At 42.1% G+C, this 144179-nt stretch overlaps 6 protein-coding genes across 11 annotated transcripts in view; 2 read left to right on the forward strand and 4 right to left on the reverse strand.

Moving 5' to 3' along the window:
* Positions 1 to 4440: 4440 nt before the first annotated feature.
* gmpr (guanosine monophosphate reductase) lies at positions 4441 to 11273 on the forward strand. The gene is made up of 9 exons (XM_068728458.1): positions 4441 to 4865; positions 7563 to 7682; positions 7988 to 8071; positions 8194 to 8367; positions 8445 to 8526; positions 9007 to 9113; positions 9561 to 9603; positions 9729 to 9888; positions 10040 to 11273. The coding sequence occupies exons 1-9, from the start codon at positions 4779 to 4781 to the stop codon at positions 10221 to 10223; spliced, it is 1041 nt and encodes a 346-aa protein (XP_068584559.1). The 5' UTR covers positions 4441 to 4778; the 3' UTR covers positions 10224 to 11273.
* A 1633-nt stretch (positions 11274 to 12906) lies between these two features.
* On the reverse strand, positions 12907 to 97405 carry atxn1a (ataxin 1a). Of its 3 annotated transcripts, XM_068728454.1 has the most exons (5): positions 97294 to 97405; positions 74806 to 75000; positions 42910 to 43026; positions 22518 to 24886; positions 12907 to 20268 (listed from the first exon to the last, which is right to left on the reverse strand). In XM_068728454.1, the coding sequence occupies exons 4-5, from the start codon at positions 24357 to 24359 to the stop codon at positions 19669 to 19671; spliced, it is 2442 nt and encodes an 813-aa protein (XP_068584555.1). In that variant the 5' UTR covers positions 24360 to 24886; positions 42910 to 43026; positions 74806 to 75000; positions 97294 to 97405; the 3' UTR covers positions 12907 to 19668. The 3 variants fall into 3 exon arrangements, 2 of the variants coding, with proteins under 2 accessions (XP_068584555.1, XP_068584556.1); XR_011104955.1 differs by lacking the exons at positions 12907 to 20268; positions 22518 to 24886 and adding an exon at positions 36234 to 36560; XM_068728455.1 differs by lacking the exons at positions 42910 to 43026; positions 74806 to 75000; positions 97294 to 97405 and adding an exon at positions 31171 to 31335.
* A 15806-nt stretch (positions 97406 to 113211) lies between these two features.
* Positions 113212 to 119907, reverse strand: fam8a1a (family with sequence similarity 8 member A1a). Its single transcript, XM_068728634.1, has 5 exons — positions 119391 to 119907; positions 118956 to 119076; positions 118612 to 118735; positions 117740 to 117879; positions 113212 to 117296 (listed from the first exon to the last, which is right to left on the reverse strand). Exons 1-5 carry the CDS (start codon positions 119794 to 119796, stop codon positions 117152 to 117154), a joined length of 936 nt encoding a protein of 311 aa, XP_068584735.1. The 5' UTR covers positions 119797 to 119907; the 3' UTR covers positions 113212 to 117151.
* A 12579-nt stretch (positions 119908 to 132486) lies between these two features.
* Positions 132487 to 134058, reverse strand: fabp4a (fatty acid binding protein 4a). Its single transcript, XM_068728575.1, has 4 exons — positions 133922 to 134058; positions 133545 to 133720; positions 133360 to 133461; positions 132487 to 132755 (listed from the first exon to the last, which is right to left on the reverse strand). The coding sequence occupies exons 1-4, from the start codon at positions 133992 to 133994 to the stop codon at positions 132702 to 132704; spliced, it is 405 nt and encodes a 134-aa protein (XP_068584676.1). The 5' UTR covers positions 133995 to 134058; the 3' UTR covers positions 132487 to 132701.
* Positions 134059 to 135396: 1338 nt separating this feature from the next.
* On the reverse strand, positions 135397 to 137491 carry mrpl53 (mitochondrial ribosomal protein L53). Its single transcript, XM_068728533.1, has 3 exons — positions 137379 to 137491; positions 136509 to 136621; positions 135397 to 135610 (listed from the first exon to the last, which is right to left on the reverse strand). Exons 1-3 carry the CDS (start codon positions 137471 to 137473, stop codon positions 135492 to 135494), a joined length of 327 nt encoding a protein of 108 aa, XP_068584634.1. The 5' UTR covers positions 137474 to 137491; the 3' UTR covers positions 135397 to 135491.
* Positions 137492 to 141369: 3878 nt separating this feature from the next.
* Positions 141370 to 144179, forward strand: part of pag1 (phosphoprotein membrane anchor with glycosphingolipid microdomains 1) — a 42832-nt gene continuing 40022 nt past the window's right edge. For all 4 annotated transcript variants that reach the window (XM_068728565.1, XM_068728568.1, XM_068728566.1 and 1 more), the window contains exon 1: positions 141370 to 141627. The gene's annotated coding sequence lies outside the window, so the exon portion shown is untranslated. The remainder of the gene's footprint in view (positions 141628 to 144179) is intronic.

Below are 144179 nucleotides of genomic sequence, written 5' to 3' on the forward strand. Positions count from 1 at the left end.
CAAAAATTGTAAGAAATCTCCCGGCCCTCTGCCTGCTCCCCTTCTGTCATCAACTCCTCCCTGTCTACTGGCTCCGTCCCTCTCGCACTCAAACTGGCCTCTGTCACACCCATCCTCAAAAAACCTGGCCTTGACCCCGACATCCACAACAACTACAGACCCATCTCCAATCTCCATTTTCTGTCCAAATTACTGGAATGCACTGTTGCCCATCAACTGAAAACCCACCTGGACTCAAACCAACTGTATGAACCATTTCAATCCGGATTCAGATCTCACCACAGCACAGAAACTGCCCTCATCAAAGACACCAACGACCTCCTCCTCTCCTCAGATGACCACTCCCTCTACATCCTGGTACTGCTCGACCTCAGTGCAGCCTTCGACACCATCAACCACTCCATCCTCCTTTCCCGTCTTGAGTCCTCCCTCCACATCACTGGTACAGCCTTCTCCTGGTTCAAATCATATCTCTCTGACCGTGAACAATTCATTACCATCAACAAATTCAAGTCTGACAGAGCCCCAGTCTCTCACGGTGTCCTCCAAGGTTCAGTACTCGGTCCCCTCCTCTTCATCCTCTACCTGCTCCCCCTTGGCGACATCATCCGCCACTATGGTCTCCACTTCCACTGCTATGCTGACGACACCCAGCTCTACATCTCCACCAAATCCATCACCCCCACCATCCACTCCACCATCACCAACTGCCTCACAGATATAAAAACCTGGATGCAAACCAACTTCCTCAAACTCAACAGCGACAAATCTGAAATCCTCATCATCAGCCCCAAATCACTAAACAAATCCCACAACAACTTCTCCCTCTGCATTGATGGCACCACTGTTCCTGCCTCCACACGTCCGTAACTTTGGTATCATTTTTGATCAAACCCTCTCCTATGAACGCCACGTCAATCACATCACAAAAACCGCCTTCTTTCATCTCAAAAACATCGCCTGTCTCCGCCCCTCCCACTCCTCCACTGCTGCGGAAACATCATCCACGCGTTCATCACCTCTCGACTGGGCTACTGCAACAGCATCCTGTACGGCTCACCCACCAAAATCATCAACAAACTTCAATACATCCAGAACTCAGCTGCCCGTCTGCTCTCCCACTCCCGTACCAGAGACCACATCACCCCAGTCCTCCAAAACCAAAACCTCCACTGACTCCCCATACAGAAAAGAATCCACTTCAAGATTCTCCTGATCACATACAAAGCCCTTCACAACCTCACCCCTTCATACCTTTCAGACCTCCTGCACCGTCACACTCCCAACCGCAACCTCAGATCCGCCAACGCCAACCTCCTTACCCCCCTACTCTGTCCAAGCATCGGACCTGGGGGGACAGGGCCTTCTCCATTGCTGCCCCCTCCTTCTGGAACTCCCTCCCCCAACACCTCAGACGTTCTCCCTCACTCGCCACTTTCAAAACTGCACTTAAAACTCACCTATTTAAATCTGCTTTTAACCTGTAAAGTCAGTTATGTATGTTGTCTTTCTTTCTTTTTGTGTTGTTCCTTACTGTTATGATTTTGTTCTTATTATAAATGCTTTTATTATTTTGTTTTTTTACCATGTAAAGTGCCTTTGAGTGCCTTTTAAAGCACTATATAAATAAAATGCATTATTTATTATAAAACACTTTTGTGAAAATTTGTTCCTAAATTTTCAATTACAGGCCTTTTATTAGGCCACATCACCATTTTCTCAAAGCTGACACAGACAACTTTGGACTGTGGGATGAAACCGAAAAAAATGGAGGAAACCCAAAAAGTATGTATTTTTATGAAAGAATGTAAATTAGTCTTAACATCTGAAGAAGGAAATCACTTCCCCTTTCAGTGATAGGAGGTTATGTCAATTGGTTTATTTATTATTTGAGGGAAAACCGGAGAACCCGAAAAAACCCTCCTGGAAAAAACCCTATTTTTGAGGGAAAACCGGAGAAATCCTAAGGCTAAACTAATTCAGGGGGATCAACTCATTGGAAGCTTGAGTCTGCACTCTCATACTGTTATCTCTTGAGTCAGTTGATTAATCTGAATTAAACGGGGAGGAGACGACCATCAAGTCATAGGCAGCGCTTGGATAAGAATAGGTCTCCATGTGATCTACCAGGTGAGTCATTGTAACAAAACAATGGTTTAGGGCTTGACCGGGGGTGATTCTTGTGGCAGGATTTGGATCGAGCAACCATTGTAAAAGATTTTTAAAATGCCATTATGTCTTCATGTTCAACCCAAATATTTGGATTTGAGTAGCGCTCTGCTATTTCATCCAATCTTCCAACAGTGTCGAAAATCCACTTTGAAATTTCTGTCTGGATACCGGTTGCCTCAGTATACTCTTTTGGTGTCTTTAGTCTCCATCTTGAATTGGGAGAGCAGTGCTCCCTTTTGAAATACTGGTTGGTGTACATTCCAGCATTCAGCAGGTGATCTTCTGGCTGGCCGAGTAGATGGCAAATAGTTTTCATTACATGGTATGTTGATTAGTCATTGAAGAGATTCCGGCCAGAAAACAGGACTGCCAGGACAGAGCCCAGTGCCCACATGTCGATGGCTTCGGATATGGAAAGACCCAAGGTCACCTCTGGAGCTCTGAATGCAACGGGTTGCATCATTCTTCCTTCCTCTACTTCTGAGGCTGGCATGGCCAAACCGAAGTCAATTAATTTCACCCCGAAGGGCTCATTCCGGTGGTCGACGAGCATAACATTGTCAGGTTTCAGGTCTGTGTGAACGATGCCGATACTCTTCAGGGCTTCAAATGCTACAAGTAGCTGATGTGTTATGGGGCGGATTTCATTAAGGATCAGTGGTGCCTGTCTCTGATACACCAAATCCCAAATGCTCCTGTCCAGCATCTGGAAGGCGAGGCAAGACATGCCTTTGAATATGAAACCGTCTATGAATCTCACAAAGTTGTTTTTCTCTGGGTCAAGGGTCCTGAGTTGTTGAAAATGTAGGAAATGTTGTGTCAGTGGAATCCAACAGACTTACACATTTGGTTCAGGGAGCCTGAAAGCGATGAAGTCCAACCAACTGCTTCATTATACTCAATGTCAAATCTGACCACAAATTTCTCAAAGAAAGCAGACGGTACCAGTTTTCTAACCTGCTCTCAAGCTAATTTTTGACCCCACAAACATAAAAACCACATCACCGCCTTCGGCAGAGTCTTATCTCTCTGATGATATCAATATTTTGCTGTTTGGACTCATGGTTTTAGTATATTTAGATTTAGTCTGTCCCTTCACCCTGGTGCCACAATCACTATGGTAACCATGCAGCGCGTGTGTGTGATAGCTGCCATCATTTCCAAAATGTATCTCAAACAAAAGGTATAATACAGCACATATTTGACACACGCTGCGTGCGTGTGTCAAATATGTGTTTCCAACTACTCAATAGCTACTCTCAAGTTTAAGACTGTCCATCACAAAAACAAGATTCAATCCAAGAGTATGAATCTCAGATGCAGAAATGAGAGAAGCGATATCTCAAATGAACCTCAATGATACATCTCACTACTGGTAATGGCGTATATATATTGCAACGTCTTCGGGCAGTAGCAGCCACAAAATGTCTTGCAAAATTTTAGTCTTTTTGTCTTTATAATGCCTTTTCAGGACAGCCTTGTGAATTGTAGTATATGTTACAGGCAGTACATTCAAGTACATTTAATTAAGCAAGGCTCTGTGATAATTCAATATAATTCAGAATTATATCGTGATGAAATCATATATCAAGATATAGTTATACACAATTACGTCACCTAAATTGATAATAACGAGCACATACCAACTCAAATGTCTCAGATCAATTCTGAATTGATGAGAATTCTGCTTATTGGAATACCCCAGAGTAGTTAAACCAAACTGTGTCAGTGTATAACAGGACATTTTATTCATTTTTATTTCTATGACTTAATTTGCACGAAAGATGTCTCCCAGTCCACTGAAAAGTCCATTCTCAGTGTATGCGCACTGGAGGATTTCCACACACATTTTTGAGAGGAAGAGATCTTTTACAATAGAAAATGCAATAATAGACTGCGGTACGCTCTAAACAGAAGGGATCACAGCTGCTGGTGCACTAAATGGTTCAACTTTGATGTATTTTTCAAATACCCCCCCACTACCCCTTCCCTCTCTGTGCTGTCTGCCATTAGCTCAGGGAGCAATGCCCCAAATGGACAGCAGGTGTGCTCTTTAGCACTGCAGCACACAACCCACTGCAATTCTCCCGTGTGTGTGTGTGTGTGTGTGTGTGTGTGTGTGTGTGTGTGTGTGTGTGTGTGTGTGTGTGTGTGTGTGTGTGTGTGTGAGAGAGAGAGAGAGAGAGAGAGAGAGAGAGAAAGAGAGAGAGAGAGAGAGAGAGAGAGAGAGAGAGAGTGAGAGAGTGTGTGTGTGCGTGTGCGTGTGTGTGTGTGTGTATGCGTCAGGCGCCTGGCCACTGCCGCCACTGCTGCTCCTGCCACTCTGCTGAAGGAGAGGGGAGAGACAGAGGACGCTGGAGGAGTGGAGGGAGAAAGAGAGCAAGGGGGATAGAGAGGGGAGAGAGTCCAGGCCCAAATAAAGCCATGGGGGCCGGGGCTGAGCTGGGCCCCCCTTTGCTATAAATACGCTGGCCGCCTGGAGGTTCGGGTTCTGTGTTTGGGGCTTGGGACCAGCGACCACCACTGCTGCAGCAGTCTTCCTCAGGAGAGTCTCCTCTGTATATTCATCATCCTCATCCTGGTCGTCGGTGTTCTGGGCAGCCAAGATGCCTCGCGTGGACTCAGACCTCAAGCTGGACTTTAAGGATGTCCTCTTCAGACCCAAGAGGAGCAGCCTGAAGAGTCGCTCAGAGGTCGGTGCGGTTAATTAGTTTTACTCTGATACTGTAATCCAAATATTACAGCTAGGTCAATTAACCATCAGACCGGCATGTCCGGCACTCCCAAGAGGAGTGTAATCTGTTTACTGCTGCATTCAGAAAGTCTATTTACCCTTACAACTCTATGGTAGGTGAGGCAATAGAAATATATTAACTATTATTACAAGGGGGTGGAAGGTGGGTGGGGGGGCAGTATTTTGGGGCCTTCTAACCCTGTTTGCTAGTCGTGATTAAAGATACAAAATTTACATATGTATTCACAGAGCAACAGAAATTACATTATTAAACGCCATATGCTTGAAAGTGCACGCTCACTGTAATTCAATATGTGAGAATCTCATTGTTGTCTTGTCCCATGTAAGCCAGTAGGTGTACACTGCCTTTGTACTTTGGTGAGCAAAAAAACACTGCCTTGACTGTGAGCATGTAACAGCGGAGTGACCTTCTTAAAAGGTGACAGGAAACAAGGCCAGCCTGTACCAGACGGAGGTAAACAACAACTGTCCACAAGCATAGAAAACAACAAAAGAGGAGGAGGAGAAGCAGAGATAAAAAAAAATGTTAAAAAAAAGATTTTGAACCGAATGGATTTAGTCATTTGCATTTTACACCAGTAGAACAGGCCACAGTGTCTCTAATCACCCACTGGTTTAGCTCTCAGGGACAACACAAACCTCTCCTTGTCGTTGTATACTCGCTACTTCCTTGACTCAGCAATGTGTCACTAGATCAGGGACTGGTACCGACCCAAGATCCTGATACTGGTGTGGTGGCACTAGATCTGGGGTGGAAGGTGGAAGTGGGTGGGAGTTGGCTTCTGAAAACATGAGACACGGGAGACTTCTCAGAAACCCGGATTAAAAATAGTACTGTGTGTTACAGTCAACCAGAGCACATTCCATATGCCACAGAGGTATCAGGATAACATTATATATACACACTGACGCAGATAACAGCACAGAGAATACCCAGCACTTGAGCATGCACTGATGTGTACGGAGTGTAGTAACGGACAGTTTTACATTTTGTCACATTTGTTGAATATCTGATATGTTAAATTCTGACATTTCATCAAATCCGCTTTTCCTACAGTAACTAAATAATAAAGCAAACACTTAAAATAACTGACATGATTTCAGATGTCAGTTACACAAGATGACTTCATTGCAGCATTCCAGTATACTGCTGCCAAAGTTATGGCCCCTACACTCTAAAGGCATCCATCTGACTGCTCTTGTTAGAATTATTGCTGCATTTAGCAGAAATCCACCTGTCAAAGCTAAGCGTACCAAACATCCACCGAGTTGTTTAGAAGAGTGGAGGGTATATGAACGTCATGGAAGACAAACTGCATCAATAACAACAGACTTTTTTTTTTGCAGATGCTGATATGAATTTTCACTGCACCATTGGAGTTAGCAAAAACACCTGCAACACGTCAATAAATAGAAGATGACAGCAACTGTATTGAAGCCCTTCAAATTGTATGGCTGCACATCTGCATCAGCTTAGCCAGATTGTAACCCCAAAACCTCTCTCTATAAAAGATAGTTCCTCAGTGTTTCACAATCTGCAAAAATTGCAAAGACTATACAGATTTTATGAACAGTAAAAAATCGGATATATCCAGAGCTAACAAAAATGGCATCGCATAAATCCTAAGGATGCTTTATAACTGAGACTAACTGGATCCACGTGTCCTATACTGGACTATACTGGAAAATCTTGTTGAGTCAGTGTGCTGTATTAAAAAGAAGAGGCCTGTATTGATTTACTGCAGCAATACAATGCATTTGCACAACCGTATGCTCCTCCCTTCTCATCCATACTCCTTTCCCCACCTTCCTCTTTCTGCCGCCATTATGAGTTATAGCCTCATTTTGCTGTGGCATAATAAATGTCTTGCCACTACTCAACAAAAGCTCTCAGCAGTATGCAATTGTTGTATTTTAGTATATGCAATCAGTTTGAAGGCTTAAAATCTGTTTTAAACACTTAACAAGTTTCACTTTTCATTATAAAACTGTTCATCTAAACTTCCCTGTGGTTTCCCAGGTTTAAAGTATTAAGAATGTTAATAATACAATATACCTTCTCTAAATGACTTCTACAACAAGACTATGTAATAACATCAAAATATACTAGTATGCTAAAACTCAGTGAAACAGTAGTAAGTAGTAAAAAAAGAGGCAAAGTCAATCTGCTGCCTCAGTATTTTAAAGAAGAAACGTATGTTCCTCTTTGTGACTCACTTTAGAGGAACACATGTGCATAAACTCCACTCATACCGAGTAGTTAACAGTTCAGCAGTTAAGTCATGTTAACTCATTGGAATAATGTTTTTGGAGGGAATCACAGCTTGATTTATCAGTACATGTACACTGTCCTGTAAAGGGAGCAGCAAGTGTGTCACGATGGGCCCTGCTTGTTTCATGTAGCTTATCACATTATAGCAGCACTGGCGAAGCTAATCACTGGATCTTAATGATTCAGTGCGTCCCCATCAAGCCACATGAGCTGCTCACATTTTCAAGAAAGTCTGCGCTGTCTCTCAGTCAGCTCGAGAGAAAAAAAGAATCCATCTGCCGCATTAAAACACTTTCCTAGTAGTCTATGATTAATGTTCATGAAGCAGGTCTCCAGAGGTACTCATGTCTCATCCCCCCTCAGGTGGACCTTCAGAGGACCTTCACATTCCGCAACTCTAAACAGACCTACACTGGCATCCCCATCATCGCTGCCAACATGGACACCACAGGGACGTTTGAGATGGCACTGGTCCTCAGCAAAGTGAGTTAACACAACTGAATGGATGAAGGACAAATAACGGCGTCACTGTGTTTGTCTCCGTGTGTCACCGCCAAGATCTGTGCACAATTTCTTTGTAGTTGACATAGAATCTGCTAGCTTGTGGGATGATACTTGTTTTCTTTTCAACGCCTAATGACTCATCATCATTATGTATTTTAAAAAAATCTTGCATTACAGATGGAACTGTGATGGAAGAAATATCACTAATGAACAGACAAGAATGGGAATGCAGCTTTTTTTTGTGTGTTAAATCATTCCATCTTTCTTTCCTTCTTTCTCTGCAGCACACTCTCTTCACAGCCATCCATAAACACTACTCTGTCGAGGACTGGAAAAAGTTTGCTGCTAATCATCCAGAATGCTTAGAGGTAATAGAGATGTTTGCCGTTATTTCTTTATGTCGGTTGTTCCTCATAAGCAACAGTAACTGCACACATTTGTTATTCATAAGGGTCTCCCCCTAAATGGCAAACACGGTTTTTCTCACTAGCATATAGCCGCCAGCTCAGGCAGCGGCGTTGCAGATCTGGAGAAGCTGTGTGCCATTTTGGAAGCAGTCCCCGCCCTCAAGTACATCTGTCTGGATGTGGCAAACGGCTACTCTGAGTACTTTGTGGAGTTTGTCAAGACGGTCAGAGAAAAGTTTCCCAAGCACACCATCATGGTAAGAGAGACGGGCTGTTCTGGGATGCATTGTATTGTGAGACTGTGTCTTAGGGCTAATGCTGTCTGGCTTTGCAGGCCGGTAACGTGGTAACAGGGGAGATGGTGGAGGAGCTCATCCTCTCTGGTGCTGACATCATCAAAGTTGGCATTGGCCCAGGTGGGTACGACTGTCTTGAGCATGTCTACAAATAGCCTGAGTAGTGTTTTCCCCCTAAATCGATGGCCTCACATATAAACACAGACACAACTAAGATGGGAAACAAGCAGGAACGCAAACACACACATCAGCCTTTATCAGCAAGGTTAGTTTGTACTAGACTCATAAAGTCAGCAGATTAGACTTCAATGCAGCAGAACTGGTTTTAGCAGATCATTGTAAAATGACAACTTTAACAAGATGAAAGAGCTCTAGTATCAATTATTCTATTTTGCTATAAAGTTTCATAAATCCCCTATGGGCCTAGGCATTGAGACGGTGCTGTTTTCTGGTCCCAGCTTGTGGAATAGCAACCTGAACTGACACTACCAGACCTGAAAGATAACGGGCTCCTGTAGCTACAGCAGCTGAAATTACACACAGACAGTGACAATGGCGATGGACTTCTCTAATGCGTATACTGTGAACTGTGCATTGCAGGGTCTGTGTGCACGACAAGGATCAAGACAGGAGTGGGCTACCCACAACTCAGTGCCGTAATAGAGTGTGCAGACTCAGCCCATGGACTCAAAGGACACATTATCTCTGTAAGTCTCACATCAAGGCACAAACAAATACCAACCGGCGGCCAGAGTTGCTGAAGTTAGTATTATGTAGAGTGAGTGAGTGAGTGAGTGTGTATATATACACACACACATATATATATATATACGTACACACACACACACACACACACACACACACACATATATATATATACACACACACATATATTAAGTATACATATACACATACACATATTAAGTTTACTGCATATGTTAACGCTATCTTATTGTGCTGTTGGAGAGGAGTTCATCTCTGCTGTTATAAACAGCTCTAATTTTTAGTTTCTAATGTTGATAATAATAGTAGTAGCCACTAGAGGGCACCCTCAGTCTTCTGAGGCTGGTGGAATAACAAGAAAAACGTTAAGACCTGAGACTCAGCGTGAAGCCATATGGCTGACACGCGTGCGGCTATTTTTCTGTGTTCAGGACGGTGGCTGTAGTTGCCCAGGAGATGTGGCTAAGGCCTTTGGTAAGTATTCAACCCCACCATTTATGTTCTTTTCACACTTAATGAATCACATATTCGTTCATATGACTGTGCTGTGATGTTCTAACAACTGTAACCAACATGGCTTCTCTGCCTCTGCTCCTCAGGTGCAGGCGCTGACTTTGTAATGATGGGGGGAATGCTTGCGGGCCACGACCAGTGCATCGGAGAGTTAATTGAGAAGAACGGCAAGAAATACAAACTCTTCTATGGCATGAGCTCCGACACAGCCATGAAGAAATACGTGGGCGGAGTTGCTGAGTATAGGTAAGAGGCTGAGAAGTATACGCCGATCAGCTTCTATGGATTACTATTATCCTTAATATAACTTTTCATTTATATTCAGGTGAATAACTCAGATGGTCCACGATAACTACAAAACATCCGTATTCCTACTTTCTCCTCTCTCTGCTCTCAGGGCGTCTGAGGGAAGGACAGTGGAGGTTCCTTATAGAGGAGATGTGGAGAACACCATCCTTGACGTGTTGGGTGGCCTCCGCTCCACCTGCACCTACGTGGGCGCCGCGAAGCTCAAAGAGCTGAGCAGGAGAACCACCTTCATTCGTGTTACACAACAGTCCAGTCAAATGTTCACGTCGTAGGGCGTACACATACATGCACACACTGGTTGCAGAACATGCATTGTACATGCATCATGCCAAGTTTAAACACGCAATAGTAGGACAATGGTGTAACACATACAGGAGAACAACGCATACTCCCCACACTTCTCTGCATGATCACCCAGCCTGTTTCTCTCAGGATATCTGCTGTCAGACAGCTGTATGTTTCCTGCACGCCGTGATTAAAAGAAACTCACAGGTCGACTTCAATTCTCCCGGAGAAGAATCAAAGCAGTGTAAGCAACTTAATCCTACAGCGAGTGTGTTTACATGCTTAGAGACACCATAAGATGCTATTGAACGTGCCAGATTTCATTTTCAAATGGAAGAGAGAGAGCAGGACTACTGAGGCATGTGCACTTTAGATCTAATATTACAAAATACTCTTTTGACTTAGTAGTCGGGAATAAACAAGAATCACAGCTATGATAAACACATTGCATGTAAACACACTCAGCAGGAGGAGGCTAATACTTGTGCTAAGATCATTTGGGGAAAGTATTCTACTCAACTGTAGGTTGGAATTAATGTAGAAATCAATATGCAAGATCCAGAGTGGTCACCCGTTAAAGGTCTACGAATTTCCTCCGTGGTGTTGCTCATTCTGTGAATTTGAATCATTGTTTGGATGACAGACAACATAATAGTGTATCCCTATTAAGTGTGTGCATGTATTTTGGGAGTGTCAGGAAGATTGAGCGAGCTGAAGATGATGACGTCTGAATTTATGCATCCGAAACATGTGACATATTTGATTTACTCTGATGTGCATATAAAACAGTCACGTTTAAGTCCTCTTCCTTGATTCCACTGTGCCTGACATTTGAAATCAATAGTGCCCTGTGGCCTCTACTGCTCTTGTACTTTACGTAAAGGAACTTCAGGGAAAAGTCATGTAAAAAGACGACAAAGTTAAGTTACACTATTAAATGAAAATTCTACTATACATACGGGAGAAGCAGCGCTTACAGTTTCATTGCTATTGCAAAGATAGAAAATGGTGGAAATAAACCAAGACGGTTAGAGGACGATCTGTGTGATTTTTTTTCTGGACGAGAAACTGTATATTTGTATTAGAGGTTATTAAATGTCAGGATTTGGTAACAAAACATCCACCAGATTTAATATACAGTATGTTGAGAATGTATAGAAATGGTAGTAGAATATTAAACTGACGTAAAAGGATACTTGTGTAAAAATGTACTTAGATCAAAGTAAAAAAGTAAACAGTTCAAATGTACTCTGGGTAAACATTACTGCATTACAAGTTTTAAGGCCCGATGTCCAAAACCTATACAGTATATGTCATTGCTGTAGACTTGCAGCATTTGCATTCAACTGATTATCAATTAGGACCAACCTCGTTCCCCTGAACAGTCTTAACGTTAAGGAAATTACCACCAAAAAAAGGGACACAACTCAGACAATGTCTACTGACACCACGGCGGGTGCAACAATAAGTCACATAAATGAAATAGCCACTATAGACACTTCTTCAACAGCAGACAAAAACATCAACAAAGCAGGCAGCATAGAACTGTACAAACAACACAAACACAGCAAAGCAGCGCATTCAGTGTTTAAACATATGCTTTATGTTTAAACACTGTACACACACACACACACACACACACACAAAGTTTAGAGCTGACTGAGGCTCTGCAGTCACAACTCTGACAGGCGTTGTTAACAAACAGACAGACAGGTGTCACAAACCTCACCGTAGGTAGAAGTTCCTCAGTGAACACAGAAGTCAGGCTAAGAGGATCCCACCGTGAGCATTTTAGCATTTAGCATTTTAGCGAGACCCAGAATGCACCTGTTAAGTGGGGTTGTTTGATTTTGGTCCGGGTTAGGTAAAGTTGGAAAGATATTCAAAGATTCGGACTTCCCGGTTCAATAAATCGTTAGCGAAACGTTGCTAAAATACAAACGATACCTCCCTGTGACCGTAGTGAGGTAGACAACAAGCTACAACATTAATTTAATTAAAACAGGCCGTCTTTCGGGCTCCTCCGAGCTGCACAAACGGTATTGGTCTAAATGAGCGGCCAGCTGCGAGACTGGAGTGCGCAGGGACCGTCTACAAAGTGCAATGCAACTACAACAATATTCAATAACTTCACTGTCATGCAATGTAGTGTGACCAAAATCACTTCATACATCAGTGGGCTCCTCCTTGTTGTACTACAATTGTTATTTTGGTAAAATATGAAAATATTTAATACATTTTAGTGAATTATTATTGGAAATAATATTCAATAACTCTACTGTCGGTGTCAGAGACTTTACAATAACAACGTCGTTGGAACAGTCAAGCATTTTCTTTATTTCCTCTGCTTTTATTTGTTGATAGTAAACCAAAACTGTCAAAGACAACCAGAGAAGGAAAATGATCTGAAGTGCAGCATAGAATTCCTCTGAGCGAACTGACCAGTGTCTTTATCATTGCATGAAGTGGAGTTGTCATGCAGCTTACTGTACACTAGAGGGGAGTATTTTCTGCTCGATTTCAGCACTAAGCCAACCCAATAGAGGAAAAACATCATGGCTTGTGACGGATAAAGTTTTAAATGCAGTGCTTGTGTTGTGTATATCAAAATTGTGGTGTTGTGGGTGTGTTTGTTGGCGTTGGTATTCAAATAAAGACACGACATGCACATTTATTCCAGATATGTCAAGGTTTCATTTTCTTTTTCAAAGAGGTGCATTTGTACAGATGTCCAATACATACACCGACAGGGTTTCTCCATTGCTATAGAGGAAAGGGGTAGTGAGACACAGGGACTTGGTGAGTACAATATAGTACAGACAAGTTGGCTGGGAACTGCTGCGGCCTCCCTGCAGGCCAGACTGCCCGAGCGGGTCTGTGCTGATGTCCAGTTCTCTGCTACCATCGTATGGGCCAAAAAGTTTCAGTTCAGTATTTGGTGTCACAGGTTAGCAGAGAGACATCTAGACAGACTGGTTGCTAGCCTCAGGGCTGAATGTTCAGAACAGGGGGGGGGATCAACTGAGCCACAGCTGACAGATAAGCTCCACCCCCCCCCCCCACCCCTCCGTGGCAGTGGGCAGGGTCAGAGGTCAAGAACAGTACAGCCTGTCCCCTGTTGAAGTGTCGCCTTGCACAGAGAGGCGGAACAAAGATGTTCAGTACACTAAAGAGTAATCCAAGCCATCTCCAGCATAATACAAATAATATCATAATAATAATTCATAGTTAATTGTCAATAATGACATTTGTTAATCATATCAAATAATATGTAATACATTTACATATATTATAACAGCCCACTATGTAAATTGATTGGGGTGAAACTAAACTGTTAAGTGGGCCTCTACAAGTTTTTTTTTTCTTTCTGCCTGAGTTGGTTATCCAGCGCTATGGACATTGACGAGACGTCATACAAAAAAAAAGAAAGAAAAAAAATGGACAAAAAAGGAATCCTGATTGAATTCTGTTCACTTTAAAACACAACAAAGTGCCAAAAACACATCTTTTTGCAAAATTAAAGTACAAACATCAAGAAACAAAGAGCACACATGCCTTATTTTTCTGATCGAAAAAAGTCAAAGCTCACACACCAACATTCATTTTATTTGTAAAATTGTGCAAGAAGCCAATTAAAAAAAAAAGAAGACATTAGCAGTGTTCCTCAAGCGAGGAAGCTTGTCGTAAAAACTCAACAATGACACATTCTCTACATAGTTTTAAGTCCCCTGACATTATATTGAGTGCTACAAGGAGACCAAAAACACAGAAAAAGCTTCTGCACCAAAGATAATGCAAAATAAAAAATGCAGAGGTTTGTACGCACCGTTTTCCCACCGCACGGCCAAACCGAGCTGTGCCGAACTCCTTACAAGTACGTCCAAATTAGATCTCAAAATGTGAACAAAACCTATTGAACCGCACAGCCTGGTCGGCGTAGGGTGGGAAAGATTCCAAACAAACCCGAACACAACAAAAGAAGGGATGCATTCCAATGACAAAAGGTTTTCCTAGTAGAAAAGAACCAAGGAACCACCTAACACCTCGGCCCGTTGGACCCAAGAACGCGCCGAGCGCCAAGCGAGATGGAGCACAGACAGATGAACACAAGGTTACGGCAAGGTGATGTGCAAAAACTTAAACTGAGCCATCTCTCTTTTTCATCCTCTTTCACCCCCTTTTTCGTTCTCATTCTCTCTGTCTGTTTTGAATGAATGTCACCCCTAGGAAAGGTACCGGTCTGAGACAGAGGGGTTAGACCAAGCCCGTCCTAGGATTAGAAAGTGCTGAAATATTATCAAGTCTTTTACATCTACTTACATGTGCATCTCTGTTGGTTGGTTGTTTATTTTCTTTTTTTTTCTTTTTCTAAAAAAAAAAAAAAAGTGGTCCCCACTAAACAATGAGGTTTCTTTTTTTCTGTGGGTCAGGGTCTATGATCTCACAGACAAATAGAGGAGGAAACACTCCCTTACACACACACACACACACACACACACACACACACACACACACACACACACACACACACACACACACAAATGTGTCACACACTCAAATGTGTCACACACTCAAACCTGCTCAGGACACATTTGAACACCAGGTGTACATAAGCACACATACCACACACATGACACATGATGCGTGCGCACACGCACACACACACACACACACGCACACACACACACACACACACACACACACACACACACACACACACACACACACACACACACCAAGGAGACACGACACAATCTTTCACACACACTCAAATTTAGGAAGGCCACAGGGACAAAAGGGATAGAGAGGTTAGAGGGAAAACTCTCCATTGGGTTTGTTTCGCTTCACAAACATCCTCGTTTACAGATGTGACACACACATCAACAGACAGTAAAATACACAAGCCATTAACATGGACGAGACACTGGAGTTAGGACTTTAAACATATACTTGGCACAGCAAAGAGTGGTGGGGGGGAACAAATGTAAGTATTGCACATTGTGGTACATTTCAAGGGGATGAAAAGGTTAAATTTGGGATTGTTTGAAAAAATCAAAACTACAAGAAAACCCTCAAAAAATGTTGAAACCTTGCTGCGATGCGCCGTTCCCTCCACTGCATTCAGAGCAGGTCTGCATTTGCAGATTGCTTTGTTTCATAGTCTATTACTAAGCATGCATTTCCTATGAAGTATCAACACAATGATCCTTATAAGATCGTAGTGAAAAGAGAGACCAAATATCAAAAGATGATGTCAGGAGGGGAGCAGGCAGCCCAGGCCACACAGAAAGGTAGCTATCGGTTGTTGAGGGTTAATTGATTGCTTTGCCTCAGGAGGAGGTGTGAGGCTGGCTGGCTGTGATTGGGTACCTGAAACAAAGTTAACGAGGTCACTATGGGAGTCGTGGCGGAGTCAAAAATGTCTGCTGGTTACTTCAGGTGCATGTGACCATATGCTCACCTGTAGCGTGACGACAGAGTTTATGACTCCAACCAGTCGGGGACGTCGGAGGTTTTGGGGGTCAGATACTGCATATATGAGACACTTCCCTGAAAAACTAGCAACTGGTGTTGCAACTGCAATTTCTAAAGATTTAAAAATGTACTTAGATGATGAGGGGAATAGTGCTAATTGAAGCGAGTTGTGTTCAGGTATATTAGCTTCTATGTGCATTTTCCAGTATATGGCAAGATTGTATATTCTCTAAGGGAGGAAAGGAGGAGTTGTTTTGGTTTGCAATGCGAGACGATTATTATGATTCTTTTATTGCAGAGAATTTGAGTGGAATGACTGTATATATGTGTGTGTGTGTGTGTGTGTGTGTGTGTGTGTGTGTGTGTGTGTGTGTGTGTGTGTGTGTGTGTGTGTTCCACTCATACAAAAAGAGAGTGCCTGAATATTGTTGTACTATTGCTTTCTAAAGTAACCAAAGTAACATCAGCATCACTTGACTTTGGCTAAAAATGTTCCTAACCTGACAGTAAAAGTTTTGATGGTCTGAGTGGCTGACAGGTTTGTTTAGATGTTGTTGGTTCTGCTTTTGTATTTGTTGGGAAGGGGGTTGGACAAAAAAACATGTACATGTGTGTGACATGTATTTACTGTACATTTACAAAACAGCCACACAGATTGCAAAACATGCACGCACACACACACACACATGCTACTATTTCTACTAGTAATGATCATGATGTTTCAGTAGGAAAAAGAAGAATTGAATATGTACTACTGTGGTGTTGTTGATCTGAGAAACCCTGTTTATTATAAAAAAATAAAGCATTTTCAAATCTCATATGGGGTCTACTCTTTTACTAACCATCACCATCCATCACATCCATCCTGCCATCACCCTGGTTAACTCCCACCACTTGAAGCGTTGCCCTGCACAGCTAAACCTGTACTTTTAGTGGGATGAGAATACGACTGATCCATTTCTTAGAGGCAAATAAAAACCCTCTCTTGCAGTATAACGACACCTAAATACAGAGGCTGAGTAGAAAGCTCAACGGATACGCCTGCAGGAAGCCACGTCGTCTCCACCTCCTTAACAACTATTGGGCCAGCAACCTGCATGTGTTGATCTAACTTCTGGGCGAATCCTACTATGTTGTTAAGTGCAGCATGAGAGAAACATTTAAGTTGAATGGCACCATACGACCAGAACATATTAAATCCCAGACCATGTTTATCTGCCATCACGGATGGATTAAAAACAGCAAATTTCATTTTGTTTTGATCATATTTCAAAATTGAAAAAGAAAGCATTCCTGTATTTCAGTTACACTGATGCTAGAGGAAAAATAAAGACTAAACCATTTTATATGCAGTATGCGGATCATCAGGTGGTTCACGCCTCACATTACACTTCAAAAACCAAGCTCAGAAAAAGAACAGAACTTGAGCTTTCACACGAAAGAGTCTGTGAGGGTGTTCAACTTCTGACAAAGCTCTAAATGTCGGGCCAACCAAGCAGGCATATCCGTTGAGGTAACTTAGCAAAATAGGGTTTCAGCTCGCTGAAAGCACAGTCTGTGTTCAAAACTGGACCCTAGCCCCTGCACCCTGGTTTCAACAGCAGGAACAGTGGACCAAAAAAAAAAAAGTCCAAATCTTCCTTCAGATACACTACATGGCATTTCTTTTAAATTCAGTAGGCAGGCACGTGTTAAAATGCAGTTTTACAGCTACGGTTATGTTCGTAAAAACTCAAATGTAATTTTAACTGTGTTGATGTAGAAACTTTTCCTCTACAATGTGTCAAGTGCCTGTTGAAGAACAACAACCCTGGTCTCCTCCAGTGTGTCGCGTGGTCTAGGGCTCGTTTCAGGACAGAGCGGTTCGAAATCATGTCTCCGCCCTTCTCCCTCCTCCTGATGTGCAAATTGCAAGATTCTATTAAGTACGACTCCAAGTAGAAACCCTGGACATTTAGCATCGATTATATATCAAATGAGTATAACCTGCTCCTATACACAGTATACATACAATCATACACTAACCCACACTCTCACAAACACACACACACACACACACACACACACACACACACACACACACTCACAGAGCACTCTGTGCTGTTAGCGGTGTGTGTTAATCCAATGTCAGTCAACTAGTGTCTTTGCAGTAGGGACAATATGCACCACAAAGCATCTGCATTCATCTGAATACAGTACATATTATAGGTCTTTGAGTCTTAGGGATGGTCTGTACTCTTTTATGTTTGTGTAAGCATGTGTGTGTGTGTGTGTGTGTGTGTGTGTGTGTGTGGAGACAGACAGACCAGCATCATGCACACTCTAGCACACACATTACAAATATATGACACCCTTCAAAATTCTGTGGCGTGAGCTTCTAATCGATGCTCTCAGTCTAGTACAGAATCATTGGGATATTTCAAAAGCCTGTTCCTTGTTGATCCTTTTGCCGGATCCCAAACTTTCAAAACACATTCCAATACTGTACAAGCTCACATGCTGAAAACCATCATCTTCCTAATTCCTTTTGTCACCATAAATGTTCCTCTAACCTAACTAACCTAACCTACCGACTGGATTTATTTTCTCCAAAACTTGTCACAATCATCCCTTTCTTTGTGATCCAATGGCACAAGCGCTCCCAATTTTACCAAACCACCCCTTCACTTTTCCAAAAGCTTCACCTTTACAAAGTGCTGTTGCTACTTTCTACCCTTGTCTTAATAAAAAAAATCTAAAAACATACAGTACTGCGTAAAATAAAGAGACAACAAAAGAATTGTCGGCTGTATGGCGAGTGTGACAGGTCTGTTAAGTGCTTTGAAACGTCCTGACCCTCTCAGAGCTGACATGCAGATTCTCTCGGTTCCTCTTGCACAGCCTTTCTCCATAAAGAAATATAAAGTAATTCATCAAAAGACAATGAGGATTGTATGCAGTCTTCCTCTTAACACATTCTTAAATTGAAGTTTGCCAACCCAGTGTGTTTGCACTTGTATGTATTAGGTTAGGGTATCTCACATTTATACATTAACATTGACCCACCTAGATTCAATCTAGGACTAAATGACCCCTGATTAAGGTTTTTTGACAATCATTTGAAAAGAACTATCTGGTGAGATAGAAGACGAGGGCTTTATGAAAACAAAAACAAAAATGCTCAAGATGAAAATAAAGGCTCCACCTTCGTCACACTGAGCAGAGTAAATGTTGTTCCCTCTCTCTTGTGTGGCACACTGGCACCGCCTGATGACATCACTGGTCAGGTCTGGCACACTCTGATGACACCGTGAATAACACGTGGTTTGTTTATACTCAAGACATGGAGAATGGTGTTTTTCCAACTGCCATAAACTCTGATTTAGAAAATAAAACCCCCCACAAATCCTTCATGCTCTGGATCATCTGGCATTATGTCACTCCTGTGGCCAAGTGTAAAACCAGCGGCGCGGCAAGGAGGTGGCAGGAAAGTGTTTTCGGCAGCCTCAATAGCAGCGCACAGGGAGTAAATTGCTTACAAGAGGCAAACTGTGAGCATATTCAATTTGAAATCTACATTATGTGTAATGTATAGCCAGCCAAAAAGAGCCATCAAGCATTGCTCCTGTGTGCCACACAGCCATCCATAAACATCTAGCACGCCTCACAAATCCCTCACCATAAGTCATCTCATGAAAACCACCAAAACGGCATTGATTGCATGTGTGATATCAAATCCATCTCTAAAAAAAAAGTGTTACATTATTAACTATATGGACTTAATGTAAGGTGATACCATGTAGGGTAAATTTGCCTCTACAGTACAGTATTCAAGATAGAAAAATAAAAGCAGAAAACTAAACTTTTAAACCAAGACAAATGAAACATTAATGTGGGCATTCATGTTTTTTTGTAGAATCCTTTTATGTTTTGTTTTTTTGTAGAATCCCAATGGTTATTTAACAGTCCTGCTAGCCTTCAATTGCCAATATTTGACCGTCCCTCGATGCTGACTTTCACCTCGTAAGGGATGAAGGAAGGTTTGGGCAGGGTCAAGGGCGGCTCCTCCTCTGACTTGTCTACTTTTCGCCCTTCCGGAGCGGACCATCTTCGCTTCCTGCGCCCTGATGGCTTACTGGCGCCAGCTTCTGCGCCACTGGCAACCTGACCTTTAGAAACGGACCCTCTTTCCCCAAACGTGAGATCCCCATTCACAACATTGGTGCCCCCTCCACTCCCGTTCCCACCCTTCCCTCGCTGGCTAATGCCGTTCTCCCGCTCGCTGTGCCTGGAGCCTCCTCCGCTGCAGCTTTGGGGAGCGTCTGAGACAGCTCTGGGGGGTTTGAGGTGCCCGTGGCTGGAGGCTGGGACGGAGGCAGGGGTGGCCAGCTCCAGGGGCTGAGTCTTCTTCAGAGATCCGTTCCTCAGGTTCTTGAGGGTGAGTGAAATACAAACGTCGCCCACAGAGAGTTTGGTGCAGGGCAACTCCAGAAGCTGGGTGGTCCGGTCTGGGCAGCATGAAGACCAGCCTTGGCCGAAGACAAAGAAGGGATACTCCACCAAGACTTCCACACTCACCTGGAGGAGAGCGAATGAGAGGGAAGAAACATCAACACAGAGACACTTCAATACAAACCCTTTTTCTGTGCTTTAAAGCACCTACAAACTTGGTTTCGAATCCATAGTGTTGATATGACAAAATAAGCAACAACCAAATTTAAATTCAGCCAACACTCAAAAACTCTCATCTGCACTGTATGGATTTGGTGGACAGTAACAATCCACCAACTAGTATCACTTTTGGTTTTTACAGACAAGAATAGAGGGATGGTTGCTTGTTGAAAACGCCAGGGACTTCAGTTTTGTCTAAAATTAGCTGAATGAAAGAACAACTGGGACAAGCTGTCCTTAAGATCAGCAAGGCAATTATGTAATAACTGATTAGTGTGTTAGAGGCACATCTGGATATTGTTGGTTTAACAGTAGAAAAAATAAATACAAACATTCACAAGGGAGAAAGGCTTGGTGACCAAAGGGGCAACATATTTCAAGCCTTTTGGTCCATTACACAAAATTTGAGCTCTGCATTGAGCTCTGTAGCTTTAGCACTGATAAGCTCTGCATTATCATTTGTATGTGTGACAGAGTGAAGAGATGACAGATAGAAGCAGAGGAGGCTTTGAGGCATGATGGGTAGCGAGAGAGAGAAAATATACCTGAGGAGAAAGAGGATGAAGCGGAGGAAGATCTGAAATATAGTAGAGAGAATGAGAAGGTGGGAGTGGAGGAAGTTACTGAGATGGAGATGAAAAGGCGAGTTTACAGAGGGAGGGTGTTTTGAACAAGAGGAGGAGTGAGGAAGTGAATGTGAAAGAGAACAATGTCAAGAACGATACAAGCGTAAGATGTATCAAACACCCTCTCAAAGCAAACGACAGGCAATGTTTTTTTTCCCTGCTGTATTATATAATTTTTGACTTAAGCTGCTACCACCTCTCAGGAAAAAAAAAAGTAAGGAGAGTCACTGATGGAGTGAAAGAAAGAAAGACAAGTCTTTGAAAGATTGTCAGCTCTTTTGTGGGATACAGTATCAAAGAGCAGCCGGGGGCGGTTAGAGATGTGCTGTGTGGGTGGACGAGTCACAGCCTGGACAGATGAAATAGATTAACTGGCTCTAACGGACACCCTCAAAGACAGTGAGAAGGGTGCATGTGTGTGTGTTTGTGTGTGTTTGAAGGAGTTGGGTAAAACCAGAGACAGAAAATAGAAAGATACATCGAGGCGTAGTATGAGATGTTAAGAGATTATTGAGAGATCGAAGTTATACAAGTTTTTTGTGACCTATATCGAACTACAGTAGAGTATTACATGTAGCAGCAGAAATGTGATATTCTATCAGCGCATTCTGCCTTCGCTGAATATGTGAGTTGATTCCAACACTCAACTCTTTGAACTTCTCTAAAGCTCATAATCAGAACATGTTTGTTACATGACTGCCATCACAGTGCATTTGAACCTCATTACAAAGGGAATAGCAGAGTCCTGTGAGATTCACCGTAATAGAGTCATAAATAAGGGAGCAGCTCAACACTTGTCATTCAACATTTACAACACCAGCTAAGTGTATGCATAAAAGACTTCTTACAGAAGTCGTTTCTCACACTCACAGATGCAAACTGCAACTGGGATGATTAGCTCGGCAATCTACCGAACTTCACATAAAAACACCAGTAGAGGGCTTGATAGAGGAGCTGAACGATTAATCAAATCAGTTGTTGTTCGACTGAGCATTTAAATTGACATTAGGTTTTAGTGCTCTAATGACATCATAAACCGTTATCATGTAAAATCACACCAAGAACAAGCGTTAAACGAATAGTTTCACTTTCTTGCAGAGAGTTAGATGAGAAGAGCAATATCAATCTCATTTTTGTGCATTAACAATGGGGACAGCACTGAGAGCTGCTTAGCTTAGCTTAGCATAAGGACTGGAAGCAAGGGGAAAGAGCTTGACTCCAAAGTTGTGAAATATATTGCTACTAGCACCGCTGAAGCCTAAGAAATAACATGTTGTGTCATTGATCTGTACACAAACAAAATGTGTTTCTTCAGGGGTTTCCATTTGTGTACACATTGAACAAACAAGATTAAATGTTGATAATTAGAGAGCTTTAGCGGTGCTAGTAGCTCTGCTGTTTATGCTAAGCTAAGCTAGATGACTCCTGGCTATAGTTCAATAGCTAATGCACTCTCATGAGAGAGTGAAAAAGTGTATTTACCAAAATGTCAAACTAATCCTTTAACAAATGCTACTACTTGTCTCTCACCTGTGCACGGTGCTCACCAACAGAGAACTGAACAACAGCAAAGTTGGGTGAGGTGTGGCTCCCTTCAATGCGCTCCACTGTGGACGAGTCGATCTTCAGCTCGCTGCTGATCTCAGCACTCTGGATGAAGTCCTCCGTCTTCAGGTCCTCCACGCGTTTCAGCTCCCCGTCGGCCAGCTGGATGATGGAGCCCTTGATGAAATATGGGGGGAGGGAGGGGGGCACCACCGTGCTGGATGAGGGATGAGGAGCAGAAGGAGCGACCAGCCCCGGCGGAGCGGAAATAATGGGGAGATGAAGATGGGCTTGGACCACCGCACCTGAAGTGGTCTGGAGATACGAGGCACTGGAGGGCTCTAGAGTTTCTCCTTTGGGGGCAGCGATGTATGTATGTGGGAGTGTGGTAGGGAACGGTGCGGCTTGGGTGGATGATGTTACGTGGGAGGTTACCGGTTCCAATGTGGTGACTCCACCTCCACTGACGGGGATAATTACCGGTTGGGCGCCAGGAATGAGTAAGTGTTGCTGTAGGCCGGTGTGGTAGCTGATTGGCGCATGCTGGCTCCCACTGCCCCCTGCAATGTAGCCAATGATAGGCGGCTGAGGGTAAATGGTGGAGGGGAGCCCCATTGACAGTGACTCGGTAGCGCTGTGGGTGGTCTGGATGACGGTCTGGGGCGACAGTGTGCTGACAGCAGCTTTCAGGCTGTCCACACTTAATGGGGGTGGAAACGTGAAAGAGGAGGAGGTGGTGTTGGAGGAGGAGGGTGTGCGATTGACAGGCTTGCCCAGGATGATGCCACCTTTCTCTAGGTGTGCAGAGGCAGAGGTCGTCAGCTTCTCGGGTCTGGGTGGCACCAGCTGGTGGTCCCCGTGGCTGTTGGGCATTAGCATGAAAGACGTTCTCAGCCCTGAGGGATCGTGAGCAGAGTAGTCTGAATGCAGAACCAGCTGGCGGGCCTCGTAGGAGGACAAAGACGAAGTGGCATCCCGAGATTTGCCCCCTGGCTTAGACAGGCCGGACTCGGGGGACGCTCCATACCGCCGACCCCTTTCCAGCTCTCCATTGTGGAGCTCTCTGGTTCTGGAGCCACCGTCCTCTTTCCTAGTGGGTCCGTCCGTATACTGCACCACAAGGTGGGACATCCCATGTCCCAAAGTGTGGTGGGGGTGCAGTGACTGGGGAGGAAGGTGAACTCCTCCTTGGTAATGAGGTGACGGCACAGTCCGTGTTGAGGTTGACATTTGAACATAGTGAGGGGCGTGGTCTGTCGAAGGTGGAGGCATGGAGGTACGCCCCGTGGACGCTCTCTGGTGGTCATGCTTGGAGGCATGCGACGGAGCAGAGACGGTCTCTGCGTGCGAGTGTCTCTGTGCGGCCAAAGAGGAGGAGAGGGGGGGAGGTGGGGGAGGAGGGGGGAGCAGTTGAGGGGAGATGTAGCCAGCGTACGGGGCAGTGTAGGGTGAGGCTATAAACTGCAGGTTGGGAGGCAGTTGGGCGTAGTGTACAGTTCCTCCAACAGTGGACTGTGACAGGGGCGACGTATACACTGCAGGAAGAGACGAGACTAGCCTCAGTGACGAAGAGGAGGATGACGAGTCTGACGTGGAGAAGAGGGATTTATTCTGGAGGCCATCTGAGTGACTGGAGCTACGGTGTCCGCCTACGGCACTCTCATTCCCACCGGCCACACTGGCCAGCCAGGCCATGTTCTCAGTGCGCTGGCTGTCACTGGCAGGTGGGATGCTATATGAGCGATTGTCGGATGATAATGTGCTTGAGGGGAGCTCCCTCTTCTTTGGGGGCAGACATTCATTACTGCGTTCCTGGTTGGACTTCATGCTGACTTTGCCTCACGTCCCTCAACTGTACTTGCGTTATTGTTCCTTAACCTTTGGCCTTCTATAGCTTTTTTCTCTCTTTTTTGTTCTTTCTGTCTCTGACTTTTAATTTCACTTTCCTGTCTCGTTTTCTCACTTTTGATCCGTCCCTTGTCTCGCTTTAATTAGCTCGAAATTATCTTCCCCAATCTTGTCTCTCTTTCCCTCTCTACTCGGTTCACCCAAGGCCGTTGATTATTGGGGCTTTTCTTGATAACAAAGAAAATTCAGACCATAACAAGCGGGCGGGCAAGGATTAAAGATGGAGATGAAGATATTGAGGGGTGGTGAGAGGGGAGGGCAGGGCGGTCTGTTTGGTCCAGAGGTCTTTAGTGGCTGGAGGGTGAGCTCAGTGTGATAGTGGAAAGAGTCACGTCGTCACGCCTGCTGCTGCTGCTGCCGCCGAGGACGACGGGGGGCCGAGTGCGTCGCACTTCATGCGGAATCATTTCCTTGTAAAAGCAAGCCTGCCCACACCCAGCACAATCCTGTGGAAGAGAGAGATAGGAAGACTGTTAGGATGACGCCGTGGTTCTCAAACAGATGAATAGTTAAATACAGTGCAATTTGTTTTTCAACCTAAACAGCAATCACAATGATCCTCGAAATTCCTAACATCTAACACTGCACAAGTGCATAAGCTAATTGTTTTTCAATGAGAATGAAAAAAGCTGACATACTGAAATGCACTGCGTCATTCTTTTTTTTTTTTAAAGTGGGTGTACATTCAATTCAAGGACAGGGAGAGAGACACATGATCCAGCAAACAGACCATGAAAATGAATAACAACACATTTTGTTGAGGTTGTTGTCACCACGTAGCAGCAAAATTAGGCGCTGCACCAAGAAATTCAGGAGCAAAACAAACGGCTCAAGAGAAACTGTTGAGCGACATCTTTACTGTGATGAAGGTCGACAAACAGGCCATGAGCCAACAAAATGACGGCCTGCATCAACAAACTCAGGAGCTCAACAAACAAGCTCCAAAATCTAAAATGAAGCCACGGACTAATGCCAGGATGCTCTGTGACAAGAAATTCAGGGTGCAAACAAAATGCCAAGGACTGTTTCGAGTAAACTAAATTGATCTGAAGGATGAAAAAGTGGCCGTGACAAAACGATGCGCTGCAACAAGAAATGCAGCAAGTCAACCAATGACTTTAAAAAGAAATGAAAATGGCTACAAGGAAGACATGCCTTGTGTCTGTAGAGTGCATTGTAAAAGTCGCCAACAGGTGGTTGATTGGTTTTTATTGCCTCAACAGTGGTTGAGCAGAATAAAAAACGATAACAATCCAAGCAGTTTGTCATGGGTTTCTAGAAGCTTGCACTCCTATTAATAATAACAATAATAATAATCATCAAAACTATTTCAAAAAGTTTCCAGCACCTGCTGTACTTGGACATCTGATAACAAGCATGTGCTGTACTCAATAAAGAATGTGTGAGTGTGTACCGCCATCTGTTAGCAAGGACCCCCTGCTGTAAAAGACGGAAAGCTTGGTGTGAATCTCATAAATAATGTAGAAGCATTTCGAGCACACTCCCCCACACACACACACACACACACACACACACACACACACACACACACACACACACACACACACACACACACACACACACACACACACACACACACACACACACACATCTAGCGACACACCATCTTGCTTACTCAAACACTGAGACCTGGGCATATTCAATTATGCTGACACATGTTCTTTTCCTGACACACAGCTCAAGTTCACACACAAAGACACACTTTCTTTCACCCACTAGTGCACATACACTGTCCAACTGAAAGACACACACACTTGATAGTGAGCAGAGTATCAGTTTGACTGACACACGACAAACTTGCACTAGAAATGCCCAGCTAGCAATACAAGATTTGTCTCATTAAGAGTTTGCAAAGTCAGTGAGTTCACGTTGTCAACAGGCAGAGGGTGTTTCATGCAACTGTGAAATAAACTTACAGAAATACACGAGCATTACTGCAATAAGTAAATAAACATATGATAGTAAATGTTTGTAAAGGATTTCTACAACATGTGAAATCCAGCCTACAGTTTCTATTGTGAACTATCTGCAAAGACTTCCAAAGGCCATGAAGAAGAAACTGATGGACTGAAAAATGTGAATGTCATGCTATTACTTAGAGAAGAAACACCAGTGACACCATACATGTTCTTATAAAATGTAGTTGTGTTTAGTTTGTCATCCATCCTTGACATAACAGTGGATTAAGGGCATTTATTATTGTGCATTTGGAAACACTGGCAATCTGTAGGCAGCCATTCATGTAGCTGGTCTGATAACATCACAGAATGTAATGTTAGACCACATAACATGGTCTCTTGTATTAGCGATGACTCCGATTATCTGATCTCTGCAGCTGCCAAGCCACAACAGATTTAATCTTTCAACCAGAATGAATGGGTCAACACCTCTGAGACATCAAAAGGCTTGTTTGCTTATCCCAGCGAGGGACACCAATTGTACCCACTGTGTGTGTGTGTGTGTGTGTGTGTGTGTGTGTGTGTGTGTGTGTGTGTGTGTGTGTGTGTGTGTGTGTGTGTGTGTATTCTGTAGGACGGGGGACATTTTGCATCTCATGCAGATTCCTGTGATTTAAGAAGTGTTGCATTGCTACTATAACACAGGCGTTGGAGTAAACACACATGCAAATTTACATGCACATACAGCACAAGAACACACATTCTTTGTTTTAAGGTAGTGAGCATACGCACACACACACACATTTTCTCAGGCACGCACCATCTGTTCAATCAAGCAGGCATGACTCAGAGGTGTGTTGAGAGGTGCTGTTGATTGGTGAGCTTATAGCACTGATATGTCCTTAACACTACATCTCCCTCCTTCACTCTGCCTCCTTTCGACTCCTCTCCTGCCTCAGCCTGCCCACCTCTCATTCTTCATAACTGCATTCTCAATTATCGTTCTTCCAATCTAATGGTTTTACGTTGTTAATCGTCCCTCAATGTCTTTGCTGCTTCTCTCTTGGCATCCTCTCACATTAATCTTCTGCTTGTCTCCTGTGCGGCAACTCATTCAACGTACTGTTGTGTCATAAAATACAGTCGGTATAGATAGATAAGCCAAAGTCGTATTCCACAAGCTGTTGCTTGTATTAAAACTTTGCGATAAGAGGAATATTATGTGTCTGAGAGCTCTGAGATCAGAGACATTTCATATCAGCTGTCACATCAAACACTGACAGTGTGTGTACATCCAGCCGCCGATCTGTTCCTGCTGCCATCTATGGATGCTTTTATCTTCAGAGCGAGGCACGTTCGAGCTGACAGTTCACTCTGCTATGTGAAAAAGGTTTATGAGAATTACAGGAGAAACATTGTGTGCATTGTATAATGAGATGTATTATGGAGCTGCTGTTTCACACAGTGCGTGTAATAAGCATGGATTGCTATAAGCAAGACTGTGATTGCAACAGACAGGGCGTAAACTACTACTCCTACTTCAATATAAGTGGTTTGTTTTACAAGTAGAACTTCAAATTATTCAATATAAGAAAATATTAACTTAAATGTGCATTAACTGATATTTCGCCATGTGGGGGCAGCAAAAACAAACAGCAAACAATACAACATATTTTTATTGTATGAAGTTAATATGTCAAACTTGTTTGCTGACATCTGTTTATATATATATATATATATATATATATATATATATATATATATATATATATGTCTTTTTATTCATTATCAATATGAAAATATTGATTAGAACAGCTTCAACTAAATTCCTGCAGGAGCAGAGGGTCAGATACAGACAAACACACACCATAATCCTGGGGCAAGAACTACATTTGTAAGCTTCCCTGCAGCATTAGAGAGAAAGACTGTGAGAAAAAGTGAGGGAGAAGAAGTTGTGAACTCAAAGAAAAAAGACTCAATCTCACTGTAAACTCCTCAGCTCGCTGAGGGCTATTTTCCCTCCTCATTAACCCTTCCAACATGCAGGGTGTGAAACGTTACTATTTTGAACAAAAAAAAACAAACTACAGCAGCAATTAATGAAGGCAGAGTCTGAGGAGGATCGGCAAAAGGGATTGGATGGAGGGATACGGAGAGGCAGGAAAGGGGCATGGAGTGGGGAAAGGCTTGGGACGCATGAGAGAGACATGAGGAGAGAAGGAGAGGCGAGCTCAACTGACCTACATTGCAAAAAAAGAGAGAGTATTGCTTCACTGAAACTGACACTCAAACACTGATTCACTGAAAAGCTATGTCACATGAATCTTGCTGAGTTTGCGCCTGTGTGTGTGTATGTGTGTGTGTGTGAATTTGTCTGTTGATATCAGATGACCTGTAACCCAAGCCATCTGTCCTCCATGTGCTTCAGTCTCTGTCTCTATCTCTCTCTCTCTCTCTCTTTCTCACACGCACGCACGCACGCACGCACGCACACACACACACACACACACACACACACACACACACACACACACACACACACACACACACACACACACACACACACACACACACACACACACACACATTTACAAGCACAATGATCCACCTAACCAAAGTCTGTGTGTGCATGTGAGTCAGTAACCTGAATCGTTCACTCATGCACTATACTATTGTCCTTCTACGGTCAAAAAAGTGGAGGTTCTCAGGTTTCTTTCCTTCACACTCAAACACACACACACACACACACACACACACACAATGTATGACTGGATGAATTGTAAAGTACTCACACACTGAACCATACTCTCTAATTGATGCATTTAACCTGTATGACATTTTATAATTCATAAAACCTTCTACAACTCAAGCGGTAATGGGGTGCTTTGCCTTTAATGGCCAGCAGTACTGTTACTATGGTCATTTACAACCATTACCAAATGTTTACAGCAGCATCAGACACTCAAAGACACAAACATTGGGTTTCAAAGTTCTACAGTACATCGCTAAGCAGCTGATATCCTTCCTAAACTTCACGGAACAGCCAATAAATGAAAAATCTAATAGATACATTTTGGGTTCAAAGTTATATGTTTCTCTGCACTAAATGTGTGCAATGGTCTTCAACAGTTCATACATTTAAAGAATGTATTGTATCTACCCATAGGCCTCTATACAGAACACACACAGGATGGTGTGCAACATTATTATTGAATCACATACAAGTTATGTAAATTACAAAAAATGACATTACACTTTTATTTTTAAAGATGCAGTGTTAAACCCTTGTTTTGTTGATGCTATCAACTCTGCTGCCATTAAGCTTCAGTTGTTAGCATCAACAGCATGATTTATAATTACATACAGGTATGTCCGGTCCATAAACAATGTATTTCCTTACTTTAAGAATGGTTCAGTAGTAACAATTACAGTGAGCCGGAGTGGAGCTGGGGGCCCAGAGTGGGGTGGAGGACCTGGAAAGGTTTCTTTTCTTTTTTTTTGCTTGTTGTTGAGGTGTCGCAGGCTAAGCTTGAGGGATACATCACAACATGCAAACCACACAGTGAATGTTTGCTTATTCTCTTATCTCAGAATATGATAAGAGAATTATAAAGAACTATTTAATTTGTTTTGCCAACTTACATGTCACTATTTTGTCTGCGAAAGCATTTAGATAAATGCTACAGTAATATAAAAGCTGATGGTCTAAATGCATGGTCTAAATGTCTGCTGCATTTGAGTGTGTGTGTGTGTGTGTGTGTGTGTGTGCGCCTGATTGCCCAGTCATAATCATAATTGTGATCAAAGGGATAAGTCCAATGTGAAGTGTCATCTCACAGCTAAATATAGTTCAGCTGGAAAGTACAGTGGTGCTTCAGGCTTATACTTCTCTCTCACTCTCTACTTCTTCCTCTATGTCTCTCTGCAGCTTTTTTGCCGTGTAGTTTTTCATCAATGTGTGTGTGTGTGTGTGTGTGTGTGTGTGTGTGTGTGTGTGTCAGCATATGTGCGTTCATGTGCGTGCACAGTGCAGGGACCCTTGCCAGACTGGGAACTCTGACAAGGCTGCCACTTTATTCCCTGTCACTGTCTGCTAGTGATTACACACAAACAACAACAAACACACACATACATACATACATACACACAGGAGTACGGTCCGATAGTGAGGGAGTAATGGAGGATCTGCCATTGACAGATGGAGACAGAGAGTTAGAGAAGCAGGGGAAGAAGAGGGGGGGGGGGGGGGGGCGAAGGGGAGAGAGTGGTTAAGAGTTACACAAACAAAGAGAGACAAGAGATGGAGAGAAACAAATGACTGTGAGAGTCTATTTCGGAAAACAAACACTTAGGCAGCGTTGCATGACTTGCACTTTCTCACCCCTCAATAACCCTGAGGGTGGGTGGGTGGTGGGGGTGGATGGGTAGAAAGACAGACAGTCAGCGAGAGCCTGAGAAAGAAAAGAGCCAAATGGAAAGAAAGGAATGAGAGAAATGTGTAGAGAGGAGAAGAGAAGAGAAGAGAAGAGAATCAGGGAGGGGAAACACGAGCGAATGGTAGAAACAAGCGTCGATGGTTGTAGGAAAAACTAGGGCAGACGCAGTACGCACTTATAAATGACATACCGTGATACAACAAGACAAGCTTTCGGGACACACACGCATATACTGACTCTCTCTCTCGCTCCCACACACACACACACACACACACACACACACACACACACTCACACACACACTCACACACACACACACACACACACACACACTTCATTCAGAACAAGCGCAAAAACTGTGTGAAGTGTACTTACCAGGGGAGCAGGAGTAGCCCACTTCTGCAGCATGCCTTCTCTCCCCCCTCTCATTCCTTTTCCACCCTGAACTCCTCTCTCCTCCTGCTCTGCCGTGTCCCTTGTAAAGCACCCTGAGTCTCCCTCTCCGTCTCCCTCTCTCCCCCTCAAGCGGAAAATCCCAAGCAGATTCAGTGTACTTGTGCTACAAACTGCTCTCGGCCTTTCTCAACCTCTCCCCCCCACCCACCCACCCACCCCAAAAATACACACACACACACACACGCACACACACACACACACACCCCTCGCCTAAATCTTGACAACGAGGCAGGAAGCTCCCCCTCACTACCACTGATACGCAGCACTCAGGTGATCACATACACAAACAAAATTGGTAGCACACACGTGCACACGCCCACAGGGAGGGAGTCCCGCATGCAGAGCTCCAACGTGTATTATGCAAGGGGCTGAATGTGAGCCAGAGCTCTCACACTGTCTGCCCCACACACACACACTAACACACAGGGCCCCTCCCACCGTTCGCTCTGCCAACTTCATCAGGTATTCATTCAAAAAACACACACACGCCAGCTGGCTGCACGCCCAGAGACCGCTTACAAGTAGCGAAAGAGGACTAGAGAGGGAGAGAGTGAGGGTGGGAGGCTGTTACAGTGAGAGGGGCAGAGGGAGGGAGGGAGGGAGTAAGCAGTAGAGATTATAGAACAAGAGAGAGAGAGAGAGAGAGAGAGAGAGAGAGAGAGAGAGAGAGAGAGAGAGAGAGAGAGAGAGAGAGTACATGAAAGACACACATGGACAACTCATGTACACAAACAAATATACATGTATCTGGGGTTGAAACTATGAATAATCTGTTGAGTATTTTTCTACATGTATTGATGAATTATGACCTATAAAATGAGAACCAATAGTTAAAATTGTCCAACATAATTTCAAAGAGCCCAAGGTGAAGTACCAATAATGTAAAAAACAGATCTTTAACTTGAAATGACAAAAAGAAGAAGAAGAAGAAGAAAACAGAAAAGAAGCAGCTCATCCTCACATTTGAAAAATTGTAACCAGAGTTCTTATTGTTTGTCATTCTATTGATTACAAATATTAACCAATTATCAATTAATATTCTTCCAAACAACAATTTGGTTTCAGAATTGTGTGTGTCATCAATACAGATGTACACATACGGGTAAATATATCAATTACAAAAGCAACATCATCTATTTTCCCCTTTTAGCAGACACAGTGTTGTGCACGGATTTCAAAAAGGCTGCACTTCCTACTTTCCACCACTAGATGTCACGACTGATCGCCTCACTGACAGCATGCAGCAGTCTATTACAGTTAGTTAGCTGACCTAGTTAAAAGACCATTTGGAAGTATATATAGATGAAATGTGCTCCTCAATGCTAAGCAATGTAGCACGCAAAGGGAATAAGAGAGTAATCACTCATAAGATGTTTACACACACACACACACACACACACACACACACACATGCAGAACAGCAGGGATTCCCACTGGACTCTATGGGTCTAAACATGCACGAAAAACACATCCTGTTTGTGTTGGTTGGTCTTCCTGTCAGCTTGATTTCAATCCTGGTGTTCAAAGTTGGATATTCATGGAGTGTTTAACTTCTGCAGGGCAGTGGACATTTCAAAGTTTCCTTTTAATGTGGTAAGAGGACTAAAAAAAAACTAACAAATTGTACCCGGAGAGGCTCAGCTGGATAAGAGGATTGAAAAGTGGTAATCTGAGAGTCCTTTGTGCACTTTTTAAATTTTCTTTTGGAAGGCATTGTTTGGTGATAAGCACTCAGAGCGATGATGTTGTACATGCATTTTTCCACTTCATTTGTGTGTTTGCTTCTCTTCTTGGTCTTTGTGTTGGGGCAGTTTGACTTTCTGTAGATGCTGTCCATTCTTTGTTAGTTGTTAAAGATACAGTTCCTGATTTGCTACAATGTTGTGCCCACAAATCACAAAATATCCTTCCTGTTTTGAAACTAGACCGTTTAGCAGTTGTTTAAAAACGTTTTATCCTTCACAAAATATGGTTTTAGGGGCACTTTTTGGATTTCCTGACATTATTAAGATGTCGCTCTTTTATTAACCAGTTGTATATATTGCAAACTAAATAATACAGCATTGTCTTTATTATCACTATTGAGTTTAAAAGAAAATGATCTAAATTATAGCATAAAGTAAGCAAACAGGACATAGAGGACATAAAGAAAAGAAATGGATAGAGATAGAGTCTGAACAAAAACATAAGAAGAAGACACAGACAGAAAGCCAAGAAGAAGAGGCTGAGAGAAAACCAGACCAGACTGAGTATTTGTTTCACAGTCGTTTCCGTTGCCTTGGCAGCTAATTGGAGCCTCTCGGCATTTAATCATAATTCATTTGTGTGGGTTTGCTTACAATCTGCCATAAAAGTGAAAGCAGTGAGAGAGAGAGTGAGAGAGAGAGAGAGAGAGAGAGAGAGAGAGAGAGAGAGAGAGAGAGAGAGAGAGAGAGAAATGGTGGAGAACAAGCACAAAGTTGCAGAAAGAGAGAATCAGTTATGAGGGATTTGTTTTGTGAACGTTGATTTTTGTTACGTCTCTGTAATGTCTCTGTTCAACTGGTCCGTCTTTAAAACATTCTCGGTCCAGCCGAGGTGGACACACGTCAACGCCGTTCCATCGCTTCTGAAAAACTCTGCCCTCCACCTCGAAACTCAAACTCTAGACCCACATAAATATCCAGATCCTTCACCCCCCCTCTCGGCTGTTAATATCTGCAGACCATCACTAAATGTCTAGAATATCACCACTTGCTCATAACTTGGTAATATCGAGTGCCACTCCTTCTATATGTTTTATTGCCCCATAGCTTAAAAATGTCTTTATAAACCCGTCACCTCCTCGTTATTTACATTTCTACTTCATGACTTTAGGATTTTATAAGCATTACTCAAAATCACTGAGGTTTCTATTACACAGCTGGATCTTGAATACATCATGGGAAACGTGTGTTTCTAGTCTTTCTAGAAACTTGTGTTTTTAATGCAGATATCCCAACTCTACTCTGTTTTTCATATTAAAAATATTCAAACGATGTACTTGTAGTAAACACACGCTGCATTATGCTGAGCCACAACCGGGAAAATCAAATGAAAACAACTTGTGTCGTCATCTGGCACAATAAACCAAAAATGAAAGCTTAAATCAAGATGTAAGAAACGGCTTCTTCATAACATCAAAACTCATTCAATAGGAATTCAATTTACTGTTAAGTGTGGTAAAAGAAATCTCCCTCAGCAAATACTGCTGTTCTCTCTTCTTCTGTCACAGTCTCAGTCAGAGGCAGTCACTAAGGAAACTGATGAAAAGCTTCTATATATACTCACACATACACACATAACACAGACTGCTCGCTCTCCCTCTCACACTCAAAATACCGACTCTGCCGCTCTTCTCAGTCGCCCCCGCCAAACTTCACACACACCACCCATCCATCCCTCCTTCGTCTCTGTCGGCGAAAAGTCTCAGCTCTCTTGTTTATCCGTGTCTTTCCATCTGTCTCTGTGTGTGTCTCTGTGTGTGTCTGTGTGTGTGTGTGTGTGTGTGTGTGTGTGTGTGTGTGTGTGAGTGAGAGAGAGACAGCAGGTGCAAAGCCGTCTAATGGTCGCATACCGAGCAGACACGAACGATCACGGCGAGAGTCATGGCTCTACGAAGGCACGGCTTTATTACACACCTTAATCATATCGAGGCCACGTTTCCCTCATAATCTATCATTCATAACCTTGTGTAATCATTACGTAATCATGTTAACAGTGCCCTCCGAGTCCTGCACACAAATATCTTTCACTTCGCCTCTCTGTCTCTCTCACAAGCCCTCTGCCAGGCTGTGTTAATTTGCTGGCAGTGTAGTGCGCTACTTCAACCCAAGCCACATCCCATTCACAAACCTACTAATCCACACACACTATTAGATCCCTGCTACACACACACACACACACACACACACACACACACACACACACACACACACACACACACACACACACACACACACACACACACACACACACAAAGAAGTCTGCATGTTTGTGTGTGTGTGTGTGTGTGTAGGATTAGGGAGGGACTGGAATGGATGGGCAAATCACTGCTAAGCTCCTCTATTGCTGTATAATCCTACTGAGTACACACACACACACACACACACACACACACACATGCACAAATATGCATTCAGACGCGCACACAAACATGAACTGATGCTCTCTCACTCTTTCATTTTCACACACGTACGATGCATGTATTCACAAACACCCACGCACACAAACAATGGCGCGCATCGTCGACATTCAGACGCACAAATATGCAGGCAAAAGTCCAACAAACTCATTCAAGGGCAGGCGCAGACATAAACACCCAAACATTATTTCAAAGACAATACAGTATGTAATCCTGTTCAGAGAATGTGTGTTCCTGCATAAAAGGGAAGTAGGAGAGAAATGTGGGAAGAGGGAGAAAAAGGGAAAAGAGAAAAGACAGAGAAGAGGAGCAAAAGAAAAGGGACAGATCAATTTAATTCAAACTCCATTCATCATTACACCATCCATTCATTCACTCTACCCACACAGCTATCACTCCTTTGTCTGTTCTTACACCATAAGACCCTCACATGTATTAAGGGAGAATGTTACTCACTTTAAAAAAAATTAAATATGAAGAAATTGCATGAACTACAACAGCTCAATTAGTGATTAAGAACACGGAAATATTTCTCCTCAAGACTTTAAAGGGCGAAGGGTGTGATGTGAGATATGATGGGCGAATGTGGCTCCTCAGCTAGCATGCTACTTTATCAACTTAATCTGGCTTTTCATAGGTTATTTTAAGTCTTTTAAATCTGTATCAAACTGAAAGTTCAATATTTTGAAATTGTGTAAAATTTGGATAATAAACATGAAATATAAAACCATTATGTGTTACATTTTCATGTGATTGTAGAGTCATTTTCATGATTCTAATAGTACACTTATTTTTGTGAAGAAAAGTAAGATATTCCCTTTTTGCGTTTCAGCTACAGCTGCAACTAACGGTTGTATTCATTTTAGATTAATATGATGATTATCCACTATTCACATTACATTTATGTAATGCTAATTCAAAGTAAATCCTCTTCTTCTTTTTCTTTTTTTAAATCACACCTCATATTTGCACTCCCATGATCTTCTCACGTGGGTGGGACACGGTGAGAAATACAAGCAGTCAATCAGATGGCGTGAGTGTGAACGTTTCTTAGCTGAAGTCAGGTGGAGGACAGGCTGACAGGTGTGGGATGTGTGACTTTGAGGGGCTGCAGGGAGGATGGTGTTAAACAGCCTTCACAGCCGGCCTGTGGAGACAAATGGTAATGAACACACGACTGTAGACTAATGCTGCTTCATTTGCCTGTCAGCACACACACACACACACACACACACACACACACACACACACACTTCCTGATGGTGCCTGCATGTGTCCAGATATAGGACAGAGAGCCATACTATTGTGTGCTCTGAAGGTGAACTGCTGTAAAAGGCATAGGCAGGCAGACTGGCACTAATTGGCATGAATGGGCATGTCAGCGGGCATTGTGTGGATGAAGGAGAGGTGGGCGACTGCTCAGCATGTGTCCTTGTCTGTGAATAATGTGTTCCGCCTTTTCAAAAGCACAAGGATAAAAATGTCAGACAGACAGCAGTACGAGTTGAGCACGCAGACTCGCACAAATCATCAAAGGCCTCTCTGCTCGACACAAACACACATCCAACACCCCCGAGACTCCACCCAACACACACAGTACACACCGAGGCCATTATCCAGGCAAGTAAATTCCACAGCCAGGCACACACAACACAACACAACACAATCACAACACACTCCAGAGCTGCCCGATGAACACAACAATGGTCTTTGATAAGAATGTCCACTCGCTCTATACAATCAAAACATATGTAATCATGTTGAATAGCCATGCTGATTGCTGTCGGACTCCCATAAAATGGCTCCAGCCAATTGGGCAATTTCTACAGAGTGAAGCATGAATGTGTGTGTTGTTAGCCGAGGGATGTTTTATGTGGCAACAATTACGTCAGGGTCTCGTTGTTATATTTTTTCTTTATGAATGGGACTAAAATATGGATGGTTCTTCCCTACGTATACAACTTCACAATACACCTGCAGGGACAAACAAACATACAATATATACAAACAATATTATACAATAAAAACCCCATCGGTTATTTCATAAATTCAGTATGATAATTTATTGTCTTTCAATGCAACCATGGAACATTTTGCACTTCAATTCTTGATTAACTGAGAGAATACTCACAGTATACAAAACCTTGTGGTAATTTCATATATTCATTATTAATTATTGAATTTTCAGAAAACACGCTATATCATGATATACATATTGTTATCAAGATATGAAGTGACCTATCGTGACAATAATTTGGGCATATCGCCCAGCCCGTATTTGGAGCCAAAGTCTGTGCAGTATTGATCAAACGGTGGAGCCACAGTATCGAGGTCCCGCCCACACAATCACGCAAACCAATCACAAGCACAGCACAGCCACAGCTCGTTAGCAAGAGAGTATCTCCGCTGTCAATCATGACCTCACACCTTGTTTTTATGGCATCAATAACACATTCAGGTCAAATTTATCAAAAGAATGAACAAACATCAGCGTGATGATTTTTTTAAATCTGGCGCATGTCCAATCCACTAACTGAGGGGGCGGGCTTTATGACCTCTACTGTAGCCAGCCACCAGGGGGCGGTCAAGATGTTTTAGTTTCACTTTTGGGGAGCTGCCATGTCGTCCATCTTCACATGTCGTCTATGCTGCGCGCACACACACACACACACGCACACGCACTTTCTTAACAATATATTGGACAATATCATATTTGTAAAAACACATAATATAGACAAGCATTTTGTGGTAAAGATTTGTGTGACTGAATATAAATAAATAATTTAAAATAACAACGATATGAAAACTAGAACATCTAGAAAAAGTCAAATATACCTAAAAAAGTGCCAAGTAGAAACAGGTTGGAGTCATTATTTGTATCTTGAATACAAAATGCTTTGACTAACTAGTTGAGCCGTATGTCTGTGCTTTACCATCCACCTTCCAGTGCCTCCTAATTTAACAAACCAGTTGGCATGTGGAGGCTGCTGTTGAAATATTCAAGTACACTCACGGCTCATTTGAGTGAGCGTTTGCAGAGAGAGCCGAGAAGAGAGCAGACAGACCGACTGCACACGCTTCGCATTGCTTGTCTCACTTTTCCCACTGATCTTTGACTTTCTTTCAACATCATTATTTTCAGTAGTTTTTATGCACACAAAAAACATACACACACACACACACACTGTACACACAAACACAGATGAAAGGAAATTCCGTCTGGCTGACATTCTCTGGGTGGACCTTTTCAAACTAAGGAAAGACCAGCGAATACTTTATGTGTGTACGTTTGTGTGTGTGTGTGTGTGTGTGTGTGTGTGTGTGTGTGTGTGTGTGTGTGTGTGTGTGTGTGTGTGTGTGTGTGTGTGTGTGTGTGTGTGCGCGCGCACGCTGTGACCAAAAAAAAACAACCTACTTGTGGGTAAAATTCTTCTAACATGCATTAGAAGCTGTGGCAGTCAGTCACACACATACACACACACACACACATAGTTGTCTTGAGGGTGGCTGTGTGCAAACCCTTTGACCCTGACCCAATTTCAACACCAAACACAATTCATGCCTTAAAGACCACTGACACTTTGCATGTTTGTGGGACAATTCGATAAGAAAAGGTGTGAGGAACAAAGGAGGGAGGGACAGATGACAAGAAGAGAGGAGAGAAGGACGAAGGGAGGAGGAGGAGGGGGAGGAGGAGGGGGGAGAGCAGGCTAAAATAACAAGAAACTGACAGAGGGGCAGGAAAACATGGAGAGAGACAGTGATGTCACCTTGTAGTAGCACTGCAGTGAGAGGGACAAAGAAAGAGAGAGAGAGAGAGAGAGAGAGAGAGAGAGAGAGAGAGAGAAAAGAGAGCGTAAAGGACATGGAGAAAGAGACCTAAGAGATCTATTAGCTGATAGAAGTCATGCAGACAACCTCCCACTCCTTAGGCAATTGATTCAAGGATATAATGCGGAATGCCGTGTGTGTGTGTGTGTGTGTGTGTGTGTGTGTGTGTGTGTGTGTGTGTGTGTGTGAGAGAGAGAGTGACAGTGAAGCTCTGGTTTGGGCCTTGGGGCATAATGTAGTACTACTAGAAATCTCTCTTTTGAGACTGCACTTAGTCTTTCTCCTCTCAGTGTGTGTGTGTGTGTGTGTGTGTGTGTGTGTGTGTGTGTGTGTGTGTGTGTGTGTGTGTGTGTGTGTGTGTGAGAGAGTGTAAGGATACATGTAGAGGAGGAATGAAAAGAAAACCAGGAAATACTCGACAGTTTGTAGCTAAAGGAGCATGTAAATGTGAGCTTTAGTCACTTTGGTGTGGGTGTGTTCTTCTATTACTCATGTTGTGGGTCCTGTCCACTTTAAGGTAAACCATAGAATTTTAGGGTAAAGTCTTTCCTTTTTTGGTTAAAGTAAGGGTTCGGTTGAGCATGTCGCGTTTGTGGTTCAGTCTCCAGCGGATAATTTAAATCAATGCAATGTCCTCCTAAGTGTCGAAAGCAAGTTTGTGTCTGTCTCCGTGTGTGAGTGTTTCAAGAGGACAGCATAAAGGAATGCCTCGGTTCGAGACTTGCCAAGAGCACTTTTCCCATACGCCGGTGAGCCAAGACTTCCCCAACCAGCCAAGAATAGCACCAACTCTCTCTCTCTCTCTCTCTCTCTCTCTCTCTCTCTCTCTCTCTCTTAGTTTCTCTCTCACCCACACACACACTCAAGCGCTCACACTTTTTACTCTTTGGATTCATCGAGAAAGACGGTGGTAGCGTGAAGGAGGGAAGCACAGCCTCACACACACTTCAATCAGCACAGTGAGGGAGACAGAAAGAGGAAAAAAAAGACAGAAGCACATTTTGTGAAATATTACTCTTACGTGCGTTGGCAGTAATGTACACGCAGTCATGCCAGCAAGGCACATTTGGATTTGAGAAAACACTTAAGTCTCTCTTTCTGTTCAAATATAGGCTTTGGCAACATGATTCCGAACAAAACGTCACACTAATAAAGCTTCACTGAATTGAACTGGAATGACCCAAGACAGCGCAATGGAGGAAGCAAGTGAGAGAAGAACACAGGCTGAGATTCTAGCAGAGAAACTGCAGCAGTACTCTCTAAACTCTCCGCTCCCTGTGGGGTAAATGAGAGTGCTCTGGTCTGTGAATGTGTATGTGCACGTGCCTGTGTGTGTGTGTGTGTGTGTGTGTGTGTGTGTGTGTGTGTGTGTGTGTGTGTGTGTGTGTGTGTGTGTTCACTTAAACAAGCACGCCTGTTTAAGACCAGGACCAGAGTGCACTCCCTACTCCCATTGCGAGGCACCAAATGTTGAGGCAACAGAACAACAGGCAGCACTGTGGTTTCTACTCCAAAAGCATTCACAGCGGGGTCGTCACAAAGAATGAGGCATTTGCATTTCAGCGTGAATGGCTTGTCTCTTTCTCAAAAATCTTCAATTAGGCACCGCACCGATCAGATTTCAACAAAAAAACACACATTTCCGGCTGCTCCTTCTTCTTCGTGAACATGGACCAAAACAATAGGTTAACTGAGGAAGCACACAATCTCCCCCGACATCTTCAACATCAACAACTTCAACATGATTGGTTAAGTTTCAGTCGACCAATGTTTGAGGTACACGAAGAAACTCCAAACAGTTGTACGGAAACCTCGCCACAACTAGTGTTTTGGCGGTGTAATCCAGAAAATACCCACAATGCCGTAGCCTACACGCATAGGCTACGGGGTTGTCTCTGCGTAGAGCCTACTGTACGTCCAACTAAAAATCAGGCCTCGACTCGACGGCTGAGGTTGTTGCTCGGAACATTCACTCAGTATCACTTTTTAATGTCTGCACTGTTGATGCCTGTACTGTGCAATAATGAAATGTTTTTAATTAGTTTGTGATGCAAATTATTAGCTCAGAGCTGGACAGATCAGTGCTGCTTTGAGACTTAACCTGCCAATTAGTATCCTGACTCTGTGGTGAAGTCGAACATTAATCTCCTGGTGGAGGACGGTTAGTGTTTGTTATTAAAGTCAGCCATGTCCATTGTTTATTGCTCACGACAGCAGTAAACAGACACGCAGAGCATCCCTCGGGGAGAGAGGCGAGCGGAAAATAACACTCATCTCCGAACGTGCGAGGCAATCTGGGGGGAAGGAACTTGAAAAACTTTGCTTAAATGTTTGTTCATATTGATATTTTAGCCTGCTGTGGAAGTCTTATAGTGAGTGAGTAGAGAGACTATCCATCAAAACGAAGGCCTGAGTTCAAATCCTTGAACCTCGAGGATTTGCTCTGCAGAAATGTCCGCGAGGAAGATAATCGGCAACAGCTAAGGTGCTATTCTGCAGCTGACCCTGCGATCTTACTGCCCTGTGGAAAAGGAGGAAGTGAAAAAGTATTTGTCCTCTGGGAATCAATATTAACACAGAAAAAGACTTTGTGCTGCGAGTATTTCAGAGAAAAACACAGCAGCTTGTGGTTCACTAGTAATTTAAAGAACGACAGATTTGTTTGTATAGAGATTCATCAATGAACTTGCATAGAAGTTGGATAGTTAAACAAACACACACATGAATGAATTTGAACAAAGCGATAAACTAGAATACACCCCCCCTCCTCAGGCCTTATCTAGACATTAGTTATAGGACGCATTTCACACTCTCTGCACTGCCAATAGGGCTCTCATTCTCGCAGGAAGACCCCTTGCTAACTCGTTCCTGAAGGTGTTATGCATGAAAATATATTGCTGGTCCAAAAGAGAGCTCAGTCTCATCACTAGGCAGACTAGCTAACCCTGAGCCTAAAATTGCCTCTCCTCCAATCACAGCAGTGAACAAACTTGGTAAGCCGAGGCCTGCTGGCTTCATATCAGTATCTGAAAGATGCCTTCTCATCTATCTGACGTTTTTCTCTTTAACCTTTATAAAGAGGTTCGAAGGAGTGGGTGAATCTATCTTAATGTTTGTTAATTATATTCACAGACAGAAAATGAGGATTAAGAGAGTGAGCCATTAATTTGAACCGAGCGATACATTTAAGATGTGCTGTGGCTCAAAGCAACAGAGGGAAAACCTTGGTACACATTCACCGCGAGCTGCACATGTGATTAGCTGCCACTTCACACACATTAAAATCAAATGCACTTTACTTAACATGCATGCAGGCAGTGAGCAGGGTGACAGGTTTATCAGCAAAGCAAGGCTCTTGGCTATGAGGAAAACACCGGGCTGAATAGTCCTTGACGTCAGAACTAATAAATTAAACATGACAGTCAGACCAGCAGCTTTTAGGTTGTAATAGCAACATGGCAGCAGTTTGTCAGTAATGATTCAGCAGTGAGCAGCGAACCACTGTCCTCGAGCTTAAGAAGCACAACCTCAATTCAAGCTCAACTGCAAACCTGATATAGGTCTCCATCTATTCATAGAAGCAGCTTACATAGCAAAACATTACTGAATTTATTCAAATGAAAATCATGACGTAGGCATATGCTAACAGACGGGGACAATCTCACCTCATTCAGCACAACTCCTCCAGACCCCCCCTGGTTTGTCAGCAGGTGGTACAGCCCATGGAGAGGGTTCCAGACTTTCCCAGAATGCAGTGTGTTGACTCAGGGACTCAGCACTCCCTGGTGGAGGAAACAACGACAAAAGTTGACGCTAAAGTAGGGACAGGACAGATTATAACACGGTGGGAGGACACACTGGTATACACTGTGTTGTAGGCATCAGCGGGAACAAACGCATGCATCACAAGTTTTATTTCACAAAGCCTCACATGTAACTCAGCTTTGATCCATACGCATTAACAACAATATGGGACTGTCACATCTTGCTTCAAATAGAGTTGCAGCTGCAACCAGAGAAACATGCAAAATATTTGTCTCTGATTTTCTGTATCTGCACATTTGTACAGATCCATAGGTGAAGCTCAACAAAAACACTCCAGGGATGATTATTGATGGTGGAAAATGAAATGAAATGGGTCACAGCTTAGGTCCACAAGAATGTTTTTGAGACATTTAAGTGAACGACCAATGGAAACCCACTGTATGTATATTCTTTACAGGCTGTAAAGCATTCCTGCGCATTATTCCATCATATTATATTAGTTTAATGCTCTCGCTTTAGCCCTTTAAACCTTGTCACGGTGCATCTTTTTTGTTACCGTCTGCATAACATTTTAGTGCAACGCAAACACAGGTCATCATTATAAACAGGATCTGTCATATTCATGGTATAAAAATTCCAATGCATCTTTAAATCAAATGCGCAACACGCTGACTTAAGCAGACACACACACACACACACACACACACACACACACACACACCGGCATAAGAGACAGACTGGCTGCTCGTTGACAGTGTGCACACACACTCTGTGGGACTAATTAGGCAGGTTGTGGTGGGATGATGGGGATGTTACAGGATACGAGAGACATCTTTCCCTGCTGTTAGTCAGCTGCAGTGTGTGTGTATGTGTGTGGGTGTGTTGTATGAGGAGGTGTGTGGGACGTCAAACATCCTACTGACCCACTTCTCACATGTCTAAAGACAAAGGAAGAGGTGGGTAGGAGTGTGTTTGTGTCGCTGTCTAGCTGTGGGAAAGTGTTTTACTGCAGCCTAAGGAAGACAGAAGGAGGAATTACAGCATGTGTCTGTTTTGTGTGTGCGTTACACTAGTGATGGTGAGATGCATCATTCTACGCACACTTCTCATGTAATGCATGATTACTCTATTCTACAGGGGATTGAGAGCTACAGCGGAAATGAGAGGTGATAATGGGACAGTGAGACAGAAAGTGAATAGTGAGAGAAAGAAATAGGAATGACTGCAACGGCAGACATGTTAAAATCAATAGGCTGTGCGCTATAGTACAGTGTCAGGCTTAAATTAGGCATGTAAGCACACACAGATTAAGCGGAAGGCACACAGAAAGCAGCAGGGTTTGTGTGCGCTAAAGATATTTGTAATGTGCGTATGTAAGGCAGAAACAGAGGAAGAGAAAAATAGATGTGTACTGAGGCCATGGATTAGCAGACACCAACTGGCAAAGGAGCCCATCGTATGGTGCTAAAAAAAAATGCAAGAGAGAAAGAGGGATGGAGATGAGAGAGGAGGGGACAGAGAAAGAGAGAGAAATTGTAAAAGTTAAAAGCACAGACAAAAAGTAGGAGGGATCCAGAGGTGACAGGACGAGCAACAGACAGAGAGAATGGAAAGGCCGTGAGGTAAAGCAGACACAGAGAAAGAGAGAGGCGATCGGAAGGCAGAGAGAAAGAGAGACAGAGAGAGAGAGAGAGAGAGAGAGAGAGAGAGAGAGAGAGAGAAAGACAGATGGTGGCGGAGAAGAGGCAGATAGAAACTCACTGGGAGGACAACACTGGCACAACCAGCGAGGCACAGCGGGGAGCACGGAAAGCTGCAAAATGTCAGTGGAAAAGGGAGGAGGACAGTGAGAGGGAGGGACGAGTACGACAGAGAGTGAGGCTTCATTCCAAAATTCCGCCAACTCTTAGGGAAAATACTATGATACCCGAGTCTTTGAAGATGTCAGGTTTAAATATATCACCTGTAATGGCCACTGGCCAGGCTCTCAGGCCAAAGCAAATTAAATGGCACACGCAAGGGATTAACTAAAAGAAAGGAATTGAAATGTATCAAAAATGTTGCTTCTAACAAATGAGACTTTGAGGGGAAACATACTGCCACTCTAACTGAAAATACTTACTACACTATACAGAAAATCAAAAACTAACATTTCACAAGGTGTTGCCAGGCTAGAGGGAGCCTCCGGTCTACCAGGGTGTGGCAGCTCTTATAGACAGAAGACATTAGAAGACTTGCTAGAAATCAATAAGCATCTTATGAAATAACTTAAAAGTTACTACAAGGAACTTTCATTTTCTGTTGATTTTGGTGGTCCCTGTGGACAAAAGCGGTAGTGTTTCCTAACACCAGATTCCCTTTAGAAAACCTCTCATTTTACTGCAGCAGGCTCTGATGCATGTCCTGGTTCTGGTTCTCCTGTGCCTCCCTTTTCTTCCGGAGGGTCCAGCAATACGGCCTGAGACTGGCTGCCGTCTGAGCTGAATGACTTTTCCAGTGACCGATAACAAGCATTGAGAGTATATATAACTATATAGAAAAAGCCAATCTACTCCCTGATGGTCTCATTTACTTATGTAGGTCACATAGAGGCACCAGTATTAACTTAAGACGGTCTCATAACCAGTCAAAAGTCCCTCACAGTCACTTTAATTGTTAGTCTGCCACACATTTTAAAACATAAAACAAAAGCTGTTATGTAGACAATTTTGTAAAGATACCACAGGTGAAATAGATGCTCAGATATATACAACCAGTCCCGATATTTTTGTGGAACAATTTGATAGTTAATGAAAAGAATGAACAGGAAACATGACTTTAAGTGCGCAGTGCTGATATAAATGTAACAAACACACACCACTCGCTGTCTCAAACACACACACACACACACACACACACACACACACACACAAGACACTTTGTCTCAATCCATCACGTCCAATCCACAAATTAAGCAGGCTAAATTAGTCAGAAAGGGTTCGGTGTAAACCGCATTAAGTGAACGACTGATTGAATTGCAAAGCACAGTGGAGCAGCAGTACCTGCAATGAACTGTGTGTGTATCAGGCTTTGGTTTTCTTTTTTTGTCAGTCGTGTGTGCTTAGAGGTTTTTCTCCGCATTGTACCTACAATAAATTGCATTACATTAATTTAGCAGATGCTTTTTCCCCAGAGTGACTTACAATGAGTGTATTCAACCTCCAGACAAACAGCTGAGAGCTGGTTCAGTGCTACAGTACAGGTGCATAAAGGACCACAGCACACCTACAGTAAATCTAGCTGACACTGTCATCAAGAGAAACTTACAAAGAGTCAACAGGTGAGAGTTTGCCAGCAGTGTCCAAGTGGTCTACACTCTTGAAAAAGGATGAAAGTTTTATGTGCATGTCCTGCTGTTGTATTCTGTTAAAGTGGCTGAATGGGTTAAAAATTTTGGTCATTTATGTCCGTGATTTAGATCAAAAGGCGACAGTGTTTAACACGTTCTCTGAGTGAGTGTTTCTCGGTACTTGACTACATGCTGCCGTGATTAAAACCATGAATACTTTAGTCCACTCAACCATCACTTCATCTGTTTAAGTGCTTGCATTCTTCCCATTCTCTCCGTCTACGTGTAGTCAAAAAACTAAATCCACCCACTGTCAGCGTGGCCAAATCCTTTGATTACTGCACAAGTTCTTTCAAACAGTCTTTTTTTTTTTTTAAATGGTTGTAGACTGTGGAACCACAAGTACAGGGTTCAAAGGCTAACAGCAGCAGATTCACCCTCAAAATGCCTCCGAAAGTTGCATTCAAACACAGAGATGAATGCCAAACTCTAGCTGGATAAACGCTGACACATACACTTAACGGTTACAGTAGAACTGGGTACAGATGATAGAAACATGACGTTAAAAACAAAGTGTTTGACACTTAAAATGTGTGTATTTATGAATATTGGTGCGTTCTCTTAATGAACCTTTACAGAGAGAGTTGTGGGAACACCTCAAAGCCTTTAGCTTTCAATTTCTCATTCTACTTGCTTGGACAAATTACCCGTCCTCTGGTACACGGTTAATAATTCATCATAAATATGACAGACAAATCACAGGAACACACACACACACACACACACATAGACAGAATACTTTGGGAGCTGACGTAGTGTCTGACAGCTGTTTGGTTGGCTGAGACAGAAGAATGCAGTGGGTCTTTTTTGTGTGAGTCGACTGCGTGACTGACCATCACTGTAATGTAAGGGAAATGCCTTCCTCAACCACAACCCCATTTTCCTAGACTCCAACATATCTGCCATACCACAAGTGAGGAATCAGCCCTCTGAAGGTTCAAGGTGCTCCAAGCAGGGAGGAATGTTATCTTGGGTGCACACATGTCTGGAAAGACCAGTGTCCTCTACTTACAGACAACCTTTATCTACCATCCCACACTCATTTGCTGTGTTAGTGGAAGTGTGTACGTGGCAGCCGTGTGAGGTTCAGGGCCATGGCGAAAACTCCCTTTGCTGACCTGAACTATTTTTTTTATATCCAATTTTATGATATGTTGTTGGAAGGAAGGACAGAAGAAAGGGAGGATCACAAGCCAGGACGCGAATACCAATCATTCAGCAAAGACAAACACAAAATAAAGGTCAACATTTCCAGGTTTACAGTACTTTCTCTCTTTCTCCCTCCACTTGCCAACTCTTTCCAATCTGACACCATTTATAGCCAGTCTGTGCTTAGTAACCCCTCCAGTCTGAAGCTCCTGCGAGTGACCGTCAGAGATATCAAACCCCGCTGTAACAAGGGATCTTTAGCACATTTTCATAGCGGGTGTATTACGAGGGCATAGAATCAGGGTGTTGGGTTACGATGCAATCATATAGATAGATGTTGTTGATGCAGGAGCTGATCGCAGCCTGAATGAACCTGATTTAATGGCCAACATGCAAATCAAGAGAGGGAGAACAATGGTGCTGAAGCTTAAGAGCTGTCCTCGACTACGATTGCTTTGCAGGAACCTGTCAAACTATTTCTTAGACTAGACACAGGCTTTTGGACGGCATTTTCCAGGGCTATGCACCGCCTAGCCTGAAATAAAGACAACATGCAGCTCAGCAGATGAGTCAATGATGGATCACGTTGGACTTCACTGTAATTTAATTAGAGCAGCCTGTCACAATGGTGGTAAAAAAAAAAAAGAAACCATCCAGAGTTTTTAAAATCTCAGAAAAGTAAAGTCTGACCGCTTGGTGAGTCAGCTGTGAGTGGGTTAGATTCATTGCTCATTATCAATAAAAAGATAAGGAAAACAACTAATTGACAAAATATTTACTTGTTGGCCTGAACCCTAGTGTGTGATTAGTTTGACTAATCAGCTCAAGGAGGCAGCTGTTGCTTCTGAGGTTTCTGTTTTCCCTTGTTCAACGCATTCAGACACACTGCAACTACGTCAACGCCCAACACCTTCACTATCCGTGACAATGTCTCCTGTTGTGTCTTAAAGGAGGCGGGGTAGAGTGTCCTGTCTGACCTTTACTTTGTGCAACTCTAAAACTTCACTTGTGGGTGGAGCGTACATACACACACACACACACACACACACACACACACACGCATGTACACAAAGGCATGCACGCACACACACATAGAAAAAGGACATGCATTCATTTGTTCCAAATAAAGACAATAGGGAGAGACAAATCCAAGACTGCATGTGTGTGTGTGTGTGTGTGTGTGTGTGTGTGTGTGTGTGTGTGTGTGTGTGTGTGTGTGTGTGTAAGCTTCTGTGTTAAGGGGGCATGCTGAGAGAATAGGAAGCATGCTTTCTGTGCCAACCCTATCCTTGGCAGTCAAACAAGGACACTCACACAGACGCACACAAACACACACACACACACTGCTGAGCGTTTTTAATTGGCCACTGATTTGCCAGTTAGTGTTCTTGCCACTCTCTTCACCTCACTGTGCTGGCCCCCTGCCCTACAGCCTGGCAGAGACACAGCTGGACCCGGACAAAGTGTGTGTGCATGTGTGTGCGTGTGTGTGTGTGTGTGTGTGTCATCTTGAAGCAATTGGTTTCGCAAGAGTGAGTGTGTCCATGCATGTGTGTAGGTATAGGAAGGTATCACTTTAGATACACTTCACGTTAGCTTGTGAGTATGCAAATGGACGAGGTTCAGATTTATTGTCAGACATCTTTCAATTCGTAAGTATCACTTCATTCAATTTATTGAAAATTCTTCATCTCTTCAGAAATGTTGAGGTGTCAAAGTTTTGCATTTTAGTAAATAGTAAAGCACAAGTTGTGCACTGCTATTGTGTGGCTGATACTGAGGGCACTTTTCTCCTTTAAGTGGTTTTACACCAAGGCCAAAATATTGCCTACATTAGTAAGGAAAGTACTGTTCATAGTTTTCAGCACGCTGAATTTGTCACCAGGGTTGATAGTGTGCTGTGGAACATTTTGGTTAAAAAAGAAAAGAAATTAATCAAACAAAATACACCCTATAACCTTACAGAGTTAAATTATAGTTTAAAACACTTGCAAAGCCCTGTTGGTCTGTGTGTGCGTGTGTGCGTGTGAGTGTTTGTGCGTTTGTGTGTTTGCGCGGGCACATGATGTGTGTGAGATTTATGTAGCCCATATCATGAGCAGAGTGCATCCTTTCCAGCAATATCTTGCAAGGCAATGACAATCAACATTCATTCCTCAACACACTGACACACACACAGACACACACACACACAGAGACAAGTACCCAGGCACACAGATCCCAAGGTCAAAACAAAGAGGATGAGATATGAGTGTGTGGCGTGTGTGTGTGTGTGTGTGTGTGTGTGTGTGTGTGTGTGTGTGTGTGTGTGGTCTGTGTGTGTATGCATGTGTACGCGTTTGTGTGCGTGATGACATCATTACTAGAGCAGAGCACTCTATAGCTGATTGATGGAGAGAGGTCTTGTTATGGTCAACGGCAGTGAGCACATTGCCCAGCAACCAGACAATGTACCAGAACAGCGGACCTGGCCGCTCTGTGTGTGTGTGTGTGTGTGTGTTTCTGTGTGTGTGTGTGTGTAATCTCAGCCCTGCAGCTCACAGGACGTACAGGTCAGCCTGTCTAACACGCAATACCCAACACACAGATACTTGTCTCATGCACACACATGTGCACACATCTGCTTCACAGATAAACAAAAAGACAAGCAGATTGCTTTTCACATACACACACACACACACACACACACACACACACACACACACACACACACACACCAGTAGCTAGACAGTCTGGTTCTCATCTAGACTACAAAGTAGCAGACATTGTGTGATTAGTGCTTCTAATGCTGCAACAACGTTGACTAGTCTTATACATTTGACATTCAAGCTGTGATTATCTACAGATCGTCATACAATGTGTGTGTTGTGTGAAGTAATGATTCAGAAGGATTCATTCATCACTCATCTTTAGGTATTTTTGTCTGCTAATGTCCCTGTTTTTTACACTTGTTTCTCTGTCTCTCCCTTTTTTTGCTTTATTTGTACAGGTTATCAGCCAATGTTTTTGAAATAATATGTGACATTAAAAGACGCACATTGTTAAAACATTTAGTATTATAATTCTTAATACAAAAGCAATAATAGTATTAGGTGAAATATATTCATTTATGCATATATGCAGCACATAAGAAGTTACATACAGTGTGTACGAATGCATCCACATGCAAATACATTATGTAATGCAAACTGTGCACTGGACTTACAGTACAGCAATGTATTCACTGTTTCTCTCTAAACTGATAGCAGGTGATAATCTGCACATATGTGTCTGTATTTTACCAAGCAGGGCTCAGACTTGTTCAAATCAGAAAATAAAATACAAAAAGCTGATGTTTGTTGCAGTGGATCATTCTCTGGGTTCTGTTGTTCCATATAAAACTTTTATATTGGTCGGAGTCTAAATCACTTTGGGACACGTTGCTCCAGAATTTTCTATTTGCAATTGGTAACCTGCCTAGTTCTTGTCCGTAGATGAAGTCTGGGGCCTTTCTGAAGACTCTTTGGCTGACTCGTAAGGAGATAACCTCTTCAACCTCTCACACGTGCCCTATCAGTTTACCAATCTCACGCCGGCACGCTTCAGGTGACCACTCATTGAGAGGCAAACGGAGGAGACACAGTACTAACATCAAGTCACTAAAACAATAGCGGCTCTGCCGTCTCGGATGTCACCTGAGCAGCTGAAAAGTATCCGGCACTTCAGCAGACTTCAAACACAATGAGAAGACTGAAAAGGCTTACAAGAGCTAACAATGACTAAACGGCTGCTAACAGGGCTAAAACACAGGTACTTTTTTATAAAAACAAATGTGTCAGTGAAAGTTCCCAATGTATCTATCATCATTTCTACATGCCTATAGTCAGGAAGCATTATTTTAGCCTTTGAGAGGATGGATTTTGAGCCCAGAAAATAATGCGACCACGACTTAGAAAGCATTCCCCACAGCTGGAAGCCCTCTCATGCTGCAGCTCTGCTAACAATACTGTAAACACACATTCATTTTGGTTTCTTTCCAAACAGATTATGACAGAAATGCTGTTCTCTGTCTTGCTTGTGTCTTTGAAGAACAGTAAAAGAAGAAAGGAGCTTTGATGATCACAAATGATTCGATGGATAGTTACACGCGGCTGAAATAAAAAAAAACTGTGATTGCGTACTACTGCTGAGAAAATGATAGGTAGTGATATGCCTCAGGTAGTCACTGTATTGCTCAATAAATAAAATATTTCACTGCCAAGGTAAAGGGTTTTTATTTCCACTGAGATTACATATTACAAAATGAAAACTCTAGTAGCCTAATGTTATGAAATCTCTTGCAGATTGTGACCCAACTTATTAATGGGGCAGCAGAGCAGCCTCACTGTTACACTGGCCATCTCATAAGGGAAGGTCACACGTTAGTGTAACAGTCATGTGTCCTCCCAAGGCGAGTCACTCTCTTTTTCTTTTCCTTTTACAGAAGTGTGTCAGCTGAAATGTAAACTCAGGTTGTTGGTCTTAGGGTTTGGTACAATTTATCAATGAGTGTTTAATACTGTGAACGGCAGCCCAGCTCACTTTCTGTCTGCACAAGAAGTGGGAACATCATAGTAATTAAACCCAGACTCATACACACTGCACCACTGCAGAATGAAAACAGAGTATCTTTGAACCAAAGATAGATTTTTTTTAAAAAAAGGAGAGAAAGAGAGAGACAAAAAATGAAAAAAAAATTGCAGTGGCAGATGAGGGTGGAGTGATAACAGAGAGAATGAATAAAATAAAGAGACGAAACACAAAAGAAGAAACAAAGAAACAGAGTTGATGCTGAGTTTGATAAAAGAAAAAGGAACTCATCTGAGCGTCAGCGTCTCTCTCTCTCTCTCTCTCTCTCTCTCTCTCTCTCTCTCTCTCTCTCTCACTCTCTCTCACACACACACAAACTCTAAGATCTTCAAAGGCTAATGCAGCACTCCTGAGACGCTGCTACCAACACTGGTAGGACACACACACACACACACACACACACACACACACACACACACACACACACACACACAGACACACACACACACACACACACACACAGACACACACACAAGCACACTCTGCTGGGAGACAAGCTCTGTGCAAGCCTCCTCTGAACCAAAGTAATGATACACCAGAAACTCAGACAGACAGATGAAGGGAGAGAAGGAGGCTGAGTATGACGGGGAAGAAAAACAGATAGCAAAAAAGAAAAAAGGAAAGGGGAAGAAATTAGACAAACTGTATTAAGACGTGTTAGGAGGAAAGCTGCAGGCCTAATACTCGTCTGATATGTTTGCAAAACCAGTATGCAATATATCATGTGCATTTAGCAAAATCAAAGCAGATAAAACCCCCAAAACTCAAACTATGATGCAATCTAACCAAATTACCATATCATTAAGACTAAAAAACTGCTCTTATCAATGATCACAACCACGAGCTTATGCCAATGTCATCTTTACTCACATAAAAAACGTATTAAGTTATTCTTCAATAAAATATTACAGAAACGAAGGTATATATACAATGTAAAGAAACTCGCCCTCTCCACACAACTGGCAAAGATTGCTTTTTCTATGCACCTCTTGCCCTGGGAGAAACTTTACAACCTAACCTCAACATCACTGTGTTTCCTCTCACTGCTTAGAAGATGAGTCGGCAACGTGAAAATGTGCACTGTACAGAGCTTTATCACCAATCTGCACGGCTGATAAAGTCGGACTCATTATTTGCTGTGGTTGTTACTGGGGCTGCTTGGTCTGGGGAAATAATATTCTTATACGCCTTGTTAACTCGGTTTCTCTTCAGTTCTTTCACTCCCACCCGCATTTTCTCTTTCGCTCAGTCTTTCTCTTCACAAACAGCCTCTCGTCTCCCTCGCTGCCTTTCCATTGTTGCCTGTCCTCATTTGACCTTCCCGCTTTCCTCTCCCCCCTCCCCCTTTCACTACCAACACTTGCGGGTTCGACAATACTGTGGCCCTCCAAGTCAGTTTACTCATGCGTGGCCTATTGCGCACTGAATGCACTTGTCAAATGAGCTCTCGAAGGATGTTTTACACGCAGCTCAATTCCGCGCTCAATTGGATAACCGACGGAGCGTCAGCAACTGTGCGCACTCTGTTTTTGATGAAAACAGGTATGTTGAAGCAGTGCGTCCTCTAAGTTACTGCGCACGTGGAATAACCTAAGGAAGCAAGGATGTTTCATGTTCTGGTAGCAGCACAGCTGGGTTTTTTCTGGAGCAAATTATATACAACCTGGTACCAGTGTGTTAGTGTATAAAGCAGTATGCAAATAAAAGTAAAACCAACAGTGGAAAAATAAACCTGTAAGTCTCTTAAATCAAGTTAAAAGGTACTTTTTTAGTCAAGACAGAGAAAGAGAAAGAAGCGGAGAGTAAATTAAGAAAGAAAGGTACAGATGTGAGAACAAGCCAGCACACACTAATAGTCTGTTGGTTTTTAAAGGGACCGTGTGAAACATTTATGGGGTGGTTATTGGCAGATATTGAATATAATATTCAGAGTATAATCACCCGAAACTAAGAATCGTTATGTTTTCCTAAGCTTAGAAAAAGTCATTTATATCTACATAGGGTTGTCTTCTTGCACCGCCATGTTTTTACAGCAGCCCAGAACGGACACTAAAACGGGTATTAATCTAAACTTATTACTACTTTTTAATATTTTTATGCAATTTATTATCACACTGCAGCGCGCATCTGCTCGGATCTCTCTGTCGGGCTGAGTTCCTGCAACAAAGCACGTGCACACACACACACACACACACACACACACACACACACACACACACACACACACGAAAGCGTGAGCAGATTTTTTTAGTAAACGCTGACACAAAGCAGCCAGGAGGACAGAGATGCCACTAAAATGTACACACTGTCCTTTTAATAACATAACTGAAACTCCACTTTAAATCTACCACACAGAGGCACTTTAATGGGCGTCATATTCCTTTAAGAGTGTGGGTTCTTTTAAGCAGTCACACGCTGAGCCTCGTCTATTTATAGCCTCTCTGTTTTTGTGAGCTCTGCTACATTTACATGGGAACTGTTGTTACACACAAACACACACGCGTAGGGTACATTGATGTCCACAAGTATGCACAGTTACACACACACATGCGCTTGCGTATGCCCACTGGTTAGATAGTGAGCATGCTTTTCCTGTTGTAAGTGGTTTGACATCACTCTGACAGTAAGTTCTTGGTGCTACTCGACATTACAGAGCAGTTCAGTCACATTGTTCAAAGGTGTGTGGTCAAACACCTTTTGACATCTTCTCAAAATGAACAGAAACATAATGTATATTATACCTGGCTGACACTATATGCTGCGTTCCATTTGAACTGGGAAGTTTTCAAGTCCGAAAGTGGAACCCCACCAACGTCAACCTCAAAATCCAAGATGGCTGCTCCACGCAACAGTATAAAAGCTGTAGTAGTATGCTGTTTAATAGCTTTCCAATTTCCGAGTTAAATTGAATGCAGCATTCAGGTGACCAAAATTTTACAAGTAACTTTCATCAACTGTGAAGGGGTTAAAGTTATGAGACGAAAACATGTTCAACGCTGTGTTAACGTCATGTCAATCACAAGGTAGCCACGCCCTAAAGCACATCCTGCTTTATGGTCTACGTAACTCTATATGGGACCATAATTTACTGAATGAACATCATCACCCCTCTATACAGATTGACTTTGTATTTTTTTCTTCATTATAGTACAAAAGCTTGATAAGTTACATGTATTAATGGTACCTTCAACCGGCATCTCTTGAATCTGTATGTGAGTATGTGAAGCTACCAAAAAGGTCTTTTGACGGGTCACAGTGGGAAAAGCCCATGGTGTAAATCATAAAATCAATGTTCAATTTAGCTGCTTCGAATTCAGGGTCCCTGGTTTTGTGATTGTTGGCTCACTCTCACACTGTGACATTATTAATGTTATTTCTAAAGACATGTGCTTTTTCTTACTGTGACAAATCAAACTGCTGTGAAAATAGCATAATTAGGTGTGTGTACATGTACACAGCACAACAATTTGAAGCCACATTCACTGTGTGGGACTGACTTTCGGTGAAGATACTCTCACGATGTTAATCCCTTTCGATCTGCACGGTTGTGTTGAAGGTCTGATGAGTGCTGTGAAAGAATAGGATATTGGTTTCTGAGCGTTAGTGTTGGTTTGTGTGTTTGAGAAAAAGAGAGAGAGGATGACATCATTACTATGACTGGGCGTTGGCTGATGGAAGGTTGTTATGGCAGCGAGCCAGTCATAGCTCTTAGTTTGTGTATGTGTGTGCACATTCTGTCCTCTTCATCGTGATACTGGTGATATTTTATTGAGATCATAAACATAATGCACACCCACACAGTCCATCTCGTTCTCTGCATGAGAGTCAACATGACATTAAGGCCCTGTAAAATGATGTCTTTTTATAACCCTCTTTCATTTCCTTTCTGTCATTTTCTTCCTCCAGCCATCCCTGTTTACTTCCATCCTCTTCCACTTGCAACCTACGTATTTTTTATCCCTTAGTCAATTTGTCCTCTTTTGCTCCATCTACTCTAAATTTCATACTGCATACTGAAATATAAATCAAAGACAAAATTAACTGCTTTAATTATCACAGGCAGGATTAGTAAATGTAATTGATGACTTTTACTAATAATAAATCCTAATTTACAGAGAATCGCCACAAATGTTCATGCACATTAGACAGAGAGAGAACATTACCTAATCTCTTCTTTTACTCCATCTATTTAACCCCCCCCCACCACTGAGGTCTAGTCCAAATGTTCCTTTTCTATCTCCCTCTCAACATACCTCTCTCTCCCCTCTCCTTCCCTCTCTCCCATCACTCTCTTTCTGTGCCGTGCACGTCCTTCTTCACACTTTCTTTCTTTCTGTCTCTCCGCACTCTCACTGTCCTTCACCTCCCTGTATCTGCACAGCACACCTTCCACAACCCCCAACTTCTTTCACTGTCTCTTGTTCGGTAGGAAGGTGGGTGAGGTAATCCCGGTTGTAGTCATAAAGTCTCCCCACACACACATCGACGCACCCAACAGTGTGATCATAAAGCTGACACTGCTGTCATTCAGACTTAAAGTGCTGGGGAGAAACGCACCCAGAGATAAAGTTAAGGGTCAATGTGAGAGCTACCAATCAGTGTGTGTGTGTGTGTGTGTGTGTGTGTGTGTGTGTGTGTGTGGGGGTGCTGAAGGCTAGAGCACAGTAGGGAGCCACTACAACAATTTATTGCAGTAAAAGCAATGAAGAGAAAACTTTCCTATATACTCCAGTCACTCTTAGTGCAACAACCTCAGCATGTGTGTTTGACTGCATGTGTGTGTGTGTGTGTGTGTGTGTGTGTGTGTGTGTGTGTGTGTGCGCGTGTGTGTGTGTATGTTTAGGGGATTCCGTACCGCTCACTGTCTCATTACATCATCACATGGTCCTCTGGGCTCACTCACACACAAAGATACACACACTGTATACCCACAAGCTGGACACACACACGCGCACACGCGCACACACACACACACACACACACACACACACAGATAGGATGTGTTAACTGTAGCTGCGTGTTTGCGTGTATGTTTCAGTGTGAACAGTCATATGATTGCTGGGGCATAGTGGATGACTCTCAAAGAGTTTTTATAATATCTTTTCAATATTACTTGTAAAGAGAGAGAAGCCCGAAGGGTGAGAGAGAACAAGGGGGGAGAAAGACAGGGGGAAGGTGAAGGGGAAGAGGGAGAGAAAGATAAAAAGTAAGCTTGAGGAAGAGATGGGGACAAACAGAGAGCCAATGAGATAAAGAGAGGATGAAGGTGGCATAGTTACTATACATTCACTGTACTGCATCATGAACAATCTAAAACCTGCACACACACACACACACACACACACACACACACACACACACACACACAGACACACACACACACGCACACACGCACACACACGCACACACGCACACACACACACACACACACACACCTGTTCAATGTCCACTTGGGGAAGTTGTCTGGAAAGGTTACATTCTTCAGCACCTACTACTGAATAGATACAGACAGTAGAACTCAAAGTTAAGCCAAACATGTAGTGGCAAATATTGGAGTTATATCAACCGGAGGTGAGGATGGTGAAGGAAAGAAAGAAAGGAAAAAAATGCATAGAGACTCAAAGACACAGGAGACACAGACAGACAGACAGGAAGTAAACAAAGTGAAGCTGAGATAAAACAAGGAAGCAGGTGTTCAAAGTTGAGTCAAAGGCAGATACAGCGGGTACCTGGAAACTCAGCTCATCTTCCAGATTTTTGTGCGCGGCTGCCAAAACCAAACAAACACGTATTAATACTGAACGCCTGCTACACTGTAGCTGTGCTTTCATGTTTGTGCTCTGACCTGGCGAGTTACTACTTAAGTTACTATACAATATACTATACAATACAGGCAGAATGCTTGCTAACAAAAGGTCAGTAAGTGGTAAACTATGTTTGTGTTACTAAACTACTAAACATAAAAAGGCATTTGACTGTAACTGCAAACTAGTGTTACACTTAAAGCTTATTTAGTGATTGAATATGTGTCTGGATGACTGCAACTGTTTGAATGGCTGACGGCCTGGTTAACAGAACAGCTGTCTAACTCCCTGCACAGCTGTATGGCAAACAGACAAATTGATTATCCATCTCACTGGCTGGCTGCTTACTGAACAGCTGTCTCGCTGACTGATCAAGCTGTTTGACCGGCCGACTGGAAGTTTGCCGACTGAATACGTGAATGTTGTACATCAGGGGGACTACCCGAGCTCCTGGTGACTAACAGGCTGGTTGTCTAATCTAGTGGAATACCGTAAAAAAAAAAAGTCCCATTATGTTTCTTCTTGTGTGTGTATGTGTTAACTGCCTGAATGACTGAATGTGTTTTGTGGTGTGTTGCTTCTCTGTGCACAGGGAGGGGGCCTGTTGCTCTCTGCTGTTATACAATACATATTGTATAACAACTGGCAGTGTGTGGGCGGCTCCCACCATCTGGAGAGATGCAACCCCTGCCGCGCCTGGCACTACACACTGCATGTGTGTGTGTGTGTGCGTGTGTGTGTGTGTCTGTGCATGTGCTTTTGTGCGTGTACGTGTGTGTGTGTGTGTTTGGGTGTGTGTGTGTGTCTACCCTGCAGCTGCAAATAGATACAGCGTCATCTACAGTAGTTAGGTTCCTAGGTTCATGTACATGAGGAAGGTAATTGAGTGCAATCCTATTCTATGTTTTGTTAAGACTGATATTATTTCATTCACCCTGATAAATGCCACAAATGCATTATTACAAAAATGCATTGCATCTATATTAATGCATACGTATGCAGGGATTCTTAATCATACCTATGTGGCAAGGTCCTCTGGGGGTTTGACAGCTGACAACAAGCTTAGCAGGAACCAAAATTTCACTCCGAGAGATGGATTCAACCACACAAACAACAAAATCTTCATCCACAAAAAAAAAACAAAGTCACACTGTGAGAAGGACATACAGTGCACACACACACACACACACACACACACACACATATACATATACTAACACACAGACAGAGTAAATAAGGTGCTGAAGAGAATCCACTTTTTCAACTCCAAGTTGGTGCTCAACAGCGAACTGTTGCTATGGAGAGGCAAAGCATGGCTTTTCAGTCTATTTTAAGGTAACCAGTGTTACTTATTATTTTCACTGCATATATCAGATTCAAGCAAACTGTTATAAAAAACACTGCCACCACACTGTATGTCAACTGTGAGAGGATTTTAATTACCAGACTTCATTATTCGCCCTCCTTGCAGCTACTGATCTGTAACTAATCAGTCTACAAAAAATGAATGAAGACATCTCACTGCAAAATGTCCAAATCAGACCAAATGATGTACTAAATTAGGATCACAATAAGGCGACAATCATCCTATATTAGAATGAACAATTTTCAATAATAATGCATTCAACACTGTAACACCTTCAATTTTAATGCAGGTTAGGGATCACTGTGTCCCATCTGTTACCGACTCCTTTCAAATATCAGACATACTCCGTTAATTGGACATATCTGTTGTGCACTCTGCCAATTTCCTGAGTATATTATGTTGCCTTGTTTAAAATGCAGTCAAAACATTCTTGAAAAGGAAATATCAAAGCTTTTAGTGATAAGTAATAAAACTGTATGCCCGGTATTTCACACAGAGTTCCACTCAGAGCATGACTCCACAGTGTCCTATTGGTTTACTTTGTGTTCACTTTCATTCCACATAGGTGGGCAGCTTTGAATGTGTATGTACACATGTGTGTGCATGTTCCTGTAGTTTCATGTTTCAAGGTGAACCGTGTAAGAGCCACACAGTCGGCGAGGTGCTACATTGCCTCTGTTCTTAGCAGATGACTTCACACCTCTAGAGGAAGTCACTACAGACGCATCCTGCCAGCTGTAGTTGTGAATCCCAGCTTTTCTATTGCCACCATCACCTAACTCATGGCTGATAATTATATTCCTGACTGTAATACTGTATTTGACACTCTTACGGCTTGAGTGTTCCTGTGATTTATATGAATATATGGTTGATATATTTTTGTTCTATGTGGAGTTAACACTGAGATAATGACATTCGTTATATCTTATCATTCTGTTTCAGATAACTACAAACATGTAGTACAAGGGTCAAAAACACACTGAAAACAGTACAAGTAGAAATAATTAGAATAGGGTTTTGCTGTATCAAAAGCCATAACAAAGATCAAAACGCATATGTTGATGAATTTTCAAATCCTCGGTTCAGATGTTAGAGATGCTAATTTCGTTCCTCCTGCTTGTCAAGTAGGAACCACCCATGGTGTTGAAAAGCGTGAAATATGTGGACTTAAATAATTAATGAAAATACCTGCCTTTCAGTGTGAAGTTTTGTGAATTTAAAGGGGGAAATGAAACACCTCACTGGCTCTTTCATGCCCTCACCTCACATGTGTTTACACACACACACACACACACACACACACACACACACACACACACACAAACACACAGACCTTTATGCTTTGTACATACTTTCCCTGGACAGCTGCAGACTTGTACAGGTCACACGGACATGCATCAGTTCCATTCGTACTACAATTGAGGGTCCACATCTGTCTGCTGTTCCGTACTTGCGCATTTCCCGATCCGCACTCCGTTCAAGTTGGTAGCGATAATGCACCATCTAATTGTTTGCCAGGAATGCAGGCTGTCTTTGTAATCCTTTAAATTAAAGACTAATAATGTAAATAAAATATCCTATCAAAAATAAATAAACAAGACTAAGCATCTGATCAGGCACTTTTTTGTAAACTGTTAATAATTGACCATAGTCACATTTTGATTGGTGCTCGATTCTCGCTGCATATATCAATATATTAGATAAATTACTAAGTGCATTACTAGGCCCCTTCATAACAGGCAGGCTAAGCTCATAGCTCATAATTTGCAAGTGACTGTATTTGCAAAAGTTGTGTGTTTGCAAGACAGCTTTTTTTTTTTTTTCAAACAGGCCCCAGGAGTCCTGAATTCACAGAGCAAATGGCAGCCGTACACCCGGTCAGTTAATTACCATGGAAAACTAAACTACCAGAGCACACAGGAAGACCACCACTGTTGTTACGTCATATTTCATCCTCACTACTTCCCCTTTCTCCCTAACCCAAACAGGAAATAGTTCCTACACAAGTCCCTGGGGCCTGTGCAATGAGGCCTGTACTGTACGTGTGTGTGTGTGTGTGTGTGTGTGTGTGTGTGTGTGTGTGTGTGTGTGTGTGTGTGTGTGTGTGTGTTGGTGCGCAGTCAAGTGGGTGTGTGTGTGTACAAGGCTTGCATGCCTTTCGATCTGTCTGTTATTTAAGACTTCTGTGCAGAAACACACACCAACATACACACAGGTCTGAAGAGGTTATGGGAAAGAGATTTTTGGCTGCAATTCTAGGAGGAAGGGAGGGAAAGAGTGAAAGAGGAAAACAAGAGAAAGCAAGACACAGAAAGCAAACAGGCTGTAAAACATCCATACGTGTACATAGGCTGAAAACGTACCATTTGTTTTATTGATATTTGTTCAAGGGCACATTCTGTTTTTGTCACAAAATCAGGCTCCCCTGTATTACAATTGACTAGAGAAGAATTTTACCTGAGCCAATGGAAAACAGACAGGGAGGAGTCTCATAAATACCTGGACCAATGACTCATATCAATATTGAAGAGCAGAGAGGACAGAGGAAGCAGTGTCAGAGAAGCGGAGGAGATATGGAGGAAGGGTGGTATAAGAAAAACCATCAATCCAAAGACACACTCCAGATTCTTGTTCATGGTCTTGATTTTGGTTTCTGGATGATTTATTCTGATGACGCTGTCGTATGGCCTCAAAGGGAGGTTTTTAGTGTTCTGACTGCAACTAACGATTATTTCTATTATCAATTAACCTGCTGATTAATCATTAGATTCATTAATTAATTGTTTGGTCAATTAAGTTTTCGAAATATAAAAAAATGTCCATCTTTCACAAAGCAAAGATGATATTTCCAAATCACTTATTTTGTGCTAAACAGTCAAAGATGGAGAGTTTCCTATTGTACAAGATAAAGAAAAGTCATCTCTGCCTTTTTCTTTAACGATGAAACATCAGCAGAAAGACACCGCTGCTAATATATTTGACATGCTCAACATACCACAAATTCCCCCTGCGGTTATTAACGCACCATTCATCAACTCCCGTCACTAAAACAGGATAGAGACCTGTCTTGCTGCCAACTGAGCCGTAGTGTACATCTACCTCACACCAATATTCATTTGAAATGACACTACATCAATACAAGCAGATCGCACAATTGCCGGGCAGCGCCACCGTCTCACAGTCCTCCTCTATCTGGGACGTTTAACCGGAGGTGACGTGTGACAGGCAGAGAGAGACCGTAGAGGGCAGAGCCGCTGTCAGCGATAAGTCCTGGGTGATAAACCACAGGGGAGAGGGGAGAACGTGTGTAAAAGTATTTTTCCCACTGGTTCCTACACGTCTGTGCCTGCTGATCGGTCATTACCAGTTGGTGGTAAATTGTTGGGTCTGTTTAATGATGGGATGGCAGACTGCACGTGTAGTATGTGTGTTTCACCATCATTTAATCATGACCGCATTCCCTCAGTCTTAAAAATGACCACCTCTCTTTCTCGCTCGGTCTGTAATTAGAATCAAGATGAAATACTTTATCACCATACGACTTAGCTGTTAGGAATATGCCAGTGTGCACATGACAGAACAATAAACAGTCAAGACAAATAAATTGAAATTAAACATGTAATACATAACCTTCTCCCCATGGACAGACTGACATGTAGAACAACACCATGTCACCATAGGACGGTGCCTGTGTGTGTGTGTGTGTGTGTGTGTCAAACAAACAGTTTTTAAATCAACACCTTAGTGAGGACATTTAACGGTTTAAACAGAAGTTAAACCTGCTTCGACTATGTTTTATAAGAAACTGTTATCTAAAAAAGGTTTGGGATTCATACTGACATATAGTGAATTCCTTCTATATCAATATTAAACCCAGAAATTGTCTGTTCTATGTACAAAGTATAATATTTTGCCTTATTTACAGTAACTAATTGAGGGAATTTTAAAATTATCTGTTCATCCACTGTTTACAAGGTCTAGAATGAAATTTCACTTTAAACTTTTAAGCCAATGTGAGAAGTGCTGCAAAAAATACAAATTTCAATGCCAATACCAGTAATTCCATTAAGATTAGGCAACTGAATCTGCTGAAAAGATCATGTTTTCATGTGGTTTTTATTTTTGTTTATTCTTATGGAAAAACAAAAAAGAAGCATCCTTTTTCGACTGGCAAAGCATGTAATTCATCTTAGTAGGAAACAGAAAATAGAAAGTAAAATAAAAGTTCCTCAAACTTTTCATAAGATTTGGTACATAGAAGCTGCTATTTTCTCTTTAAATAATGATGATAGCACAAACTGCTTTGCATCGGGCAATTTGCACCTAAACTGTATCTAAATATACGTCTCTGTGTCCTTCTGTCTTTGCTCTTGGAGAGCAGGGTGAACCCTCATAAAAAATGCTACTGAGAGAGTTGGGACGACGCAATAGTAAATAATGACTGTCTCAATGCACAGGAGATTTTAGACACAGTAATAGCAGGCTGTAATATGGGCCAAATCGTTCCCCAAGGACAACACTGGATTAACCAACATCACTCAAATCACACAAAGGCACACACACACAGTCACTGAACTACTGGTTCACAAATCAATCTGACCGCTTATCTAATAAAAGAGAAAAAAGACGGAAGGAAGGGGAAGATAAGAGTCTGTGAGAAAGAGAAAAATTAGATCTAAGGAGGGAGAGAAGAGAGAGAAAGAGATGGAGAGGGAGCAGAGAAAGAGGACAGGCGTTTCAATAATTCACAAACTTCATTTAGAATAGAATCAGTGCCCAAACTGGACCCGTGTGTCCTCCGCACATGGCACGTCATCCTCCCTCGTGAACTCTATTTTCTGTGTGTGTGCCAGAGCCAGCGGACATGGATGTATATTAAAGGAGTAATGTAGATTCATTAGTACGGCTGGAGCAGTGAGAGGAGAGGGGGAAAGGGCTGAGACACAGACGGCATCACAACTTTATATATAATAGGTGTTTTTCTTCATACAAGTTTACAAGGTTCAGTATGTTCAGTGTCTGAGTGGGACAAACAGAGGCAGCCACAAACTTACTACAAATACCTTAAAATACTTGCCTCCACAAAGCTGGCAAATCCATGGCTGCTGCTCTAGTAGGGGTGTGTGTGTGTGTGTGTGTGTGTGTGTGTGTGTGTGTGTGTGTGTGTGTGTGTGTGTGTGTGTGTGTGTGTGTGTTACAACAGAAATCAATAGTCCTGAACATAGAAACAGACCGATGGATCCCAGTGTGTGTAGGTGGACTGCGTGTGTCTCTTTATGTTTGTGTTATGTCTGCAGGTTTGTTCAAGCATTCTCATGTGATGGGATGAGTTGCATGCACTGTCCCATGCTAACCTCTTTCCTATATATACTATGTATATATATATATATATATATATACATACATACATACATACATACATACATACATACATATATATGTATATATATACACAGTATATATAAAATACTTAGCTGATCAGGCTGCACGTCAAACAGACCAGATGCAAAGACGAGAGAGCGAGAACACAGGAGGCATGCAGGAGGAGTGTGTGAGCGCGTACGTGCAGCTACGGCACGTTTGTGTTTGTAATGATTTACTTGTGTCTCCTGTCATTCACGGTGACCCGCAGCAGCAGGCGTCTCTCTGTTATATAATCCTTGCTGTCAAACGTATTCACACACACACACACACACACACACACACACACACACACACACACACACCCCTACTACAGCCTTCACAGCTCAGAGGTTATTCACGAGTCGTGTTGAGAAGACCCTGCATGGTATCGCTGCACAATCAAGACAGGGGTGGTCCTCCCTCCCAAAGCATGTAAATCCCTCACTAGTAAAATCAATGGTTCAAGTCTGAAGTATGTTATGCTCTCATCATCATTCATACTAATGTTTTAATTATTTTAGAAGAATGTGTAATACAGACACGGATTCATTATTAGAGTACCTATGTATTAATGAATGTGACATTATAGCAGATCTATCCTCCATCGCCGTGTGTGTTTATGCGACCGCTCACGTTCCCTATCGGAGGCTATCACTATACAGTATGAAGTCCCACCAGAGTGTAGCACCACAACACTGAATTATTACTGAGAGGAGGTGTGATGTACAAATGCATTTGTACATCTGGGGATTTCAGTCTAACAAAGACATTGTATTTAAAGGAGAGATGATGGAAATATGTGAAGGAGATCTATTTTCTTGAGGTGTGATTCAGCTACTGATGCTATATGCAGAATGTTTTCTTGGTTCCAGTTAGAGTTACACACTGTGCACTTTAGTTTGGGCAGATAGATAAGCGGTCTGGTCTAGAGCTAAAATGATTAGTCTACTCATCGATTAGTTGATCGTCACAAAAATAATTAGTTTTTTTGTAACTGAAGAAATATTGTGAGTCACTTTTTAAGAAATAACATTTGTTGTTGGGAGTTGTTTCAACTTCTCAAATGTGAGGACATGCTGCTTTTTTCACTTCATATCTTTGGCCTGTTAGTCAGACGAAACAAGCAATTTGAAGATGTCACTTTGAGTTCTAGGAATCTGTGATCAGCGTTTTAACTATTTTCTGATATTTTTTTCAAAGAATAACTGATCATATGAAAAAAATTATCTGCAAATTAAACAATAATGTAATCAGAATTCAAGAAATCTTTGAGAAAGCAAAGGAGCTTGAGCAGCAGAATAAAACCAGATTTCTTATAGAAAGAAGCACTTCTACTGAAGGCGATCACTGTACTGCAGAGTGGTAGTGGTTGATTTGTATAACAAATACTGTAAATTTGATAATCTCTCAGGTGGCCATGTTGAATAACGTCGGCTGGCTATCACCCTGGACGATTCCATTGAAATCCTTCAACTGAAGCCCATCTGCTATTGTTCTACCATTCAGGAAGCCACGGGGTGATGCATTAGCCCCGAGTTCTATCCGTTGCCCCAAAGTGAAGAAAAACTAGCTTGGCTCAGTGGGCTATTAGCCCAAACCTCTCCACACATAAAAGGATTGAGAACAGGAGCATAAGTGGAGAGTATATAGTGATACTCGTAAGTGGCCATCCATCAGCACTGCTGAACAGAATGCGCCGACAATTTTGTGATGGAGGAAGGCTTGGTATATACAGTGCTATAGAGTACAAGAATAATGGTGTGATATTTTTAGACAGCCTACCAGAATCCCGCAAAAAAATTGTTTTATTTGTAGTAGTACTTTAGAGATAAGGGATAATTCAGCTCCAGACTAATCCTGCTGCTACTGTAGACTGAAATATAGTGTTAAGATTGATATATAGGGTTAAGATTTCATTTCTGCGTGCCTTACATTGTCCGATACGGTATCTACATCCTCACTACCGGCACTAATGCAGTCCTAATGGTAAGTCTATTTGTCTCTTTGCCTCCTGTCAAGCTAACTTGAACTGGTTTTGTCAAGGTTATTATCACAGAGGGTGGGAACTGACTGCGAAGGTTTTATATCATCCAATTACAAACACAAGTCAGAGTCTGCTCAGCCATGCCAACTACCTAAGAAAAGGAAATTGACATAAATAACAATAATAATAAGCGGTGGCTGCTAATGCCACAGTGGCTGCTAACTACTAAAGAGAGAGGAGGAGAGGATATTCAAGGGAGACAAGAGGAGAGTGTGGCAAAGTCAACAAGAAGGTGTTAGAAAGAGCCATGCAGAGAGAAGCAGAAATGAGGACACACGGTAAGATGAAAGGGTAAAAAAAAAAGAAGGGAAAGTTGACAAAAAGGTCAAAAAGAGAAAAAGATTAAGAAGGCAACAAGGTACGGAGCCGGAGTAACACACAGAGCGATATGAAGAGCAGAGAGAGTGGGTGGTCAGAAAGATGGTACTTTATCATGCCGCCTAGTTGTAAAAGCAATAAGCTATCTATAGGTCTCCGCATAAGGACTTCCCAGGCCCCACAAAGGCCATCCCCATTCATCTCACTAAAAGCTGAAGTTGCTGAACTGAGCTCAAATGCTCCTGGAGGAAAATGGTTTGTCATCATGAACTCCTGACTATTTCAGAACATCCAGGCACACAATCCATTAAAATATCCGAGTATACTTACCACTTTTATATGTCGCTATTTTCATTCCATCATTTACAATGAATCTGTAGTTTTAGTTTTAGTTTTCAAAGTTCAAAGTCAAATAATTTTCCAGGGCATTTTATTTAACCATTTCAGCTAATAGTTAAGGTGTATCACAATGACTGGTATTCACAGACGTCCCATGCATACCAGCCTTGTAAAATAATCAAACTGCTAGTTAAAACGGAGACAGGAAATAAGTAGTTCCATGGTCGTACGGATGACATTTGTGCCAAGAAACTACACAGGAACCTCGACTGACAAGAGAAACCTGTAAATTATACCATTTGCATGAATTCTCGGTGCCGTCTGCAGGTAATTATCATCCTCTGATGTGATCACTTCTGCCAGTCGCCACCCGTCCCGTCCCCTTCAGATCTCTTCCCTGGTTCTCCGTCTCTCTTTGAGCACTTACACTGGAGGTGTGATTGCATTAAGCGGCAGAGAGCGAGGGCATCCCCAGTGCCACGTTAATGTACAGAACAGAATGTACAGAGTAGTGACTGTGAAGGAGAGCAAGAGAAGGGTTGGAGTGTGGGGGGGCATCCATTACTATAATCATTTTGCATCACTTGGAAAGGTGGCTCTTAGAGCAGCTGCTGTGAAAGGAAGAAGACCGAGAGGACAGCGAGAGAGATGAGCGAGGAAAAAAGCCTCTAAAGGCTCTTAGTAAATCTAAAGCGCAACTTCATTTTTCAGCCTTTATTGTTTTCTCACACGAGCACCCAGAGCATCCAGACAATAACCAAAGACATTTCAGTGGCGTATTAGCGTCCCCGTAGCGCGTTTGTAATATCCTCGAGGTTTCCTGAGACGTGCATTGTAGATAATGGCAATTAACAAGACCCGTCGAGAGGCTCGACAGCAATCAGAGCTTTTACCATTAGTCGCTTTTCAAGTTAAAAAGCACAAACCATCGATCAAAAGTGCAAATTTCACCACCTGCTTGCAACCAACCAGTGAATTCCTACCATGAATACAATATAACCAAACCTAATGCCACACAAAAGCAATAAGTTCCTCCGTGAAAACAATGAGGGATATCTTTTCAAAGCGGGGGCGGAGGACAGGGAATACCCTGAAGGAATAACAGCTAATGCAATAAGATCGCTCTGGCCAATTAGTCGGCGCTAGCCTAGCCAGAGATGATGTCAGTCATCATTACTCATTGCTTAATGCTATAAAGCAGGAGGGAATCAAGAGCAAACAAAGAAAAGAGCAACAAAAGTGGGTCGGAGTTAGGAGGACAGTGGATTAATCACGCCAGAAGCAGACAAGCGCGCTTTTGTGAATAATGGCACCCACACGGAGCAGAATTAACCACACACACATTTCTTCAGTTCCTAAAACACACACTTTATCTGGCTCTTAAATACAAATTTAAAAAGCTTAGATACATTGAGTCACTCTAACAAAGATACAGTGCACGCCACAAAAATGCAGACATACACAAACACACACATACACACACACACAGTCAATTTCACAGACACACAGACTGTTCCGGCACACGTATGGCTCATTAGTAATGACCTACAGGAACATGTTTTTCCACGCCACTGGCCAAATTCCAGTCAATATCCCACAGCTCCACATGACATTTCACATTTCCCTTACATCTGCTGTCGGCATGTAGTGGTGCACAAACAACTCAAGGCTGTGTCTCTAACAACCATACATAAATGCATGCATACATACATACATACGCCCACGCACTGTACAGTACACACACGCGCAGGTGACGGTATATGTGGTGTATTAACACAACAAACATGCTGACAGGCATGCACAGAATCCCTCGCAGATAGACGCACAGCACACACGGTGATGTTTATCACAACAGAGTAATGGAACACAGTGGTTCTATGGAGGAAGCCATTATACGCCCTGTATGATTATTAGGCTTGACTTTAACATGCCTCCTTTGTAAACAGGCGGCGGCTGTATGGAACACAAAGGAGCTGCTGCAAAGGGTTACTGTAAAAGACTTATTATACTTAAATAGATTTTTATTTTGTGGTTCTCAGAACAGAAGGAGGATTAATTTCTCTGAAATTCAATGACATAACTGCTTTGTCAGGTGGTAGAGAAAGACAGAAGATACAATGTGCCGCTGTGCTGCAGAGCTTTACAACTTTGCAAAAAGGTTTACGCTACAGTTTCTCAGGTTTTGGGTTCTGGGCCACACACGGGGTCACTTGGATCACGAGTGATTTCAATGTTCATTTGTGAGACGAATCTAATACAAACTAGAAAAATGCACTTGAGTGCATATCTCTGCTAGGTGTGTCTCTTCCCCTCCCGAACAAAGAAGAGTTGAATGTCACTCAATTGTCCCTCCCGGCTCCCCAACATGTAAGATGGCAAAGATAACAAAAACAGGGGTTTTATTCATCTCGTATCGCGCCTAACTTTAGTGGATCATGACATCACGGGGGATGGAATTCATCTGGAGATGCGCAAAATGCTGCAGAACATTTTGAAAATGTTGGAATCACCGCAACCACAAGAGGTCCTCAAGCATACAGTAGTAAATGAGCACAGAAACCGGGCTAGGCTGATGGGTCCAGCGGTTTGCCAGATTAACTGCGGACAAACAGACAGACAGACAGACAGACACATGATCTTCTCACAGGCTTTTCCTGGAGATAATAAATATTAGGTAAAACATTTCTGCTGCTTACGTTATCATAAAAAAACGAATAATAAAGCACAAGAGAAGAAGACAGCTGCTTTTCAGAACGATTGATTTACTGAACAGAATGGCCTTGGTTGAAACATTAAAATTGATTTTGTTCAAGAGCAGTACTTCATTGCACTCTTTTCTTCTCTCTTGTTAAGAGTGTTTTCAGTACATGCACAATAGGCAGTCTCAGGTCCACTCTTTAATTTCCATCGTCTTTTTTATTCATTCCACCACTCTCCATTTCTCTGCCTCCTCTCCTCTCTCTTCCGATGAACTCGGCAACACTGGGCAAGGTAATTAACTAATTGCTTACTGTGCAGAGACAGCCACGGTATGTGCGTGTCGGAGAGCGCGTTTGTGGAGAGGGGTGGCATGACAAGTAAAGACGGCGAGACAAAAGTGAGACTGAGTGAGAGACTCTGCGGGGGGGCGGTGAAGAGCGCAGAAGAAACAAGGCAGGGGGGGAAGAGAGATACCGAGAAAATGGGATGAATCAATGAAAAACTGTGTCCTGATTTCATTAGTGGCTTCTCCTTCTCTGTGGCCAGTGCCACATTAGAAGAGAATACATTCATTATAAGATGCAAGTTACCCCTTTTCTCTCTTCTTTTTATTCCATTACTCTGGTGTTAGTTATCACCTCTTTTCCATTCTTTCTTTTCTCACCATCTTCCCCATCTTCATGTACCTTACTTTGCCGCTGCACCTCTTCTCCCCCTTCCTCCTTCCCTCCTTCTATCTCTATCTTTTGAGGCAGCTGCTGTGGCAAGTTGTCAGTCTCAGGTGTGTGTGTGTGTGTGTGTGTGTGTGTGTGTGTGTGTGTGTGTGTCCCTTGCTCTCCAAACTCAATTCAATCCTACTATGAGAGCAGGGGCCCAGATCAAATAAAGCAGGCAGCAGCTTTTACAAGAAAACAGAGAAGGGGAAATCCATGCTCACACACACAGACAGAGACAGAAACAGAAACAGAGACAGAGACAGAGACAGAGAGAGAGAGAGAGAGAGAGAGCGAGCGAGCGAGCGAGAGAGAGAGAGAGAGAGAGAGAGAGAGAGAGAGATCCTCTCCATTTACTCAGGTTGATTAACCCTCTGAAGGCACAGAATGCACCAGGTTCCTTACTACAAGAAACCTGCGTGAAGTGCAATGAATTTCTGGAGTGTCTGACATTCAAATGGTGTTCATGCTAACCTTTAGCAGGTTGCTGGATCCCCATAAACTGGTGTACTGCAGTCGAATGTCAAACAACAGGAACTACTCAGTTTACCTTTATATTGAGCATTTGTTCAAGGACTGATACTCCTTGGTATTGTTGGACATCTGAAGGCTCCTGCGAAGCTTTATTATAGAGAGCATTGCTGGGTTAATTGGTAATTTGACATCTTTGAGATTACTGTGAGCTGTTGCTGCAGGCTGCATTGAGTCTAACGAAGAGAGTGAGTGGGAGTAATTTTCAGTCTCAAATGAAAAAATTAAAATCAATCTCTGCAAATTGATTGAATCCATATAAATCTGTCAGATTTCCCCTGCAAGACATAAACAGGTTTACTTTTTTGTCCTGGCTTCTAAAATATCACAGCCTAGGGGATTATCTGAATTTAAAGTTACAGTCGACCAGTACTGTGAGAAACTTAATGAGCAGATCAATGTGACGCTTCCAGTGTAGTAACAGCAGACAGATAACGCTGATTCAGTTCCTGATTTCTGTTAATCGTGTACAGTAGAGTCGAGAGGTCATCTGACTCAATCTGGTAATAAAAACAAAGTAGTAAAACAATAGTAACGTCAAAATCAATTCATGCTTTAAATTTTTGGAAAGAGTGTAATCCATTCCCCGTTTTACAAGTAAACGGTGTCTTGAACTTTAGTACCAAATTTCATTGTTCTTCTTATATTCAAATATATATATACACACACTATAAAGAAATTGTTAAGAATTTAGCGATATGTTAAACATACACTTATGTCATCCTTGTTGGCAACTCTGCTGGGCAATCCTTTTACTTTGCAGCAGATTACTCCACTGAATTACAGAAACATGAAATGTTTTTCACATCGACCCTCAGTGTATATTGAGATTTTATTTTAAACAATGATATTCTTTCAAATGCAGCTGGAAAGAACTGCTCCAGTTTGACGGCAATCTGTCAATAGACATTGTGAGAAAAACAAATGTTAGAAGAAAGTCTTCTGGTTAATCTCGTTTTTCATATAACCATTGGTACCCATCTACTGAGCATCAGTGATATTGGTGACAAGAGGTGCCTGCAAAGATCCTAAAGAATATTATAAGACAATTCACACCCCAGCCAGAGCCTGTTCATCCTGCTGCCATCTGGCAAACAATACAGATGTATCAGCTGCCATACCACCATACTGTAATGCAGATTCTATCCTCATCAGACAAAAATGGATCCATCCCCTATATAGACGACGGACAGAATGTATATGGTTCCACCATTAATAGCCACTTTCTGACATGTGTTGATCACCACGACTTGCCGCCCAGCGTCATTGTTTGAGCTTCGAGACTGTCAGCACTCCATCTGCTCACTTCTGAGGCTTTCTGCTCAAAGAAAGGAGACTGTCAACGGAGAATTTACAAAAGAGAGGGGAAGCAGAAGGAACCAGGGAGTGTTGATGTGTAATTTCCATTCAGCAAGAGTGATGGGGGAAGAAAGGAGGAGACAGAGAGGAGAGAGGAGACGGGAAGGGAAAGAAGGGCAGGGAGAGGTTGAATTTTTGTGAGTGAGAAAGAAACAGAACATAAAAAATGTACTTATGGGACTACTTTATATTCAGGCTTTTCATATAATTATCTACTGTTCTTGCATTTGTTTCATCTAAATCTTACCTTTCCTTTGTACTTTCTCTAAGAAGTTCATAATTTTACACCCCTCCTCACTACTCCTCTCTGAATTGGTACAAAGTTAATTTAATAATCTAATTAGTCCGTACTTCAAAACATATTTGTATAGTTGTAGGATAAGTCCCCAAGCTCACTGAAGTACCTCATAGCAGAATCTAATGATGCTGTCGGGGAGTCAAGTATAACCGCATATAGCTTAAGGGTAATAAACAAAAAACTGTTTCGTCAACAGCTACTGGGATGAGACTCAGAAGACACTTCTCTTTGGGTTTAGTGATTGTTTTTTGGAAAACTAATTACTCTTCTGAATATCTGTAGTTTAATTAAAACAGGAACATACATTCAGTCTGTACTTCGGTTGTGCTTATGTGTAATATTTTTCCCTCACCAGAGATACAACGTCCATAAAATGTAACACTCCATCTGAGACACTAGGAACAGTGAGCAGCAGGAGGCAGCGGACACAGCAGAGTCTTAGGACAGAGGAGAGGAGAGGAGGGGACACGAGAGGAGAGGATACAAGAGGACACGAGAGGAGTAAAAGATGGGTTCAATGAGACGAAAGGCCGGGATTGGCTTCCTCACTGTTCTCAGTAAGCCCTACTATTCATTCTACTCTCCCTCATAGGAGAGAATGGAGCCTCAACACACAGCTGGCGAGACGGAGATAAAGGACTGACGGAGGAGCTTCAATAGATAGAGGGGAGGATGAGGATGCAGAAAAGAGGACAGAGGGAGACAGCTCAGATAGAGAATGGATAGAGACCAAGATAAAGGAAGAGAGGAGAGTTGAGGGACATCAGTTGGAGGGTCAAGAAAGCAAAGAATACAATCAAAAGACAAATCACATGAATGGAAGAAGAGAGGAGAAGAGGGGCAGGAGCTCAGACGGGCCCAGAAAAGTTTATTATCTGTAGACCACAGAACAGAAACTTGCTCCTCTTAATAAAAAAAAATCAGTGGGTTATCCAATTTCAGTAATGTAATAATGAAACATAATTGTTATTATTGTCAGAAAACTAGAGTCGGTTAAGTTGGCTGCTGTCCAAGGTGGCTTTCACACCTGTAGTGTGGCTCATTTGGACATCTTCATAGAAAAATATAAAATATAATAATATATCGTTGCCTTTCAGTTCTGGTTCTTTGTGTTCACACTGTATACTAAGGAGCCATGAGGTGAAAGCATGAAGATATATAGACTGACAAGTAACTATTCTTAGGGAGAGTCATCCTGCGTCATTATGGAAAATCTAATTGAGTGAGTGACAGCAGGTCATGCAACACTTTGCTGCGTCTGTAACTGGAGCTCGTATGTAATGAATAATGAGGAACAGTTAGAAACAGACACTTGTAGTGTAATGTTATGATTGAAATATTACTCTTCGGTCACTGCGTTTCACTGGCTTCTTAACCAAGAACTGCTGAAATACGATCAATCAACAAACAACATTTGTACTCCTATTGACTTTTTGATTGATCAGGGAAAATTCCCAGCAATCATGTGGATATGTGTTATCATGGTGACCAAATGATCTTGCACAAATATAGACAACTCTTATGCAGGCCGTTCACAATTAATAGATGGATTTAATAGTAGTTTAGCTTTGAATTAAAGCTAAAAAAACAAACCTGCCGACATAGAACTCATTGGTTTTGCTCCACTTTGGTGCAGTTTGTTCGTGATGGGAAAGCAGAGTTTGACCCACAGCTTTCACACAAGCCGAAACACAAACCTAACCAAGCGTCCAAACGCACCGTAGTTTGTTCGAACCGAACCAAACACATTACAATGGATAAGACTTTACATCCTACCTGAGAGCAGAGCTACTTGGGCGGAGTAGGCGGAGCCTGCTGCTCAGCTGAGAGCTGACAAGCGACAGGAGCTGCAGTTCCTGGTGCGAAGTCTGGATCTCTCCACCAATGGGAGGGAAGCGTTGCGGGTGCGTGTGCCGTCTGTCCACGCCGTCGGTCCACTGTCTGTCTGTCTGCAGGTGCTGTCACCATTCCCTACAGGAAGAGACGGAGAGAATGTCTTTTTAAAGTGTTCCTAGCTCTATTCTATTATGTTTCCTGCTGTGATTATTGCTTGTGCTAGCTCAATTATCACTGCATAATAAGCAAATCCCCTGCTATGCAATTACAATCATCAGCTTAACCTTCAGCCAAGTGTTATTTTTCACAAAATTATTTGCTTTCAGTTGTGCAGAACAGCAGCTTACGGAGAAAAGTAAACTCTCGGTGACTATTATGTGAGGTACTACCTTCAACTCGCTCACTTAAGCATCCAGAATTTCTTGTTTCTAGTTCTCAAAAGTCAGCAAGGCAGTTTAATAATCTTTAAGACCCAACTTTTATGAAAAGATAAAAAAGAACATAAGATATCCTATAAAATACATCAGAAACATTAAAGCTACATGAATGCGTGTGGTATTTGCGTTGTTGCTTTGCGTGTTTTGCTGCTATAACAACACACTCCTCTTCAATGATAGTGTGTAAATATTAATAGAGGCAACCTGTTGACCTTTGATGCATATTGATTGCCATCACAGTCTTACTTGACAGAGTGTCCCAGAGCAGACTAAATGGACAAGAGACCAGCGTTCAAAACATAATGTCCATGCTAGTAGTCGCTGCTCCTTGATAAGATCACAAAGCATGTGTAAAGGCCTGAGCTTGTGGTTCTGTACACTGGCTCTCTCTCTCTCTCTCTCTCTCTCTCAGGAGTATTCAGAACAAACACCCATGCTATTTATACACTGATGCTCCATCATCATGGCAACCATGCTTTGTTTACCCACATGAGACAATGGTTTTAGGAATGCATCCTTTTAAAAAAAAAAATCAAAACATAGTTATTTGGAGGCAATTATGTCTCTTTCACGAACTTGGCTCGCTGTCTGGTGAGGACAATGTTTCACTTTCACCAAATGCCTCCAGTTAACTGAGAGCTATTATGATGAAATGGAAAGCTGGTGATAAAACCAGTATTTCTCTGGAAACAAAATGTGTGTTTTGTTGGTTTTCTAGTTGTTTGGGTCATAGCCTGACAGAGTTGTTGTTAAAATGTTATCTAACTTTTGTTTTAGCTTCAAATGGTTTGTGTTTATCCCTTTATAGCACCGACAATGAAGTGAAAATATGCGACTAAATACACACCAAGTAAAAGCAGCTTCATTAGAAACTGACTATAATAAACACATACAATGTATTTTGTGTCCTGTAATGTCTGCAACAATAGTGAGAGGATCACACCCAAACTTCTGTTTACAGCTTCATACAATTAACACCGAACTACTCTAATGGAGACTATATTTTCATGTATCATAAGGTGTGAAGGTGTTAATGTTCCCTGGGTAAATACATGTAGTAAAGTGTCTAATTTGATGCACAAGCACAGATTTAAAAAAAGAAAAATGCTTGGTGCACCCAACCAACACACTCGTCTCATTTACAGTAACCCTGGAGGCTGTTACCATAGCGACAAAGACATGTCCCAAGGTCACGGGGGCGGAGCCGAGCATTGAGTTGAACCCTGAAACAAGGCATCGCCTTAGCAACACAAAATCAGGTCGGTTGATCATGTGACAACGAGGCCCCTGGGGACAGACACCGATACTCAAACACAAGTTTTCTTGTTTGTACGAAGTTGAGACAAATTTGATAAACACACACACACACACACACACACACACACACACACACAAGCATGTGAAACCTGTTTAACACCTTGCATACACATTTAAATAATCGCACACAGAATTAAGAGTCACGTACACACACTTACAAACCCACAATAGAAACACTTGCATAAAGTAACAACACCAACACACACACACACACACAATTTGAGTAGATGTAGCTCTACATTAAGTTAGACATTCAATGCCAGCTTTCTGTAATTTTTCATTTTGGCCAAGTGACTGCCTGCACTATTAGTGTAGATTTACCAACTTAATTAGCATAGCAAACATGCGCGATGCCCATCTAACAGCACTGTGAAACTATAGTTTGCAACATCGTTTACTAAAATGCAGGGTGTGAACTTTGTGTGTGAATAGAAGAGGGGAGGAGCTTATGTAACAGTGTGATCTGTTCATCAGTCTAACATAAGTGAAATAATGTGTAGAGAGCTGGAATACTCACGACTCAGACTATTTTATAACAGAAATATTGACACAAGTATGCACTGAACACTGAACATGGAAATACATACAACCAGCAATAAACTCATTACTTCGCATTCCTCTTTGAACAATATATTTAAGTGAATGTGTTAAAGGAATATTTCACGCACAATTTGTATATCAATTAATCACCGCGGGCTAAAGAAATTCCATCTCATGCTGGAAGTGTTTTAAATAGTAAGATTTAGGCAAAAATGCATGCAAGAAGTGAGCATTAGACTGGATAAACAAGACAAGGCTTATGCTGTACGAGTTGTGTGAGAGTTTGCAAACAGATATTTTATGTAGTTTTGCTGTTGATAAACCTAGCCTCCATTTATTTCAATTCATCAAGGATTTACTCTGTTTTCTGAATCTCCGTTTGCCTGTCGAGGCACGTGAGAAAAACAAGTTTTCATCTAGAATTCAACTCAACACGCAGCGAGTAACTGATGTACTAATTGTTGTTTTGAGGTATTCCTTCAAAATCCTCGACTAAACTGCCTCCTCCCATAAATGAATATCTATCTTTTGATTTCAGGGTTGAAATCAATACAGGGACAGAGCTTTCACCTGGATTCACCTCATCTGTTACATGGAAAAGAGTGGTCCGAATTGGTGCACACACACACACACACACACACACACACACACACACAGGTTTGTAAAAACACACACACACACACACACACACACACACACACACACACACACACACACACACACACACACACACACACACACACACAAGTGTTTCCTCCTACTCAGCAGCCCAGGATTCAGTTCCCTGTCTGTCTTACAATGCACTCAATAATAGTGGCAGCCTGTGTGTGTGTGTGTGTGTGTGTGTGTGTGTGTGTGTGTGTGTGTGTGTCTGTACATCTCCATGTGCACCTATCAAACCATGCCCTGCCCCTTTCAGTCTGCTTTTCTATTGGTTCCCTGCCTGCTATCCCATTGTTGCAGGCAGGGTTGGACACACATGCACGCACCCACATTACACACATTACACACATTACACACGCACACTCAGAGACAAGCACAGCTGTTTCCACAGAACCATAGGTGAGGTGTGTGTGTGTGTGTGTGTGTGTGTGCGTGTGTGTAATGGGGAACGGAGCAATATCTCTTGCAGGATTACACCCTGACCTAGCTTGTCTGGCTAATCCACACCGCTACTAGACAGAGAGGAACACAAGAAACTCGACTCTCTCGGTATTTAGAGCTCATTATGCAATGTTTTTCACTACAGTCTTTAGTGTTACAGTTTTGCTTATACCTCGCTGTCACATTTCATGTCACATCAGCTTCTGTTTTCACACATTATTTGTTTTGTTTGCTTCCTTGTGGGCTTGTTTGTCTCTATAAACATGTCCTTCGTTATGCTGCCACTGTTCTTTATTTGTATCTATATAAGTAGATGAAAAGAATAAACCCATGAGTGAAAGGAATGGACCAGAAGGTAACTGTCCTCAGGAGGGAATTCCACTGAAACTGACTTTTACTCGGCTAATCTGCAAAAGATACACTGCAACAAACAAGCTGTTTGTTTGTTTTTCTGGTTTAAAATGCGTCATAAGTCTTGGCTTCCAAAGACTGAGGAAAGTGCAGCGTTGCAAAGTTCTTGGATTGCACTGCAGGCTCTGGGTTCACTGGCTGCGTACAACGAGACCAGCAACAAACTGGCCAACAATGGTTAGTTGAACACAACTCTGTCTGCACCAGCCTACAGCTACATACGACACACAAAAGCCATGGACGAGAATTACACAGTTTGTATTGAACGCTGATTAATTTATAGGGCTTTCCATTAAGCACCAAGCAAACTAACCATAATACATTCGATAATGTGCACATATGAGCCAGAAATGGACTCATGGTCCACATTCATAATAAGCGTCTGTGAACAACGTATCGCAAATCAAGTGTAAAAGTGGGAAACTGCTCAACTAACTTGCCTTAACTTTACAACACCTGACTGAATATTTTGATACAAACTATTGGGATTATTCTCAACATCTTTATTTATTTCCTGTTTTAATTATTTCATCAGTTTCTCCAGTTTTGTTGCGGACACATGTCGTTGTTTGTGAGCTATTGTGCGGTTAAGGCTCAATAAATTGAAATGGTGAAAAGCAGTGTGAGAGAGAGAGAGAGAGAGAGAGAGAGAGAGAGAGAGAGAGAGAGAGAGAGGGGAGAGAGAGAGAGAGAAGAGGACTGAAACACACACACAATGAGACACAGAGAGAGAAATTAACCACCTCAGCTCCATCACTGCAGGTCAAAGTTCAGCCTCCTCTTTAAAAAGCTGCCCGAATGTGCTTTTTGTGTACCGGATGATCACGCTTTCCCCCTTGCTGATGAACACAGACATCTCCACTACCATTCATACAGTATGCTTACATACACAGCCTGGATAGCGTGGATAGCAGTGCAGCTAAAATAGACACTCTAACACAACTCAGATGAGGCAGACTGATGTACAGAGATACATGAAGATTAAAAATCCTCCAGCACCTATTTTTCAGCATGTACACAATGATGAGAATAAATACTGCAGAGGTTTGTGTTACAAGTACTTGCTTCCTCTCTGACTCCGCTCTGTTGGGTCTCCACAGGTGGGGACTTTAATTAAGCATCTCCTGATGTCATTAAACTTTTTATGGAATAACAACAGCTGTCTAATGCCACGATGTGATCATGTTACTTTCATAGAGCAATTTACAAAGTCAACTTGATAACAAATGCTGCAGCATCGAGAGAAAGCCAGTCCTCTTTTCTCTCATACAATCTCATATTCTTTCCTCCTTTCCTTTCCTGCTCTGTCCCCTTTTGTTATATATACATCTACTCTCTTTCTTGCCTTTCCTCACCCTCCTCTCTAATACTAGTATTCTCCAGGGCAACACATCACAACCTGAAAACACCTCTGTGATGCGTGACTGAGATGTAAGCAAGGGAGAATGAAATACAGAGCAGAGCTCACACACACACACACACACACACACACACACACACACACACACACGCCCCACTGCTGCTCAAGAAAAGTGTGTGAGCGACAGAGAAAGGAAGTCCTCCATTTCTCCTTTGCGTGGCTGCATGTATGTACAGTATTTACCTCTGAACACACACACACACACACACACACACACACACACACACACACACACACACACACACACACGTGCGTGAGGAGTTAACACGTGTGAGTGAGACTGTTGACAGAGCGCACCAAACGCTGAACATCAGAGCTGTCACCTGAGGGAATTACTCAGCATTCCTCGGTCGAGCAGTATTAGCGCAGAGGGCCGGGAGACGCGAGAGTAGCGGGGAGCCCGACTTTGATCCCCCCCAAGATCGGAGAATCAGGATAAGGGGAATATGCTGTGAGCGGGGCCTGCAGGGAACACACTCACACACACACACACACACACACACACACTCACACAAACTCACACACACACACACACACACACACACACACACACACACACACACACACACACACACACACACACACACACACACAATCACATCTTCAAAGTGGCACACATGCGCAGACCGCATGCTCACAAATTGCGTTCTTCGACTTATATTATTCCAAACATTCAAAAGACATATGCCGCCCACGCATGCATAGTAATTACCGCTTTTGATCATTTCTCAAGTCTCTTTCTCCCTGTCTCACTCGCATACTGTACACACACAAGCACAAGCTGGAAAACATGGAACTATACGTAGTAAAGAGTTGTTATGCTCTCCAGCAGTAATCTGAGAGTGACGGCAGGTATAATGGCCGCCCGGATTACGGCTGCTCTACCGCTACATTAGAGCGGCAGGATACAAGCTGCTGCTGCTATCGAAGCGGCTTGTACGAGGCTTCGTTTACCTCCTTCAAACAAAACTTTTAGTCTCAGAGTGGTCTGAATGACGACTCAAATTTTTTTTTTCAAATCTATCATGCTTTTAATTGTGGCAAGAGAGCACTTTCTTCATGATGGCTTGAGTGCTTATATAAGTCAATTCATAGTTCATTGGTGAGGGAAAGAAATACTCTGCAATTGCAATAAAAACAAAGTGATACCACGTCCTTTTCTTTTTAGATCAGAGATAATGGGCTAATCTCAAAATTGCCATTAATTAAGCACAAAACAAACAAAAGAAGGCTTTGTTTTTTGAAGGCAAATTTTGAAGAGGAAAATGCATCTCTTCTTGTTTTAAAATTGCTTGCTTCTGTTTTTGCAATTACTTTATTTGCTGACAGAGTTCAAGTTGTTGAAGAAGAAGAATTAACCTTAAAAGGAAATGAAAAAAAACAACCTGAGTCATGTTTTTGTCAACATATTTTTTATCAATCTGTAGTGCACTAAATACTTGATTATCGTTCTTTGGACACTATATGAGTTGACTTTAAGAAAATAATGGTTATTATGGGGTTCACAGCACGACTTTAGGAAGTCACCGGCTATATGTCATCAAGCACCACGGCTGTGGCAGGTTCCCGCTGGCAGCACAGGTGCTCACATGCACACACACTAAACACACACACACACACACATACGCGCACACACACACACACACACACACACACACACACTGAAGCAGACACTTGGCCAGAACTCTGCAGCTACCTCCTCCCAACCCCACTGATGTACATAACCACACACACATAGATGCACACTCACAGACACACACACACACACACACACACACACAAAGTGCAGGTGCTCACACTGCCCCACCAGCTGTCCCTCGAGATCCTGCTACAAGGTCTGATGATCAAGACAGAGAGGACAAAGGGACAGAAAGACTACAAGAAAGAGGACTGAGCAGACGCCAAACTAACAGGTGTGTACTATGTGTACTGTGTGTGTGTGTGTGTGTGTGTGTGTGTGTGTGTGTGTGTGTGTGTGTGTGTGTGTGTGTGTGTGTGTGTGCGCACACTATGTGTGTGTCAGGTCATGGCTCACATCCAACATGCTGCACTGCCCTTAACCCAAATAAAGTCTGGTTATCTTTGTTTAACCTTGAATGTTAGAGCGTGTGTGTGTGTGTGTGTGTGTGTGTGTGTGTGTGTGTTAGCATACTACGCCCTTGGTGGCCTTTGACAAAGCATGAATGCAACACGCTTGTTTAAATATAACAGAGTAATGTGGCAAGTCAGGTCAGTCGGTTCTTGTGACTTCGGGTTACGTCACAGTCGTGTCACGTCGGACGCGTGTCCCATCACGACTCGCTGTTCTCCGTCACTCCCGACAAAAGACTTACAGCGTGTTATGTAACCAAGGTCACCGGGTCAGAGCCGCTAACAGCGTGGCCACACCCAGCCCCGGCTGTTAGCATTCCATAGTGAGCGACGCAGTCGATACTTGTCAGGCTGTTGATGTACAGCACTGCTGTCCGGGCTCCAGGGGCTCCGGCTCAGACACGTCTAGTGTGACCTCTCCTCCCTCTGCAGTTACACAGAAAAGAGATAAGAAAGCGCAAAATACCCCGGGGCAGAATGTAGTAGAAAGATAACAAATTGTAATGACGGTTTTAGTTGAAATCGGGTGGATGAAAGTTCAGCAATGTTTTTCTTTTCTTTTCTTTTTTTACCCCTAATTAGTGTCCACAAGGAAGCAAATCGACAAATGCTTGGTTTATATGTGACACGATGGAAGAAATAGTAAGAGCGATGTCGCCCCCTGAGCCAAACCACATATCATGTTTGAACATTTTGTGCTACTCCGTATCCTTAACTCCTCTTTCAGCACTGCTGTAGTGAAGGAACCCATTGCTCAAGGGTGTCGGGACTAAATACCTGGTGAGACATGGTGTCACTCTTAAATGAAAATACCGAATGTACTTTTCTGCCTATCTATATATAGTATCACAAAATACACCACATACTGCACCGCACAAAGAGAAGAGGCATGCTGAAGCTTGCTGGACAGCTATATATTGTATTGTTTTCTTTTTCCACTACAATGGCCCAGTTTGCTTGTGGCAGCTTGTTAAGACGGGTGTTAGCCACAGGGATGTGCATCATGGGGCTACAAACTGCAACAAGGTCATACTGAGATTACATTGTTGGAGGGTCCAACAAATAAAACGTGCGCTCACACAAAACAGACACACACAATGTCACGTAGAGATTGGAGCTAGCCGTTGATGGCTGCTACTAAATACATTGAAAATGTATTCGACGTATACAATTCAGAATCTAAAAGAGAAGCAGGTTATTTCGAGTAATTCTAGATAAATAGTATACAATTATGAGACTGTTTACATATCTTTAACATTCACACAATTCATATAAAAAATATCATATTTCAGCTCTTGTCTTTGGATTAAAAATTTCAGAAAACAAATTGCTGAACCAGCTCAACAGGCAAATAAAGTTCAATCCAATGAACCACTGCCGACTAAGCCATGTTGCAAAAGTTTAAATGAGGACAGTGGTGCCGCGGTGACCGGTTCTGTCGTAGGCATTAGAAACACGCACAAACACACAGCTAGTCTCGGTTCAGGGACTTCTAAGTGCAATCCCTTCTGACACAAACTGTACAAAAAAGCCTCTCTCACACTCACGGATTAATACGGATACAGTACGCACACATGAGCGTGCACACACACACACACACACACACACACACACACACACACACACACACACACACACACACACACACACAGGAGTGCCCCGGAGTGTCTATACATGATTAAAAGACTGAAAGTGGGGCAGGCATCGTTCTCACTCTGTGAAATTACTGCAGTTCCTTTCAGCCCACCTCGAACACACGTGCGCGCACGCGCACACACACACACACACACACACACACACACACACACACACACACACACACACACACACACACACACACACACACACACACACACACACACACTCTTAGTCCAGTAGGTGTGCACGGCTACACTCACACGTCCACGAGCCACATAGCATTGGATCAATAATTGAGTGATTTGCCCCAATGAAGCAGCAGGGGAGAGGAAAGGACCCGTTATTGGTGCCGGCCACAAGAGATGACAACATTTCTAAAATATCTCCCCCTCCCTTCCCTACCTACCCACCGAGTTCATGTTTTCCTGGTGTTTTGCACTTAACAGTACGGTCAACATTATTATTTCATAAAAGCAGTCTGTAACACCCCAGAAAACGAGATGTTATATTCCTCAAGTGGGACTGAGTGGGGGGTCCTCAAACGGCTCAAAGAAACCTTCATGTTGCACTTAATACGTGAAAAGGATCCATCAAATCTTTTTGAATTGCAAGCGATGTCGGCTTTTTAATTTCAAGTGGTTAGCTGGTTAGAATCTGGTTTAACTTGGTGATATTGTATATTTCAAAAGTAGCTTATACAAAGCTGAGTGCATATTAAAAGGATCAATTTAGAGGATTAAAAAAATACCCCGGGGGAATTGAATGGCCTCATTAAAGTCAAATGAGTGGTCTTGATGCACAATAGCTAAATGCTGCTCACTGAGATATTATCTGGAAAAAGCATAGTCAGGCATTTTTTAGCTCTCTTTTTAATCTGGACATTTAGTTTGTGACCTATGAACGTTTCCAGAGAAAACAACATCTGCAAACTTTGCAGGCTCCAAAAATAGCTCTCGCAGAATTCAGATGTACTCTGAACTGCAAACATATTATCCGGTCAAGTAGATCAAATCTCTGAGGCAACAGACATATTGTAGCCAGGTCCTGCTCCCACTGAGTCACACACTAATGTTGAGAATCAGACAGGAGACCGTCCATGACTCACAGCAGTTTGGTCTGGGAGACATGGCTGACATTACTTCTGTTATATTCAGTTACATGGGCTTACATGAAGAGGTGCCTGAGATTTACTGCAATGCACTAAAAATGGCATTTGCCAAAATCCATCCAACAGCATGTACTATATCAGAAATCATAACTGTAGTTGTGATTTATGTTTTATTTTTCTCCGTGAGAAAACTGGCTCACAGTTTAATGTCTTTTACATACGCTGTTGAGTTAAAAGCAACAGAAATGAGTTGTACTGGAGATGAAAAAGTGACAAAAGGGTAATTCTCTAAGAAAAATTGCAGTTCCACATCTGGCCAAAAACTTTTTTTTATGTCTCTTGGGGCTTACAGACGGGAAAAAAAGAGTATAAATGAGCACAGGACACAAGCTTAGTACTTTTACGAGGCATTATGAAACTGTGCCTCAGTTTTAAAAGATTACACGTAAACAACAACAATATAAACCCCTCTAAATCTCCTCTCCAAAGCTGGACCAGAGAGGACTGAGCAGTATTACTATTGGTGGACACTAATCATGTGTTGCTCTTGGCAAACACACGGAGATAAAAAAAACTTTTGCAAAAAGTTCAAATAGAAAAACCTGCAAATCCAGCAGCTTCTTAGCAGCCTTGTGCAAGGTTTCTAAGAATCGGACCACAGCTTGTTTGTGGGAGGAGGGGGACTTGAGTTGCTATGTTGTGATTTTTGGGGATTGAACGAGGCCCTTTTGCAACGTGAATCTTTGAACTTGTGGATGTGAGGGAATTGCAATATTGCGGTTATTGCGACAGCTCTAGGTGCAACACAACGCAAAATGGTCACTTCCAAGAGAAGCTTTTATGAAACACAGATAACCTGTGGGTCATGTTGATAAAGCCTAGACTTGTTGGTTGTCAGCAGATAGGAAGAGAGACATAGTCACACTAAAACACACATTTTAATATGCATTAAAAGCAAAGCATGCATAGCAAACAATGAATAGGGCAACTCAGAGCAGTATTTTGCAAGCCTTTTTCTTTGGTAATCCTGACATCTGTAGTTCCCTCTCTATCAATTTATGGCCATTACCCAGGCAACCGAATACAAACACCAGCAGTCAGCACTAATAATCAAGCTGCAAGACAGTGGCTCGTACTTTGCAACCTTATTGAGCAAATTTCCTCAAAACTCAAATGTACAGATAACCTCCAAAACAAACACCTGCCTTGTGTTCATGCACGACGACAACCTCCATTAGCTGTAAGGTTTTGCAAAAAGTTGATCTTGCACAGTGACTAATGTATCAACAATTCTGTCATGTCCCGCTGTGTAAAGTGCTATATCCACACTAGAAGACATGCGCCATGCACACAAAAGAGGAGTTAACATAGTGGACAAAATAATCAGGCTTTAGCTCTAAAAGTCACATTGTCATTCACAACATGGCTCTTCTCTGGACACAGAATGATAAGCAGTTCATACCAGTTCACTGTTAATGGGTATTAGCAGATGGTGGCCCTCACATGGTTTAGGGTCAATCTAGTTCTTGAAAAAAAGGTCATGGAGTTCAGGTCAGTCTGACCAAACCTGAAATCCAGCAGTGTGTGTGTGTGTGTGTGTGTGTGTGTGTGTGTGTGTGTGTGTGTGTTTCCATGTTGCCAGTGGGCTTCTTTCAGAGACCCAGAAAACCTGGCTTGCCCTCTTCTACAAAGAGTTTGTGCATTTTGTGCAAGAACAGAGGCAGGCTTTAGCAAGTTTTATCGCGCTGAGTTAAATTGAAGTCGTTGGAAGGTATACTGTATGCATTTTGAGAACCATGCACATGAAAACACTTATTTATAATTGTGAATTCAGAACGTGTCTCTAATCTAGTCCACCAACCGTTACTATTGCTGTGTCTCTGGCAGAAAACACCACATTTACAGTAATACAGTCACTTTCAAACACGCTCATTCAAGAGAGGAGTCAGCAGATACAGTTACTGTACAATCACAGAATCAGCTGTTAGGGTCATCAGTTCGGTATCTGAAGGTTGTCGTTTGTTCATGAGCTCACTAAAGTAAGATTCCAAAAATATTCTGAAATTCATGTACAGTAAGTCTGTGTGTGATAAATTAGCTTTGGCAGTTTTGACAGATGTATTTTGTTCAAGTTTGACGTCTCGAAACAACATGAATTTTGCATGCCCTTACTCATAATGTCCCCACACACACACATTCTCTCCCAAAACACCAGTTCTCCTGCTTTAAGTGTAAATGCTATCCATGAAGTGCCTCCTAAAAGGGTTACACTGCTTCTGTACTCTCAACCCCCACCACCACCTACACCACCCTTTCAGCAGCAGTCTACAGTTAGGTAGCGTGTCCTGTCAGGTTGCAAAAGCACTCAGCTATCCATCTCAGGCAGCCGCGCGAGAGGTAGCGTGGGGGCAAGTCGCTAGCTGAGCTAATGGCACGTTATGTAGCATTAAACCGAGCTGACTGGGCGCTCGCTCGCCTCAAAAAAACAAAGCACTGGGGTGAAAGAAGAAGGGGGCGAAAAGCATCTTTTCTCTCAGAAAGATTGTCTGCTGTTTGGTTTTGATGCTAATTGGTGGTGAAAGGTTTGATAGGAGGCGGGGAGTTGTTTTGTATTCAATTTTTTTAGGTTTGTGGTTAACACTACACATCTGACAGGCAGGCGTAATAGCAGCCTATTCTAAATCTGTCTCAGTGTAGGATGTTTTCAAGTGAATTATTGTACACTTTCAGAACACGTTAATGATCAAACAATGTAGTAAATGTGGCAAACTCACTTTTTTTGTTGCACTGCTGTGACATTTATGGGGCACGCCATCAGACAGAAATGAAAAATAAAAATAAATGTAAAAGGAAGCGGGGAAAGACCGAAAATAAACAACTGACAATAAAAGTTAAATCCAGTCAAGTTATCTGTAAGGCCCTTAATCACTATTATGAAACATTAGACCTTCAATTTAGAGGTTCACATTTGAATTAAAACCTCAAGATGAAGAAGAAATATTTAGATACTTTTAAAAAGGGATCTACCTACTATGAAGGTTTGGATGAAGGCATACTTACAGGGAGAAACATCCACATCGACAGTAGCTTTTTTTTTACTGTAGGAGACTATCAGACCATCAAACTGCAGAAATGCTGCACACAGTATACATGTTTATTGCAAAACGTGTTTTTAAAATTACTAGTCATACATTTCCTTTCTGCATGGGTTTACAAATTAGACCTCCATTTACCCCTGAGGTGAGATGTGGGTTTTAAAAGATACTTATTTGTTCTATGAAGATGATGATCTCAAATAACCTGATACTATAACTATGTCTTATTACAATCTGACATCTGGGAAGTTTGAAAGTTCCCGTAAGAACCATTTAGGTTATGGCATGTATAATAAGAGTTATTTTTGGTCTGATGAGGATGCCTAGTAATTTCCCATTAGGTCAACTTTCTTCTCCTACCACAGGTATTTTCCCTGGGTAAGCCCCAGCAGTGGGTGTGTGTACACTAGCGTACACACAGCTGCACCAAGTGTGTGTGTGTGTGGGTGTGTGTGTGTGTGTTGTTTATGTGCTGTGTGTCCATGCAAATATCTGCTTTGAATGTCTGTATAATGTGTGAGTGTGTCTTGTTCTCGCCCGTCTGCTGTGCAGTACCTGCACAAGGGTTTTTACGTCACAATTTTGTGAAAATCAGTGTGCGCAAATGTGGCTCCTTATGCATTACTTGGCACAATGTACACATGCAGGGCCAAGAATGACACGGGAGTCATTTTGCAGCCAAGTTAACTCCCCCACTGTGGCATTTGATAGTAGATGACGGTGTCAGAGACGCAGACCTGGCCAGTGAAACCTCAAATTAACCTCATTTATCTGAGTCGTAGCTTATCACCTGACCCCTGCGACACACTCACTCTCTCTCTCTGGCACAAGCCTGAGCTGCAGCAGACAGAAAAACATGCACACACACGAAAATATCTAAGTGAATGCACAATACAATCGTGGTTACATGCAAACACATATACACGTTATATAGTTATAGTATAGTATAGTTAAAGCAGTTTGGTCCATCCGTAAGCAATGAGTCAAATCTAACAAACAAGAGTTGTAACTGGACCCAAAGTAAGAGAGTGAAGATGATTTGATTAACTATTACAGTAATATTAGGTGCATTAATGGTGGCATTTCTTCAAAATAAGCCCTGTAATTTACTTTTAAAAGTGTAAGAGCATGATGATATTGAATTATTGTTATTTTATCTCTGCAGTACCATGCACAACACCAGACAGAAATGAATCCCATTAGTTATGTACTGTCATCTTTGTCTTGCACTGTGCTTTGGAACATGTCTGTGTAACTTATTGCTGCAATTAAGTTGCCTCTCCTTAGCCAGCAAAGTACACAATCCTGTTACATTCAAAGGGACACTTCTGTGCTCATCAAGCAGCCGTAGCGGGCAACTGGAAAAACTATGTGAAAGTATAATATTATAAAAAAAAAAGAGAGACACTCGCTCTCTAAAGAGGCCTTAATGCTGTAATTGATGATGGGCTCAGGGGCAGGCAGGGAACATCCCGGCCCACTAGGTCGTATCTCTGTCAGCAGTGTTTTAGCACACCTCCCAGACTGTCACGGGCAAATGTTCCCGTCCTAATGTCATGAGCTTACTGCATAGCGAAAGGAAGGGCCAGAAATAATAGCCAGTCAGTCAGGCAGACAGATGAGGCTGATCCACGGCCATCCAGCCAGTAAAAAAGATGAACTGGCCAAGCCACAATACCAGCCAGACAGACGGACAGAGAAAGCCAGCAATCCAGTCCGCATCCAGCAACTTGCTCTACTGAAACCACACCACAGCTTTGTCGGAGAGGAAATAGCTTTGGCCTTTACAGACACTGTTTTAAAAACTGCCTGTGGTTTAGTTGCACAGGCTTGTCTCAACCTGCCATTCCATGCATGATGATCCTGACCATATGGCGACTCGAGTCTAAATCCTAAACCTGAAGCGTTGTCAGAAAGAGGGGTCGACGGTGATAACAACTGGACTGGATTTCGGGACTTCACATGCCACATCAGGAGCCATCATGCACTGTGCTGACCCTCCCCCCTGTGCTGCCATGTGCTGCGTCTCCACATCAGCATCCTAAGAAGTCAACGGTAGTAATGGAAAGCAAAGCTTGTGCCAAGAGCAACATCGGTGAAGGGTGGGTTTCGTTATTCAAGGGATTGTTTCTATCACTGGCTATTTTCCTGTTATTGAATTCCTCTCTCTCAATGCATATCCTCCTGGCTCACACTCGAGTCATTGTTGATACACACACACACACACACACACACACACACACACACACACACACACACACACACACACACACACACACTTGAGTCATTGTTGACACACACACACACACACACACACACACACACACACACACACACACACACACACACCCATCGTGTGGCTGAGGGTCGGGGGGGGGGCTTCAGTTCCAACATTTGAAGTAGAAGCACCAGTACACCTTAGCGTTACATTCACAGATAATTCCTGTGAATGTAATGCTAATGTTCAGGGCAATGGAAATCCTCACATTTGTGCTCCAATATACATATACTACCCCAATTCCTAGCATTCTTCCTTCATCTGTCTCCTTCATCACTATCTATCTGGCTGTGTCCCAGGTTGTCAGCTTATCCTTGTCCCGGGCCCCGGAGCTCTATGGGGAAGAAGACGAGTCTGCAGGAGCTGTCTGACTGCCAGTCAGTGTCAACTCCCTGCTGTAATCCTCCACTGCCTCTGATAAGGATGAGGCAGAGGAGACTAGGCTAGCAGAGGAGAAGAGAGGAGAAGAGGAGAGGAGACTGAAAGAGTGTGTTTGTCATTGAGTGAGCCACAGTTGAAGGAGCTCATAGCCATCGCTCTATTATGCGCCACATAATGCCATTAAACAGCTGTTATCAGTTAGGTTCTCCATCATTTAACTTGGCCCTCAAAAGGCCAATGCTTGAAGCCCTTTCCTCTCAGCCAGGCATTGCTTGGAATGTAATCAAATATGAAACAAGGCAAGAGAGATCACAGGAGCAGCGTACTGAAGTAACTATTGCATGATGACTTACATCTATCACATTTCATGTATAGTTCAGGCACAGAAATTATTTTCTAGAGACAGTGTGTGAACCAGCTCTGAGGATTTTTTTTAACTGATTTGATGAGTTGCTTAAGCCTTTTTTCCACTGGACAGAAAACCCACCGACACCCACTAGCATCTGGCTTTTGTCTTCAGTGGGGAAGGTTACAATCTGCATTCATTCTCAGGATGAATGACTCTGGTATTTATCGGCTCCAGTGGTGGAAACATGACTCCCAAGTGGATAAGAACTGATGTTACGCACGTTGAAGTGAATATATAATGAATAAAATCAACAGGGATTTTGACAATTATTGTCATAACTATTGATAACTATAATTGTTATCGTACAAAATATACAACTAATATGCACTCCTCAAAGACAACAGTTGTTTTACCTCGCTTTAACTCGCCAAAACACACTTCATTCAACCTCAACAGCGATAAAAAAAACGTTGTTATTAGTGTTTTCACTAACACAATAATCATCAACTCTGGTTTGAGAGTTTGAAAGACGGAATAAGTTACAGATATAAAAAAAAGATGTAACCACCGTAACATATTTTACTGTTTACTAACCTTGTTTTCCGGCGCATCCGTGGCGAACGTGATGCACCAGAAAAGAAAATTGTAAGGAACTCGTCTACTGACGATGGGAAAAGAAACTATCGGTTTTTTTCAACGGGTTTTCACGTTAAAAGAAAACAACCACACAAGCGCTGTTTTTGTTAAAAAGGGGTATCAGATTCAAATTGATTTGTGAATTCATACAGCCTTTAAGCTTGTTTCTTGCCCACAAGGGCACTCTGTCATCTTTTAGTCACTATACACTTTGGAGTTCAGTCCAGTTTAGCCTTTTACAGCAACCTTCTTGGCATATAGAGAACTGTATATCATGTCAGCTGGACCATTACAGAGCCAAAGCCAACACAAGGTCACTAAGACTGCAAATTTATACATTCACTCTAATGTTCACACACACACACACACACAGTATAGATCCGCAAGTAATGTAAGTGATCGCCTTTGAATGTTATAATGAATGTTTTTATTGAATTATACATTTAAAAAATGAGCAATGTGCCTTCAACAAGTGCATTAGTGAAGTTTAATGAATCACAAGACCATAAAAATGTGGTCTCATTGACCGTTACATTTGACATGGGTTCACCCTTACCAATGACATGTTTTCACTCAGATTAATTGCAGATTCAAGTGCCTATAATGTGGCATCTCAACTGAGCTGCTATTGCTGTCCTGTACAGGCAGCGGTCTAAGAAACACAAGATCGTGCACTAAGCACTAAAAAGGGGACACACGATCACACTCGGTGGAATGTTCTTTCACACAAAATACACAAAAACTCTCATTGATCCCCTTTAAAAGCAGTATTCTGTGTGTGTGAGGGTGTCCTTTCTCTTGTGTGCATGCATGTGTACTCATGAATAGGGGAGGATGAAAGGAAAAACTGAAAAGGTCTAAGCGCACGGCATGGTTCAACCAGACAGCTCAATCTCTTGATCTGCCCACCCCCCCTCCACACACCAACCCCTCTTTACTATTTCAAAATCATTTCTGTCACACAGTCTTTTTTTTGTACCACTTATGTCCCATACTACCTACATTCCTGTTGTTTTCATGCTCATGTAGCAGCTTGAGTAAAAGGAGACAATCAGGGATCCAGTCTTGTGTGAATGCAGCAAAAATAGGGGTCGACATCATTTTCATTATCTTGCATCAAACATAAAGTTTAAGTGTGTGAAAATGCATGGACCAGCAATGTGAAGGAGAGAAGGGAGGAAGGAAACAGGAGAACACTATCTGAACAATCTGCTGAACGTTATGGCTTGCTGGAACACATTTTCTTTAGACCTATAATTTTTGTGCAATTTGTCTGTGTGCTTTGTCTCCTTTCAGTGTTACGTTACGAGTTGTAACAACTGAATATGCTTCTATGCATGATTACTTTATTATAAAAGAGTGTCTATGTTTGTTTTGGCTCGCGGCAGCACATTTGCACTATTTGTACATGAGAGTTTAGTCAGGCTTGTAGTGGCACATAAGAGCTGATAGCTTCTTAATGAAGTGGTGTAGTTCAACAGATCATCATGTGATGGAGCATGATGTACATACTAATCTGTAGGATCGGACTGCCCCGACACCACTGGAAGCTTTTGCACACTTCAGAGCGGAGCAGGGTTTGTTCCTGCAAATGTTGAGAGTACCGGTATTCTACCTAATTTATCTACAGACCAACATAAACACCTGTCACAGCCATCGGTTGATCCATTTGCCCGGCCTACGTCATTCACTCATTAGCAGGATGGCGCACAGAGCCATTTCTGTCACTTATTAATTCAGCAGTGAAATCTCCACCAAATCGTTACCTGGAAATCTCTCTGTCTCCCAAACCACACACACACACACACACACACACACACACACACACACACACACACACACACACACACAACTTTCCTCTTTTCCCAAATTCCAGATACATAGAAAAAACTTGAGCATAATCTAGCAGATGTGTGGTTTCATGCGTCTTCGAGTGTGCGGGTTTGTGTGCACATACGGCTCGGACAAATGAGCCAAGCTCAGTTAAATGGCTTGTGATTAGGACACATTGGCTTCTAATTGCCTCTCATTACCATTTGAAAGTGAGTGGCGGCTGGAATCAAAGGCTACGGTGGCAGTGGTGAAGTGCATGCATGTGTGTGTGTGTGTGTGTGTGTGTGTGTGTGTGTGTGTGTGTGTGTGTGTGTGTGTGTGTGTGTGTGTGTGTGTGTAGGTGCGTGCGTGTGTGTGGTAGGTGGGTGGGTGGAACAGCACATCTGATTCAGTGGCATGACCGTACATAGAGCACTATAGTTTGGTTTCTGAAAGCCAACCTGAAAAATGTTGCACTTGCTTCTCTTACAGACCTACTAGACCCTCTGTTTACCTACCTTGTACAATGAAAGCATGTCTATCTTCACCCTCCACCTTTTGCATTAACATCTCTCCTGTGGTCATGTACTCACCACCCTTAAGACTTCAAGGTGTTAGTTGTCAATCCAAATCCTAAAAGAACTGTTGTTGAAGTTGAACTTCTGTTCCATCCATTCCCTGAATTTCCTTTCCACTCAGCTCCGCCCACATCTGCAAGGCATTAACTGTCACAGCACCAAAACTGAACTGCCCTATTCAAATTCACAGTGCAGCCGACTATGGCCCACACACCATCCCCACTCTCTGCCTAAATACTGATTTTAACATGGCGTAACGAGGTTGGGCCGGTGTAAAGATTTTCAAACCAGATTGATATTAAACCAAACACCGACCGGACCGGCATACCCAATTTTCCCATTAGGTGTCGCACTTGACCAAGTAGCCGCTCCACCAAAACTGTAGTTGGTCCACCTTAAAGGTTAGCCCGCCTTAAGTGAGCCTGAGCCAAAGTTGTCGCTAGCTTTGGGGCTAACGCCCTTTGTTTTAATCAGCAGGTGGCAAGCAAGACACTTGGCAAGGGTCTTGAGGAGACAAATAGCCTAAATTGTACACAAGCTGCATTGCTCCATTCACAGTTGTAATGTAAATGCTACCTTCATACTCACAATCACACAAACGCTCGTTCACTCTCTATCTCTCAAATCCTTGCTAACGTTACGCACACCACCGGGCCACCAGGCTTGCAATCAATGGCGGAAACCCTTGTCCCGGCACACCAAAAAACACATGAACTTTCTAGGCAGTGGCAAGGCAGTTGGATAAATTGCATACGGCCTCTCAGACACTGCTGGTTCTGTCCGTTTATAAACAAACATAATTTATGTTATCACGTCGTTATTTTGCTTATTACTTGTGCAGTACAAGTGTGGTGTAGTGTTGTGACTCCGTTGGCCCAGGTTGCTGATCTAGTTACTTTTCAATTTTCCAGAAGGTGTCATAATGACAAATGACAGTTCAGCCAGTTTGCATTAAATCGCACCGGTTTAAGCTTGTACACTGCAAATCCAATGGCGTCTCATTTGTCATCCTAAAACAATTTTGTCCTATTGGCATGACCAATTATGTACACATTTGGTTGATTAATAAGCAGTTCTCAATTAAAGAAGTTTAATCATGTGTAAGTTGCTAGAAGTGGAAGGTATTGAACAGACATTGCAGGTAAAACAAATGAGATAGATCGTGAATATTTTGCAGATACAGATAATATAAACATTTGGGAAATAAAAGCAAATACGACTATTAAAACCTCATTATGTTTAAGTCTCATTAAGAACCAAGATCTCAAAGACCACCTCATCATGGTGTTCCACAGGGATTAATGCTGGGTCCCCTTCATTTTATCATCCATCTCCTCACTATCATCAGACATCCTGTTAGAGCGTTGATGCTCAGCTATACATTTCCATCTAACCACTTAGTTACTACCTCTGTCCCTTCTCCAAGCTGCTGCCTCTAAAACAAAAAAGCGGATGAGCCAACGTCTCAAAACTGAAAAACGGACTTAATAAACCAATATAATAACTACTGATCAATGCAGATGCTGCACACGGGCACTAGGTATTTTTAAGGCATCATTTTGGCAAGATGACATGTGTTGTGGGGTGTACAGTGCATACAGGCAGTAACAAACTTTTTAATGCAGCAGTCTGATGCAGTGATTCGTAAAGTGGGGATCGGGGACCCCAAAAGGGTCTGTGGAAAGTTTTGAGATTCATTACTTTGTTTGTTTGTTGTTGTTTTTTACAAAAACAATGTGATTGTGATTATAAAGATCAAGCAGCTGACAGTGAATTTATCAATTTTGTTTGAAACATTTCTTAAAACGTAAACATTTTGGTTTTATATAGACACTTTTACGTGTGGATTGTTTGTTATACCGAAATCTTAATATATTGCATATAGTCTATCATTTCTATACATTCAAATATATCATATACTGCCATACGGTAACTGTGAGTACAGCTTTTGATGAGATATTTGCATAGTACAGTAGCACCATAGGGTTCATTTACTGCTCAGGGAAAGGCAACTCAATATAGACAATGGAAGTTTTTTTGCAATTGGCACTTCAATGTGCAATTGGTCATGCAACTTGAACATAAATTTTGCAACTGGCAATTCAATATGCAAAGTGGCAATGCAATCTCAATCAATTGCATTTCATAATAATGTTAAAACATTAGAAGAGACAATAAAGTAAAACTTGGCGACTTTTTTTGTTTTGTTCAAATAGCAAATAATTACACAGACATCATCAGATACTGGGGAACGCTTAAAAATGTGAATGCAGCTTTTCATTATCATCAGTTCATTCGTCCATCTGCTTGGTCTCATTCGGCTGCCATATCAAATTCATACTGTGAGTGAAAGCATAGGCTACCAGTTGGGAAGCATAGCCTACCCTGAGTGCAACTCCGAGGTGTAAACAGAGTAAAAATAGCCTGCTATCACAGGCTTCCCTACAGTCCCGTTATATAATGGTCCAAGCTAGGATGAATGACATCACGCGTAGTCCAGCAATCACAAACCCTATGTCCTTTACAACCAGCTGACAATGTAAAACACTCCGTAGTAGCCACCATATTATATACGCAACAATATTTAACAAACGTGCAAAATAAATGCGACCACATTCTCGCAAACACAGGACTAATGTGGACTGTGGTTAGTTGTTCTTCGCCTCTTTTCGCGAAGAGAAAAACACTTCCGCGATGGTGAAACGTAGATAAAAAAACGCATTGCTTGCCTTTGACAGTGCGTGTCAGTAGGAAAAGAGTTCAAAAGAAGACATTTGTGGCTTAAAGCAGCGGTGTTTAGCGGTGAATGTCAATGTTAAGCGCTAAGAAATAGTCTGGAAAGAGCAAATGTTTGAGCCGAGGTCGAGTGGCGCAGTTACTGAAAGTACAGCGGCTGCCCGACACCAGCTCGCCCCGGCGGACGCGCTCCGCGCTCGGTCAGAATCCAGTCAAACCCCCGCTCTCTTTCGCCCCACTTACACTACTTTGCGTTCACCTTCCGAGATGACAAGTGCATACACCCAAACCCCGCACGCACCCGCACTGTTTGGTCACTTAACAAAATAGGTCAGAGGGCGAAGTAAACATTTTCCCGAGGCTTTTGGCGTAAACCAGAGCGTCAACGCCACCCTGCCCAGTTCTTCCAGCCATTTTCTCTTCACAGCTTCCAAAAAAGAGAGAGAAAAGTGGCCGCTTTGAAAGGAGTACTGAATGAACAGTTTTGTACGACTTACTGTAGGGTGAAACGGGCTGCTGAGTTTGTGTCTCTCTCCTTGTTGCCAGGGCTCCCCTGCTCTGCTCCGGCGCTGACGGTGGGAAGCGTCTCCCCTCCTGATGATGTTTGCAGCGCCCAGCTATCAGCTCTCTGCCCCCACCTTCAGAGAGAGAGAGAGAGAGAGAGAGAGAGAGAGAGAGAGAGAGGGAAGGAGTGTGAGAGAGAGAGAGAGGGAAGGAGTGTGTGTGAGAGAGAGAGAGAGAGAGAGAGAGAGAGAGAGAGAGAGAGAGAGAGAAGTTCAAAAAAATAGAGCAGTTTGTAACCTACTCATGCAAGAACATGACACGGCTCGGAGCAGAGCAAACAGAGACTGAATTACACATTCTCTGTCAGAAGCTACTAGTGCGTGAGAATGCACAGGCTTGCATATGCCATTTTTAGTTCAAGTGTGTTTGGATATTTTTGATAGCATATGGCTGCTGTATTCGTTGTTGCAAATTCACGAGGTGTGTGAGTGTTTTTTATTTATTTTTTATTTTATTTTAAACATCCAGCATGATATAGAGCTTTCTTAACAAACTAAAACATATGATCAGTTTATAGAATGTGAATGTATTGTTATAAATTAATCTACCCAACAATATATCAATTAGAAGAATTAGCTCCACCCCTACCTGTTACAACACTAAAATGCTGCATGTTGATGCGTTACTAATGATAATCTAATGATGTAATACATAATAATATAACACTGACAGGGGTCATTCTGCTGCACATTCAATACTTTTGATACCGTAAGTAGCTTTTTCCTGAAAATACTTTTGTAGTTTTCATTACGCTGAAGTGAGCTGTAAAATGCACTTTTACAGTATTTTTATATTCTAGTATTATTAGTATAGATTGTAATATCTCTTCCACCACAGCATAAGACAGAATAAACTTTATTGATCCTGTGCGTAAAAATGAAATAGTAACAACAATAGCGTGTAGATAAGTAACCTTAACCAACTATACTATTATGAGCATCTATTATATACAATATCAGGTATGGAAAACAAAAATCAAAGTTCAAAGAATTTTTTTTCCATGAAAAACAGAGCTCAATAACTCAATTGACAAACTGAATATGGTGAGTATTCAATTTGTATTTGACAATGTAATTTTTGAAACACTGGTGGCTATTGTTGATGCCATGAGCTCCGTCCTATGTTTGATGCTGGGGATAGCAAACCATCTTTACATTTTATGTCACAGAGAGCTGCTGTCAACAGGCCAGGAGGTCAAGGCAAGCATTTGACGCAGAGAGCTGGAGATCTCTGGGAGAATCAGCTCAGCTGAGAGCGATGACTGAGAGTCAGCTGACAGTGACAAGGTGGAACATCTCAACTGCTGATAGCACATATACACATATACACACACACACACACACACACACACACACACACACACACACAACCAGAAACATACACACAATCGTGTAGTAATTATAAAAAACATGTGATGAAAGACGCTTACTCATGACTGGATTCAGTTATTGCTAATTCACTTTAAGCTAAAGTGAATTCTATGAATTCTAAATTCATTTGGCTCTCCGTGGCTCAGTCACACATTTGACAGTTAAAAAGAACTGGGAGGTTTAACAGACATGACGTGCTATTACTCTATGAATCAAAATCAACCACAAAATTGGCTAAGACACTGCTGCTGAAAAGCATTGAAATCTTTTTTTCTTTTTTTTTTTAAATCAACTTGACCTCTGTGACTTCTCCCAGATTTCCAATATGGCAACAAGCTCCTTCACCTCCCGGTCACAGGAGAGTGCAACCTGACACTGACCCGTGGCATAGAAGGGTGCACGATGCTGCAGAGTGACAGACGATCTGGGATGTATCCCACTCCCTGCCAGTCACTCAATAAGTGGCCTATTGTCCAGCGCTCTATTGTGCCCCTGTCACATGGATGCCAAACAAAGAGACGGAGAGGTAGGCCGCCCTGTGTGCCAGGATGCTAGCATTACATTCATGGCCTGGATGCATAGAAATTAAGAGACACCGTCTGGTGGTGAAAATACCTTGATATTTGAATGGAGACCGGAACAAAGAGTTTCAGTTCACAAACATGTATTATGCAAGCTGTATACATGCTGTTTGATACTTAAAGTCCCTGTAGTGCTTCCTGCGGTGTCTCGTTCACACTGTATACAGTATGAGTTGCCACACACGAAATATGTGTCATTTCAGACCTCAAGATGAAACAGTGAGCTGACAACATGTTTCTGAATGAATCACCAAGTCATCCTGATTGATGATTTAATCATGGGGTTGCTTAGGGTCTTGCTAGCTCACAGAAGTGCATGTATATACTCAATTGCAAACACACAAGCATGTACTCGTTCCGTCTTTACTCTCTCTCTCTCTCTCTCTCTCTCTCTCTCTCTCTCTCTCTCTCTCTCTCTCTCTCTCTCTCTTACTTTCGTCTCTGCATGTACACACAGGAATACACCTCCTCACTCTTACAGTGGGTTGATGAATTACTTTTTTTTAAAGCAGTTGCAAAGGACCAACAGACATGCACAGTTTAGGCAAAGTCAGTGGGGTCGTTTCCTGTCTTCCAAATCCTTCATTCAAATGACTTGCACCATTCAGAGATGAGAATACATAGTTGTGATTGTGTATGTAGTGTGGTGTAGTGTGGTGTAGGGCCATGGCGTGCTTGAGGAATTAAAAAGAATTGCTCCCAAAGGAGGAGCAGATTCTTCCAGTGTTGGGTTACTCCCTAGAGATGATTCTGTGTTCTTTGTTTGAGGTGTGAACACACTCAGGGACGATAAAGTGCACCAGGTGTGGCATGTATGGCAAGAGCCCTGAGAAATTGAAGACTGGCTGTTTAAACCTGCATACCTGTATGGCTATCTGGTGTGATTAAATGACTCATATTTTTAAATGGCATTGCAGTTTTTAACCCTCAGCGATTAAAAAGCTCTATTTTTGGGGAAAGGGGGGCAGCTATCCAAATATGAGGCATGTCAGTTAAGTGGATGTCTCTGTGTGTATGCACAAACAAGGGATTTGACACCTCACCTGGGATATGAATAAATAACACTTAAAACACACACTGAGGAAGATAAATAATTAAAAATCACTCGCCTTTGGACACAGCTTTTAAGGGATTTTCAAAGATTTTAATGGCCATGGACATCTCTGCAGAGCAACGAAGTGGCACAGCGTCTGAAGTGCTTGCCACTTATCATGGTGCATTCAGCTATTGAGCACCTCAGCTTTTCATGCACTCAGATAGCATTTTCTTTATTTGTATGTGAAAGTTTACCATTTACCTGTTCAGCCGGTGTGAAAATCTAAGCAGGAGAAAGAGTAGGCCGATGCATCGACATGTCAGCACTTCAAATTCTATGTTAAATCCAATAAAGACTTTCTTAGCAGAAGAGGAACGGTCATCCTGTGTGCTTTGAAAGAAGCTGTCACTTCAGATTTCAAGGCTGTGGTGTCTGCTGAAGCCCTCTCTCTGTGCACAGGGGATGGTGTGTTTTACAGCTGCTCACTGCTCCCCCTTTTGCTCAAATGTGGAAGTGTTTACAAGTTACAGGTACTAGAGAGAATCATATCAAACACTGTGCAAGGAGAATAAATGTGTTTTGTATTTTATACCATATAGTAATATCCCCTTAGGAAAAATATATGAATATCCACTGCTCCACTTTTAAATGGACGATGATCACCTTTGAAATGCTGTCATATTTTAAGTAATAGATTATAACAGTGGTTCCCAACCTTTTTTTTATCAAGATGCTCAGTGGGTTGAGCGGGTCCTCCTTTAACCAGAAGAATGGTGGTTCAATCCCCAGCTCCTACTGTCCGTATGGTAGGAAATGTACTTTTGACTTCTGGTGACTAGTAATTCTTTTGATCACCAATGTTGAATGCACTTATTGTAAGTCGCTTTGGATAAACGCGTCTGCTAAATGACTGTAATGTAATGTAATGTAATGTATGCCGAAGTGTCCTTGAGCGAGACACTGAACCCCAAGTTGCTCCCCAGGCATTTTACAGCAACTCACTGCTCCTTAGGATGGGTTAAATGCAGAGGTCAAATTCCATGTATGTACCTGTATGTATATGACGCATGTAGTACAGTTTAAAGTTTAAGATAAGACATACCTGTGCAGCCCTGTCAGATGAACTCAAGTACCCGTCAGGTCAGTTTTCAGCTGATTATCCACTATTTCAATGTTTATCCATTAATTTGAGATATTTTAACCAATATCCAACACTTTTAAAGGTGCAGTATATGGGATCCAGAGCAAAAATATTGCAGCAAACAACTGCATTCAAAGAAATAGTGGAATAATGTCTACCTGATCAGAGAGTGAAGTCTCTCTCTCTCTGTAATCTACTTTGGTTTGTTGACATAGCCCGGACGGCCTGCATGCGAGCGCGTCCCATTGGCTAGATCTTGCTGCCACTCTGCGTCCATACGGCGGTTTCAGCTAATAACGCCATCCCGACCCACGCCCACCCTCCGAATGTCCCTCAGATAAACACTGTTAGCTCTGTCAGCACTCTTGCCGTAGTTTGTACTGTTAGCTTTATTAGCACCGTTAGTCGAGACCCACTGGGTCAGTCATTGCCACAATTAGAGCCATTGAGATAGATATGCTCCCAATCTGGTACATGGCCCCTTTAACTATTTCAACTGTTTATCCATAATTATAACTATTTGAACCGTTTGTGTTGGGTGTTAGTTGACTTTAATATGAAGATTCTTTTGATATTAAGATTAAAATTTCTATTATTTTTCAAATTGGTTGAGCTACTCGACAATCCCCAAAGACAGTATACCCCCAAACAACCCCTTCTGTAGGTTGTAGTTGGGGATCACTTGATTATAAAATCTATATGTTTGACTTCCCAACCAGTGCAAACATTTTTCTATGAATTTGTATATACTGTGTAATCTAGTCTAGACTCCAAAGTTCTACTTAATTCGTTTTGGTTTTGGTTTTCATACACAATAAAAAAAGAACAACCAATAAACTAGACTTGACTTCTTACACCCAATCGATTCCAATTCCTTTCCCCTACTTTTTCATACTGTATGCAAAACTAGCTTCTGCAGTATTTTAATCAGTATGTAACAACCACCATTTTCACAGTGTCTCTCTAACAACCAAATTACACAGGCTTAAAGTTGCCCTTGCAAGTGTAATCCTACAGTGAATGCCTGCTATCGGCTAACCTGTTCTCACACACCTTCTCCACTCTGTGACAAGGGAGAACGAGCAGGGAGGATTAGAATGCAAAGAGAGTTCCCTAATCTGTGTATTAGCAGCAGCCAATTCAATCAGGCTGTCTCGGGCAGGCAGATTTTGGGAAGTAATCTGAAGTGTCTTAATGTGATCCGTGTAACACAGCCCAGACCTAATTGTAAAGAAGGAACATATACTTCGAAGTCCAGCCAGAACACACACACCAGCATGCACACAGTGTTTCAGCTCTTCACATGCATGCACACTGAGAAATATGATATCGGAATGTTGCTATGTTGCAGCAGATCAGCATTACATTTAGCCTCTGATGAAACAAAGATATGTGGAAAGAAGAGAGCGGTATGTGTTCCCCTTTGTATGAAAAAAATATTTGTTCTTAATTCTGGACCAAGAACTTATTTTTAGACTGCTGCCTTTGTAGATGAGACTGCAATATTTCAGGGACACAGAATGTTTTACTACTTATTATAGAGACTCTGTACTATTGGTTTACCCTTTCCACTTCCTGTTTAAACTGCAAATCATTTTGGTGGAAATATTTAATTCCACTTTCACCCTTATTGTAATTCTCTCTGCATACGGTGTCAGCTTTTCTTTAAATGTGATGTCTGTGTTCAACCCTCTATCCCCCCAAATAAAAACACCAGCACCTCATGTATCATGAATGAGGATGTCTCCTCAGCCATCTTTTCTGGTTTAATAAGGCTAGAAGATTCTCCTCCTACTAAGCAGGGACGTTAATTATTGACCAGGCAAGGGAGACTTTCGTAAACACACAAACACCCGAGTGTACACGGACACACACATGCACACAAACAGTGGTGAGTGATGTCAGGACAGGCCTTTACATTACACAGTCACCAACGCTGGGGTCAGCGAGGAGTCAGCTGGATAATAGATGAGCTTGAAAGAGACAGATGACAAATCTGAAGCACTCAACTTACCACCTGTCTGTCTGCCCGGGTGCCTGATTTTCCTTTTTGTGTATGACAATGTGACTGTTAGAGGAACAGCGAGAAAAACTTCCAGTCTGAGGAGCTGCGTTCTGCAACACAAGTAAGAAGAGAATGACTAAGACATAGGTAAAGAAGAGGTTTGAGGATATATCTATTAATTTTACTGGAGCAGGTTAAACTGGTTTTATTTTTTCAAACATATAGATCATAATGAGGTGATTGTTGTTCAAGTATTATTCAAGAAACAATAGTTAATTAACTGATTAGTGTGGTGGAAAAAAAATCCTATAACCGCTTTGCGTGAGTCTTCTAATGCTGAAATACATAATACCAAAAACCAGGTTGTCTTTTAAGTATTTATTCTCTGCGCAGAGAAGGTTCAATCATCACAACAGAATGCGTACAGTCTCAGTGAGGAAGAACCTCGAAAAAAGTGAACAAGCTTTCTTTATACAGAATGAGCAAAGGTGGGGGCCGATGGCCGATGTTACAGACGTTTCGGTCTCAGACTTTTGGTCTCAGACTGATAGGAACAACAAGTGAAAACAAACGGCCAGCAACCAAAACAAGCGGCCCAAAGGCCTTGGCATGGAACATTCTCATACAACACAGTTAGTTATCTATGTGAACAGGCAAGGGAGAATTATTCTTTTGCACAACAGAGACACGGTGAAGTTCAACAAAGTCCAGAGCAAAATGACTTATACATGAATACAATATACTGAGTAGAAATATATACTACGTAAAAAATTACCATTACAATAGTCATTTGACAGAACACCATCAATGAGTTGTTTAAAGGAGTATGTCGTCATCTTTTTTTAGCTACCGGACTATTTCTTGACTTTCTGGACACAGCAGTGGTTTCCGTCTTCTAAACTCTTGGTAAGAAGGCAAACAAGTTCTTTGAGTTTTGGATTGTTGGTCAGACAAAACTCCTAATTCTGTAACGACCTAGAAAACACAGACTGAACCCAGAGGCACAATTTCAGAGGCGGTAAGGTAAGATAAGGTTAATGTCCAGAATCTTTAATCAAATCCAAAACAACATGGCAGGCAGATCAGGCAGACAGAAGCTAAGAGCGGTAGCCAAAGAATATTCAAAACAGTACTCAGGCAATGGGTCAGGTAGGCAACATCAGGCAGGCTGGGAATTGCTGATATACTAGACAATCTGGCAGAGGGTAATTGGAACTGGGTCTGTGTATGAGTGAGTGAATGATGAGGGGAATGAGATTGTGGAGATGGGCGCGAAAGCTCAGGTGAAGGGAGAAAGATAACAGCAGGGATGGAGGGAGGGACAGGATCTGTAACTGCAGGAGAATGGAGATGAGGCAGGTAAAAAACAGAAACAATGGTCTAAATCCGGGTGGACTCAAATTCAAAGAGATGGGATGGTAATTTTTCTCTACAATAAATCACATTGAAAAACAAATAATCAACAGATTTAGCAATTATTATGTTGGAGCCCCATTTATTGTGTTGTTAGAGGACAAGTGGAGCGGGAGGACAGCGGACCGGTGCAAATGCCCTCCCTTACCACATGCATTGATTACAATGCGTCATAGTCATCGATCAATGCTTCTTCTGTGGCTTCATCTTCTCACCGCCATCATTAGCACCTTCCGCTGTGTGTCCTAGCTCTGTGTCCACAGCGCCCTCCTGCCACCTCTCTCTGTCTTTCCCTTTCTTTGCTTCTCCATTTCTCCCCAAAACTCTCTTTCTCTATATTCCCCTGTACTGTACGTTGAGGTTGAGTCAGCCTCTTCACACCTCGCCTTTTTCTCACATTGTACGTGGAGAACAGGTAAGCTTTAAGTGTGTTGGTGAAGATCAATTTGAGGATGAAAACTTTTAGATCATTGAGTTTAGGTGACAAGGCAACATTATACAAAATGATGGTGTACAGTCATCTTCAACAATTTGGCAAATACACACACAGAGTTAGAAGAAGAGATTGATACCACACGTCTGTACAGTACAGTAAATATGTAGCTACATGCAGCAGCGGTTAGCTTAGCTTAGCATAAGGAAACAGCTAGCTTGGCTTATAAGGTAAAAAAAATACATCACCAGCACATCTAAAGCCCACTTAATAACACATTATTTCTTGTTTGTTTAATCAGTACAAAAAAAGTGAAGAAATTTGAATGCACCATTTTATAGGATTTATTTGCTGGACTACTTCTCAACCAGTTGCCAGACGGTCTCTTTCTGCATTATTCATATTATATATTTTCTCTTTCCTTCATCAGTGCTTTACAGTTATGTTCTCTTATGTGAAAGACTACAGTCAGTGCAAGTTTTAAAGTGCTACTCTTTCACCTCCCCAGCTTTATGAGTATGTTCAGCTTAATCCATTCAGGTATACAAGAACCTTGCAGTAGCAGTCTAATTCAATAGCAACACTTGACAATGTGCTTGTTATTTTGCATTCCACTATGCAAATGCCCAACTGTGATGCAAACTTATAGAGGTAAAGCCACTTAATCTGCTATTTAATGTCGCTCAATCATTCATTCTGCCACCACAGTCATCAGACTGCTGCACTATTCAAGTTCAATTGGATGTGAAGATCCGCAAGGCCAGATCGTCTAGACGCTCGATTTCAAAGGCCTTTTAAAAACTTGAATCAATAAAGTTGCTGTCTCCTCAACACACTGCTTATCTAGATGCCTAGCCACAAGAGGCCCGATATCATTGAGCTTGTACAAACTCACCATCAATTAATCTTTATCCGTGTGTCTCTCTCTCTCTCTCTCTCTCTCTCTCTCTCTCTCTCTCTCTCTGCATGTGAAGTGGTTGTCATAAGTGGAGAAGAGCTCTCTCAGTGAGGGAGAGTCCTGGTATGAAGTTGCTGAGTGTGTTCTCACTGTTTGCTTATGCTGGATGACAGTGAACCTTCATGTTTGCATGTGATTGTGTGTGCTTATGTGTTATCTGTGCAAGGGTGAGTGTGGATTTATGTAATACAGTAAAGGTGGGAAAGTGTTACCACTTACTTTTGGTGTGGTAATCATTCTCCATGGTGCTAAATGTACACATTTACTGGTTAATTTGAGTGCAAAATGGTCATCGAAAGTACTGCGACACTCTCTGACTACATTTTGTGGTAATTATTTGTATACAACATACACCTTTGAGTCCAGAAATGCTGTAAATTTAGATCTTGTGCACCACACTGCACCAGTTTAAGGTAAAATCGGCAGGCATTATCCAAAGCTACTCAGACTTAACAATTGACCACATTTAATTTCACATAACTTGCTTGATTGATTGATGCATCAACACCGCAGTGCTTGTGTGTTGGCTCTATCTCAACATCACATTCCCCGTCAGTTTCTCATTCAGTTCAAATTAAGTTAGACAAGGATGGAGTTCCACTGGGAGCGTCCTCTCCGACCTCCTGATGTGCATCAGCTGATGGTCGCCCTTGAATGTGTGTCGTCAACATGCAGAGCATTGTGAGGATTTTAGACCCGGATGAATGGGTTAATGAAATATAAATGATGTCCTCAGTTAATTAACAGACACGACATTTGTGGATTAATATTGATACAAATTAAGAATAACCTGTTTACGGAAATTCAAGAGGATTCAAATTACTGTAAGCTATTTTGGCGGTGTTTTCTGTCACTCTTCTTTTATTCAAACAACTTTGAGTCTCTATTTATAGATCACTTCCTCTTTCATTTCTTAGTTCTCAGGATTTTCAATTATGCAGACTCTTTTAAGTGTACTAGCTGGCCTGACCATGGATCATTAGTTGCTTTCAGTATCCACTGCAGGCTTTATTTGATATAAAGCTAAAAGTACAAATACAGGGCATACTTTGTCCTACAAATGAACCCGCAACTTGGCACAAGCTTAAACTCACTGGCTTTTCAAATAACATATGAATTTGAGTCATGTATTAAAGCTGATGGTTTCCTTTTTCTTCTCTCATATAAGATGGAAAAGGAGGCATTTTATAAACACTATGAAAGTCTTCGGCTAATTTGGCTAAATGATCAAATGTACACAACTGGGACAAAGGCACATTACACCACCAGTGCAAACTCAACATCCTCCTTACACACAGCTGATTATGAAATGATGTACTAAGTTATGGATTGTGAAGTTCACTCTCCGTGTTGTAAAAGATGTGTCCTGAAATGAACCATGTGTGACAAGAAACAAGAGCAGGACAGGAGGAGGACAGGACATCAATCTTTATCAAGTCAAACTGAAGGGAATTACTGTAACATAAAGGATACACTGCTGTGCACAATATACAGATCATAGAAAATATAATAGCAATATTAAAAACATTTGCTCAGCACTGGCAGCTAACAGGTGGGAATAAGCTGGAGTCGAAAGCAAGAGCGATCAAACTAGCATTGATAAAGAGCAAAGTTAATTTAAATGGAAATGCTCAGACACATGCTGCCTTCTAATAGCTCTACTGAGACAGCTCATCCATCAAGGGCAACCAAAACCCTTGAAAGCCTGCGTGCCATTATTACTATTTTACAACTACCACAAGCTTTATGGCTTCATTGGCAGCTGATATCCTTGGTGTTTGCCAATTTGCTGTTTTGACCATTAAAGTATGTACATGTTTATGTCAGAACTGTCTCAGTGCATTTATATACTGTACTTTATGTTCTGTATACAGGCTTCTTCAAAAAGGGATCTTGATCACAATCTCACTACTTCCCTTAATAGCCACCAAAACAATATTTAGCAGACAACTGAATTATACAAGAGTTATCCTGTGGAGGAGAATGTTGTATGTTGATCGGCACACTGTGTGCAGTCATGCCTGTGTTTGCTTGCTTTCCATTCTATCTATTCTATCAGATTGTTACTCTGCCACCTGTGACGGGATTTCTCAGACCCCCCCCCCCCCCCCCACACACACACACACACACACACACACACACGCACATAGATACATGAAAACACGCTGTTCATGATTACAGTACATACTGTACATTACGTTCATAGAATACGTGATGAAGGAAGGGATTGTTCACGATATTGTAACTATCAGCATCTGCTACTCTCATACTTTTCATGCTGTAACTACCGCTAGCATCGAGGATATGAACAACATGCCAGACTGTTTGAAGAACAAACTGCAGCACTGCACATGGCATATTTCAACTTTTTAATCTTTACTTTACTGTGTAATCATTCTGCTGCCACCCACCTCCTTTACATACTAAAGATGCACACATGCTTTCTGTCTGCAGACACACTGTATACATCTACACATATGGACACACAGTACGCTTGTGCCAGCAGCCTGTAAAGGATTATTTAGATCTGTGAGTCTGCGGGACTCCTTGCATACAGTACATACCTCCATCAGGGGGAACCAGGTGGGATCTGCTGAGGCCCCACTGAAGAGGCACTAATCCTGGGTCACTGCTGGCAGTGAGGGCCTGGAAGCGTGTAACCTGCTGCCATGTATCAACAACACAGCAAATGTTTTGTAGAGTCAGTCTGCTGAGGGATTAAATATACATACACTGGTCAGTATAGTAATTTAATCACAGACACACACACCATATATATATATACATATATATATATAGATATATATATATATATATATATATATATATATATATATATATATAAATAGATAGATAGAGAGAGAGAGAGAGAGAGAGAGAGAGAGAGAGGGTTTTGGGTTTGCATAATTGTTCACAAGTCTGTGTGGGTACACGTTGTGCAAGAGTGTACATGTGAGAAAATAAAGTGTGTGTGAACTCACAGGAGGGAGAGGCACTGAGGGTGGGGCACATGTGTTAGGCAATGTTGGAACAGCTGACAGCAGGGCGTTGCATACACACAAACGAGCACACGCATTAACACACTGCACAATAAGACTACCGCCTTGTCATCAAGTGCTTACCACTTCCTCCTCCTCTCTACCCGTCTCCTCCCTCTATCCGCATATAGTATAGTACTACATGCTCCAGTTGACAGCTCATGTCGAGCCAGCACATTCCACATTATTACTACTTCAGATGTTTGTGGCCCAGAAGCACACCGATTGGCTGAGCTGCCTGGGAGAACCAATGAAGAGCCTGCTCCGGGGAGTGAAGAGGCAGACAGTACACTCAAAGGGAACTCCCTCTGCTGGGCGATATGCAGAATGTCTGGGTTTGTCTAAACACACAACTGTCTGTCAGTGGATTGTAATCTTATATTCTCTTTCACGAGGGAGGAGTTGTGTCCTAGCATTTGCCAATGCTACAAACCGCTCTGTTATATCTTCTTCTTTACTATTCTCTTACTTTTTTGCACAAATCCCCATCCATCCATCCCTTCCTCATTTACTCATTCTCACTTACTATCCAGTGTGTCTGTCAATCACAGAGTGGTCCTGCAGCTCATCCTACTGCTGTAGTGCAGCAGTGCCTGAGTAGGCACATGTAGACATAAAATAAAATAAACCACTGGTCTGAGCACAAAGACCTGTTGTTGCCCGTTTAGCCCTGTGCAGCTTTGGAGAGCATCTAAAGGCCTTGAATGAAACTGTGAGGTTTCTGAGGGTGGAGCATCTCTTTATAAAAATTCTTATGAAATATCAGACTACTGAGTCAAATGGAAAGTCCTGTCGTAAAAGTATAATGTGTCTCTGTGTGTGTGTGTGTGTGTGTGTGTGTGTGTGTGTGTGTGTGTGTGTGTGTGTGTGTGTGTGTGTGTGTGTCTGTGTGTGTGTGTAGGCCTGCATAAACTTCACTCAGTATACTTTCAGCCAAAATGAAATGAAGCATAATTCAGACATGATCAAAGTTGATAATGACACGTAAAATATCACATTTTTCCATTTTCTTTTTAACTGTTATTGACCACACCTGGTTAATCTATTGAACACACCTGGCCAACTCATGACTCAGCACAAAAACTTGCTACTGAAGGACAAAATGCTGTGATGAACTTTTAAAAGCATGTGGCTGACCAAATGTTTGGGTGGTCTTTTTTCCCTCACTGTCTCAAAGCCATTTACTCTTTTTTTTTTTTTTACTTGTATCTACTTTCCACAAGCTCATCATTTATTGAAGATGTTACACATTTATATTTCAGACACTGCATTTACAAATGTTCTACCACACCTCATTGGCATCGCACCATACATGTGGGTGTAGGTGCAAGCTCCAAGATGATCCACTGATCCCTGAAGGCCTAAAAGGTTTGGAAGGAATTTGAGACACCAAAGAAATATATACAGATGAGGACAACGAGGTAAACCACAGCTGGTATGACAACATGAAAACAGAAAGCCAGAGGTTAAGTAGTTAGGAAAGATGATGTAAGTGAATGAGCCATACAGCCATCATCATTTGACACAAGTTTTCAAACTATTAATACACTCAAACCAACCATTTATACTTTATAATTAGCGGTGTTGGGGAAGCTACTTTGAAAGCATACCAATTACCTTAATTACCTTATTAAAGCTACCAATTACTTGGAAGAAGTTCAACTACAGCAAAGCCACCCTAGGGAGAAATAGTAGTAAAGAAAAAGAAGTCCAAACTACTTTGGAAAAAAAAAATTGACACTGTACATGTGATGCTAAATTATAACAAGTACACAAAAATGTCACAGTGCCACTCGATTGAGTTTATTTCAAAAAGTGGCCACTTGTTCACAGGTTATACATAAACTAAAAAAAAAAATATTTAACGATAGCGTGGAGCTAAGTACGACTGAATAAGACATTTTAAGGTGACCAAAATGGTTTCAATTGACATTCATGAAGTGAAACCACTCTGTGAAAGGGTTGAAGTTTTAAGACAAAAACACCCTAAAGCATGTCCTGCTTTATCATCTATTTTACTCTAAATGGGACCACAGTTTACCTGTGAACATCATGCTATTGAAGAAGATTTTAAACTATGTTTGAGACCATAAGCTCATGTTCATAATGTTTAATGAGGTAATAAATCAAGAGAGAAGTAGGGTCATTTGCTCATAGATTTCTATGCAATCAGACTTCTCTTTGCAACCAGAGGACTCGCCCCCTGCTGGCAGTTAAACATAATACAAGTTTAATGCACTTTGCCTTCACTTTTCAGACCTTGAGGTTGGACCTGGTTCAAAAGCATTGTCCGCTGACCTCAGGTGTCTTTGACTGTCTACCGGTGAAGACAACAGGTTATGTGTGTGTGCATGTGTTTGTCTTTTGCATGCTGTGAGCATGTGACAGAGAGCAAACAGAGAAAGCTGAGCTGTGCAGGGCATCTCTTGTAGAATAACTGAGAGCTTTAGTGAGGCTGGATGAATTTTAATAGAGTTCTGCAGGGTATCCCATCGCCTCTGGTCCCACGGCTCAAAGATCAGAGAGAATTTTCAAGCATGGTGTCCCTCAGCCTCTCACACTCGCTCCCTCTCATTCTTTCTCTCTTCCTCCCTTTCCGCCGCCACTTCTCTTCCCATTTTCCTTCTCCCTCTTTTTCTCATTTTGAACTCCCTTTTTCAATCCTTTCCTCCCTCTTGGGCTTTTGTCTCTCTCTTAATCCCTTTTTGCATCTCACACTTTCTGTTGCTTTCTCTCTCTCCACTCTGTCTCCCTGTGAAATTTGTATTAGAGCCACTCGAGGCGTAATTATTGCTAAGCCTCTCTCAGTTCTTTGGCACAGAGAACAACTCATGACTCCCAGCACAAAAACTTGCTACTGAAGGACAAAATGCTGTGATGAACTTTTAAAATCATGCACAATGGCTGACAAAATGTTTGAATAGTCTTTTTTTCCTCCTTGCCTCAAAGCCATTTAAGGAGTTTAATACTTTTTTCTACTCGTATCTAAGTTCTACAAGCTCTAAATTTATGGAAGATGTAACACATTTATAATTCAGAAACTGCATTTACATATGTTCTACCACACCTCACTGACTTCACACCACACATGTGGGTGTAGGTGCAAGCAGGATGATCCCTAAACGCTAACGGTTTGGAAGGAATGTAAAAAAGAAGGAGACACCAAAGCAATGTACAGATGAAGACAACAAGGCTGCCATGACACGCTGCACAAAACTAGGAACTACTACTAGACTACTAAGAGCTGGTACATAATTTTTTTTTTCAAAAGTCTTGAATGGTGGCTGTGATTTGTGTCTTTTGTTTCATTTGTGCGCATGTTGGAGTGAGAACGTTGGCAAGAGACTGGTGATAATTACTAATTCATAAGGATTAATGGTTGCTATTTAAAAACCTACCATTTTGGGGAGAGCTGAACGAACGCTGTGTCTACTGGGACCGTAAGACAAAATATGCCCCTGGCTAATCTTACAAGAACACGGCTCATAAAAACTCAACTCCACAGCACTTTGGAACTGGAAATAAAAAATGTTTTAAATAGTGTAACTGAAGTTATGCATTAGTTCATTTTAACTGAATTGTCTCGGAATGACAGCTTGCTTGTCATGTAAGTAAACATATTATCTCAGTCCTTTAATCAAATACAAAAAGTGTATTGACATGTGAGGAGGCGATACACTGGTGATACCAGAAAAAATATCTAAGGTCAATTTAACCAATACCATGGTATATCTAGAGCTACTAAATCAATCATGATGCCTATACATTTAATACTCCATTGAAATATAGATTTGAGGGTTTAAAAGTTGAAAAAGCGCCACAAGCTACAACATAAAATCAATTGTTCCAAATGTAGAAAAACACTCACACAATGAATAACAATAAGATGCCTCTTTAATGCTCCTACTTTACTACAACCGTGTGACTTGTAGTCGTCAACAAGTTGCATCATTCTTTATCCAGGTAAATCCCCTTGCATGACCTGTAACCCAACACTTTCTCATATACAGGTATATTTTTGCTCTGGTAGTGAGTTTGCAGATGTCAACAACCCAAAGATGCTTCGAGATGTCACAGAGAAAAGCAAATGTCGTCTGAGGATTAAAAGGAGAGGCTGTCATGTCTTGTCAATGTGACAAATAGACAGGTGGCAGGTACTGCAGAAATATATCTGTGCAAGCCAGCATGTGTTTCTGTTCTGTTATAATACAAGTTATGTATTCATCAGTGAAAACACAGGCCGTGCTTTTTACCATTCCATAAAGATTATGTGTAAAAATATCTCTGGAAATAATGCCAACATCCAGTATCTGAGGTCTATTTCCGTCCACTGTATTTGGGCCACGTGCATCGATCTTTGTTGTTTAATGTCGCCCCCATGTGGCAACAAGTGTTGCAGCAACTGTGGAGAACGGTCACACTGAAAGATGCAAGGGGTCTGAACTTAACACCTACATGAAATTGTTCTTTTAATCATGGGGAAAAAAGAAAAAATGTATCAATGCGAACACACATTACTTCAGTAAATTTACTACATCTTTACGGTGAAGTTTGGTTAGTTTGGATGACTTTTGTCATAGTTCTTAACTGGAAGTGTGTCAGTTTAAAGATGCTGACATTAAGGTGCGTACCACGTGCCTGTTGTACCAGAGCGTGTAATGTCCTTTACAGGTGTTTAAGTAAAGCTAATCCCTTTGATCCTGCATTTCTATTGCACAGTAGCTCTATCCCCCACATTGTCAGGCATGAGACAAAGGAGATTGACTTCTTAATATATTCTGAAAATCCTGTCACTTACTTTTTTAGCTAAATCAGCCCTTTTTACTGGATGACCTCAAAAACTTTGTCCCAATGGTAACAATGAGCGCTGCCCTTACAGCTGCTGTTTTAGATTAAAGTAGTCAATACTCACTAGACACTGCACTATGATCACACTCAAATACTTCACGTGTTCCTCACTCGTGTTCTTGTACTTAAGGACCAATCAAGGACACCAATTACATTTAACCTAAGTAGCGGGACAAAAGCCTTAAAATGAGAATCTTGGAAAAGACCTTACATGGAATATTTTATTTAATCTTCAAACACTTCCTCCTAAGTGGTGTTCAGTGTCATTTTGTAAATGCTACAGTGCATCCGGAAAGTATTCACAGCACTTCACTTTTTCCACATTTTGTTATGTTACAGCCTTATTCCAAAATGGATTAAATTCATTTTTTTCCTCAAAATTCTACACACCATACCCTATAATGATAACGTAAAAATATTGCAAATCTATTAAAAATAAAAACATAAAAAAATCACATGTACGTAAGTATTCAAAGCCTTTGCCATGACACTCAAAATTGAGCTCAGGTGCATCCTGTTTCTACAACTTGATTGGAGTCCACCTGTGGTAAATTCAGTTGATTGGACATGATTTGGAAAGGCACACACACCTGTCTATATAAGGTCCCACAGTTGACACTGTATGTCCAAGGAATTGTCTGTAGACCTCTGAGACAGGATTGTATCGAGACACAGATCTGGGGAAGGGTACAGAAAAAATTCTGCAGCATTGAAGGTCCCAATGAGCACAGTGGCCTCCATCATCTGTAAATGGAAGAAGTTTGGAACCACCAGGACTCTTCCTAGAGTTGGCCGCCCAGCCAAACTGAGCGATCGGGGGAGAAGGGCCTTAGTTAGGGAGGTGACCAAGAACCTGATGGTCACTCTGACAGAGCTCCAGTGTTGCTCTTTGGAGAGAGGAGAACCTTCCAGAAGGACAACAGTCTCTGCAGCACTCCACCAATCAGGCCTGTATGGTAGAGTGGCCAGACGGAAGCCACTCCTCAGTAAAAGGCACATGACAGCCCGCCTGGAGCACCTGAAGAACTCTGACCATGAGAAACAAAATTCTCTGGTCTGATGAAACAAAGATTGAACTCTTTGGCCTGAATGCCAAGCGTCATGTCTGGAGGAAACCAGGCACCGCTCATCACCTGGCCAATGCCATCCCTACAGTGAAGCATGGTGGTGGCAGCATCATGCTGTGGGGATGATTTTTCAGTGGCAGGAACTGGGAGACTAGTCAGGATTGAGTGAAAGATGAATGCAGCAATGTACAGAGACATCCTTGATGAAAACCTGCTCCAGAGTGCTCTGGGGCGAAGGTTCATCTTCCAACAGGACAACGACCCTAAGCACACAGCCAAGATAACAAAGGAGTGGCTTCAGGACAACTCTGTGAATGTCCTTGAGTGGCCCAGACTTAAACCAGATTGAACGTCTCTGAAGAGATCTGAAAATGGTTGTGCACCGACTCTCCCCATCCAACCTGATGGAGCTTGAGGTCCTGCAAAGAATGGGAGAAACTGCCCAAAAATGTGTGCCAAACTTGTAGCATCATACTCAAAAAGACTTGAGGCTGTAATTGCTGCCAAAGGTGCGTCAAAGTATTGAGCAAAGGCTGTGAATACTTGTACGTATATTTTCGTTATTTATTTTTGATAGATGTGCAAACATTTTAAATGTGGTGGTGGTGGTGGTGGTGGGGGAATTAATTTAATCCATTTTGGAATAAGGGTGTAACATAACGTGGAAAAAATGAGGCACTGAATACTTTCTGGATTGTTTGTTTAGGTTTCATCAAGATGTACCTGGGTTACTTAGATTTTATATGCAAGAAAAGTGTCAAATATTTGAAGTAGATTGTCTTTCAAGACATGGATATTTGAGCCCATGTACCAAATATGATTGCAGCCTCAACATCTCACATAACTCATGTGCCACTATATTAATCAGTAGCTATACTGTGGATTGAAGAAAACTCCAAACTGGACTGCTTAACTAACATAAGTGAATAAATCATTGACACCAGCAGAGTTTTACATAATGCATATTAAGTAGAAATCTGACATGAGCAGTACCATTCAATAGTGCAGATCAGACAATCAGTGGTTCTGTTATGCAAAACAGTTGCCCTGAGTCACAAGTCTGAGCAGAGGATTCACCAACACAATTTCTTCTGTTTGAACCACAGACCAGGGAGAAAAGTTAACATCCCATTTCAAATAAAACAATACTTCATCAGAATATCTAAAGGCACAAAGAATGGATACAAATAAGCCTGGCATTATTTCTCCTCAGTCTGAGTGCTTAAGAATAATTAAAATGTAAAACAAAGAATCATTAGCAAACCAAACAATTGATTCACCACTATTACCTTGAAGAAAAGAATGCATAAAAGAAAATGCTGCTTTTAGAACCTAATGTTTGATCTTAAAATGTAAAGCCCTTATGTGTGGAACTCTTGTTGTGAATATAAAAATGTGTCAAATTGTTCTGATGGCATATGTTTCCGTTTGTAAAAGATGAATAATTGAATCCTACAAATAAGGACTTTAAGCTTCACAAAAATAAATAAGCAGTATATTATGACATAGCACATATATTATAAAGATTCACATATGAGGAAAAGTCTCGAGATATCCCCGAAACAGGACAGCACCCTTTACAGCTGAACATATTTTGCAAAAATCACAATACTTAAGAGGGTTTCCTGACAGCTTATTTGTTGACTCTGCGGTAAAAACAAACACCAAAAGATGTAAAGCGTGATTCTTTTGATTCCAACGAACCAGGCCTAAACCCATATGCATCGAATTGTAAAGTGCAGTCCTTGTTTGATCCAGTGAAGAAATGGGCCAGTGCATTGCTTTTGTCGGTAGTTAATTTGTGACCGGTTTAACTTTAAAAGACACTCGGCACACACGGGCCTGTAGCGCCTCTTTCATTACTCTGTCAAGTATGAGAGAGTCTGCTGCCTGAGGAGAGGCTATCTGCCCCCTCTGCGCTGGACTACAATGGTCCCTGCCACAATGTCATACACAGTCCTGTTGTGCTGGAAGAAGAGGAGAGTGATGAAGACAGGAAAGAGGAAAGCAATGGAGAAGTTCTTATTGAGGGCCCGCACTGTAGAGCTGTGAAAGTTGAGACAAAACAAAACCAGAGTTAGAACTCTCACACAGATGCTCTACAGGGAACAGAGACTACTAGATACACTGGTCTGAGATTCAGATGGCAAGAGTAGATTTAAACCTGGACTATCACATTAAAAAGTAACTACTATGGGGTCAGATCAGTCTCAATATTAATGACTGCACACAAAGAGTCACAAAAGTATTTTGTGATTTATATATAAATGACTCACAGAAATATTGTTGTATATAAATGTTTTGTCTTTGTTTGATTTCGTGGGGAATCAGACCCGATGACAGGCATTAAGAATAACTAAACAGAAAAAGCCAATATCCTCTCTGATTTTTTTCTTGTTTACATGTAGGTCAGTATTATATTGAGACTGTCTCATAACCAGTTATAAGTTCCTCACAGTAACTTTAATATCCAGCATGTGATCACTCACGCAGAGAGGGAGACTTTAGATGCCGGGACCACAAGGACTCTGTTTGGTCGGACCAGAGTGGATGTGTCACACGTCACCACCCGCAGGCCGAGCAGGAACTTCCCCGGTGTGGCACCACCAGCACCCCAAATACAAATGGTCTGATTGGACAAGAAGGACAACATGTAAACAGTTTGCAATTTTTCAGGTTTGCACAAACAAGGTCAAAAGCTTGGATGGAAGGAAACCTGCCAGATGGCATTAGTCTGAATGTCCCAAGGCTGGTTCCCACCAGGGAAAACCAGCCGCTGATGCCGAAGTCGAACAAGACACACGGTACATGACTTCATCTGAGGCAAGTATGAACGCAACGTTGCATCACTGTCCTCTGTGGGAGGTAATGTTGTGTTGGAGAAGAACTCCGACTGTGCCCGACTCCTCTCATTAAACAACAGCATGTGTCAATGAGGCAGCTCATACTGAATGTGAATGGACAGTATGGTGAATGTTGTAAACATTTCTACTGAGCATTTAGAGGAAAAACCTGGATGCAGCATTAGATGAAAGACATTGGTTTAAAATACTCAGAGTAAAGGTAGCATTGAAGAGTTACTCCGCCCACATTCCCTCCCTGTAGACTTGAGAGGTGTTACTGAACATACGAATGGATCAATGTGAAATTAATTTGGGGCAATGTCAATATTGGTGAATTATCAAGTATTGTGATACACAATTTTGCCATTTTAATAGTACAAAACCATGACTGATGAGCTAAAAAAAAGGCCATGCATTCTCAGCTAATTAACATGAACTACACAGCTTGACATGTGACTTTTCAATAACTTAAACACTGCATATTAAATCTATATCACCTTTGTCAAAATGCGACTTACCTCGTAGAAGCAGACTAGTACCCTGTAGACTAGAGCTACAGCCATCATCTTCTGCAGGTCCTCCATGGACGTGTTCTCGTCGATCTCCTCCACAATGAAGTGGGTGATGAATTTGGCAATGTCCCTTTAAAGAGGAGAGACAGTAAGATCTGGGCATTGTTGAAACAGCATGGCCAGCAATGATGCAAACTCTTTGGTCATGCAAGTTCAGTATGTTGCATAACCGACCCACAGCAACACCAGTGCCGGGTTAGCCCAGTTTAGAATGTTTTTGTATTAATTTGTTTATCCTTTTAGTTGGAATGATCCCTTTCCCCTGAACAGTGTTCAATAGTTTCACTCACTTCATTCCACTCAGATGCATGATCCACAGCACAATGGTGGCTTTCACACAAAACAGGATAAAGAAGTCCACTGTCTCAGCGAGGAACCTCAGGAGAGGAGAGGGGATGGTGTACTCCCGTCCTGTGTGAAGCAGATGAAAAGACAAGTGTACTGAGAATCCTTTTATTTCTAAAATGGGACACACTAGCCTAGTCTAACCTTGACTGTAGGTCTGCTGGACGTATCAGAGGTTAACAAAGCATTGAGAAAGACCTTGGTATGACTCCAAGCAATATAAGCTTGTTTCCACAGGGCAATACTCTGTGGAATAAGCCTGCTTCCCCTCAGACCCATGACCTAGCTTACGCAAAATAAAGCCCACACATATATGCAGGCTGAACAGCCTTTTGGACGAGTTGAGGCCTTCATCAACTCCCTGTCAAACAGATCCATACCTGCCTGAGGTGGATTCCCATTCTGCAGCTGGGCTGGCCGTGCATCGGTAGCTGAGGTCTGCGCCGTGTGGGGGCCACCTGGATGAGGGTAGGATGCAGGGTAACCGAGGGGATATGGGTAACTGTACCGGTTCAACGCGTCGTAAGCTTGCTGCCCAATGCCGGAGGTCGTAGCATGTGCACCGGGTGTCTGATAGCTGTTCCCCGGCGTAGGGAAACCACACGGAGGAGGGAAGGGAAAGGCTGACAGAGCAAGCCAGCTCTGCCAGTTGGCGTACCCCCAGTAATACTGCCACATCCACTGCTGCAACTTTGCGCAGTACTCCGTTGTTGCGGTGGTCTGTGAGGACTTTTCGTCTCCCTCAGGGCCATCGCGGCGGTCGTCTCTCGTCGTTGTTGCAAACATGTCTGACCCACTACACGGTCTCGCCTAAATTGACAGGAAAATCTGTTTTTAAGTCGTCTTTATGCTGTCAGGTAAGATCTCCTTAATCCCACTCATTAGCTCCCAGCTGGATACAAGCACAGCGCGAGCCAAGTGCGTCTGTAAAGGTAGGGACTTCCGGGGTGCTCAACGTAAGACATTTCTTTCCAAGTGTGTGTCATTGTTTACTATTTCGCTCAAATGTAATAAAAAGAATGTGTAATTTACAATTAAAATGTATACCTTATCTGTGCAGCAGATATCAGCTAAATACATCACGTTGTGGGTTTGGCTAATAAGTAGAGCCCCCCCTTCTGTCATTAATGGTATGACCCATTTAAAGGAGCCTCCTGTGTGTTCCGGTGTGTTTCTTGTGTTCAGTAACGGCTCTATCATAAATAGAAAATTTCACTTTCTCACAGAGGCATAGTAACAAAGACTATTTATTGCACTGATAAAAAAAACCCCAATAAATAATTAAAATATCACAACAAATATCATGTATTAAGAAAATGTGAGCAATTGAAGAGCTTTTATTGACCTCTTCATGTTAATAACAAATATACACTGGTAGGTCCACTCATTTCAGCATAGCCAGTTTGTTGTCAGATATAATCTAATACCATGTATGCTTTTGAATGCTTAGTTATGCAATACACAGACAGAAAGAACACAATGCAGGGACTGAACAGGTTCAGCAGGTTACATGAGAACAGTATCGCATGAAAAATAAAACTATAAAAAAAATTAGCAAAAGGTTTTCACAATTATTGTAAGAATTATGGTAAGTGTTGTGTTTGTTAAAATATGTAGCCTTTCCCTCTTAGTCCTAACTCCAGTAACACAACTTTTCAGTAGCACCACAAGAGAGCAGCAGAGGCTGGCTCATACAAAATCACTAAATCATAACACATCAAACACAACCATCAGTACTAGTAGAAATAGCCTCTACTATTCAAATAAATGATACATACGTTAAATATCATTAAATATATTACATTAAACAATGGTAGAACCTCATGCACACAGATGTGAAACTGTTTTCTGGCTGCATCTTTTTTTTGTCATACTTTCCACAGGTCAGACACATTTTTTTTGCACATGCAGTTATGACTTGCAGCACCCACATTTATGGATCTCAAATATCTGAGTTCATTGACAAATTAGTAGTCTGCCCCCAGTGGCGGGCAGTGTATTTTATACCTGGGCCTTCAGTGCTGTCCTACTACAGTTGAACCACCTCCTAATAACCTCGTTCAGCATGATGGGATGCTGCGTCATTAACGGGCAATGCATATAGTCAAAATCAATGTAATTAACACAATGATAAGAACAAACTCACAAAAAACAGTCACATATATTTATATGACAACAAAGCAGGTAGAATACCATAAAACCCAAATAACACAATTCAATAGGTCCCTGCACTCCAGCAAAACTGCGTCGTTAAAACACGCATTCCGCCAAACACTCAAGGGCACCATTCAAATATTATTCACATCAGAGGGAACAATATTAACCATATCATTAAAATGACACAATATAAAAATTGACACAGTAGTAACACTTCTGCAGATGTAAAAAATAAATAAAAATAAGCAGTTCACTTACCAAAGCTGCTATTCACTATTTAAAGACAAAGTTCATCCTCCTTTCTTTGATTACAAAGAGTTTAATACCACGGTTGTACAGTACATCGGTGCGGTTCAGGGGCGAAATCTGATTGGATAAAAGCTCTACTTAAAACAAGCTGTACTGGAAGCAGTGCAACTGAGGAAAACAGTAGCTGTGCAATGAGATAACAGGCTACAGGGAAAATTATTTAGAATAAATGCGTTGTATTTATGAAAAATAATTAAATTATGAAATAGCTATAACTTTGTGATTCTGTCAGTGTCTAGGCGAGCAGAGAAGGCCTTGCTGGCCGTGACGGCCCACCACTATCTGCCCCAGAGGCCATCGGGGGCAAAAACTCAAAACACTGCTGCGGAAACGGCTTTGGTTCAAAAGAGCTACTGGCCAATCAGGTGATGAAAAGCCATGTTTGCTCTACCGCTCTCTCTCTGTCTCTCTCTGTCTCTCTCTGTCTCTCTCTCACACACACACGCATGCACGCACACACACACACACATGCACACACACACACACACACTGTCCCTTTTTTTCCTGTATGTCCTTCTATCCCTATCAACCCACTTCTCCCACTCTCTCCTCCACTTCACCTCTGCCTCTTTACTATTTACTTCCTATCTCTTTTTTGTCTCACCCTTCCTCTCATTTTACTCTCCCTCCTATGATTTCTACGGGTGAGGGGGTGTATTTGCTGACTGGGCTGGCCCGGCTCTGTGGGTTAGGTGTTAGGTCTGCCAGTTCTAAATGACTGTGCCTGGCCCAGTGAATGGAGCCAGTGAGGCGGACGCAAATCCAACCCCAATGAGCGTTATCCCTGTCGACAGAGGCCATGCGATGACTGTGCCCGAATGTAATCAGGCCCAAATAAAAGCTGCGTCCGACAAACGCTGACCCCCATAGAACCCAACAACCTGGTGGGATTACTGCTGTAGAGGTGTGTGTGTGTGTGTGTGTGTGTGTGTGTGTGTGTGTGTGTGTGTGTGTGTGTGTGTGTGTGTGTGTGTCTGTCTGGGAAATGAGTATGTGTGTGCTGGGAGAGGGGTGAGGGGAGTTTGGTTGAGCTTGTTAAGAATTAGAAAGTGAACTTTTACTTTTTTTAATTATTTTTATTTCCACCATACATTTACTTCATCAAATCTGATTGCTGTAGGAACTTTTAAGAATACGTTTCTATGCAGAGAGTATGATAGTCTCATGAAATATTGCATTGCCACAGTTTAAACCTCCAAGAAAAAAACGTATTTCTTTCTAATGGCAGGACAAATGATAATAGCAGTAACACAACAATTGCTGAATTTAATGGTTCAACCTACATCTCTGTTTTTACCTCTTTAAAAAATGCCTTGACCATTGTTACAATGTAATGTAATACAAGTTTGCACCAAATAACAGCAAGAGTAGTTACTATTAAATGCCAAATTACCATGAGATAAGGGTATCTTTTGCAAATATGGGGCACACTGCCACATCAACGGACCTCACAGTGTGTACCTTTTGGCTGAAATGGTAACTAATCTAATCTATCTTGACTTGAGTCAACACAGGCGAATAGTACAGTGAGCGTAAGCACTGACAAGTTTACTGTATAGGCTCTTTAATTAATGGCACAATTCACCCTTTTCCATCTGTAGAAGCTTAGTGGTGGGATATTTGCATACTTAATTTTTCTTTAATGTCACATGGAAAATGCTTCTTTCTACCATGGCTGCACTCTAATTGCTTTGCTGATGCACACTAGTACAGTATGCGTGAAAGATAGGCCCCTTTCATTCAGTTTATTTGATTTTGGCCCATGCCCACTACAAAGAGCATGAGACAGACACGGTTCACACAGTTCATTTCTTGCGAAAAAAAGTTGCTGTGTCTGTACAGGATGCGTACCATGCTCCTAGACATACACTAAGGGAACAAGGTCACCAAGCACTTGCTCAGAAAAACTCTTTAGGAACTAAATTTCCTGTATTCTTTGGTCTGTGTGTATGTGTGTGTGTGTGTGTGTGTGTGTGTGTGTGTGTGTGTGTGTGTGTGTGTGTGTGTGTGTGTGTGTGTGTGTGTGTGTGTGTGTTTCCCCCCCAAGATCTAGTGTTTATATGCTATCTTCTTACATCGCAGAGACCTTGAATGAAAAATGTTTGCTTTTTATAAGGGTTGCAGTAGATGAGCACTAGTATCTGTTGGTCTTCTCTCCCTGTGGGATATTAAAAAAATGCAAAAGAGAGACTTTATTACAGTAAGGGCATTCAATAAAGTGTATGCTCATCTTTTGCTTTAGGACTAGTTTGTTGTTTAATACCAAGGATTGAATCTGAGGATCAATACCATTTTCATGTCCGTACACTAAATACTGTGTGTGGCTCCGGCCAGCAGGCAATTAGCTTAGCTTAGCATAAATACTGTAAACTTGGAGGTAACAGCTCCTCTGGTTCCCTAGAATAGCGGTAACGACACGATTCCGAGGTTTTGTACGCTAGCTGTTTCCACCTGTTTCCAGTCTTTATGCTAAGCTAACTAACTGTTTGTAGTTTTATATTTGATGGACACACATGAGTGGTATCGATCTTCCCATGTAAATCTCTGCAAGACAGCAGATAAGCATGTTTACAAAAATGTCAAATAATTACTTTATCAATATAGGTGGGTTTGTAAGTAAATGTTTTAATATTTAAAATCTTTTACAAATCAATGACCTTCCTGTCAATGAAAAGACAGAATGGCAGAAAGAAACAACACAAAAATTAGTTCAGTAAAGAGTTTTTAAGTTTGAAAATATGACTAAACTGTCTTGAGCTATCGTACAATAAGCACCATGAAATCCTAAATTAAGTTAGCAGGCTTGCTATCAGTGCTGACTATTTACAGTGGTTAAAATGTGAAATTTAGCCAGTTTACATGAAGCCTCCATAGATAACAGCCTACGAGGTCTTAGCCAACAGTGATTTGGAACTCTCTACAAAAAGCTCAGACTCTTGGATGTTCAAATTCATCATTGAGATAAGTTTGTCAGAAAGCCTAGTGGGAAATATTCCACTCTTGTCCACATGGGAACTCAAGATCTATGTTTCTGCAGATTTGGCTTTATTCTATGTTCATGCATTTTTTTTCATACTGGCATGCTGCCTTGCACGACCACACACTGGTTTAAGCTCCGACACACAAAGGTTAAAGCACACTGATTCAGCCCAGTCAGAATGAGTCTAATGGGTCGCAGGTCAAAGAAATGAACAAAGCGTACATCAGTCGCCCAGAGAATGTGGGGAAAGGGGTCACTCATGTCCTGTTTCAAGAGGGTGGGGAGGGCAGCTGTCATGTGATTTATCTATAAATTAGACTGTTTAGGTGATGATGTAAATCCATCAGTAGACTAGAACACGCGATAATGAGAGCAGCATGGTCTCACATAAGATTAATCTCTTTCATTCATTGATGACATGCAGAGATCAAAGAGTCTGGCATTTTTACACAGCTGCCCCTTTACTGTGATTTACACTTGTACTTGAAAATATGTGACTGGAGCAAAGTATTGAGAGGAAAAAATACTTAATTTGCTGAGACAGCAGAGGGAAGTCCTTGCTACCTTTGGCCCAGATTGTAGAAAAATCTCTCTGAGATTTTGTTACTCTGTCTTATACTGTATGTGCAACAGTGAGACCCAATTAAGTGAATTATGTCTGCTTCCCCGGCGCTCTGACAGGAACACCCAAGGGGAGACTAAGAGTGCAACTGCTCTCCCCCCCGGCTCATAGCTTCAAGCAAATTCCCCTCATCCTCCTTCTCGTCTCCTTATCCTGCACCTTATTCTCTTTATTCCCTGCTGCTTTAAGTTCTTGGTGCATGCTCACCTTTCCCCTGCAGGCACACTGTGCTGAGAAGGTAAGAGGTTTGTTCATGTAACAGCACTAACCCTCCTTTCCGTTCCATTTTCCCTTTTGTACTTGCATACTGTAATGCCGCTCTAATTATCTAAGGACTGTGTGTAAAGTTAAAGTTTTTGCTCACATGACAAACCCACAGGGAAATTATTACCCGACTCTTCCGTTCCCCTCAGCTCTAAAGTGTTATAGCACCTTTCAGCTCATTGTTTGGGTTTTATGACCTAGTGGTGTTTCATGTTCAGCGCTCTTAACAACCGTGTTACAAGGAAATAACAACAAAGTCCTTTAGAGAACCTTTTTCTACATGCTCTGCAGTCCAAATGAGTTATTTCTGGTGTCTAAAATTAGTGCAGTCCATCTCCACCATCACCATGTCTTATTTAGCTACACTGGTGTCAGCATCTTGACTTTTAGTCACAAGCTCCACTTTCCCTTCTGTTTTTTCCCCAGCAAAAGTGCCTTCCAACACAAAGAGCTAACAAAAGAGTCGATCCACAGAGGGTGCTTGTTGTTTTAACGTGCAGCTGTGCGTTGTAGGGAACGCATCTGAGTTCTTTCTCTCTGAGTTTCACACGGACGTCCACTCAAACAGCTGTAAACCCATAGACCTCAGATTTATGGTTTTACAGTGAAGCTTAAGAAAGAAAAACAGTCCTGTCCTACAAAAGCATTAGCAAAAAGCTTTGGCTGCTTCACGGCTCTTATGGGAGTGCTGTTACTGTACACCAACAAAGTGCATGACTCTCATTGATTGTCACCTTGGCAATAGATGTGAAATTAAAGCTATAAAAAGAAAACTGTGCTGTTGGAGTTTATGCTGTTGTAAAGCCTGTTTACAAACCACTTGGAGAAAGGTCAGTGTGTGATTAATGGCTTCCTTTTCCTCCCGCCTATCACAGGCTGTGGTTATCTCTCCAGTGCATTGTGGGGAAGTGCCTGCTGCCTTCAGCATGTCTCAAAGTGTCCATCACGCCAACTTTCCTGACGGCCTATTGTCTTTTTTAATAAAAGTTTCCAAAGCCAAGTCCAACCTGTCTGTGCTCGCAATGTATTCTCAAACATTGTATGATATCCTGCTCAGTCTCTGACTATTGTAACATGAATTACTTAATAAAGCCATATTGACATACTAAGCACTGAAAACTTGATTACAGCTATTAATGATATCATGTATTCACTTTACACGGAGACACTATCCGTATTTGGCTAGATCTCCTGTCTCTCCAGTTTCTTTTTTGCCATCTGTTCTTGGATGTGACGTGCGTTGTAATACACTACACAGCGCGTGAACATAACTCACTACTTTCAAATATATGCAGTAGATCTCAAGAGCTCGCATCCGACACTGCACTTCCTTAGGTCCTCAGCAATACTTACATAAATATACATAAATATATACATACATACTGACAGACAGACAGACAGACATACTATATACATACATACATATATACATACAAACAGACAGACATACAAAGGGATCAATTTGAAGTTCAAAAGTATAAAGTCTGAGCTTCAGTCACTCATGTTTCTAAACCTAACCTTCTCTGCCTCTGTCTGCACTCACATGGCTTAATACAACATTGAACCCAGGGCAGAGAGAAAATATCTGCTCCATTCAGCCATACCACCTGCAACAGAGCATCAGTGTGTCTGTGTGCATATTTATGGCATAGAAACCACAACAAAGCCTCACTTTACCATTACTTTATCCACTCAGGTTCTTTGAAATCTTGCTTTGCTTGTGCGAAGGCAGGCTGCTGTATTGTTGGCACAAGAGTTCGAATGGTGCTTCCTGTGGGACAGTCAAATTGCAGACTGTAATGTCTTCTCCTGAACTCCCCAGCGTTGCTCGCTAATGGGTCATGGAAAATGGTCACATATAATTTTGACATCAAAGTTTCAAAACATCCCAAGACGATATTCAGGGTAATGTTGATTTAATTTGCTTTTCATGTGTTGATTTTAATGATAAGATGTACAAGTCCTGCAGATAACTATTTGAAGTAAGTTCACATATTTTAATCCATCAGCAAATTAGTTCTTCAATCTGCAGCTTCCTTAGGGCAGAAAAATGCATATATCTTACAGTTTCACTGATTTGATTATTTAGTGTTTGAAGTTTGTTTTCCCTCACAGAAGTTCTGTTCACACTCTTCATGCTGCGGCCATAAAATAAACCGCTCTGCATGTTACAGAGTCACTGAGTTCCTCCTGAATGCTTGATGTGAGCAAACAGAGTCCATCCACAGCGTTACTTCCCATATGGTTTATTCAGACCCACATATATTCAAGCTCACAAGAATACATGCACGCTGTGTTCAAAGAAACACCCCATTCCTCACTCACCCCATCACCATCACCCCCTCCAGATTACAGATCACATGTCCTCCCACACAGTAGTCATAGGAGGAGTGGATGAGCCCAACACTGGGGTAAATTGAAGCAGATTCAGAGCAGATATCTAACATTTTCTGACTTTTTATTGCTTGGCAAAGCATTTATTTATCTGCTATTGAACAAAGATGCACAAGCATAGACACACTGACTGAAAAGCAAGCTGGTTAAACATGCTTGTATTTGCAGAGAGCTGAGTTCTGAATGCCGTGCTCTCTAGGGGAAACCATTGTGTTGGCTCTGGTTTGTATAGCCTCACTTTAAAGAATTCCACCATCCTTCCTCTGAGCCATACAATCACTCGCAGCAGTGTCTTAGCTTAGCTTTGACAGGAACTCCTGTGGGGTGACTTGAAAAACAATGATTCTTTGTGGTGTCCTCAAAGGCAAAACTGAATTTCCTCATATACAGTGGAAAGGCCTTTAGAAGTTTTAATTCATGCTGGCTCTCTACCCGTTCTACTTGAAGTGAGAATAGTTTAAAAAGACCCGCTTTATTAGGAATATCATTTTGAGGTTGATACATTAAGGACTTTTTCAATGCATCAAGCAACCATCTAACTCTGTCTCATATATCAAGAATTGGGGCAAAGGTTTCAAGCAAAAAATTCCAAAACACATGAATATTTCTCATGCTAGTTGGCTTTAGCTGAGCCTGTGACCTCTGACCTGTCTGTGTGTGAGGCCAAAGAGGAAACAGAAGTGAAAGTTTTTCCTTGTCTGTTCCAGTTTGTTGCGATTGTCTTGTGGTATTGCGGTAGAAATTAATAATTGCGCCCATCGGATGAAGAACTAAGCACCTACGACTACTGATATGTGACAAAGAAAGATCCTTTATATGTTTTGGTTGATTCCAGAGCTCCACATTGCAATCTTTGATCCAAAACAGAGTCCCTTCCTGAAATCCCAGACATGTCTCTCTGAGTGTTTTGGGGAGATAGTAGTACAGCCTGTCTCTGTGCGACCAGACAGCTTGCATAACATTGGTAGACGTGTTGATGAAATCAGAGTTAGCTCTTAAGTGTAACTGGAATGCAAGGTTCAGTGGTAAGAAAGCTTGTTGCATGGCAACCCGCCTCCCCTATGGTCCCTGTGGGGCCTCAACTGACATAGTTCTGCCCAGATGTGTGGTTTCTCAGGGAGACTGATCTTGGGTCAGCAAAGGTGGCATAGGTCCTGTGGAGAGGATTGAGGTAAAACTGATGTGTGTTCAGTATTTTTGATTGAATGTGGAGGTATGTACTTCAGTGAGCTCTCTCTAGGTGGGGGTTGAACTCAGGGTTGTCCCTAACCCTTCAGCAGAAACCTAAGTGGAAAAACACAACGAGTGGGAGTGAGAGTTTTGCTGAAATCATGTTTTTATTCTTGAATTTCCCTGAAACCAAAGTGGCTCAGACTCAACACCCAATGAGAAAGCTGACTTCAATTTGTTGTGAAGTCCAGACATGCTGTTTTTCTGTGTCATCATTGTAATGCTGACATATTCAGTTACAGTCTAAACACTTTAAAGTAGAATTTGTTGCTGGAAAAGGGGGTTGTTTGGGGCATTTATTGTTTGACAGTTAAAATCATTGAGAACAAGCATTAAAGCCTGTCCAGGCAGTTAAAGTTAAAGTGTCCTTGAGCAAGACACTGAAGCCCAAGTTGCTCCCCGGTTGCTTTACATCAGCCCACTGCTCCTTAATGCATAGGATGAGTTTAATGTAGGGGTTGGGTTACATGTATGTACCTGTATGTATATGACTAGTATAATACAGTTTAAATTTAAGGCAATAAAACAACTGGAAAAGGAAATGATCTCTCACTTTTAAAACTAATATGTCTGAGTTGGAAAATGTCCCTGAGTTTGTTTCTAACTTTCCTAGTTGTTTATATTTCCTGTGATATTTGGTTTGAAAATCCCAAATACTGTTCTGTGCATCACAGATTAGATTGTTGTGACTGAACAGTTACAGCCCCAGACGCTGTGGTCTACACATCATTCTCTCTTATTGGAATTCGTGCCAAAGCTCAGCATCCCTGAATTAAAGAATGGGTGAGTTACTGCATTTAGCAAGTGTCTGGCCATGAAAGCAGTTCCTCCACCAGCAAACGAACAAATAAAAAGTGAATCACTCGTGACTGAAATGATAGAAATTCTACTCAGATGTAATTACTGTAATGTACAGTATACTTGGAAGTGCATCATAAAGGAAAGTAAACACGTATGTTGCATGTCTAACATGTCTAAATCAATTGAAAATAAATTGTTGTTTACTTTCCAGATCAATTATGAAATGTGATGTGAAAATAATACACACACACAGACCTAAATTCATTTTCACAGGCTGTTATGTTGGGAGGATTGCCTCACATTCACGTGCATTATGAGCTTCACGTTGGCTTACTTTTAGAATCATTTTCTGGCCTACATGCAAAACGTCACAACCCCTCGTGGTCTATCTGTGCACGTGCCCGACAGAGTTTAAGGTAAGGACAAGCAGAGAGAGGACAAGCGAAGGAAGGGTGTCAGCGCTGCTGTACAAGTGGAGCTTTCCAGATGTTTTGCAAAGGATATGATTTCATTCTTCTAAAGTCCAAGACAATCTTTCTTAACAACCCCAGTGTCAACAAAATACCTTTGTCTTTATAGCATGTGAACACACGCTCTCTCTCTCACACACACACACACACACACACACACACACACACACAAACACAGACAGACACACAAACGTATAGGCAAATGCAATGAGGGGGGAAATCCGCATCTTACATTGTGTGAGGAGTTACTTTTAGCGAGATAACATTTATGCCACATTTGTTATACCTTAGTGTATTCTCTAAGGACATGATTTAAAAAGAACTGTCCTAATGGACGTTTATCCTGTGGTCCCTTCGTTTCTCGCTGTCTGCCTGCTGCCTCTGCTCAGCAGGCTTCTCGCTATCATTGTCCTTCCGAAACAGTTTCCTAATTTTCACTTTGCTGATGGGAGGTTTGCCTCCATCAAGATCGGACCTTTCCTCTCCAGTGGAATACCTCCCTTTCTATCCTGTTTGGCCAGAGGCTAACAGCGTATTATTTCACATGTGCAGAGAGAATCTCACTGTTAATGTTTATAGTTGTATGTTTTTTATACTGTCCAACTCCCGTCTATTAAAATGTTGAAGCTGCAACTTGTGGAACAATGCTAAAAGCTATATCACTGAGAGCCACTTACAAAAAGCTCCACTTTTCATTAATTAGGAAACACCAAAGTCCATCAAATCAAGATGTGGGAGATAAAACAGGGAGGTGGAGATCTGCCTCATCCCCGCAGTTATCCAAACAAAGTGATGGCGACGCCTGTGGATCACAAGCGCTGCACCTGTAAGTCAATCCGTAGCAGATGTGATCTCTTCTCTCTGGCTGTGAGAAAATGACCATGCTTTTAAGAATACTTGTATTATGTGCATACAGAATACCCAGCATCAGACACAGAATGTACACAGACAAGAGAAGATAAAAGCAACAGCTCTTCAATTGAATTCAAACATAATTTAGTAATGGATAGCAGAGCATTCACAGCATGGATGAAAGAAGCAAGGTTTACTTTTAATAATAATCTTGTTGACATAGATCACATTCAAATCTATGTGAGATGATTCATGATCCAGTCCAGCAAACATTAAGGATCATCTTTTTTTATTGTCATGTCCTTTACCACAGATCACATTTCCTTATGGCCAACAAAAGCGAAACAGAATCCCATTTTGGCACTTTTGGAGAGTTTGTGACATATTCAGATTAACCCTGTGGCCTCCAGTTCCTAAGTGAAGTGCACACATTACATTAAACAGATGGCCGCTACACTATATCATTTGAAGAGCCAGAAACCAACCAACACTCCGTAAACACTAGGTAGGTTCAGGTACGTTACCAAAAGGCTCTTCGGCTGTAGAAGGGAAATGTCTTTGAGGCGTTAAAAACACTTTTACAACTTTACTCTGGTGACCCTTGCTAGCCGTCCACTGGGACATCGTCATCCACTTGGCGTCTCCCTAAAGTACAAACACAGAGTGCCTTCCTTAACTACTGCCGGTACTATTGTCCCAGCAGAAAGGAATGAGAGTGTTGACCCACAATTCCACCTGTTTCAGCTGTTTTGGCCATTAGGTCCAATCAGTGCTATCGTCCCGCTTTTCCTGTCATGGGAAAGTGGTCGTCCGCTCCGGAACAATCCTCCGACCTCCCCCAGCCCAACATACTGAAACACTTAGCCAGTGGCCAAATACTGGGGATTACCCATAATGCTTTTTAGTTTCTCCATGTACGCACAGCTGCCAGTACGGGAAATGTTTGACCTCCCAAAAGGGAAGAGGGGATACATTTCCTCACTGACCTCTCCGCATGATGCTCTCAATACTTCTAAAGAAGAGTTCACATTCCTCCAGGAGTCCCTGCCAGCACACATCATACATCATCAGGATGGCTGACTTTTACATCTTGACCTTTGAATAGGGAATATGTTTGGATCATTTTGCTCGTCCGCTGACCAAAATAAGGAAGCATGAAAAGGAAATATTCACCAAGCATGGGAGTAAAGCATTAAAGTAAGGAAATCAGCATGTCAGATTAGGTTCCCATTAGAGCACTTTTTGTGCAGCATTCCTCAGCATGCCCTGATGACTGGAATGCTTTCAAGAATGTTATAATTGAATCTGGACGATACACCATACAAACATTTTTTAAATAAAATAAAAAGCAGAAAAACTACCTTTAATTAACATTCAGTGAAGTCACAGAGACACGGTTTTGATACATTTTCATTAATTTTTATTCAAATCACCACAACAATTCCAAATGAAACCAAATGTGTCATGTTGGAGAACAGAGGCACAGAAATTTGATTTTGGCAACACAGTGAAGATAGAAAGTGCAGGACACGCCTTTACTTTAGTTGTTACGCTCATTGAACTGAGCCTGTCATCCGGCAATGCATCCTTTGAGTGGGCCGAAGGGACCCCATCACGCCTCCTTTACGTACGTCCTCACTGCGATCACGTCTCCCATAATGCATTTCTGTGGGAAAAGAGAGAAAGATCAGGTGCGTTCTGAGGATCAAAACAGGCCCAGTTGCAAAGAGGGTGAAGTTGAATTCTTGCTTACGTTTTGAATTTGTGGAATAACTCTATAATATTTGTGTTTCCAAAGTCAATGTTACAGTATATACATTTTTAAATATCTAGTCATATAAACCAACTGCTATCTTCCTATCCACATAAGGGAATACTTTGATTTTTTTCTTTTGTCATTATAGTATTTAATTGCATTACTTCCCACTGTTACATTAAGATTTCTTGTAGTACAATGACATTTTAAATCAATTATTTTTACCCTAAGATACATGTTTGCTCTTATTCTCTTGAGCGGAATGTGGGCAGAGGAGTGGTGGGAATAAGTGGTTTATTTAATTTGCATTGAAAGCCTTTTTATTAACAAATCAAACATGAAAAGAGCCTGTGAATTTTTTTAAGTGGTAAAAAAAGAAATGCAAGGATGCTTATGAGTGATGAAGCACTTTCACATTACTTATTGGACACATTTAAAAGTTATAAAAGCGAGTTGCTAAGTTACTACCAAGTTAGCTGGTAAAATTTCCCAGAAAAAAAAAGTTGATCCTTACCGCTATCAACTTCCCATCCGTGATCTCCCTCTCGATGCTAGTCTCTTTGCCATCCCAGCTCTGTTTCTGCACAAGTTTGCCGTTCTCCAGAGTCACCACGGTCTGCAGGGCACACAACAGAGACAAGCCGTTACCTCCAGCACAGACACGCACTCTGCGGTGGTTTCTCTCTCAGACGCACTAACCCTCGTCTTCCTATCATCTGCGGTCGTCTCCTCAAATGGATCGTTGAGCTTGAACTTGATTTCAGTAGTTTTGAAGGTGCTCTGAGACTTCAGGCATACAGTCCCGTCATCGTCCACGGTCACTATCAAATTGGGCTTGGTGCGATTCCCCACCTGTCGGGTCGCAAAGCCCACACCTGCACAGCAAGATCATCGAAATGCATTAAATATAAACACAGTGAAGGTGTTGACAAAAAAATATTATACAGATATACAGACACTGCACAAACTGAGCAATCTGACATGAAATCAATAGTCAATTTAGCATGATTAAATTCACAATTATTAAGCAACAACTGACAGTCTGATAGCAGCTTTACACCAACACCCTCCCCTACCAATTGCTTTCATGTAGTCATCAAAGTTGTCGCTGGAAACCATCTTCCACGTCCCAACAAATTTCTCAACCATGTTTGCAGTCTCTGATGTGGTATCCTGAGCAACAAGCAGCGGAGTGACTCTGGGTTCAACTCTCTTCCAGTGTGGGAACAGTCTCGTTTTTAAAGGGTCAGCCCAACGTCCAGGGACGTGGTAGGAACCAATCATAGCCTGTCACGTCACATAATTGAGCGTTGAAGTCCCGCCTCTTGTCCCTCTTGCTACTAGCATGTGCAACTAAATGTGTTTTCTCATAAACAACAAAATCCGAAACGTCATGGGTGTTTTGTTTATATTCTGAGATTAAATGGGCATTAATAATATCTCATCATATTGTGAATTTACCATGGAACCAACGGTTATTCTGTTAGCATGCAGAAACCACACATCCCATGAGTCTCATACAGCTGGCACTGTCAAAGCCTCATGGGAGATATAGTAGGTGACTGTTGCCCACTATGTATTTTAAACTCCCCTGGGATTATGAATGGTTACTAATACCTTTATTATTAATAAATTAATAACTTACTTATGCTTTATGGATCAATTATAAGCAGATAAACACATGTTGGTTCGATTAAAAACCTTTATTCAGTTATTTATTAATGTAAATTAATATTAAAGACAGACTGGTTTGTCAGAAAGTAAGAAGAACCTCATCATTTAATGATGGATTAGTTACATTTATAACTGTATTATACTATAAGCTATTTGAATTATTTTACAACTTTGCAATAGGTAATGGCACATAACTGATCTATAACACATCAATACCTTATTTAGCCTGTTAATTAAGCCATTATTGACAACATTTTTACAGAGGGTGACACATTAGGTGGTACTACTTTTACTTGCCAGTATATAAGGACATATTAAGAGTTATTTATTATTGAATATTCCTATGTGAAAACCATGCATGTAATAATAATCCATCCATGGAGAAACCCCATAAAGTTAGATATGCTAATGACACAGAGAGTAGCTAGCAGAGGGGAGAGGATTTCAGTTATCTGTGCCTGGGTGAAAGGTTTTTTTTTTTTCTTTCAGTGGGGCTGCATCTAAAACTGTGCCAAATTACATTTAAGCCTGCTGTGTCAAAGGTTGGAGCTTGCATAATGTTCTCTGAAACGCTGGAAGGATCTCTTTTATCAGGAAAATGCCACATTATGCAAGGTCACACCGCGACTGTACTGATCACAGCATGTTTTTTTAGCAGCTAGAGCATTTCAATTGATGTCTTTAATATGAAGAAAATAAACATAGCTGATGGGGCTAATGTCGATGCGTTTTCCCCTGAACAAGAGGCTGCTGTACTTCTTCAATTCGACAGTAAAGTTAAGCGATGAACATCTGGTAGGATTTGATCCTTCGCTGGTGGAGGAGTTTGAGGAAGAGAAGCAAACTCAGTATCATCATTATTTCACAGCACAATCAATCCAAATTTAAATGATATACTTTAATAATAAAAATCCCAGAATATACACAGCTACATACAGATTAATTCCACACATATATTTGACACGAGGATCATTATTTCTTTGCTGCGACTTTTGCCTGCAGGTCCTTGGCTGTGCACAGTGACTGAAATGCGTTCAGCATCTCGCTGCTGGTCAGCTTCGCTCCCTTCAACACCAGCTTGTCTCCGTCCACTGTAGCAGAGAAAGACAAAGACACGAAGAGACGACTCAGAATGACCGATATCTCTGTATAAGGAGCACAACAAGCAAAAAGGTCAAAAGTTAACCCGGAGCAAGAGTTGAGTTGCACACAACGGGCATCATGCGTACAAAGTTCGGCTGACCTGTGACAGACATCTCAACTTTTAACATGTACTTGACTCTTGTGTGAGTAATCAAGCAGTCACACCGTCAGCAAGAAACTCCAAGACAAGCAACAACCCACTAGCACTCTTAAAAGGACTTTGTTTTAAAAGACAGAGCCCATCTGGACCTACTGCAATTATAAAATAAAATAAGTCAAATGTTTTCTTCAAGCACTGGCTCAAGTGACTTTCTAAGGATAGATATAGTATGTAGATTATTTTTAGATAGTCAAACTTAAAGAAATTAAAAGACAAAAAATAGCAATTCTGAGGACGTTAATATGACAAAACGTAATTTAGCCGTTTAGACGCGTTATGATGCCTTTAGTTTTTTGTTGTCCGTCTGTCTTTAATTGTCTCTCAGCCAAAAAGTGTGTCAATGTTAAAACATTTCTTTAATATCGTCTGCTAGAGGTTTTACAGATGCAAAATTCTAAATTCTCTCTTTGATAATTACTCAGCCTAATGTAATTTCTTCATTACATCAAAATGATCGGTGAAATTCAGACATAAAAACTCACAAACAACATAAATTGGCTTCATGGGGTTATAACATTTTATTTATTTTTTTAAAACGTCTGTACGACAGTTTATGACCATTTAAAAACGATGCCAGGAACCTGAACTGCAAATGCAAAACTCCAGCCACAATCACACTGCTTCATTAAAGTCCCACGGTGAGACACCTTCTCCCACATATTTGACTGTGGTCAGGTGATACTTACAGTAAGTGATGTCCACTACGGGCGCAGACTTGTCGTGTCTCACCACCGATATCACCTCACAGTTCATGTTGGTAGACCTGGCCTTCTCTGAGCCCACCATGGCCAGAAACTCCCTGTGGGGCAAGAGCAGCGTGTAACAGACTGATTACATTACTGCAGTGATGGAAAGAAACAAAGTACATTTATTAAAATAACTTCAGTACAAGTTTGAGGTTCTTTTTCTATTTTTTGCCACTGTGCACTGGAAGTATATTTACAGCACAGCCCAAGGGTTAACACAAGCATCCTAATAGCCGGCCAATTTGACCTGTGCAGAGCAAACACAGGTGTAACTAATTAACTAATCATGATGGCCCTGTGTGTGCTGGCTCACTGGAATGGCTGTGACACACTTGACAGAACAGGACCATAATCAATTGTATCAATTACACCAGTGTTTACACTATATGACACGGGGGCTGCTGTGAAAAGGGAATATTAGCCAGAATTTTAAAAGATAAAAATAAAAACAACAACTCGTGAGTGTGCAGCGCCTCTATTTATAAAACATGTAACTTCAGCCCAAATATATAAGAAGTTTGACTAAACAGGAAAGAGTGTGTTGGGTAATACTGTAGGAAATCCTTACATCATGGGTGATGTTATTATAAGTCAAACTCTTTACAACCACATACACTTCTTCAGTCACCATGATTATTACACGTTATTAGCTAATGTAAATAAACAACCTAAAGACTGAAATTCCGAGCTTGTTTGGAAACAATGTCGCAGACGCTCACCTCATTGTTAAAAATACTCATTTTTTTACACAGTCCAGTCACACAAAAACCACTCCCCATACACTGCGAGACTTTCACACACACTTCTTACCGCGTGGACCGGACGTTAGACTCAAACGGACAAAACTGGACCGCTATTTTCTTCACAGCCTTCAGAACCACGGTCGCTTTGCTGGGAGCCGCCATGTTTTCTGCCGTGAACTCTAACCTCGGCAGAGACTGGCGCTTCTCACGTGGGCCACTAGAGGGCGCCAGATGATAAATAACTGCACAGTGTGACGCAGTTGGCTAGGAGGGAAACAGTTGATTTTATTTGAACCATGGAGGCCTAATAAATGTCGGAATGTGTGATGATATAAATTATATATTTTATGCCTGTTCATCATGTTTTTTTATTCTCTGCTACTTGGTTTTTCAGTGATTTATATTTCAACCTTCATAGTTCTGCATTACAGTTGGAGCATTAATATGTATGAGGCATGAAATGTATGGTTGGCAATGTTGCACACCTTATGTGTAATGTATATTTATTCAGACCACTACTGGGTATTCTGCAGGTGTCAATGACGTACAACCCCATTCCTGCTCTCTCCTAAAATGACAGGTGTCTATTCAAGCCCACACTAACGGTTAAATAACACCACTTGAAGTAATATTAACAGCCTTTATAAAGATTAGCAGTATGTAAACAGCACCATCTTGTTCACAACAACATGACAAAGCTCATTTGCAAACTCACAGGGAAACTGACTGTGGCACCGTCATGTAATCAACTGACAAAGGATGTCACAGTGCAGAATTATGTTAGGAGAGGACAAGGTGGGGGGTGTCTGTGACTGCACTAAGTCAATAAAGGAGGTGCTGCTCTCAAAATCGACAATCAAACAGACACATCCCCCAATCAAATAGACATGGAGGATGGGAACTGGTCTTTCCTGCACTCAGCAGATGAAAAAAAGGTCAAAAACCTTCCTTCATCCTTCATCCTTCATCTTCGTCCGCTTATCTGGGATCGGGTCGCGGGGGCAACAGCTCCAGCAGGGGACCCCAAACTTCTCTTCTCTCACATCAGCCAGCTCTGACTGGGGGATCCCGAGGCGCTCCCAGGCCAGTTTGGAGATATAGTCCCTCCACCTGCTCCTGGGCCTCCCTCGGGGTCTCCTCCCAGCTGGTCGTGCCTGGAACACCTCCCTAGAGAGGCGCCCAGGTGGCATCCTCACCAGATGCCCGAACCACCTCAACTGGCTCCTTTCCACGCAAAGAAGCAGCGGCTCTACTCCGAGTCCCTCACGGATGACCGAACTTCTCACCCTATCTCTAAGGGAGATGCCAGCCACCCTCCTGAGGAAACCCATTTCGGCCGCTTGTACCCGCAATCTAATTCTTTTGGTCATGACCCAGTCCACATGACCATAGGTGAGGGTAGGAACGAAGATTGCCCGGTAGATAGAGAGCAATACCGCCCCAGCTGCTCCGATTCTCCGGCCAATCTCACGTTCCATTGTTCCCTCACTCGCGAACAAGACCCAGAGGTACTTGAACTCCTTCACTTGGGGTAAGGACTCGTTCCCTACCCGGAGTGGGCAATCCACCGGTTTCCTGCTGAGAACCATGGCCTCAGATTTAGAGGTGCTGATCCTCATCCCAACCGCTTCACACTCGGCTGCGAACCGATCCAGTGAGTGCTGGAGGTCACAGCCCGATGAAGACATCAGGACCACATCATCTGCAAAAAGCAGCGATGCAATCGTCAGCCCACCAAACTGTAAACACTCCTCCCCACGACTACGCCTCGATATCCTGTCCATGAATACCACAAACAAGATTGGTGACAAAGCGCAGCCCTGGCGGAGGCCAACCCTCACCGGAAATGAGTCCGACTTACTACCGAGAACCCGGACACAGCTCTCGCTTTGGGCATACAGAGATTGGATGGCCCCCAGAAGTTTATACCCTGACAGGTCAAAAACCTGTCAGGGTATAAAAACATGTCAGAAATGGAAATACATTACAATTTTGATTGCGTTAGCACTTTAGTTAAATTTAATCATGGCATAAATTGCTCCCGTAAAATAAGTAAGTGTGGTGTGTGTGTCTGTGTCTGTGTGTTTGTGTGTGTGTGTGTGTGTGTGTGTGTGTGTGTGTGTGTGTGTGTGTGTGTGTGTGTGTGTGTGTGTGTGCGTGTGTGTGTGTGTCTAATGGGGCAGTTTGCTGCGTGACATCAAAACAACAACTCTTGTTTTTTTGCAAGGGAAGGTTGCCAAATCGCAGTAGAGCATAGTGTGTGTTTATCTCAATAAAAACAAAACTAAAATTCAGTAAATACGTACAAAAACTGATAATTGTCAGTGCTCAAATATTGTTTGGACTTGTTTTTTCAGAAATTAAGAAAAAAAAACACTGCATATCACCTCAGCTGACCGTTTTCTAAAAAAACATTTGCATTGCATTTGCACTTCCTTTGCTTCTGTTCAGTATAGCTGCTGTGTATTTATAACCACCCTGTTTTTAGGGCGTATGTAGAACAAATGTGTTATTCTCAGATCAGCCCACCCGAGCTTCTGCAATTCATACTAACTTCAACACGCCTCAAGTCTCTTTCCTGAGCGGCCGACAGTCCGACGCAGCCTGTGACAGTTGGACAGTGGAGGCACTGGGCTCTAAATTTAGACACATGGCTACTGAGAAGTAGAAGCATTTCCTACACACTCCCCACACCCATACACACACACGCACACACACACACACACACACACACACACACACACACACACACACACACACACACACACACACACACACACACACACACAGACACTTATTAAGTAGTTGTACTGTAAGTCCGGCAATAAGAAAGTGGGGGAGAGAGCGCTCAGAAACAATGAATGCTCAAGAGGATGTTTGACCTAAAAGAAAGGAGGTATTGTCTTGGTGCAGGATTTAATTTATCAAGTCCTCTGCCTGAGCACAATAATAACTCATGAAATGTCATTTTCAGTGTGAAATGATCCTATACAAGGAGGCACTGGTGTTTAGGATGTTCTGCTTTTTGTTCTTTTTCAAACTATTAATGCTGCTAGACTCTGTTATTGTTGCCTCTACTTCTTGGTGTAAGATTGTCATTGTTTTGATGTTGGATAACATGTTTCAATATGTCACAGCTGTTAGTTTAAGAGTTCACATACCATCTTCTATTCACACTGTATGAGCTGCTTCTGAGAGAATGAATTGGGAAATATTGTGACAATGTGTGTGAGGACACCCGGGTTTTTTTGTTTTGGGGGGGGGGGGGGGGGGATACCAGTGCATTTACTGTTGGTGAAAAGGTAGTTCACCCTTGAGACTAATAATGAACAAGGAAGTAGCACTTTGGAAGTATTTTATTCATTACAACAGTCACTATTCAAGTTCTGTGTCCCTAAGGAGCTCCCAGATGTCCGAGGGTGACCCCAGCAGTGTGACGAACACAAATTCACAGTGTCACCGACTATAACTCTTTTAATGATTCTTTCTACATATGAAATATAACTAAGCATAAATCATAATAAAACTAAATATTTCTCAAGGCAATATGTTCAGTTTAACACTTCTGGTGGGAAAGTTCTGTCCATTAGCAAAGATTTTTCATTGAATTTTGAGAAAAATTTTATATAAGACATGAACAATTAAGAAGTTTGTCAGAACATAGTCAAGTCCATTTTATTTATATACTGTGGCCCCAAATCTCAAATCCAATCAGCCTCAAGAAGCTTTAGAATCAGTTATATTTATTTTTGTTTCTTTTATGCATTATATATTGGTCTATTCAACCTTCTGCATTTTATATTTCTTCATTAGTATTTTGTATTTTATAGGCTCAATAAATTCAACATATAGTTTATCATCATCATATTTTGTTTATAATTACATTTAATTCAAAAACAGTCTAACGGCACTACTATCTAACAGGAACCAGCAAGGGAGCTCTTTAAGCTTCAGTACCCGGGAACTACATTTCCCACAAAGCCTCGCGCCGCAGTGGCATTCTCTCTCGAGCATTCCTCCTCCTCCTCCCACCACCAGCGTCCTGCTGCCTGGCGGAGCTCGCAGAGCAGGGCAGACTGAAATGAACAGCCCCCTGTGTCTCTCACGTCCACAAATGTGCGCAGGGTGAAAAACGAGTCGCTTCGCTGTGTGTATGTGTACATCTTCTTCAGACACCATCAATCTCTTTATTGTTGCACCGGAAGCTTTAGACGAAGGATACACGCGCACTAAACAAATCCAACCACTTTCTGTTCAACCAGCCGCTGAACGCAGATTTTTTTTTTTTTTTTTTTGGATAGCCCTCTTTTTCTCTGGTAAGCGCTCGTTTCATGTCTCCACACCCCCTGCGTAAAAGTTGTGTTCTTGTGGTTGCTTTGTGCTTTACATCACTGCTGCAATGTGCGTGTGTATATATATAAATCTATATATGTGTGTGTGTGTGTGTGTGTGTGTGTGTGTGTGTGTGTGTGTGTGTGTGTGTGTGTGTGTGTGTGGAGGGACGCATCGGGAAACTTCACTGACAGTGTAGTTGTGACTGCGGCACGCTCGGTGCTCGCAGTGAAGCCGACCGTGAGTGTAGCGGTGACTGTCGAGCTGGAGACTTGTTGCCTTCAAAAACCAAAACATTTAGTGTGTTTCCTGTTCATGTTAAACAGCGCGCGGATGCTGATGCTGAGGGTGACACTTGAATATTTTGGGAGCAGCTGTCTCTCCTCTGCGTTTGGTCTATTTTAAAATAGGCTTGTAGTGTGTAGTCTCCTGTCTATTTGTCAATCTCCTATGGCTGCTGCGTTAGGTTTATGTTTTAAATAATTTATTGTTTATAAAATATGACTGTATAATGGTGCTATCTAACCACAAACCTTTATATTCCTATGAAATGAATGGACTTATATTAGGATTAGTGAGGTTGTCCTGTGTACCTCCTTGTACATTGTGTCTATAATATCAATATATGTATTATAACAACGTAGTCTGTATTCATACAGGAAGTCGGTTATGGTTTGGCATTCTTCTTCATGTGTTATTTTTAAGGCTCACCAACATTTGTGGGAAACTATTCCAATTTTTCACGACGAGCGAGATGCGCCTGTGCTTGTTTTTGAGACGCCTGTCAACTTCCCCAATGTTGACAGATTTACTGGTTTAAGTTGCGCACACACATACACACACACACACACACACACACACACACACACACACACACACGCAGAGAGCACCATATATTGTGTGGATGGTCATGTGTGTGGATGTTGCTAAGCCCTCTGGGTAACCTCAGACATGCGTCGTTCTCACTGACACTGACAAGAACATGGCCTCTCTTTCCTTTTTAGAGCATGCATGAACAAACACACATACTGTACATGTGCATATGTGATGTTTGGTGAGGCAGAGACACACACACACACACACACACACACGCTCTAGTCTACAAACATCCTCCTCTATAACTGTAAATCAGAATTTCCTCTCTGCTGACCTGCCGAATAAATAAACACCCTTTTTCACACTTTGTCAGTTCTCCTTCGGGTTCTCTCTTTTATCCCCAACACTCTCTCTCACACACACACACACACACACACACACACACACACACACACACACACACACACACACACACACACACATATACACACGCACACACGCACACACATAGAGCCAAATGCCGCCAATAGAACCCCCCCTGCAGCCTGTGCTGATTTGTTCAGTTGTTGCATAGGCGCTGTTTTCAGGCCATCCAGCCTGCAACAGACCGGCTGTCACAGAAGTTGACATTCGCTTCAGCAAACACAATTTGCACTTTGTTTTTAGCTTCCCTCTGCCTTCGCTTCACTTCCTCGTGTTTTTAGCGCTAAACATTAATGAACTCGGTATTTCCCCGACGTCTCCATAGGAGCATGGTGAAAAAATAACCACCGCTCTGCCGAAACTGGCGAGCAGTCGAGTTGTGAATCCTAAATCTATACTACACACACACACACATGTCAAAGACACACAGCTGGATGTCTGTGTATGACTAAATCTCTGTTACTCTCTTAAGCAGTTGACTGTGTGGCGGTAAATATAAGAGGACAGCAGCATGGCGAATGCTTTGTGGCAGTTTTAACTTCAGCGTATTCAATGCTGGTATTTGGATGGAGCCGAGGCTGGGTATGTGCAGCTGCTGCACTTAAAAAAAGGGAGGTGAGTGAGGAGCAAAAGGGGACTTAACCAAAAAGGCACGAGTTCAAGTCCAAGGAGAGTAAAGTCCTTTTTGTTCACACAGCCCTTAAATGAAAGGATCACACTCAAGCTGTCCAAACATTTTCCCAATCAGCCTCAGAGATGTTACTATAGGGAAGCACCGATATGGATACTGGCTATCAGGCCGAACTGTGAAGATTTAAAAAAAAAAAAAGTGTATGAATTATTATTTTAATACCCAAAGCCCAGGTATCAGTATCGGTATTGGTATCGTTGCCGCTGAAAGAGTTGGATCAGTGCATCCCTAACTTTACTGCATTGCTGTAGGACATTTTTGGAATTTGCATCGTTGGCCGACATCTTAACATGTGAGCGCAGAGTCCAACTCCTCTCATCCCACTGGAGTCCTGCGCTCCCTTCTGCGGTCAAGTGCAGCTCATTCCGGGACGCCATGCACGATGGAGCCGGGTCTCTGTGAACCGGACTGGACATCAGACAAGCTGGGGAGTAGTCTGAGTAATGGAGTGGCCATTCAGGTCCTTGCTGGGTTAGCTTAGCTTGTATCTCGGGCTCTCCCTGGAGCAGTCCTCTCTGCTTTGGGTGGCGTTTGGTTCCAGCAGGTCTGGATTACCATCTCCTGGCTTCTTATTGAACGTATAGAAGTATCAAATTATCCCTTTCA

Source organism: Cebidichthys violaceus, unplaced genomic scaffold (assembly GCF_023349555.1).
Source record: "Cebidichthys violaceus isolate CVI_PGR_0920_01 unplaced genomic scaffold, fCebVio1.0.p SCAF_42, whole genome shotgun sequence".
Lineage (NCBI taxonomy): Eukaryota > Metazoa > Chordata > Actinopteri > Perciformes > Stichaeidae > Cebidichthys > Cebidichthys violaceus.

What these genes read in the sequence shown, in the direction of transcription:
- mrpl53 (XM_068728533.1), bottom strand. Translation starts at nt 137,473, where the DNA reads ATGGCGGCTCCCAGCAAAGCGACCGTGGTTCTGAAGGCTGTGAAGAAA. An exon ending in TCTAACGTCCGGTCCACGCG is followed by an intron (nt 136,622 to 137,378) that starts GTAAGAAGTGTG and finishes CTTGCCCCACAG; the next exon opens with GGAGTTTCTGGCCATGGTGG. An exon ending in CGTAGTGGACATCACTTACT is followed by an intron (nt 135,611 to 136,508) that starts GTAAGTATCACC and finishes TCTCTGCTACAG; the next exon opens with TGGACGGAGACAAGCTGGTG.
- atxn1a (XM_068728454.1), bottom strand. Translation starts at nt 24,359, where the DNA reads ATGAAGTCCAACCAGGAACGCAGTAATGAATGTCTGCCCCCAAAGAAG. An exon ending in TTGGTGAGCACCGTGCACAG is followed by an intron (nt 20,269 to 22,517) that starts GTGAGAGACAAG and finishes GCTCTCCTCCAG; the next exon opens with GTGAGTGTGGAAGTCTTGGT.
- fabp4a (XM_068728575.1), bottom strand. Translation starts at nt 133,994, where the DNA reads ATGGTTGAGAAATTTGTTGGGACGTGGAAGATGGTTTCCAGCGACAAC. An exon ending in TGACTACATGAAAGCAATTG is followed by an intron (nt 133,721 to 133,921) that starts GTAGGGGAGGGT and finishes CTTGCTGTGCAG; the next exon opens with GTGTGGGCTTTGCGACCCGA. An exon ending in CAGATGATAGGAAGACGAGG is followed by an intron (nt 133,462 to 133,544) that starts GTTAGTGCGTCT and finishes TGTGCCCTGCAG; the next exon opens with ACCGTGGTGACTCTGGAGAA.
- fam8a1a (XM_068728634.1), bottom strand. Translation starts at nt 119,796, where the DNA reads ATGTTTGCAACAACGACGAGAGACGACCGCCGCGATGGCCCTGAGGGA. An exon ending in TGGGAATCCACCTCAGGCAG is followed by an intron (nt 119,077 to 119,390) that starts GTATGGATCTGT and finishes TGCTTCACACAG; the next exon opens with GACGGGAGTACACCATCCCC. An exon ending in TCTAAAGTCTCCCTCTCTGC is followed by an intron (nt 117,297 to 117,739) that starts GTGAGTGATCAC and finishes CAACTTTCACAG; the next exon opens with CTCTACAGTGCGGGCCCTCA.
- gmpr (XM_068728458.1), top strand. Translation starts at nt 4,779, where the DNA reads ATGCCTCGCGTGGACTCAGACCTCAAGCTGGACTTTAAGGATGTCCTC. An exon ending in TGGCACTGGTCCTCAGCAAA is followed by an intron (nt 7,683 to 7,987) that starts GTGAGTTAACAC and finishes CTTTCTCTGCAG; the next exon opens with CACACTCTCTTCACAGCCAT. An exon ending in TCAAAGGACACATTATCTCT is followed by an intron (nt 9,114 to 9,560) that starts GTAAGTCTCACA and finishes TTCTGTGTTCAG; the next exon opens with GACGGTGGCTGTAGTTGCCC.